This window comes from Athene noctua, chromosome Z, assembly GCF_965140245.1.
Source record: "Athene noctua chromosome Z, bAthNoc1.hap1.1, whole genome shotgun sequence".
Lineage (NCBI taxonomy): Eukaryota > Metazoa > Chordata > Aves > Strigiformes > Strigidae > Athene > Athene noctua.
This window is the reverse complement of record NC_134077.1, coordinates 90,488,009-90,598,336: the sequence shown is the minus strand read 5'-3', so window position 1 is coordinate 90,598,336 and position 110,328 is coordinate 90,488,009. Positions and strand designations below refer to the sequence as shown.

Genomic DNA, 110,328 nt, shown 5'->3' with positions numbered 1-110,328 from the left:
TTCTCAACAGCATTCTGTTTGAATTACTGTAATAACCTTCAACTTCCTGAATTTTACCACCAGGGAATGTTGCCCTCTTCAAAGAGGGCACAAGATTTGTGGTCTTTTGTTAAAATTCTTCCAAGTCCACAGCATCCCTCAACAGTCAACAGGCAGCATTCCAACGCAGAGCACACCTCTGATCGTCAGGGCTCCACAAGAACAGCAGAACATGTGCCAGCTTTTAAGTATCTTTTGGCTTACCCCTAGAGCCAGCTTGTCCATGATTTTTATTGCAACATTTTCACCAGTGAGGATATGTCGCGCAAGTTTTACCTTTGCAAACCCACCTAGAATTAAAAAAACAAAACCAAGACGTTTAAAGCTCAGTGTGATGATGTGCTTTTTTGCCTACAATCTCACGGTTACACTGGAGTATGTAGCATGCACAGTGTGCAGTGTGTTTGTTAAGAGTTAGAAGTGATCACTACTACCCGCTTCCAGTGACATTTTCAGAGATCTGACACCCAAAACATACACTTGAAATATGACCTGCAGCGACAGCTGATCTGTACTCAGATAAATACTAAAGCGTTAGACAGATCGCACACATCTGTTCACCTTCACAGATTAAGCCTACCTGTCCCAATTGTTTCACATAGCTCATAGTAATCGAAAACTTCCTCACAGTCACCCTCTGGCACTCCATGAGGGATGGGGATTTTGCAAGTCATCTCGGTACCTGTAAGGAGAAAGCATAGACGGTGTTCATGCTTTTCCGTCCTGAGCAGACTCGTAGAAACAAAAAGGCCATTTGCTGCAGCTCCGGGGCAGGGGCCTGGGGTTGCTTTCACTAGCAGCAGATTCACTAGACGAGGCTGAGCGCCCGGAGGCTACCGGCACAAAACGCCAGCACCTTTCGGGGGCTCCTCGGTAACTCTGGGCAGCGAGAGCGGGCGACTGCTTTGCAGAGCAGCAATAACAACACCATCCCCCGCGACCCTTTACCTCCACCGGGCGACCAACGGCACCCAAGAGGGCAGCACAGGGGCCTCCCACCCCCCTCGGCTTCCCCGTGGCCTTTGCCGCCGGAGGAACAGCGAGCGGCCGCCCAGGCCCTGAGGTCGGGCGGCGCGGGGCCGAGGGCAGCGCTCACCGGCTCAACAGCCCCGGCCCACCGCGGCTGTTACCGTTTAAATCTCCCCGCCGCGGCGCACACTTCCGGTCACGGCGGCCGTAGACCAATCAGCGAGCAGCGCCTGACAGGAAGAGGCGGGACCACGCAGTGCATGACGGGACGGAGGTTGAAAATGGCGTCGGGCAGTGCGGGTACCACCATGGCGAGAGGGTCCCTGTGACGGGGAACGGCCTCGGCCGCGCCGGGTCTCGAGAGAGGCGGTGAAACAGCGCCCGCTCGTACCGGGAGTCCCGCCGGGGACTGTGGCGGGACGGCGCCGCCGCGGCTGCCGCCACGCACAAGATGTCGGCCCGCCCCGGTGGGGTACACCTCCCAGCATGCTCCGCGGCCCGCCCTCCCCTCGCGGCGGCCTTTCCCGCCGGCAGCGCGGCCGCGGCCCCAGCAGCCCGGGGCGGGTGAGGAGAGCGGGCAGAGGCGCGGGGCTTGCGCTGTTCAGGCCGGGCTTGACGGTCTGGGATTGTCCGCACTGCCGGAGTGGAGCCACAAGTGGCTGGTGTTAACAGAAATGCCGCAGCACGGCAACGAAAGGGGGGACGCCACGATGCCCTGAGCTGCCGGCGCTGTTTCCTTAATTATGCTAAAACTGCGCTTCATGGTAATTTAAAAAAGAATGGAAAATCTGTGCATTTTAAGCGGATGAGACTGTCCGGGAATAGCAGCAGGTCTTGCACCCGTGGTTTCAGTGTTGTGGGCAATTGCCAGCCCTGCTTTCACCGTGCCTTCTCAGAGGTGTTTTGGGGACAGTTGGTTTTCTCTGAGCAGCAACTCGGGACTGCTTATGGCATCTAGGTGTATTTTCACTGCTATGACCCAGTGGGGACCTGTCCCCATCCTGGGGGTGATGGGCAGGGAGGTGCTGTGTGATGTCGCGAGGCCACTGTCAGGGGAGTGCCATGCACGTGGCTGAGGTGCTATGGGTGGCCTCTGCCCCTGCCCAGTCCCCCACTGGCGGGACCCACTGCGCACCCCTCCCAGCCCCTCTGCGTGCCTGAGGGAGGAATGGCTGTTCAGCAGAAAGCAGAGAAGCAGCTGGCTCTGATGTGGCCGATTTCATACCTGGACAGGGCTGTAGGGCTTGGCTGGGCCCAGGCAGGGCCCTGCTGCCCTCCAGAGAACCGCAGGGCCTCTCACAGACCTCCAGGGCTCTCTTGGTCCTCACAGGACGCTGTGGAAGGTGCTGTAGGGCCACTGCAAGTGCCTGGGGGGTAGAGCCCTTCCAGATGGACGGTGCTGCCCGCAATGCCCCCGAAATCTGCCCACGCTGCCCCTTGCCCATGCAGGCAGTGGAGCCCTCCGGAGCCACAGCGGGGACCGATCCCGGTTCCGGTCTGCCACTCCCTATGCAGGGTGTTTCCTCCTCCCCGCAGACACCCTAATCACAGCCCTCACTAATCCTTGTAGATGACCCTCCTGTCCCTCAGCTGCCACGGGGGCAGATGCAGCCCTTCGGATTGCGCTGGCCTGCCCGCCCCAGCAGCCCAGCTCCCCCACGCCAGTCCCACGGGCCAGCCCCTGTGTCCTTCTCCCCTTGGGCAAGGCTGAGCCCAGGGCGATCCTCTGCCAGCTGTGGAGAGCGGGACACAGACCCTCTCCCTGCGCCCAATGTTCTCCAGAGAGCGGGTCTGTGCCGCCGTGCAGCCACCCACCTGGGACAGACACTGAGTTTATCCAGGCCTGGGCACTCGGGGGGCTTCTCCACAAATCAAACACCCAACAGCAGGTTTTCATGCTCCTTTTATACACAAAAATCAGAGGTTAGTGCTTTTCCAAACACACCTGTTAGACACTGATTGGTTAGTGACTAACGTACAGTTATAACAAGTTACCTAATGCTGCTACCGCTGTGCCTGCTCAGGGGAAGGGGCTTCACCCGGGCAAGGGGCTTCTTGACCTGTAGGCAGAATTTTTAGTATTAGAAGGAGAGCAGTTCAGCAAAGGATACACGGGCCTTGAGTTTGCTTGCCCGTTGGCACTGTACCCTCTGCAAGCTGTGGGATGTCCTTGCTCAAAGCTGTTCTTGTCCTGGTGATGAGGGATGCCTGTGGCTTTAACATAACGAACATCTTTATTGATTTAAGCATAATATTGCTACGTTGCTCTAAAAGTTTAATCTTCAACACAGGGCTGAGACTTGCTGAACCCCCTGCTCTGTGCCCGGGCTTCTCACAGGGAACCTGCTGCAGTCAGGGAGGCAGCTGGCTCCCACCCCCCAGGCACCTCTGGCCGGTCCCACCTGCTCCCCCAGACATGGCTGCGTGTCCCTCTGCTGCAGGACAGCAGCCGCCGGGGGGGCTGCCCGAGGAGGCCAGAAGATGTGAACTTCAGGGCTGGGCTCACAGAAAAACTCATGGACAAGCTGTGCCTTAAGGAATATCCCCCATGGAAGTGGGAGTGTATGGAAGGACGCACACACACCCCACACCCCCCCAGCCTCCTTAGATAAACCTCCAAGGGGGAGACCTGGACTGAGTGAAACCCTGTTGTGCTAATGAGTTGCTAATGACTAATGGGCCTTCCCCACTGCACTAGTAACAAGAACTGATAGGTGATTGTTTCTGGGCTGAATGGTACCATCTCTGGTAACAGAGGAAAAACCAAAACTGGGCAATGACCCCGCTCCACCTTTTTTCTCCTCTCTCATGGAAATGAATTTCCTCTCCTCATGCTAATCAGCTAATAAAATGAACTTTAAAAGGCAACAGAAACTTTAGACACAACTGGAGCCAGGGGTGGTGATCCCAGTTGCTTTGACCTTTCCCTTTCCCTTTCCCTTTCCCTTTCCTTCCCCTCCCCTCTCCTTTTGTCTGTCTTTCTTACAGATTTATAAAAACCCACATTGCTAATTATCCTTTTCCAAGTTTAAATTGTTCTCTACCACAAGTAAAACATTTTAACACGTCTTTTGGTGTGGTTTCACCTTAATTTAACCCAAGGAGATCACAGAACTGTTGCAATTCTCTGCACTCCCAGTGGGGTTGTGACACTGGGGTGTGCATGCTCCAGAAAGTCGCGTCTCCTCTGGGTAGATCAAGGCAGTGACCCCCTGAGCTCTGCTCCCAGCGAGTGCCTGACCCCCCAGATTTTCTCCACTCTCTGGGTGCTGGAGCTTGGTGAACCACCGCCCGTCAGCACCTCCAGCACGCGGGCTGGGGCTCCAGACCTGTAAGCACCTTGCCTTGGCCCTTCTCGCAGGGAGCTGCCTTCACCCCAGGCAGCTCTGGAGAAGCCTGGGGGTGTCCCTGGCCTTTCTTCTTCTCTTACCATCTTCCAGTCGTCGATGGTACCCCTACGAGGTGGGGAAGGGTGCATGGAGGCATCTCCTCCCCCCACTGTGCTGCCCCACCAGGGACTGAGGGCACACCAGGCCGGTGCAGCCCAAACCCCCTTCTGTCTGTCACAGCCCAGACTGGGAGCCTGGGGAGTCGCAACGGTTCTGTGATCCCCTCGGGTTAAATTAAGGTGAAACGACATTAAACGACCAGTTGAAATGTCTTACTTGGGGTAGGAAGAGCTTAAACTTGGGGAAGGATTTTAAGTGACTTGGTGTCACTGATAGATCTATAAGAAAGAAAAGAAAGAAGAGGAAGGGAGAAAAAGAGTCCTTAAAGGTCGTACCTTCAGAAGGTGGCACCTTTAAACTGGGAAGAAACGCACCAACAGTTGCTGCCAAGGTCCTCACAGGCAGGCGATGGGCTGCGCTGGGTTTCTAGGGGAAGTCTGTGAACGTGACTCCCTGGCTGTTGACCGTTTTGATACCTCCGTCGACATGAGTGCCTACCTCGTGGCCTTTCTTGTTTCAGATTTTAAATCCACCAGCAAAAGAACCGCTCACGGAGTTAAAGTAACTGGCTCATTTTCTAAGAGCTTTTTTGTATTTAAGTCTGTGTGAGTACATAATGGTTTACTCTTCAGCAGAAGCATCAGATTTCTGTATCTTGATGTTTTGCAGGCATGAAAGTAGGACATTTGGTTTGTAATTGGATGATTAGTTTACATTCTGAGCTTTATTAGTTTCAAAAGTTTTTGGAAACGGGCTAGCTTTTTGTATAATTATACCCATTGGTACTATAGGTTTTTTCATGTAAGATTATACTTAACTGCATATATATATATATATATATATATGATTATAAGGCAAATGAAATAGAATTTTCGTGGAGAATCAGCACAAAATTACACCCACATCAGCTGAATGACTCTAACACAGTAGGGGTGGAAGCTGCAGAAATCTTTGTAGGGGCTTAGCGGTTCAGCTGGGTAGGTTTTAAAACTTGTCCTCCTAATTCTAATCGTATTTTTTGGCAAATATTTCGGTAACTCTTGTATGTGAAGTGTTAGGTGTGTGCTCTGGTGTCCTTTTTTATGGTCATTCAAGAACAACCTCCACAAGCGTTTGGGGCTGGGGTTGAAGCGCTGCCCCCTCCTCTGCTGTGGAGTACACTGTGCACAGACAGGATCAACCAAGCTCATCACGCGTGGGATGTGGCAGAGAAACTTTTACATTTCTGGGAGGATCAATTCAGCATTCCGTATCCTTCACCTAAACAAGGTAAGTGTTCAATAACTGAACTTATTCGAGAGCATTATTAAGCACAGAGCACACAAAATCCGTGATTTAGAGTATTAAGAGAGGGGCAAGTGTGGCTCATGGGCTTTTAAACCTGCTGCTTCAGAGAACTCAAGGACAGATTGAAAAGCTCCACTGGTCTTCTGATTAGGGTTTTTTTTTAAAGTGTGTTTTTCAATTACATTTAAGAGAGCTCTTAGAAGGGTGTGTGATACGTGTGCCATGTGTCATGAAGTGGGATGAGTGGGTGAGCAAGTTCTTTATTGAGTAAAACAATAAAGTGCTATTTCATTGTTTTCTTACAGATTTAGCAGCTCTTCCTGATTTCCAGTCTGGTGCTATGGAAAACTGGGGACTGACTGACCACATACTGGGAACCTGTGTTGTTGCATGACCTGAAAACCCTCCAGCATTTTTATTTCAACTATTAATGTGGGTTCATACCGGTGAGAAGCAGCTTTTATGATAAATTGTGTATGTAATTTCAGAAACGCGCTTTTTTGCCTTTTTCTCCCCCTTTTTTCCCCCAGTGGTTTGGCAGCCGCATTACCATGGAGTGGGGGAATGATCAGTGGTTAAATGAAGGGTTTGCAGAGTTTATGGAGTTCATGTCAGTCAGCGTTACCCATCCAGAACCGAGAGCTGTAAGCAGCAGCAACTGTATTTTAATTTTGTAACTGCCTTCCAAATCCACTAATTAGTAAGGGTAAAGCTAAGACAGATTTGTGGTATGAACCACTTTTAAATTTCTGTTTGAGAGGATTATCTGATGTTAGCTCTGAAGGGGAGGAATGTTGATTTAACTATATGTAAATATTTTTCAGTAACTTATGATGGAACTTAATGATTGCAGTGAAAGTGTATTCTTTTTTTAAAGGCATTTAGACTTCCAGAAATGTAAAGAAATTATTTTATCTTACTTCATCAAATAGGGTCAGACTTGAAAACACTAAAATCCTTCCACAAGCTTTAGCTGAGGTCCAATATATGAAATTTTTTAGTAGAGTGAGATGAATAATGCATCTGGGCAGAATTTTGCCACAGTACTACAGTGGCATGATAATAGGGAAATACAGCATTTTAATTATTTTTTAAAAAACTGTTATGGTTACTGACTACTCTGTCATCAAACCACTGAGATGTGCAGGTGTCTTTTTGGAGTTATTTTTAAGTCTCACTAGCTCGACAATTTAGCATCACTGAAGCACAGAATCACAGGGCAGTTTAGGCTGGAAGGAACCTTTCAAGGCCATCTAGTCAGGAATATCTTCAACTACGTCAACTATTTAACTTAGTTTAGAATATTAGAACTCATTTGGCTGTCTGTATTCCTGTTTGGGGTTTTTTTATGCTCTGCAGTAAAAAGAAAGGTAAGTTTTGCTTTCTTGCTATGATTTAAAGATCGTGTGGAATCAAAAAGTGAATGAATAAGGACTCGTCATCACTGAGCAGAATTTAGTAGTAATATTTGGGTATGGCTCCTGTCAGGAGGACTATTTCTTAAGGAAATGTTTTGATTCCATGGCAGTGGACACGTTAAATTCATCACATCCTGTATCTACTGCTGTGGAAGATCCAGCTCAAATTTTAGAAATGTTTAATAATATTTCTCACGAGAAGGTAAAACACGTGACTGCTGTTGATTGCAGTTGTTCTGCTTGTACTACACAATCGTGCTTTGCTGATTTCACCCCTACACATGATGTTCCTGACATGTTGTTCGTGGTCCTGTGACTTCTGTGTCCAAAACAACTGCAGTTGCCTTTTCCATTTCTAAAACGAGGAAGCCTTCACTTCTTCTATCTGTCTGTATCAATTTAGTCTTAAGCCACTCTGGGGGGTTCTTAACCCAAGGAGTGTCTTTCACAGGAGCTTTAGATGGTGCTGGCTTGTATAGTAATCAAAAAAATAATAATGTCACTTACTTAATCATGATATTTTAAAGAGTAAAGGTCGCAAAAAACCAAAAGTACTGTTTCAATATAAGTAAACCATAATTTTTTTAAAAATCAGAAATGAACTGCTATGTAGATTAGTGGTGTGAAATTTTTCTGACACAAGCATCTTGCCAGCTAAGGAGTAGTTTTGTGAAGTCTTTGTTGCTCTTTTTTTCAGGGATCTTGTATATTAGATATGTGGAGGGACTACCTGACTGCTGATGTGTTTAAAGCTGCGCTTGTTCAGTGCCTGCAGAAATACAGCTCTCAGAATACAAGAAATGAAGATCTGTGGAACAGCATCACAAAGGCGAATATTCCTTATTCTATTTTTTTCCAGATTTTTCAACTTCTCATAAACAATTAGAGAAACTCATAACCTGTTACTGAAGGCTGTGACTAGTACTTATGATTACGACATTAAAGAGAGAGGACAGAAACTTTTTTCCTTTCAGATTTGCCTTACAGTAGGTACTGAAAAAATGAACTTTTGCAGAAGCCACCAGTCACCTCCAAATGCAGTAAACATCATTTTTTTCACCCGTCAGGATCGAGGTGTTTGACAGGTACCTGTGCCCTCTCACACTGCCCTTCCCTGCTTTGAAACGTGCCCCTGCCAGGCCTGTTCTTTGGTGCTTGAGCATGGTTCGGGGAGAGCGTAAGGTTCTCCAGTTCCACTGGAAATCTTGGGGGTTTTTTTCTGAGATTGGACAGAAATCCTACTCCTGTGCCCAGGGCTGTCTGAAAACAGCAGTACTTCAAGAGACGTCATTAAATAAATTAAAATCTCCACAAGAAAACCAGCTGATAGCTGTGTGGAGCTGATGATCAGCCGGCAGCCTCCCCGCTGCCCTTCCCTGCCCGTTTCGCTGCCGCTATACTCCCACCTTCCTGCATCCGTGGGTGCAGACCAGTGCTGGGTTAGAGATGTGATGGGAGGGGGCGACGGGCACTTGGGCACTGCAGAAAGGTTTTCCCTGGTGACCGTCCACCTGCAGCGGGAGCGCTGCGTGCCGGGAGCGGGTTCTCCTTCCTCCCCAGGGTGAAGGCAGCGGGGAAATCTCGGTGCACAGACCAAAACACTGACCAAAATACTCCCCTGTGGGACACTGTGACATATGAGGAGAGCTTGTGCAGAACGCTCCCCGAGCTCTCTGTGTGTCACTACTTCCCGGTGTAGCCCAGAGCTGTAGTACTCGCTGGTGGTGGTGGACCCGGCGTGCCAGTGGCTGCAGAGCTGCTTCCAACCCCAAGTCCCACGATGTGATGACAAGGCTTCACAGAGTTAATACGGTCGGGGGAAGTGCCTGCACCTTTTTCATTTCTGTCTTTTGGTGCCAGGAGTCAACGCGCTCAGCATATGCTGTAGCACATCAGGACAAAACACAATGGACCAGCTAGTCACACATCTTATCTCTGCTGGACAGGCACTTCTTGATTTCCCTTTGCAGTAACTTGGGTTATGGGTACATACACTGTACATCTCTTACAAAAATTTGAGGTTTCCTGCTTTTAAGAGAGCTGAGCACCACAGAGGTTTTCAGGCATTAGCTTCAAACCCTGCATTTCGGGCACCTGGTTTCTGCCTGGGGGGGTGGCAGCATGGGACACCAATTTAGCTGTGTTCACATATCACCGGAGACATATTTTAGCTGTTTTGTAACATTTTTATTTATTCTTTGCATTGCTCTGCTGTTTGGACACCTCCATCATGAGCAGCATTGCTGGCCTGTATTTTGCACCAAGACAGTATAGAACAAACACCTTCCTCACAGCGGGAGGAGAAAGGTTCATATTAATGTGCAAATTCTGAGTAGGAGCAAAATGTAGCCTTGTTTTTATCCTTTTTACTGAGGGTACGGGTCTGCCAAGGAACTGCAATTGTGAAAGTAACAGAAATAGGGACAATGGATGCGGCCAGGGAGCAGCTGGAAGTAACCCAGCAAAAATGATGTGTCAGGATGTTCAGAAATGTGAACTCTGAACCACAGAACCACTAAGGGAACAGTGATTTGGCACCTTTATCTACCGGTCCAAACAGCTTCCATTTCTGTTATTGGTTCTTAGGTTAATGGACCAAGGTCTGCGTGGTGACATCGTAACTCAGGATCTTCCATGTATTACTGTGTTTGCTGCCAAAAATCTGTCTTGCTCTTGTCCTAGCTTGGATGTTTTTAAAAGAAAATTGGGAAAGTTGCAGGAGAGTAAGGAACATAAGTCGTTTTACTGCTCTCTCTACCCAATTCCACTTTCAAACTCTAGTTTCTACAAAACCAGCCGTTTTCTGAGTGTCGATGATATTTTTTTTGCCAGATTGGAATTCTGTTTGAATCCCATAGCAGGCATCGTCACTGGAGTGACAGGTCGGCATGCAACAAGGTCACAGCTGGCGCAGGTAAGCTGTCCGGGTTCTGGTTTTGAAAAACAGTCGTGGTATAACTGAAATGAAAATCTGGATTAAATCGTAGGATGGTAAACGCATGACCAGTTATGGACCATCCGGGTCACGGCCTCTGCCACTGCCTCGAAAAAAGGTTACTTGGGAGCATTACGTCGGTGGCGCGGAGAAAGTCGTTCTTTGTTGAAGCAGCGGGCTCGGATGCAGAGAATGAACCTTCACCTGCCAAACCGTTCATGGTTTACCTGCCTCTATTAACATTTTCTACCCGCTCTGGAAAGTAGTGAGGAAGAAAAAATAAAATAGGTGTTTTCACTGAGCAGACAGAAAAAAACCCGATGAAGTGAGGAGCGCAGCACTGTTCTACATCTTCTATTCTGGGGAAGATTCTCCATGTGAATCATTTTGTCTGTTTACTCCAAAACCTCTGTCAACGGTAAAAAAACCCCAGAGTGGTCAATGTGTGGATTCAGTGGCACCCCCAACATTTCTCTTCAGAAGGTTTTGTTGCCACTTTAAGCAAGGTTTTTTTGCTTTAGGGCAAAACACAGCCACAAGGAATGCAACGTATTGAATATAAAATGAGGGCCTAGCAGGGCGTTGCTTTCTGCTTAGTACTTAGATCAGTTTAAGGGGTCTCTGTAAGGCCAAGAGAGAAAATCCAGCAACTCCCTTGTCTCCTTTTTGTGTCTTTCTTGCACTTTGTACAAGTATTTGCATCTCATGTCGCACTCATCCAGGTAAACCATCAGAAAATGGCGCGTTTAATTTGTACACACATACAGTCGCTGTGTCTTTGGAACGTATCTGCCTGCCATCAACACCAACTCAAGGCTGAGGTTAAGTTTCCACGATGAGCCCAGTGCTTAGGAATACCTCCTTTAAAGAAAAAAAGTTTAAAAAATAAGTGAGGAAGTTAGCTGCAGCAGTGCAGGGAACGCAGCAAATTGACAGAGCAGGAGCAGCCTCCAGGTTCCCAGCGGCTGCGTTCCCAAGCACATCAGGGAAGATGCCAACAGCTTCTTTCACATTTTTTTGTCAGCGGGTGAAAGAATCCATCAGTTCTCTGGAGGAGAAAAAGCGCCCGGCTGTGCTGTGTCCAGCAACCTACTGATAACAATATGCAATGATTGGGGGAAACGTTAAGAAAGTTGAAGAACAGCTGCAAAACAACCATCTGTAAATGAAGGCACCTTGCTCGTATTTGCTGGAAATAGCACTGAAAAGCTGTGAAAATTCAGGGCTGGAGGGGACACTCAAGTGTATGAACCTGTTTCTGTGGAAGGAGCCGTAAGGCCGCCCAGTGCTGCCGCTGCTCAGTATTTTTCTCCATAACGTTTTGTTGTACTGTCAGACGTGTTCCTCAGCCCAAGCACCATGCAATTAAACACCCCCCCGGCAGGAACTGTAATTAAGACGGCCTCTGTCAAAGTCACGACGAGGAGGGCTGTGTCTACACACGCTCTATCCTGGTCGCTTCTGCCCCCTCGGCACCAGCCTGGCCCGGGAGCTCGGCCGCACCGAGCCCTGGTCTGCCCTGAGGAACTGGAGGAGCTGAAGCCTCCAACATTCGTCGCCTGGAAAAGCCTCAAGGACAAGGGGTGGCCTTTGGGATTAGTGCAAGGAAGGAATTCTCTGCCGCAGGAGGCGCAGGGCGGACCGAAGGGTGAGGGAGCGGCGCCGCCACCTCCCCAGAGAAGCCTCGAAGGGCTAAGACGGAGACTGAGCAAAACCAAACTGCTGGGGTAAGACCCACAGATTAATTCACAACTGCAGCCTCGAAGAAAGCTGGGGACTGTAAGGGGGAGAGAACCGACAGCACCTGCAGCTCTAACTGCCCAGAAACAAAACCCGAGATGGCACCCACCAACTCAACTGGGCTGGAGGGTGAATGTGCCCCGGCCCCCGTCACGGACATGGGCTGGTGGAACCACCCCCTCCTCATCCCGTATGCAAATCAGCTGGTAAAATGAACTTAAAAGGCAACCGGCAGCGCTGCTGGGGTGGGGATCTGCATTCTTTGACTCTTTTTCCCCCTTCTTCTTCTTTCCTTTCCTTCTTACAGATCTATCAACAGGAGACTACGTCACCTTAAGAGTTTAAGCTCGTCCTACCCCAAGTAAAATATTTCAACTGGTCCTTTGGTGTCATTTCACCTTAATTTAACCTGAGGGGACCACAGAACTGGGCTCCCAATCCAGGTTGTGACTGACAAGTATTCTGCAGATTTTTTAAACACGTCATATTCAGTTTTAATATGCCTGACGTGTTTGGGGCTTTTAAATTATTTCCGGGGTTTCCTTTGTGTGACAACAGCTGTTGGAGCCGTTGTGATTGATAAGTTAGGAACATCGTCATGCATGCTTAAAAACTTTATTAGTGTGACACAGGTTCTCAGTACAGACTGCGGAGTACAGTCAAAAGTCTAAATATCCCCAACTGAAATCTCCGGGCTGTCTCTGTCTGCAAGGCCACACGCTCCAGGCAGGTACAAGCGTCGGTGTGACCTCCCTCTGCAAGCTGCTGGCGAAGCCGGGCCCGTGCCAGGACGTGCAAAAGGATGTTCTGCGGGTTACGGAGGCGGAGGGAAAGGCAGGGAGGCCCTCGGGAGGCCTGGGCTGTCCCCGGCAGAGCAGGCGGACGCGACGTTGCTCCTGGCGGCGCCAGGGACAGGCGCGGGGGCTGGGAACTTCGAGTGCAAACTAGAAGGAAAGAGTCCGCCTGTGGGCCTGAACTCCTCGGTCATCCCCGCTAAGGCTCGCGCTCCTTCACCTTCTGTGACGGTAACGGTGTCACTGTGACATTAGGATTGGGATTTGTTCAGTCCAGGAGACTCCTGAAATTACGAGGTAACAGTACAGGTACGATTGGAAATAAAAAAAAAAAGTAAAATCCTTATCTGGTGTATTTTGGTTGTTTTAACTACAGTTAAGGCAGCATCCAAAACACCTGTTCTATTACTAAATGCGCCTGAAGAAGCAGTTCATCCCCAGTTTTTCATTCTTTAGCTGCTCACAGCGTATCTGTGGCTTCCTCCCAGGACCTGGCTCGAGGAAAGACTGCACAGCCAGGCTGAGGAGAGCTGAAGAGAACTAAAGCTCATTATCTTCCAGAATACTTAATGCATTCACTTCAAAAATGCGAGCACATACATATTCTTCTGAGATTTACAGGCACTCTGTGGAGATTATGTGCAAAAGTCTGCAGATTTTTTTTTTTTTTTTTTTGGCATTGCTATTCAGTTATGAAATATATTTCTTGCAAATATAAAGCATTCTTTCCCTCTGAAAACTGAAGAAAATTAGAAAAAAGTCGAAGTATGTGAGTATAATAAAATGAATGGCTAGGAGAAAAAAACCCAAACACCTTAGCCTACTACTGGAAAAAAGGGAAGAGGAAAAACATCCAGCAAGTATCACTCTACAAAAACCACCCAGAATAACCACATGCGTTTGGCATCAGCTCTTGTTCTTCAGGAATAATTATCCACCAATAGAAAGAAGATGTTTTACATGATGTGCCAAGATCCTGCGGGGAAGAAAAAGAAAAAAAAAAAAGTTAGCGTTTACCTTCTTCAACTTAGGAAAAAAAAAAAAAAGAAATGCAGAAAGGCTCCATGTCCGAGGCCAGCTGCCAGACCCCTGGGTCAAGCATCCATGTGTAGTTGCCTCCGTGAGCGATTCCAGCCACTCAACTCTTTATGTTAAGGGTGTGATCTCCAATTAATCTCAGCACAAAGAACACAGGGACGGTGCCCCACGGGCACAGAACAAAGGGGTTTGTGTTTGACCTACGCTCGCTGTCCTTTTCACCGGAAAAACCACCGCTTGAGATCTGCCTGGGCTTCATTAATCTGCAAAAAGGTCTTACTAGGGAGGCCGTATGTCAGGCCCTGGAGTCCTTAGTTACAGCAACCCCACAGAATCTGGCTACATGAAGTAATTAACAAAGTGTATGGAAAAAAAAAAAGGCCTTTTCTGCCTAGGAACACTGAAGTTCAAAGTCATTCCTCGAGTTTTGTCTAACAGCATCTCTAACCATGTCTTGGCTCAGTCAAGAGACTGTCAACCCAATTCAGCTTTCAAACCACGAGCGTCAGTCGTCTCCGTGGCAGTTCGGAGAACAGGGAGGGAGACATCTCACCCAACAACGTTAGCGTTTAGCCTGTTTTCTGCTTCTCAGATTTCTTGCTGGAGGACTCTCCCTTTGCCTATGGAGCAAGAGAAGAAGCACGAGATGGTAAGAAACTGTGAACTCTGCTAAAACAGGGAATAAAACAGTGACATCAGAAGTCACAGGTCAGACATAAACATGATCCACGCTTGAAACACAAAGTTTAGAAACAGTATCTGTCATTTCTGTGGTGTATGTATTTTCATTTTTCCATCACTTTGTTTCGGATAAAGAGGGCTGTGGCTGACCTCTTCACCCAACGTCCTCGTACCCATTCTAGTGATCCAGTCACAACTCCAACATTAGAAAATACAGCCTTCTGAGGAGGAGTTAGACACCCCCTTTTTACATCAAAAACTGTAAGACAGTTTTGCTGTTCCGCAAAAGGCGCCTGTGGCAATTTCATCATAAAGAAAAATCCCATCGCTTGGAACGTGAAACCCAACGTTTCCAGAACACGTTACCACCTGACTCAGGCATCTCCCTGCACGTAACCTGCGAGAGAACAACGTGATGGGAAACACTTCACCCTGACCTAAATCCATTTTCTGTAGTTCTGGATGGCAAAAGCCACACCAGCATTTTTTCTTGTTGCCTTTTTAAAGTACAGAAGCAACTGCCTTCCTTTTCCCACCATGTATGTTTTCATTCATTTAAAAAAATATGTATTATGTTCGTAACTTACAAATGGACGGGTGGTTGAAGGAGCACCTTCTCACCACTTTCAGAATGCTGTGGTTTAAAACTGCCAAGAAAAGAGAAATGATGGGGATCCCGTGGCAGCTGTAGGCACATGGAGGGTGACTCCAAGATGAGCAAACGCCTCTGGAGCAGGCACTGAGCCACACAGGCAGGGCCACGCTCATGTACTTGAGCCCTGTTTATTACAAACTTCCCTTGAAAGGCTCTGCTTTTCTCCTATGTGTATGGTCACAAAACTGGATCAAGTTCAACCTTTTGATGTAAAATTCTCCCCAGCAGAATATCTGTGTAGGATGAACCCCAAATGCTCCTGCCCATCTTTCGTGTTTATCGTTTGTGGTACCCACGACTGACTGTATCTATTAGAATATGTATGTTTATACCGTTTTAGGGTTTTTGCGTTTTCCTTTATCCTTTGGGGTTGGTTTAGTGGTGATGGTTTCCTTTCCGCTTTTGTCCTACACTCCAAAGAAAAAAACATAATTACAGTTACAAACAGAAGAGGGAACGGGTGTCTCCGCTGGCGTCAGCCGTGACAGCGACTGTAAACGCGGCTGTGAGGCAGGAGAGGCCCAAAGGCTGCAGCTTGATCCTGGGGGGACCCGTGTGCCGGGGAGCACACACGGGCAGGTTCTGCATTTATGAAAAAGCAATAACTCTGCAGCAGAAGATTTATCTCTGAAGCTGGTAACCAAGTAACAGCCCTTAGAACACCGGCAGTCTGTGTTAAGGCGCCGAGGGCTGGGTGTCACGGGAAGGCCCTGGGGGAGCACTGCCGTGCACAGAAGCGCCGTTCGGAAACAGCTGTTTCCCCCTCAGGAATAACTACACCTGGTCTGAACTTCACTTTCAAAACTGCTGCTTCTCTGCCCCGCAGGAGAGGAACAAACAGCATAAAAGCCCCCGTTACCATCATCAACATTTTAAGTACAAACTTGCAATGCTCTCTCGGTTGGAGTAGAAGCTTAAGGAATGCGGAATTTCACTCGGGAACTGGTTACGGTTCCACAGCTATGTCCAACCATGGGATGCTAATATATGGTTTGGTCAAAGACTGTAAATTCAAGCTTTGTTTTTTCACCTCTCCCTGCAGGAAGCAGGGAACAGCAGGGACGGGCTGGCAGGAGCCAGCAGAGAGGAGAGACAACGGCCGCTGCGTTACCTGGACGGTGCAAAGACCCGCTGCCACTCCCAAACCACGTACCACTGCCCTGGCCTGCAGGTGGGGACCAGGGCACAGCACGGAGCCACAGAGGCACAGACTGGTTTGGGTTGGGAGGGACCTTAAACCCACCCAGTGCCACCCCCTGCCCCGGGCAGGGCCACCTTCCCCCAGCCCAGGTTGCCCAAAGCCCCGTCCAGCCTGGCCTTGAACCCTTCCAGGGAGGGGGCAGCCACAGCTGCTCTGGGCAGCCTGTGCCAGGGCCTCACCCCCCGCACAGGGAAGGATTTCTGCCTTACAGCTAATCTACATCTGCCCTCTTTCAATTTAAACCGTTCCCCCTTGTCCTATCCCTCCCCCTGATGACGAGTCCCCCCCCCTTTCCCGCAGCCCCTTCCAGCCCTGGGGGGCCGCTCTAAGGTCTCCCCGGAGCCTTCTCTCCTCCAGCTGAACCCCCCAGCTCTCCCAGCCTGTCCTCCCAGGGGGGCTCCAGCCCCCCAGCATCTCCGTGGCTCCTCTGGCCCCGCTCCAGCAGGTCCGTGTCCTTCTGCTGTTGGTGCCCCAGAGCTGGACCCAGCCCTGCAGGGGGGTCTCCCAGAGCGGAGCAGAGGGGAGAATCCCCCCCTGGCCCTGTGCCCCCCCTGCTCTGGGTGCAGCCCAGCACACGGGGCCTTTCTGGGCTGCCAGCGCACGGTGCTGGCTCACGGGCAGTTTCCACCCCCCGACCCCCCGAGTCCTTCTCCTGGGGGCTGCTCTCCAGCCCCCCCTCGCCCAGCCTGGGTTTGTGCTGGGGATCACCCGGACCGGACCTTGCACATGAGTTTAGTTAACAGCAAGTCTCCTTTCCCTTAGCACACACTAGAGGGCAAGAGAGCAAACGGCAAACAAGAGGGACTGACGGGTTCTAACCCTTAACTGGTTCTGTGAGCACTTGCAGAAACCGAAAGGAGCCCACGATTTCCCCACCGATACCCCGCCGGCTGCCCCAGAGCGCGCGGGGCTCATCTGCCAAGGGCACTGTGGTGGGTGTCTCAAAGCCACACAAGACCCCTCTTGCTGTCCAAGCTCAAGGTCACAAACGCCAGGTGACGAGCAAGGAGAGGCCACGTCTGAGGGTGATTTTTCTGTCGCGTGTTCCAGATCTCAGTCCCCTTCTTCACGCTCTTCCAGCACAACCGTCCCTTCTCAAACACCACCATGTGCAACACTTCGCTGGGAAAGGCCTGGCCGCTGTTTGCCAGCTGTGTTTAAGCTTGTATGACAAACAAACGCTCTGTTTCCCATTACAAGACCCCTCCAGTCCATTCCTCCTTCACCTCTGTCAGCTCTCCTGTTTTCCCTAACACATCTAAAACTCGTTTCTGCTCTTACCATTTCTCTCTGCAAAACCCTCCTGGGCTGTTTCTCCGTTCCAGCCTACAACTGTCACTAGTGCTGCAGTGCAGCAATCACTGAAGAAAGATTTCTCTGACTCCACCTTTTTTGGACACACTAATCTGTACAAGAACTGCTAGCACAATTCTCTGCTCAACTTACTTCTCCAAGCCCGTCTTACCCCTCTAAAAGACTAAATACGACAAACCTTCCTTCTTCCAAATGTTTAACACACAGCAAGACACATCAGACTTCCACTGTAAGAATCTCACTACAGCTGGACAGCGCCTTACAAAGATGCTCTAAACTGAGCTACCACCAAGAAAACTTGAGGAGCTTTCACAGAGTGGTGAAAAAATACTCTGCAAGTTATTAGCAGAAAATGTCCTACCTTTGAGTGCTGTGGTGTGGCGGGAGCCTTGGCGCAAGTGTCGAAGTCACCTGATAGGGCATCGATAGCTGCAGAGTCATCTGCAGGCTGCTGCAATAATTTTAATTCCAAAGTCACACAATATGCAGTACTTCCCACAGTCAAATTAACGTTTCAGGAATTTTTGTCTGCTTTAATTATCACTTTCTTCGCAAAACCCTCAAGCCTGAGCTCTAGACATGTGTTAGAACAGGGATGTCCATCCCAGGTTTCCAAGATAACAGTTTCTTTGACTACTGGACCTGAACGTTTGCAGCGTCGTTGTGCATAAAAACTGTATTGATGGTGAAGAGTCAACTCTTCACAGAAGTCTTACTGCCCACACTCTCACCTACTGCGTCCAGCAGCATTTATGAGGATCTGAGATGCATCACACCTTGAGCCTACGACAACAGTACTTCAAAAGAAAAGTCCGAGCCCACAGCATGAAACAAACAGAAATGGTGTAAATGTTACCTTTTCTCCTTTGCGTTTCGCATCATCCTTTGCCGCTGGCTTTGCTGGTTTACCCTTGGGAAGAAGAAAGATCACATCCTCATGCTGAATGGGTGACATTATTTTTTCAAGGCGAGTACTTCCGTGTGACACCGCGAGTTTACAGATTTCCAACAAAGTTGCACCATTCTCAACTGATCTATTTCCTTTCCCACGCTGGGTATTCAAAGCCAGGTCACGATGTGCTTTCAGGGTTTGCTACTCTGACTGTGTCTGCAATATCATCTTTCTGTCCTTGTAGCCTACTGGACAAACAGTCTCCTGACCCAGAGAAGACCAAATCCCGGTCAGAGCAGTCCCGTGCCCCGGCCAACGGCAGTTCTGCAGGCTTCAGGCACACCACCAAGGTCATGCCTGTACAGACACTTTGTCCCCAGACCTGGCACAGAACTACCGGTGATCAATAGGGATTACTACCCACAGTGCGCAACCATCTCCTGTTTCAAAGCAGAGTATAAAACCAAGCCGTTAAAAAAACACCCTGTTTTTTCCCCCTGGTTTTCTGGAGCTCCTAAACCACCGAGCCAGGCCAGTGTAACTGGAATCGATACTCCTACATCTCCAGGACGCTGACTGCTACTGGCTGCTTCAAACTCACTTATCTGTCCGAGTTGCCCAATTAAAAAAAAAAAAACCACCAAAACCGCAGCTGAACAATCAGCTCTTCCTCTGCAGTTACAACGTAGGGCAACAGCTGGGGAAAAAGCTATAAAAAAGTATTTAGACCTACAGAAAACACAATTTCAATAGGGGTTATGGAATATACTTCAATGGCTTTCTTTTGTGACACACAAGCCCAACTGATCTAATGGGAACAGTTCTATGAAAAGCTTGGGTTTTGGTAATTGCCATTCATTTTGCCAACATCATTATCACTGCAGATTAATTTGTTTGTTTTTTGAATTAAATGCATGCAAGGATATACAGAGCTACTCTAAATAGCAGATATTTACATGTTTAACCCTAATACAGAACTACAGTACAAACACTTACGTGTTCAGCTTCCCTTTCTGGTGGTGCAAAAAAACCCCAGAACTAACAAAGCTTTTCCTTACCTGCTCCCCTGACTCCAGAAGTTTTTGATAGTCAGGTGGGATAGTATCATCTCTTTCTCCAAGTTTGTCTCTGTGTTCAGATTTAGCCTTTTCCTGAAAGCATGTAATTTTTTAACAGCTTTAACACTTATGTTAGACATACCAGCAAACAGTAAGTCAGAGCGCTCATTAAATCTGGGACAGGTGCCTTTTTTGAATTTAAAATTGTAAAACTACCAGAAAAAAAACATGGATTTGTTTCACTGTGAAGTGTGTTTCAGGCCTGAAAGTTTTAAAATTACTAGCTCTCGATAAGTATACACATTTAATAAATTAAGCATCTATAGGCACGGCAGCATCCCAACACAAAAAAAAAAAGTTTTGTCAACTTCCAGTTCTGCTTTTCGTCAGTGCGACTGGGAGTCCCTGCCTCGAGTCTCACCCAGGTTTAACACAAACCCGGAGTTCCTGCCGCGTCCCACCCGTGAAGGGACCCGAGCACGTGCAGCAGGACCCAGGCACCCGCCCCCCCAGCCAGGCTGCCCCCAGCAGCGGACGCGTCTCCTCAGCCCTCGCAGCCAGGGCCAGTCTCTGACCCCGCACAGCTCCTGAGAACTGCACCGGGGCGGAGTGTTCCTCCCAGCCCGTGTCTTTTCCCAGTTATGCTGCTCTGAGTTCTGGCAAACCAGAAACACGCCAAACGAAACACCTGGCTTAGAGACAAGCAGGGTTTTAACCCTATTGTTAAAAACTGCTTTTGTATTTGTTAACACCGACATTTTACAGATCTCCTTTTTTTTTTTTTCTTTTTCTTCTTCATTTTGGAATATAAGCTGTTTCCATGCCTTTGTGAAGAGCAACACATGAAGAAAGTTGTGCTCCTACCGCTGCCCTGAGGCAGGGGGGCGTTGCTGAGACCTCGCACATCCTCACTCCCTTGCTGTGGCAGGGGACACCCGCACCCAGACGGCACAAACCTGCTCCTGCGGCAGCCACCAACCTCCGCACCGAGCCTGGCCTGAGATTAAAAATCTCCTTCCTAAATTGATTCATGGGCACCTTATGGTGGTTTATTTCCTCCAGTAATGTCCCTTATCTTAGGTATTTCAGTTTACAATTTATTATTACTACTGCTGTTTTGCAGAAATGAGTCTAATTTTCTTATGAGCAGAAAGGTCTTTAGACAATTATATGAAGAAAGGCAAAACAAGCAGAAACAAGCATGGAATAATGACAACAACAGGTATGAAATAAAATTGCCAATTTCCTGTAATATTTCAACACTTATCTCCAAGTGGCTAAAGCAGAGTAACTAATCCAACGTTTTTCACAAAACACACAAGAAATCCCGCTGATTGAAGAGTGGTTGATAAACCTGCGTGTAGCACAACATCAGAATATCTGTTTTTTTCTAGTAACCTTACTCCTACATTTGAAAATCACGTGCCATATACTCCTATGAGCTTGCAAGTAGTAATGCAGTACACCATTTTAGGAAAAATAATCTTGAGAAAGTAATGTATCTCAGATTTCGAGGGGTTTTTCCTGGTTTGTGGGGTTTTTTGTTGTTTGTTTTTTTTTTTTTTCCCCCCAGACTGCACATGTTCCAGAATGTTTTTTGTTACCTTCACTTTATCCACCACTGGTTTGTTCTCATCAGGGTCTGGTTCCCTCTCTCCCAAGGAATCAGACAGGAGATCCAAGGCTTCATCCATCTCCTTTCCCCCCTGACAAAGTATAAACACACTCGTGAAAGCAAATTTGCTGTAAAAATAATTTAATTCATCGAGCTAATTTGAGACTGACTAATGAACTGTCAACCTTAGCAAACAATGAACAATCAGCTCTTCCTCTGCAGTTACAATGTAGTGCAATAGCTGGGGAAAAAGCTATTAAAAAAATATTTAGACCTACAGAAAACACAATTTCAAGTGGGGGTTACGGAATATATTTTAATGGCTTTCTTTTGTGACACATAAACCCAACTGATCTAATGAGAACAGTTCTATGAAAAGCTTGGGGTTTGGTAACTGCCATTCATTTTGCCAACATCATTACAACTGCAGATTAGCTGCTAAGGAAGTGTCAATCTGAATTAAAACGTATTAACACTTTCCCTCTCACAGTATGTACTCTCACATTTTGCTAACTCACACCAGTTTTACCCAAGCACTGGTTCGGGAAAAAAAAAAAGCCCTCAGAACCAGCTCAAAGCCAGGTGGGAGCGGGTTTACAGTCGCCTTTCAAACCGGGCTGGAAACACTAGAGGGAGCTCCCCCCGCAGAGATGGAGACGGCGTGAGCCAGGCAGCATCCCTACTCCTCCTCCGGGTACCAAAAGGAGGTCAGGGCCTGCCGGACCCCCCATTGCCCCTTACTCCTCCTTCCCCACTACGGTAGGGACCGCGCTGCTTTTATTCTGAATGGTCCCACCACCTTGGCAGGAAAAAGAAAGGTGTGGGTCGGCCAAAGGCTCAAGCCCAGAATTAAAACCACCTGCACAGGCAGCTCCGCACAGGGACGGAAGGGCGGGAACGCACCCGCCCGCTGACACCCCGGCCCCTCCCGAGAGCCCAGCCTGCGCCCAGGACTGCGGAGGTCCTTACCGAGGGAGCCGCTGGAGGAGCCGCCGACTGCACTGAAGAAACTGCAGCAGCAGAGATAACGTCTGAGGAACCCGCGGGCTTGTCACCCTTCTTGGTCTTCTGAAACAAGACACAGCATCGTTACTAAGGGAAAAGCGCGCATCAAATTCCACGCGTCCGACAGGCGATGCCTCTACAGCTTATTTCCAGGACTTTGTCTTTCTCAGCAGCTCTACTTATGTCAGACTGAAGCCCCTTCCTAGGAACCGCTCTGCATCTCAGTTTGTTCACGCGCACCCTCCTGCCTCAGGTTAAACCCAGCTTATGTCAGAGGCAGGTTTAATGTGACTTCAGAGGAGCTCAGATTGCGCCGAGCCCATCTAGAGTCCCAGGTAACACTTTTAAAACACTCAACCGCAAAGCATTACTTATGCAAGCAACTGGTAAAAAGACAATTAACATACCTAGTTTTTTCTTATTATTAAAGTCCTGCTCTCCTATTGATTTATTGCAAAAAATATTTTAACTACTGAATTTTATTGAGTTACTGGATTTTATTTTGCAAAGTTCACATAAACCTTCTTTTTTTAATTAAGTTTCTTAATTTTATTGAGTTACTGCATTTTATTTAAGAAAGTTTACATAAACTTTAAGGGAAACAAATAAAATATCCAGATTATTGAAATAATTTGAAAATAAACCAGATTTTCAGAAATCAAATATACTCACCTTTTTGACAGCTGGTGTAGGCAATGGTGCTGACTGCGATGGAGAAGAGGAGAATCCTTCTGTCAAACCCTCTAAAAGTTCATTTTCACTCATGGGCTACCATTAAAAAGAAAGGAAAAAAGATCCTTCAGGTCTTTTAATCTATTAAGAAGTCAGCAGGTAACAGTCTAACTCTGTTTTTAAACTGAAGACTGGGAAACCTTACTGACATTTGGGTAAGTAAATCACAAATGAAACATTTATCTGAATAGTCACTTTTTTACCTGGGATTTTTCTTCCGGTTTTGCTAAGAGTGGTTTTCCATCTTTATCCTACAAAAGAAAAATCCCCTTACATTAAACAAAGCAGCCCCTAAACGGCCACGGAACACAGAACTCTGAGAGCATCCGCTGGAGGACAGAGCGTTCCCCAAGACAAGGATCCAACTCGTCACCTCCAGCACGTCACTCCAAGTGTCACTGAAAAAACCCAGGCCCTGTGACTGACAAACATCGAGGGCTGAAAAGCCATTCAGTGTGGGGTTCTGAGCTTCTCTACTTTGTGTTTCAATTTCCATGGAAACAGCACGGCTCATAGAGAAAATTCCAATTTCCAGGCTGCTGACGCTGCCCTGACCAGGGCCCGGAGCAGCTGAAGCTTCTCACAGCGTCACTGGAGTTGGGCGAGTCTTGGCTAGACCCGAGCAACCCGCCTATGCCAAAGGAGTTCCGTGGAGACGTTTGATTTTATCTGAAAATATTTGAAATCTTTGAAAATACCACCTTGAAGCGCTGGGTTTTTTTTAACAACTTTGACCAATCACAATTTGTTAAGTTCTAAAATGCAACAAGCTAATGAAAGACACCAGTGCGCTAATCTCAGCCCAAATTATTCACGCACAGGTACCTGCAGCTAAACCACTTCTGTGCCTGTGGTTTATCTGTCACCTGATGACAGCTGTCAGATACACAGCAACCACAAACCCCCATTTTTATACACTATAAAAACAGCTGAACCAAACATCAACGTGTCAAACTGAAACGGGGTTTCTGTTTAATCCACACATCCTGAGGAACGAAAGGGAAGCAAGACTAAGACAGCACATGAGAGAAATTACTTTCGCTCCTGTCAGTCTGTACTCTGGAGGAATTGTTTCCTCATCTTCACCCAGTTTTTTGCGTTGTTCCTGTTTGGTTTTCTCCTGTGAAGGCAGAATAAAAATAGTATTAAGAAACAACTACATCCCAACAGAAATGTCTATGAGCAAGCATTCAAAGTCTTCAGTCTCCTGATTCAAACTAGTCTTCCTAATTCAATCCAACTACAGATAAAAACGTCCCCCTGGGGCAGGGGAGGGCGAGTGAGTGGCTGCCTGGTGTTTGGCTGCCTGTTGGGTTTAAACCACGACACCAGATCAGTGACAAAACCCAGTGTTTTACGTATCGTTCCTAATTTAAACAGTTCACCATAAATCTGTGCCCTTTTGAAAAAGGAGCATACTGTATGCTACCTCTGACGCGCGTTACCCCTGCTTTAGTTCAGCTGTAAGACACAACGCAAATGCAGTTTTTAGACACTGAGGGAACTACTGTACTGCAACGGGCAAAATTATTAAGACAAGGTACTCGGTGTGTTGAAATCCTACTAGCGCTTCCGAAGCAGAACACAACTGGGTACAGAAGTAACTGTATTTTCTTAAAAAGTGAAAATATTATTTCTAAACTGTTTCTAGCCTCAGTAAGGCTGAAGACAATGGCTTGCAGGTCTGTTTGTTTCTCTACCTTAACTCTGTCCACAGCAGGCTTCTTTTCCTCTGGATCAGGCTCCCTCTTGCCCAGGCTACTGGACAAGGCTTCCAGTGCTTCATCTGCCACGTGACCAACCTGCAAGGATACAGTAAAAAACGAGTTGTTGTTTGGAGATCTGCTGCAACTGAAGAAACGTCTTCATACCCCACCACTGCCAGCCACACGGTACTCCAGGAAAAAACTGAAAAGTAAACTAAAAACCTGTAGCACTTCTCTTCCTGTCTTCACACACTTGGGATCTGCTCAGTTCAAGGCATAAGGAAACTGTGACAGAGGTCGCTCTGTGAACAGGCTTCTCCTTTCCAAAGCCTTACTCACTGATGAAGTGTTCCACAGGGGGCTTGGCTGGCCGTTTTGTTTTTTAACAGAAGTGTATATATTCTGAGCAGAGATGCAGGAACATCTGCCATTAATGCGATCTTCCGAAACACTCAGTGGGACAATTTGCCTCTTGAATTTTTCTTTCCCTGCAGTACTTACTGAGTTCACTTTTAGAGCAGTAGGAACTCAAGCAGACCACAAGAACTGTCTGTTTGACTTCCTCTATTGAGAGGGCCACTCTCCCCATTCAGTTTGTGCTTGACTGGATTTTTTTTGGAAAGTGCTCAGCCTTCGTGGCTTACCTCTATGGAGGGAGAATATGCACCACTGAAATAAGCATCTTGCCAATACACTACACAACTGCACAAATGAAGCACTGAGTTTTGCTTTAGCTCTGGCTAAGACAACTCACTGAGGACACAGCTGAAGGAGCTGACGACTGCACGGTGCAAGCTGCGGCACGAGGGACCACTTCATCCTGGGTAGTTTTTGCAGACACGGGATCTGAAGGCTTCTGAAACGGAGCAATGACACTGCATTTTACTGAATATGCTCAGTAACCCAAAATGTACCTGTTAAGTGGCTTTTTAAAATTTTTAAATACAGTACAAATCAAGAAAGACAAGTCTAAATTCAAAGGTAGGTGCCCTTCAGCTAAGGACCAAGTGCCAATTCTGCACGTTCCACTGAAGGCAACAGGGCGGGAAAAAAACAGAAATATTTCTCTTGAGAGAACAGTAGCACTATCCAGTCTTAGCAAAACTATCACTGTCAGCATCTTCAATGAACCAGAAAGACGTACTTTGGATGTGCTGCTGGGCTTCGATGGTTTGGGCTGTACTGCAGGCTGTGCCGGGCGGGCAAAGTCTTTTGAAAATTCATCGACAAGATCAGATTCGCTCAAAGGCTGCAAAAAAGACAGATGTGGTACAGGTGACTCGTCGCCTGCTTTTGATTTATTTTTTTGAGAACTGTATTTCAGCTACTCAGAAAGCAGGAAAACTTTTGTAGCCTACACCAAAACAACCTTTCACATTTACGTGCAGCAAATCAGCACGAATTCTGAAGCGTGTAAAATTAAGAAAGACACTTTTCAGAATGACTCAGTTGCTTTGTTATCAAAATTCGGTGTAATGCAGAGAACATTCTGTTTACAGGGCTACTGAAAAGGAAAACACAACCTCTTAATTAGAAAAAAAAAAGAATGCTAATAATTACTAGGTAGTATTTACTCTAACAGCATCACGTTGTTATAATGCTTCAATTACATATCGATAGTGGAAAGCAGAACCGTCAGATTACGATTCTCCATTTGTTTCACTTTCTCCAGCAGAAGCAGAGCTCCCTCAGGGCAGTGTCACCTAGATGTCCCCTTAGCTTGTTCACTCACTGACTGCTGACACTCTGTGGCTTCCACTGTACACGTTTTAGGGAAAAGTGAATAAACTGCAGTTTCAGTTCCTACTCCGAGACCTGTTACAGTCTGTTGGTACTATGGGATCTGGTACTCCGTGTCTATACACTTCTGTGGGCTATTACTAATGCTCCCGGGACCCTTCAAACTGCTGCTTACACCTAAATGTTGAAATCTTTGCTAGCGGTGATCGCCATTCACTTGCCAGGTTAGGGCTTATTTGGTCAAACTCATCCTATGTAAAATGACATTTCTGAAGGAGAGTGAGTCTCCCGTTCTCCCTCCTACTTTCCTTCCTCTGTGGATCAGAGCCCCTAAGTCTTCATAAAATGCCTCATCACAGAGAGCCCCACTTTTCATAATGTCTGAATTCCTCTTTCAACCACTGGATCGAAAAAAGCACTTAGGCTTTTTTTCACAAAAGTAATGCCAGTGCGTGTGCTTACGGGTCTGCAGAGTGTCTGCCCAAAGGAACAGAAGCCCTAGTTGAAATCACAAAGGAAGAACAACTTTGCATTCACCAGGGATCAATGAAGAACTGTAAGCGACTAAAGGTTTTTCAACTATTGACACAACTTCCTTTTTTTTTTCCTGGATTTGATTTCAGAGATGTAAATTACCGGCGGGACCACAGGAATACTGGCAAACACATCTTGCTCAAAATCACCTTCTTCAAGTGATAAATAGCAAAAGCAGAGCCGAGAAAAATACTGCAACGTATGACTTCAACAGCGCTGCGATTCACTTACAGACCAAGGATTCAGTGGCAGTTGCGTCTGACTGACAGAGGTGGAAGAGCACAGGAATACTGACTCTTCTACCAACTGCTTCATTCTTTCGGCACAAGCCTTCACGATTCTGAGCTCATCTTCTGTTTGGGGTTTGTACTGGACCTTAGTCAAACTATGAACCAACCTCCCTTAACTCACACCATGTTCCTCTTCCAGAGGCCTGGGGTTTTTTTTGAGTGCCATCTCCTTATGCTCCCTGTGGCAGAGGAAGGCCTGTCTCCTAACACCAGTGCCTGGTCCCCGCAGAGCACCGCTGTTCTCTTCATTCTATCCTGCATTTTCTAGGACACGACAGATACTTTTTGCAAAGTCCAAGTTGTTCTTTGTGATTAGGAAAATGTCAACAGCAGCTTTTTCCTTCTTTCCAGTCGTGTTCCTCTATGTTTGATGACTAATGAGAGGGAACTGTCGAGAAAAGAACAGATTTTCCTGCCTTGCCTCTCCCTGTCCTTCAGCAGCTCCAACAGACTTCTGCAGAACACCCCACACAGCCTTTGTTTGTGTCACCAATCACTTCTGTAGCTCTCTCCTATCTCAGGGATCTCTAAACCTTTTCCTCACTCTGAGCTCCTCATTCACCACCAGTGAATTTCGATACAGCCAACTTTCACCTGACAATTCACATCAGCAGGTTTTGCACAAGGAAGCAAAGCACACAGGCAGACCAGGAGACTTACTTAATGGCACAGAGAGAAGTGGTGACAGAGAGGGAGAAAACAGGGTATCAGTTCACACTCCTACAATACTGTCAGTTTTCTAACCTTAGGTTTTTCTTCAGGCTTTGGCAATATTGGTTTTCCATCTTTATCCTAGAAGTAAAGTAAACGTTATTGACATCCTTCTTTTAAGAAGCGCCATACTCCAAAATCACCAACATCATAATATAAATGATACACACAAGGTGAAATCAGTGACACCGTAACAGGGATTTCCCTAAACAGGGAAAAATTGTACACGGCCAGGTAAGTGGATAAAAAAAGCAAATCTCATGTCAGCACAGGGCCAAGAGGACAGAAATTTTCATTCCTATCAGTCTCAATATGCAGCAGGAATGATTTCCATAGTGAACAAGCAGGAATTTCATCCAGCAGGAAAATGAGCCTTGAGTGCAAAAGACAAACTTTTGCACTTGAATAAACAGGGGGTTAAATCCCAGGTCTGTACTCAGACAGTCTTGAAATCTCTAAAGAGAGGGGTAGAATTGTTGCTTTCAAAACAGAGTGTTAATATTCAGCTCCAGCCAGGCCAGTTTACACAGCAACCTTGCTAACATCAGTTATACTAACAAGGACCAAAGAAACTTTCAATTCTGAACTTCATGGAGAACATATCCCAGTTCTACTGTTGTTTTGCTTAACCATGAACAAATCTCCATCACCTGAAGTGACAATCTGGAAACAGGAGTGTCACTTCCATACCATTTTCCAACAGCGTTTCAAGGCCACACTACAAAGCGATGAGCACTTCTGTACAGGGACAGACTGTACAACACCGAGGTTAACGGGAGAAAGGAGTAACACCACCGCCGGAGGAGGAGAGGTGACCTGGGAAGGTCAGATCTTTGCTCAGAACGCCTGAAAAACTCCGCTGTGCCCACAAAGTAAGGGAGGGAAGCTAGAGAAACAGAAGTCACCAACAGCAGAAAGCTGTTGATTCAATACTAATTTTGCTTGGTTTCACCATGTTTTTCCCCTCTCTGTGAGGAGAAAGTGTCAGGTGCAGTGGCCTATTTACACAGCAATGGGGACATGAAAAACTTACCAACTCTGGTGTTAACCTGTATTCTGGAGGTATTGTATCATCACGTTCTCCAGACTTTTCTTCTTTTTTCTCTTTAGCTTTTGCCTTAAAAAAGAGGAAAAAAAGCACCTTAGAGATATTAAAATAAAAACTCAGTATGCTTGACTTCACTATCAAGATTCTTCAGCCTACTGTTTGAAGAAGTACTATCATTAGACAAAACTATTCATGTATCAAGATATTAAAACTCCTCAATTTATTCCTATCAAATGTCTGTGGTAAAATCATCACGGTTTAAGAATCAACACCAGATGTGAATATGGCTTAATTCTTATTTTAAATTCTAGGAAACTTCAGACATTGTTCAGAGCCACAACTTTGTGGCAGGTACTTTTTAGGGGTGTACAAAATCCTCAGGTTTCCTTGGATTTCATCACGCTATCAGCTGTTAATTCTGTATCTTTTCCCATCACTGCTACCAAAACACGGCTCGCAACGTTCTCGACCTCCTTCATGAAGCACTGCACCCACTAAGTTATCTCAAGGCCCAGAGTGACCAAAGCTACAACACAACATGCTGGTTTTTGTCAGCACTGAGCTCCAACATCTTCTCTTGGCAACAAAAGATTTTCTGCTATTTCCCTGACATTTGTTTGCTCTGAGCTGGAAGGGGAATATACCTGGTATTAGCAGGGTTATAGGGAGAGTTTGCAAAACTAGACTAAAAAGTAAAAGTTTAACATGCAAACACAGGGCTACTGTTCAAATCTACCTCTGAAAAAAAACAAGTCTTGGAAGACACAGCAAAAAGGCAAGACCCAAATTAGAAAGATAATGGGGTTTGATGGGAAAGGGAGTACAGGCACCAAAACCTCAAAATGTTAACTCAAAATCCAACAGCAAATACGTGCAAAACGGAAGCTTGCATGTATCCAGTGCCTGGGAGAAAAAACAGAGCAACCACAGCTAACACAGGGCGAGGTGTATGTGTGTGTGCCTGGACAGACAAATGGAATGCTCACTGCTCTCCAGACCATCTCACTATATCCTCTTCCACCTGTACCCACTTGGGATTTCTTCATTTTCTAATTTCTTAATCACGTAAGACTCAGACATTCCTCACTGGTGCAGTATCGAACAAAGAGGACTCAGGATTCCACAGCAAGTCCAAAAGCTGAGGAAAAAAGGAGTGAGAGGATACCTCTGACACCTCCACAACAGGAGTGAGATCTTCTTCAGGCTCAGGTTCAGGTCCACCAAGAGTATCAAGAAGAGCTTCCACGGCATCCTCTTTAATCTCCTGTATTTAAGAAAGTATGCAACTTATAATTTCTTTAAACTGACACAGGCTTTACCTTACATGCATTTTATGCTGTATGTGAAGCAAACTGCCAGCACTAGACTGGTTATTTCTGTCTGGCTTTACCCGATTTCCTAAATATCACACTGCAGGATATGGAAAATGATGTAGTAAGATTCGCACAGTCTAATCTAGACATATCTCCTCTTAAGGAGATGGGGAAAAGAATGAAAAAAAGAAGGTGAAAAAAAGCACAGTATCACATAACACAATTGCCATTTGCTTCGACATGGCAAACCCAGAAAGTGTTACGGTCACACTTACTCTCTGCAGAAGGAAAAAGAAAGGTTTGTAAAACGTGAGAAAATTACATCAGAGCCAAGTTTTAAACGCACCTCACGTAGCGAAGAAAACACACGTTTCTACTCTATTGCCTCTAGCCAGAAGAACCGCAGAAGAATGCAGAAGCAAAATCATCTGGACCACTAGGGCCAGATCTCTGCGGTACAGTAGTCCGAGCAACAGCAATTCCTATTACACCTACATTTCCTACTATAAAAACAGGCTTTACAAATGCAAACGAGGATGATGAGCATCTTTACAACACCTGGCACACATAAAACACGACATGTGCTTGTAAATTTTAATTAGAAGTTTACTAGTCGAAAGAATGACTGTGTATACCTCTTCTGATTTTGTTTTCTTCTCCTTAGGAGGAACCGAGGTCTTGACTGAACTTGCTGCCTGTGCTTGCACGATTTCTCCTTCCTTACTTGGATTCTGGGAGAGAGATGAAATTACAGGCAAGTTTGCAAAAATAAAAAGAAGGGGAAAGATCATTTCAAGCGAAATATTAGGATAATAATGGCAATGTTTCACTGCAATAAAGGCATGCAATGGCAGGAAAAATATCAATACCTCTGTCAGACTTGTCTTCTTCTCTTCAGCAGAAGCAACACTGCAGGTGAACTCAGATGACAGGGCCTCTGCAAGCTCATCATCTGTCATCGGCTTCTGAGCAAGAAATCACAAACGAGGTTCTGATTATTAAAGTGCAAATATCCGTGCTGTCAAACTCGGTTTAGAAGCTGAGCGTGCTCCACACTTACTCACACAGTGACCTCATGTCACCGTCACAGAAAAAACGAAGTTATCTCCCTGCACTGGTTGATCCCTTGTTCAGTAAGCTTTTATTTCTGTTTCTGTTAAGCTTATAAACAGTAAAATTAAGCTGTCTGACAGAATTCTCCTCCTAAGAATAAGAATTCAAGTCATCTTCGCTAAAGACATTATGAAGAGACTCCTGCATGCACAGCTGCTATTTCTTCCCTTTGTTATTATTATGCCCAGTACCTATACGAGCATCTAATTGACTTGTCCCAGCTTCAGTCAGTATCCTGAAAATTCCTACTTCTTTATTAAAAACACCCGAGTTTTTATGTAGTTCTATGTAGTTCTAACAGTATCTATGTCATCTGGCACCCACAGCCCTCTCCTGCTTCCTGGGATTTTTGGAAGATGGACAACATTTAAATTTTTCTGGTTTATTTTTAGCCAATATAAAGAAAAAGGTCTTACTTTATCACGTTCATCTACTTTTGGTGGGACTTCATCTTTGTGATCCCCTTTGCCCTAAAACAAGAACAAACTCTGTGGTAAATGGGAAGCAAAACCATACAATATTAAAGAAAACAGGCGTGAAGAATTATTTTTAACTCACTAACCTTCAACAATTTAACATACTCTGGAGGGAGACTACCTTCCCGTTTACCCATTTCTTCCAAGTATCTTGAGGTAATATCTTCCTACGAAAACAATGCACACGTTCATGTTTATGTAGTCACTTACTGAAATTAATTTCTAAGGCAGTGATACTTCCGGACAGAAAACGTGCGGGTTGGGTGGTCAGAGGCCAGTCCCAGACCGTGTGTCTCTCAGAACCCAGCACCACGCACAAGCATCTCCACCAGCTTCAGCAGGACATGTCCCCCCGCCGAACCCCGCACCCCCACGGCCGGACCCCCTCTGCACTAACAGAAGCCACTTCAGTGCCTGGGACCACGGCGTACTGCTGCCCCAGACTGCATTTCAAATATTCATAGATCACAACATCTTTATCACGGCTGAGTACTGCGCTGAACTGTTGTTATCTTAATCCTCCTTATGTTACTCTCCCATTCTAAGCCAGAAAAGTATGCATTCTTCCCCAAATTCTCAATGTTTTTCTCAAGTAGAAATGATATCCCCTGGGTTGTTTAGGCTCTCTAAATTCTCCATCACTGCCTTCTGTGAATCCACTGGAGACCATGCTTGCGAATCAGTTCAAAAAGCAACAAACTTCCTCTGTTGACACTTTACTGTTTTCCACCACACTACATACAGAACTGCATCACTTCTGTGTTACCAAAAACAACGCGAAAATGCAACTGTGCAAGTTCTATTCCACCTCTTAGCAGGTCAAAGAGACAAATACCGGATCAATGTAGCAGTGAGCAACTACAGACATATTTTACAGATGAATCTTCTAAATACTAAAAATTTAAAATGTAAGTACCGTAACTTCCGGACCAGTGTAAACAGGACTAGGAGGCACATCTTCTTCAGGTCCACCTAGAGTATCTATCAGGCTATCTAGCGCCGACTCATCCATAGAAGGCTAAAAAAGAAGCAAAGCATTATGGAAGTTATCACACTGTACAAAGAAAAAAAAAATCTGAGTCATCTGGTGAATCCGTAGAAAACTCCTGGAAACCAAACCAAAAGCTTTCTTTCGGTAGGTCCCGCACTCGCCATAACTCTTCTTAGACTCACGCCCCAGCATCAGGAACGAGGTAATTTGGATTTACGTACCAGCTGACACACACACATACCTACGCAAACACAACTGAAGGTAAAGAGTAATTAATTTTACGCTAGTTGTGGTAAAAGCGATTCTAAATAAATCCTGCATGACAAAACACAAATGAGACGCCACTAGTTCGTTACCTGTTCTTTCAGATAGTCCGTCACCACCACACGTAACTACTGCGCAGCAATGCTGCAGCAGTTACCGGTTTATTTTTTCTGAACCTGAACTGTTTCAGAGACAAACACTCTCCCAGACATTTCTACAAGGGAAGCATTTGTCTGGGACTGTGTTTACCAACCTCAGTGCTTGACTTCTCAGCTGCAGCAGCGACACTTGCAGCAGCTGCGCCTGCACCAGCCGTTACGGACATCTTCTGAGACTCGGGCTGGAGAAGTAAGAGAAAAAATAAGAGATGGCTTTATTATATGGCTCTACATTTAACGTTCTATGGGTAAAACCAAGGACAACAGACGTTCCACCCAGGCGTGCCTATAGTGTCCCTCTTCATCTACATTTTGAATCAAAATGATAAGCGGGTTCTACCTAGTGGCTGAGTGAGCAGCTGCAGCCTGCACAACACTGAGCCCAGCCTAAAACATCCAACTCTGAGGCCACGCATATTTTTTTTGGACTCAGCAAGTGGCTAATTGTGATCATCTTCAGGTCACTTGCTTGGCTAACAGCCAGAGCATGCTGGACCATGGAAACAGGCGTACAAAGAGGACCACAGAAGGCGGATGCAGGCCAGCATCACCCAACAACCAGCACCAACCAGCGGTACCGTCCAGCCAGGCAGCTCAACCTGCACCTGATGCTCATCCACCAACGCTGTCATGGGTGGGCTGGAAGTGGTATATTCAGGACGTTATTTCAGTTAATTAGCAGGTAAGGCGTGAAGTTTCTAAGTCCCAGATTTTAGAGCAGCACAAGGTCTGTCATACACACCTTCAAACACAAGACAGCTTCTGAGCTTTCCTGAGTTATGATTCAGGGGGGCCAAGTCTCACTTTACAATATCCAGCCTGAGAATCCATCCTGACATGAATTTCTAAACCCTGTAATAACATAAATAATAAAAATTGGATTGCTACTTCCACTATACCTTTGCTGTCTCTACAGAGGTCGTTTTTGGAGGCTGGTCAGCCTGAGTTGTAGTTGCTTGTCCTGTATTATTTGGTTTAGAAGTTGTTGCCACAGAAGGTGAGGTTTCGCTTTTTGCCTGTGTAGAGATAAACAGTATCATTAGATGGGGAAATATTTAAGGGCTGACTTTGTTTGGTTTGGCTTTTTAATATTTTCTTTCTAAACAAAAGAAAGAAAGAAAAAAACAGAGAGAGAAAAATTATACAAGTTACACCTCCAGGTTCCTTTTGCCTCTCCTCAGACAGTTGGTTACTTTCAGAGTCTGTTGGCTGTCATAAAATAAAAAATTGGGGTCATTCACCCTTACCACCATTCCGTGGTAATACTCCCTCAGCCAATCCAGGCCCGCCGCTCTGGCCGTGCCCCCCCAGCTTCGTGTGCACCCGCACACGGGCAGGACACGGGGAGTTGGAAAGTCCTGGATTTCTCAGCAACACCTGACACCATCAGTGTGTTACCAGCATCCTTCTCAGGCCCAGTCCCATGATGAACACAGCACTGTTCTGGCTACTAAAAAGGAAAATGAGCTCCATCCCATCCGAAACCAGGAGAGATTAATCGACAGTTAACAGAACACTTCTGAGCGGCTGTGAAGCACTGAGCACCCTGACTGTCCCGCACACTGCTCGCCCACACTGCCCAGCTCCTTGCTCTCCCACATGCAGATGTGTTACTCATCACCCGGCGGTTTCACGTGGCACACCAGTAGCAAAGAGTTCAGCCTCTTTTTCCAAAGTCATTCCAAGACCAAAGTACAGCCTGCTGAAGGTGAAAGAGAACTACTTACCTGGGTTGACTGCATGTTTTTCCCAGACTCTGTTTTGGTTGTTGGTGTGAACTGAAATACAAGCAACATACATTCAGACAGAGATTAATACTCTCGGTTATTTCTAAGGGGTTGACATATATAAAGAAGAATAAGAGAGAGGTTCACACTCATGAGCACACACGCTGTCTAACGACCACCCAGCACTCTGGTCTTGCTGCTGACAAATCCTGGCACAGACCTCTGCTCCAGCGACCCGAGAGAGCTCACACGTGTGCAAGCACACACACACACACACTCCTCACAGGAAGGATTGAAAGGGGAGGGAAAAGTAGTATTAAACAAATATAATGAGCAGTTTGATTTACATCTGAAATTTTTCTGCAGCCGTGCCACAGAATTAATTCCTGTGATTCACGTCAAGTCAAGGTACAGTAAGCAATGAATTACTACTAGTAGGAACACGTAAGAGCAAACACTGAAAAATTAAAGAATGGTGGCATCTGGTTAAGAAAGAAAAATGAAAATGCCAGACTCCTCGCCATATTTTTCTTACTGTTTTTTCTTGCTACTTTGTGCTACGATCAGCACAGAGCCAATGTGGCTACTGGAAAGCCATCTGGAGATGCCAAAGAGAAGGTGGTGCCACAGACAGACCCCCCTTATCCCCTCTACCCTACTAGTACACAAAGCATATTGAATGTCACTAAGAGACAAATAATAGGGCTTTTTCCCCAGTAGCCCATTAAAAGTCAGTAAACAACCAAAAAAAAAAAAATCTATTAGGCATCAATTTGAAGTTTTTCATTGCTTCGTAATGTTTTCATTTGAGCTGTCAAACACTAATTACCATTTAGCTCTACCCAGCTTCTGTTTGCTAGCTGACCACGTAGAGAAATTTGCTCAAGTTGTTTACCATTTGTTATGCAAGTACCGACACCCACACACTGAACCACAGACACTGGGTTGGGAAATCCTGAATGTGCATAAAAAGGCAGATGCCTGGGCATAAAGCTGGCAGAGGCCTCCAAGCTGTAGACCACAGTAAAGATGTCACAACAGGTAAAATCTTGATAGAGCGGGAGGAGTGAATTTCCCAAAGTGGGGAAAAAATTTAAAATAAAAATTTAAAAAAATCACTTAACCTCTCAGATTCCCTGCTTTGGATTTTCCCTTATGTTTAAGCTGACTAAAACGTTGTAGTTCTGAGCTGCAGTCACACTTCATATGCTCCCACTTGTACATGCTCCTTACGTGGCCACCCTATAGTTAACTCAAGGACACACGCATCCATTTGTGTACCTGTACACTAAATAATCCTATACTGAAAAGGTAATCCTAAATTTTCACAGTTTTTAAGCTAAAAAAGCTCGGACATGTTTATGTAGCATCTAAAGCATAGAGTCAGTTGGACAGGAGATGCTGCAAAGAACAGCAGTGCAAGCATGAGGTTCAGGAAACACCCAGTCTGACCCTTCCTGCAGCGGGACTGCTGCCTGCTCAGGACTTTAAGGACCCCGCTCTCAGAGCACAAATTCAAGTTTTCCTGACGGGCTTTTCAGAAGAAAAGTAAACACATCTTTTCTGTAAGACAATAACATGTATTTACTCTCGTTTCTGTCAAGACCTGACAACAGCTGTACAGAACGTAACTTCCAATTCCCAGCCTGCCAAAGCAGTTACTGGCAACTGTGCCTTTTTTTTTTTAATATTGTAAATATTTATTTACTAAATACTTATCATATTTTTTGTGTACAGTATGCTGTATTCTTGTACATCTTTTAAAAAGTGCAGAATCGCTCATACCACGACTTCATCTACGACAAGGCTGAAGAATATCCAGACTCACAGGGGCAACGCTTTGCTTCAAGACTTCAGCGCACAGGACGATGCCAAGGCCACGTTAAAACACACAATCATGAACACGTATGTGCTCCCATGCACAGAGACACATCTATTTAGACAGGGACACTTGGTACAATCCAATTTAAAAAAAAAAAAAAATTGTTACCGGGCAAATCAAACCAAGTTTTACCAGGAGAATGTACATTCCAAAGCCACTCTTGAGTCCGCCTTGAAGCTGAGCCAGCTGTGAGCAGCCACAGCCTGAAGCCACAGCTTACAGCACACACTGAACTTCTACAGAGAAAAATACATTCCACCTCCCCTTCTGCTGCCTGCTTCCACCTGCCCCATGCTGGTATCCGAGAGGCCACATTTCAAACTGGCTCAGGAAACTGAAAAACAGCCTGAAAGAGTAACGCAGTGTTTTCTCACTAGTTCCCCGTTTAGAGTGCGGTGGCACAAGTGTGTGCAGAAGGGAGAAAGCTGCATGGGATGTGGTTTTCTCGGCGGCAGTGGCTGTGTCCTGCTCCTCCAGGGCTCCAGCCAAAGCCACAGGGCAGTGGCAGAGCAAATGTGAGACAAAGGATTCCCATGGACAGACTCCAAAGGTCAGGAGGGCCCAGAGCACACCGAAGAGCAGCGGCACACTGGAGACTCCGAGAAAGACGAAGTGAGATGTGGTTATAGCAGGCAGCCAGGACAGAGCTGTTAACTGGCAAGAAATTTAGAACAAGAAGTGAAAGTGACTCAGCAACCTTACTTCTTTTCAAAGAAGTCTACTGTCAAAATGCGGACGACCTGCTTAATCCGGTAGGAGGAAGATATTGATAATGCAACAGACATAAAAAGAAAACATGAATTGCCTTACGCGGGCAAATGCAGGACACTGTTTCAAAGAGATCTGTGTTTACCAGCCTCTGCTACTCTATTTTTGTCTCATCTTGAGAACACCAGTTTTAAAGGTCTGATTGGAAATTTACCACATTCTTCTGACACTTATTTCAAATTTCAAGTAGGGAAAAACTGAAACTATTTTTAGACAGCTGTCTGGGTTAAACCACGTGGAGAAGGGCATCAGTGAGGAACATGACAGCAGCGAGTCTGCTCACAATCAAAACAGGAGGGTGAGACTGGGCACTTGCAGATACCTTCATTTATGATCAGGCACAAATGGAAAAGGTTTAATTGTCATCCAGCTCTTTGCCACCGGTCTAAGTCTTATGTGTGCACGTGGAAGTAAAGAGTTTTGGAAGGCTGAGGGGAATGTAATGACTAACTTCAGACACAGAGAAGATGGAGCAAGGCTGTCTTCAGAGACGCGCGCCAAAGCGACAAGAGGCAGCAGATACAAGCTGCAGCGAAGGCACTTCTTGTTTGACGAAAGGGGGAAAAAAAAAAAAATCATCACAATGAAGGTGACCAAACATCAGAACTGTCTGCCCAGAGCCCTGCGGGTGGCAGGGCAGGGTCTGCCTGGCACGGTGACCTCCAGAGAGCCCTGGTCTAAGCCCAGCACCGCCCGCCACGTTCCTTACTCAGGTTTACCCAAGGTATGGGCAGGCCTAACATCTACCACCACCCAGCTAACTCCCTGCTGGTCTGGTCCGGTGTTCAGTATTCTTGTTGGTTTCACTGTTACCATTATGGAAGAGGGAGAGAACCATTAATCACTTGTTTAAAATTTAAAATACGTAAATTCTGTTAGGCAACAGAGGCGTAAGGGAGGATTATGACTCTCTTCTAACCAGTAAAGTACGTGATTGATGACACAGCTTCCACCGTGAAGTTCTAGTCATAAGACAAGACAGAACAAGCGTAAAGGACAAAGGCAAGGAAGCTGTCAGACAAAGATATGAGATTAACGAGAAGATGCAATTGTACACACACTAAAAGCTGAAACTTGTCCTGAATTCCTTAAATATGTGAAAAATTATCATCAGGTAAATAACCCTGTAACTACACTGGGGGAGCTATATACATGTGGCAAAGTACAACTGAGCTAAAATTTAAAATTCTGATTAAAATTTTTATTGCTGTCATAAAATCCTCTGAGTGCTTTATATATAATTTTTCAGATCTTTTTTGAAGAGGAAACTAAGCTGCAGACAAGAAATACGCAAAATAAAGCTGCTCAGTAGCAAAGTCTTAAAAAAGAAATTCCACTGCTGCATATATTTGTGTTGAACTGCAAGCATGAGATCCTCAGGAATTCATACCTTTGTTTCAGACGGCTTCATAATTTGTGTCTTTGATGCATCCGTGGAGGGCGACTGCTTCTGAGAGAAAAAAAAATGGCAATTAATTTCACCTCTGTTATATATACTTCTATTAAGCAAGCATAAGCAACCTGAATCCATCAGCCACCCAGCTAAAAACTAAGAATAAATTATTATTGAAAATGAGTTACTGTTTTAGATCCTCCGTCTTGCCTGCATTTCTACAGCACACAAATGTAGGATTTCAACAGTGTGATGCCCTTACGCCTTCTCACAACATCAGTTTTTTCTCTGATGTGAAAACAAATTTCACATCAAGTATCAAAACAAACTCAAAACCTGTTCCAATACTGAACCATATGTACTCACTGGGCAGGATTTGTCTGTATTTTTTTTTTCCTTTTTAACAAAAATTGTACTTTTGGATTTCCTAGTTTATCATACAAAATATTTAATACTCAATCAGCAAACTCCAGTATGTTCAGATAAAAAGGATCTGGGGGTAACGCAGACACAAGTCTTTCCACATACCACGCGACCCTTCGGAACAGCTGCAAGGGACACGGCCTGCGTTCCTACCTGCAGTGACGTTACCTGGAGAGCAGCACGTTTTAATTCTGCTGTGGCTGTATCGAACTCCAAAGCCCAGAAATTAATACTCTAATTGCCTCATCAATACTTTATACAGTTGTAATACTACCTCTCTATGCCTGCTTCATGTTCCTCCGCCTAAAGCTGTATCTGCCATCTCAATCACAGCAACACATCCATAGTTTACATCTAAATGAAGAGCACAAGGTATCGATCTCTCCAGATTTTCTCTTCATGTTTACCATGCCAACTGATGCAGGAAAACACACACTGTCCGAATGAACTCAGAAGCCGTATGACTATTCCATACCTCGGATAAGTTCTTCCACAGGGAAAATTTTCTCATTTCTGTAACATTTTTAGTACAAGCCTTTCTCGGTGATGAAACGAAAAATGTACAGAATTTAAGAGGTACGCTATGAGAATGACAGCCTGCTCTCCCTGCCAGCGTCTCCACACACCTTAGAAAGAGGTTTGACTACTCTAAATATACACAAGCTGTCACACTGCAGAAATGTAACCAGTTACACCCGCTTCCATACACATACAGATTGAGTACATAATAGATGGGAACTTCTGTACAGGTGGAGACGTACTCAGGAATGTACAGATCCTCTGACATCAGGACGGGGAACAGAGGTTGTTAAACAACCTTTCTGTGTATTCCCACTACCACCATCTGCAAGCTGTATTCTTAATTGGCTCTTTCATAGTTTTTCCTTTCCTTTTCCTTCTTCTCCATCAAATTCACCTGATACCTTCTACATGACTAACAGGTAACCTGCTCTACATCTTTAGTCACCCTAGTCCCTGTACATTTAATAAAACCACATTTATCCTAGCCCTTCTCTCTTCTTCCCCTCAGAAAACTCTTAGCAGGCCTTTTTCTTACAATACACCAAAAAATTATTTCCCAACATGCAGCACAGCAGCACTACGACAACCTGCAGAGATTAGTGAAAACCCCCTAAAGAAAACATCTGCTGCTTCTTCCTACCCTGTCCAGCCGAAGGCAGTAGCTACCAGAAAGTAAGAGACGGAGGCAGAAGAGTAGCTTTGGGGACAGACACAGTTTAACGCACAGCTGCTGATCAGCTGAGCCATCCTCTCCGTGGACATGAAGGTTGATTTGGGGAACAAAACCCTGTCTGGGGATCCGGAGAGCGCAGGACACCCCCCCGCTGACCACCTCTGTGTGCACAGGCAGTGCCGTACCACCGCCACCTTCTCAGGGCACCACATGTCTCACTGCAGCACTTTTTTTTTTTACAGCACTTTTTGCCTGAATCCCGCAATATTCCAGACCTCTAATTTTCCACTCTTGTTGCCCAAAAGAGCCACTGCAAGGAAGAAGGAGGTCCTTGTCCTTCCAAACCCTTTGGTGTATGGGGTCTGACGGACTGACAGCACAGGAAGGTACGGCGGCCCAAGCCCTCGCTGGCTTGCCAACACCAGCCTGACTCCCCGGTACTACGTTTTATGGTGGGCTATTCTGGTTTTCCCTCTTCCGAGGGCCGTGCACCGTGGCCAGCCATGCCCAGCTGTCAACTGGCTGCATTTGCTACAGCCCAACAGTGGAACTGCAGAAGGAGTGAAGCAACACATGGACGGGTGTCAGGCGTGGAGGTAAATATTAAAAGTGCTGCCTAGCAACCGGCTTAATAACCGCCTGACACAGAGCTTCCGCAGCGGCTGCGGCCCGGGGAAGGCACACCCTGCTCGCACCCAGGGGTGGCAGAGCCCTGCCACGGCCCGGGCCAAGCACCGAGTTCCGCTGCCCAACAGCAAAGCAAGAACCAGGAGAGTCTGACTCATCCCAGAGGCTGGGGCTGGGCAGAGAAAGCCAGGAGCTCCCACGGAGAGAGCGAGGGTTTTGTTGTGTTACGAGCGACATCCCGGAGGGCAGAGCTGGCAGCGGATGGAAAAACGAGCGTCACCGGCGCTGACGCCTGTTCCTCCCGCCGTGGCACCCCCGCGGGTCCTGCCCGGACAGAGGTACGGGTGCTGGAGGGTGCTGTGCCAGCCACGGTCCTGACCCGTGGGAAGTGCCCTGTGAGTGAGGGGGCAGCTTTCCAGGGAGGGCTGATGATCTTGGGGTCTGATTTGGTAAGAGAAGGAATCCCCTTAGAAATTAAACAGTCAAAATAGCGGGGCAGTCTTCATGCTACTGTTGGAAGAGAACAGTCACAAAAGCTGAAAAGTGCTTTAGTAAAACAAAACAAAACAAAAAATCCTACCAAAAATTGGTTATCTAGCCTCACTGTATGTCCCTCAGAAATTTGGAAGTAAAAGGGAAAGTGCAACAGGAGAAGAAAATGACAGCAGAAGTGACAAACACCAAAAGAAAGTATTTTTAACTGTTCAGAGAACGGGATGCAAATGCCCTTCGGAAAAAGAAAACGGGTGAAGAAATCCATGAGAGCTCTCGGTTACAGGAATCTGAAAATCAAGGAAACCACCCCATATGGAATGGGGCGAGAGCTATCGACAACTAAAACCACACATTTTGGGAATTCATGGAGAAGATTCACCAGACTGAGGAAGGTCATTGCCCACCCTTAGAAAGGAGTACAACGCACCAACTGTCTGCCTTCAAAACAAAAGAGATGCTGAAAACATTCACCGAGCAACCAGTACAGAAACACATGATAACAAGAGAATAAGTAAGAGTCAGCAGGCCAGCCAAGAATAACACACGTAAAGACAACGCAACACTCGGTAAGCCCAAAACATGGAAATCAGCTTGGTGGGCGAGAACGAACAAATCTCCAGAGGAGGACACGCTGTCACTGCAACTCTCAGAGTACCTGAGGTGACATTTTCTCGGATGAGAACAGGCAAGTTGGTGTGTAACACGGGGTTACACGCTTGCCTTCAGCCAGCCCACAGCCTCAACATTTCAGAGAGCTCCTGAAGGGATCTCTGACAGGCTGGTTAGTGTTAGGTTGGAGGGGATGAGACACAACAACACAAAAACCCAAAAGCTAGGCAGGCAGCAATACACAAGGTTACAATGCCACGGGCTGACGTACTCTTGCCAAAAAACAATGAAGGAAAGAGGAATCCGAGAAAAAAAATCCGTTACCATGACAATGTAAATATAGATGTAAACTACAGGAATAACTCCATCTCTGTGGCTTGAGCTTCTCTAGGTCAAGTGCTAGGACAGTTTTGGCCAACACACCGCAGTACAGGTGAATAAAGAAAGATCTGAGGACAGGTTTAGGAAACAAAAAAAAAAAAAAGGGGAAGAAAATACATGTATGAGGGACTTAGTGACAGAGGAAGCAAGTCAGCACCTGATGTTTTCTCCTCTGGTCAGGGAGCCAAGAACATGAGAAGAGAACAAGAAACTGCCTTATTCTATAATAAAGAATCCCTCGAGTCAGAGCTCAGAGATCTTTCTTCCCAGGAGAAGAGCTGCTCTCTGGCACAAGCCACCTAGATGAACCGGGCACTTCCAGCCCTGCAGAGCTGCACTCGGTGTAGGACAGGGGACTGAAGAGCCAGCTGAGCACCCCTTTGGGCTTACACACCACACACACGATCGAGCTGGGACTGCTTCTCAGGCTTAAAGCTAACACCAACTTTATTATTTTATTCTTACTAACTTACAAGGTTACTTCCATACGGCTGCGTAACGCAAGGCAAAACCCAAACTACCCGACTACAAACGGCTGCTTCTTTACATGGATGGTTCTGTTACCAAGCTTTAATTAACAGCATTTGCAAGGTGTGGGCAGCAAATGCTCTCCAGAGAACTATCATGAAAAATGATGGGTTATTTCACTTAAGTGTAAAATACCACTTGAGCTGTTACAGGCTAAATCTCTCGCTTGCTTTGATGGCGTGTGGTAATGGCTTGGCAACCCTCTCCTCCCCAGACCCACGAGGGCTGGCAGGAGGCCGGGCAAGGACGGCGCTGAGCGGCCATTCCCACGTCCCTCACGGCTCCTCGGGAGGAGGCAATGCACAGTCCTCCAAGGACATCCGCAGGGAGAATCCACACCGCGGCACACACACAATTCCATTCGTTTTCTGTGGAGCAGAGCGGAGTCGCAAGGCACAATCTGAGCCAACATCTGTGTGTGTGCGCACGTACAAATACGTATGTAATTATAAAGAAAACCCCAACTATATTCAAAGCTAGACAGCAGCCAAGAGATGGAGAGATTTAAAACTGGAAAAAATGACTGATGCTACCTCTCTATGTAAATTTTATTGTTACATTATCTGTAAGATGAGTTAAAAAGGACAAAGTTTAGTGCCTCTGTGCTGTTTGCCATCCTCAGTAATTCTGGAAATACCTTGTTATTTTTTAATTACTGTTCTTATACCTAGTTCTGCTATTGTTTAGAAAACACCTTTTTAAAAGAAAGATGAAAAACCACACGTGGCCGAGAGAACAATATTTTTTCCAAGACTTCAGGCTCTCAGTTAATTTTGTGGAGGTTTAGTATTAAAAACTTAATGAATAGCAGGATGTAACAGGTTTCCAGTTAGTACCTGTACATTATCCAGGCACTGGTATATTTACATAAAACATTCCTACTATATAGCCTGCTATGCTGTCCTGTAGTGATGAGTTTCTTTGTAGAAGTAATCAACATGATTTCTTTTCTAAACAATTTACACTGCAGTTTCTAATGACTGACTTTGCCACCCGTGACTACCCACACGCCTCTTTCCTTTCTAAAGCCCATTATTGTTGGAATTCACAAACACTGCAGGTTATAAACAAACCCTACTGCCACGCCAGCTACTGGGTTAGGGGGGTGTGTGTGCAAGAAAAAAATCCTTGGAAGACAGTTACTTTTTCAGTAGGTCAATTTTAACTGAATCTAAAATTCTTTGGTAATGTCGTTACTGCGATGCCACTGAGCTCATTACAGCCCTGACTCAGCAAAGCCCCCCAGCTTTGCACTGGCTGCCATAAAGCAAACCAAATCAAACAGGATTTTAGTATGTAAGCACAGAGATTCATTTGAATAGGCAGCCTGTTGAACTCATGCTTTTGTGGTTCAGTTCTTCACTATACACAGTTTGAAATGCCCATCTTAAAAAGAAAACAGAAGCAACAACCAAAAACCCCTCTCTCTAGGGATGCTTCCGATGCTTTTAACGCTCATGAACTCAGCTGGTGTGAATATAACCTAAAAATATTACTAATATTATAGTTTAAATTTCCACAACTTGACAAAGATAATAAGAAAAGTAATGTCAGGGATAAACGGACTCCCCTTTAGAGCTAAAAAACTTAGAAACAGATGTGCTCTGTTGTAATGAGCACTCCCAGCTCAGAGGAAATGTGAAGAATACACCGGAGTAGAGCTGAAGTCCATTCACCTGCAGAGGACAGACAAACCCCAACAGGCCTCAAAACGGAACCCACGGAGAGCCGTGGTACCGACGGTGCCTGGGGAAGGGCCGGCGTGTGAGGGGATGAGAGGGTGGAGGACTCAACTGTCAGGAGAGCTTCAGCGGGACCTTCCTGTCTGAAGTGCGCGCTTAGGAGTGCTCCAGAAGTGGATTTGCCACGGGGCAAGCTCCAGACTCCACACACACTCTCCTAAATAGAAGTAAAACCAGTCACAAATCGTAGGATTATGTTGGTGCTTCTTTTCCAGATCAGAAGGGCAACTGTAATAAACCAGGACAAAACCTGAAGACCACAGGTACACGCCTCTCTGCAAAGCTCTATTCAAAAGATGACCTGCGTTACTATTCTGGGAAAGAGGAACTCTGAAATTTTATTCTTCTGCAATTTTCTCACCACACAGAGCAGGTCTTTACAACAAATATTAATCTATACCCAGGAGCAAGATCAACTACCATTTAAAGATGCTGAAAGAGCACATAGGAAATAAACCCATTTTCGTCTCATGAAACAAAAACATGACAGATTCTTTGAAGAGACGGGTTTGAACCAAGAAACTGAAAAGCTGATTAGCTCATAAATCGTTTTTTACAGCCTCAAGTGCTGCTAAATTTATTGATGACTGCAACACACTGAGCCAGACAACTTCCATAACACAGACTCACACTTACTGCTTTCTTCTATTTTGATACTAAAATAAAATTTCTGCCATTTTGGACACAAAAAAGAAACTTGGCAACATTTAATCACTGGATTTTCTGTATCAGCTAAAGGTGATTCACCATACTATTGAAATTTAAACTAACAGGTTTTTAAGCAGTGTTTTTAGAGATAACCTACTTGCATTTGAATTTGGTCACACTAAATCAAGCGTTACCAAGCACAAGCTGTGAATAAGATCAATATTCTATTTACCACAGTGTAGAACAAGGCTTCATACCACCTAGACACTAACCGACCTGCCACACCACCTTTTGGTTAGACATCTGTTTTAAGATTTCTGGATTTCATCAACCTATGTCAAGTCCAAAGCTTAATACCGGTAGGTTTTTCTTTATTTTAACAACTATTAAGTCACTATTAAGACTCCAAAATAGCTTTATGCTTGAACAAAAAACAACCAAGAGCAGTGAATGACAACTGACCTGAAACACTTTTTCTACCACCTGACTCTTTTCTACAACTGCCACCACCTCTGTCTGGTCACAGAGCAGCACCTAAACGTGAAGAACCTTTACACAGTTCAGTTTGTGGCCAGAAAGAACTTACACAGACTGAAGTACGTAGCATGGCTACTGCTCTATAACCTCTACTATACAAGGGCAACTTCTATCTAATGCCTCTTCATGAGTACTGCAGGAAAAAAAAAAAAAAAAAGCCAGTATAGGCCGAGCAGGGTAACAGAGTTCATCTGCTGCCTTCAGATTCTGCGTGTACGCACAGAGACCACCACTTCAACATCACAGGCTGAACGCTCCTTGTTTCTTTTAAACAGAGTTAAAAGCAAAGAGTGCGAGAAAGCTCTGGGTTTGTATCGAGATTATACCCCTCCAGCATCAAACAGAGGCTTTGTTTCACTGGAAAAGTTTTTCAACTCACAGCATCAGGCAAGTAAAAGCATTTTATTTTCAAACTTAGGTTTCGTTGACAAAGATGTTCATTTTATTGCCATTTTGATGAAGAGTGATCTCAGTATTTCCACTTGATCACAGAATGGATTACCTATCTTGAAATTTCTTTCAGCTATGCATGGAGAAATACTCAGAAAAGTCATTCTTCTGAGCATCAGGTAAAAGTCCTCACTGGGCACACAGAAGTGTCCTGAGAAAAGTTCTGACCTCACAAATGTGTTTTAAACTCCTGTTCTTACTTCTTCTAAAAGCGTGCTCTTCGGCTACGTCCTTCTGGAAACTTCCTGTTTCCACCACAGGAAATTTTACGAGTTGGCACACGCTGAAATTTCATTTTCATCCAGCCACATTCACAGGTCAGAAGCAGTGCAGCCGGACTGCCGTCGCTCTTCCCGCGTTCCCACTCTGCAGAGCAAAGCGCTCCAGGAGCGTACGAGCTGCTCACCTTGTTTGTAGAGAGCTCAAAGATCCTCTTTTCACTCGCATGTCCCGCCGAAGGTTTAGTATTTAGCTGTAATTTAGCTACAGCCGTTTCCATTTCTGCCTGTTGTTTCAGACACCAGAACGTTCCAAAGCCATCTGCAGCAGCAAACAGCGGGCTGATAAGAAAACCCCAGGAAAACACGCGACGAGGTGCCAGCCACATGCAGGCAGAGCTGCTGAGCTCAGCTAGGGTTTGTGTCACTTGGTCTGCAGGATCACCGGGGGACAGCACACAAAGCCCTTCTCAGCAGGGCTGCGGCAGAGGCGGGGAACTGCAAACACAACCAGTATTCCTTAAAGAGGGGTTGAAACAGGTAGAAATGTTACGTCAAAGAGGACCTCCTCCTAAGACTGATGGTCTCCGAGGTTACGAGCTTGGCTATTTTTATTACAATAATCAAACCAGGCAATGCTGACAACGAGCAGCTGGCAGTCACAAGAGCTAGTGAGTGATATGCTGAGTTAGAAACTAGATTTTTCAACCCCAGGATGCAGAAGCAAAAAGTTATTCAGGAAGCTACATGAGCCGATACACACACTGTCACACTGGTGTTGGCTACTAAATGAACACAAAGTAAGATAGGAGGATAACCAAAAACCACCGAGTCAAGGAATTTTAATAGAATTTTGGTTTTAAAACACAAGCTAAGAATAACAACACATAACCTTTGGGTGTGTTGTTGGGTTTTCTTCTGGGTTCATTTTAGAAAAACTCAACAGCGTTTTATTATTCCCACTTAAAAAGAGCCAGATTAGGGCATTCCATGCTTCAGCATTGGCTCTTAACTCAGCATCTCTCAAAATTGCTCCAGAAGGGCCCTCTGCACGCTCTGAAGGAATAAGCACATCACTGTTCCATTAAAAATCATAAAATCTCCTGCTTCATGAGGCCCTGTCCTGCCTCAGAGAAGCTGCCTTCCCGGGGATCACAAATGTGAATTTTCTAGTTGGTTCAAGCACTTCTACTGACCAAGGCATAAGGCAGGCACAGAGCTGACTTATGCCACAACCACAAAGATTTCTGAGCCTTAAAGAGCTCCACCGGAGTGCACAAGGCCACCGACCTCCCTGCCTCCCTACAAGTTCTTCCTTTGGCAGACGAGACTCTGGACAAAGTCACAGGCTTTTGTGAGTGCAGAGTTTCCTCCCTCAGGAAAACAAAGAGCAGAAACGATGAGAATGAACCCACTGGAGACCAGCTCACTGAAGAGACACATCCTTTACTTTCTAGAGACAGAGGCTTCTCCTCTGCCCTGTGTCTGCCAAGAGCCACCACCTCCAGGGCAACACAGCTTTACCTAGGTTTCAAACTGGGAGTGTCTGCTTAAGGTGCAAACCTCCGCAACTACATCTGTAAGAAACGCCGGCCAAGGAACTCGTCCCCGAAACTCCAGGATCAGGGAGAGAATTTTCTGCGAGCTCTACATAGCCACATATCTAATCACTCCAATAAAAAAACAAAACGCAGAAAAGCACCGTTTTATACAAGAGGCTGACAGCAACAAATGTGCTGGTCTACAAAAGAAAATGTCTTATGTACACAAAATTATTATCCATTATGCTTTATGACCGTTTTAAAAAATGCAGCATTGAGAAAAGCAGATGTCAAAAAAAGATAACAGATCAGGAACGCAGCAGAGGTGTCTGCCATGTTCAAGAACTGTTATTTAACATGCTATTTTCACTTTCTCCAAAAAGAGAAGGAGTAAATATACTAATAACAATCATCAAATAATGGCATAACTTAAGCAACACCTATCTAATTTCTACTACTACAGAAAGAACAGTAATACAGAATTTATTGAAAAGTATTATTTTTCCCATATGTTTGTTGTACCTGAAGCTCTTCTTCTAAGTTACTGACACCGAAGCACACTCCAACCAAGAAGCTGCTCTTACAGATCCCACACCCTGACTATGCAAGTCTGCAGGTGCCACAGGCATACTGAGCTCTGCCCGGGCGTGCCAAAAAAATTACGTGGGTTTTTTGATGCAAGAACAGCATGGGCTGTGGCAATGAAAAAAACCCAAACAAATAAAAACAACGACTCAAACCAAAAATATAAATACAGAACAAGATAGACACTACTTTAGAACTCTGCTCTGCTCTTCCTCATCTCTCTTCAAGACTGCTTGTGTCATGTAAACGACTTGTTGCGTAATGTGTAAAACATGCAGTCTTACAGTGTCTAAAAAGACTGTTTCCAGTATGTTAAAATAATTTTAAAAGGCAATTAACTCCGCCCAGCTAGCTCTGGAGTGCTTCAAGCCTGCCAGTGTCTAGATCAGGTCGAGCGCCCTGGAAGCCAGCAGCTTTCAGCTCACAAAATTCCCGGAAGAGATTTTTTTTAAAAAAAAAAAAAAAAAAAAGAGAGGACCGCCACACTAATGTAAGTGAGCCTACAGCAGAGGCAGCCGGAGAGCGAGGCCAGCGTGAAGAGCACTTACTTGGTAGCCGTGCCGTCCCGATGCCCGCGGCCGCGGCCGGGACGCTGCGCGGCGCTGCGCTCCTCTCCCGGGCGGGGCTGCGCGGCCCCGGGCAGCGGGTGCGCCGATCTGCGCGGTCCCCACCCCGCGGGGCCGCCCCACCTCCCCGGGGCGCGGAGCCGTGCGCCGGGCCCTGCCCGCGGGCCGCGGCCGAGAGCCCGCGGGCCGACAAGCCCATCCCGGCTCTGGCTCCCAGCACGCTGGTGTCCCCCCGGGAGGTGATGGGGCTGCCCCTCCCTCCCTGTGGGCTGATACCCACCCGCCCCGAGCACACAGGCGTTATTAAACGAAAGAAATTCAGACGGCTGGACAAACTGATGCCACGGAAACTCGACTGGTTACGACTACTTTTCAGCACAAAAAATCCAAATAATTTACAAGAATTTAGAAAAAAGGCGCTTCTTGAAATACCAAGTGACCCGCTCTTTAAAAATTTCTTTTCCTACACAATCAAATTCTCAACACCTGTAGCAGGGGAGGTTGTTTGTTTGTGGGGTTTTTTTGTCCATTGTTTCTTTTTTAAAACAAAAAGCCCACAAGCCACCAGCAAACCCTTCAACCATGTTTTCATAACAGCCTGTATGCCACCCTGCATCTCAAGGGAACACAAAACAAAAGTCAGCCCTAAAAGGGAAGTAGAAAGGGAAAAACGCCCAAAGATTCAACACAGACTGATGAGGAAAATATCCCATCTTTGAGGGAAGGGCAGATTTTTTTTTTTTTTTTTTTGTGAAATGATGGTGTCATTTTAACCACTGCATACCTTCACAAGTTGCAACTTCTGCAGCGGCCTCCAGATCAGAGGCGTCCTGTCACAGCCCTACTTTTTAAATGTGAAGATGACCTCGGGTGACAGACGCCACATCCCATAATGTTACACAAATCCAGCTCCTCCCCACAGGAGGCAGCTTCTGTACTCCTACTGCTTCCAATTCTTAAGGTTTTGGTCTATTTTTAGCGTGTTTCTGCTACCCAGAAAACCAGCACTGCTCTCCCCATGGATTTTCCCGTGCAGGGATACGCGCTGGCAACAGCTCCGAAGGCCATCGGCAGGAACAGCCCCATGATCTGTCACGGTCTTGCTGCAAAACAACTATAAATTGAGGATCTGTGTGCCATGACACACATCTACTCTAAGGAGAACAAGAAAAGGAAATTCTCAGATACCCCATTTAAGTATTTTTCTGAATAACCTCAAAATTCAGAGGTAGTCTTTCCAGTCTCCGTAATACAACTGGTAACACAGGAATAAATTTACAGGTTTCTGTGGACATTCCCAATTGGTACTGTGACTTCAGATGCCCTCTACTCAAAAATGCCTTCCTTTGCAGTCAGGTGTCTGTGAAAAACTCACAAAATAAAAATTTAGTGACAGTTAAGTAAGGTATGTAGCTTAAAAAAAAAAATCCAGTAAATATGCTGATAGTAGGAATCACTTTTGATTATAATCTGGATAAACTCATGACAGACTTTCCAGTCTGCCGCAGAAATAGTATGGACTTCATTCAAAGATATTTAGTAACTGCTCTTCTTGCTTCCCTGTTTGCTGCACAAGAAAGCAGGCTGAATCCCCCTTTCAAACAGTGTGAATTTGGATGCCAGCTGAAAGTAATCAACCTTAAATTTCTTAAATCATTAAGATCAAGAGGCTGCCTCTGAAAATATCCAAGATCTGTCAAGTCTGAAATGAAAATAATTCTTACTGAATTTTTTCAGCACGAATTCAATCAATCGTCCATGAAAGTAATATGGACAAAGATTCTCACCTCACTAAGCTACAGCAGCCAGCAACCAAAAGAAAATAATTACTCACTCAGAACTCATTAAAACCAATCCCAAAAATGTGCTACACAAAAAGCAGCAAAACTTTATTGGAGATCAAGAGAATTACCATATAAGAACACAAAGATCCAAGAAAGACTGCTGGATCCAGCTGTGCTCAAATGTTAGTGCCTTCTATAAATAGCTATGATTGAACACTGAGCTAGAAATTGGCTTTCCTGTTGGCTGTGGGACTGGTAAAAACCACTGAAAGGGCTGCAAAAGAAAACACAGCGGTGCTGGTAGGGCGCCTTCTGCAGAGGAGGGAGCGTGGTTCAGTTCTTCCCCCTCGCTGCTGCCTACGAACACCGGTAGCGACGACCTCCCTGTCTGTGCACCCCGGCAGTGAGCGTACAGAGGGAGGAGGCTCCTGGGAGCAAATACCAGTATTCCTGCTGACCACAACCTTACATGAATCTAACTTCCCACTCCACTGACCTGACAGGGCACCACGAGGCACACACTTACCGAAAAGACCCTGGTACAAACGAACAGTCAAACAGGACTTCCCATCAGAAAGGAAAGAAAGGCTTGTGGCAAAGAGAGAGAAGTCAGAACTGATGCTTCAGTTAAGTATCTTTAAATTATTCATTTAGATTTGAGTCACACAGAATCTGGGGACATCAAGGCTGCCGATTAAACTTCCTAGGTGCCCTTAACACAGAGAGCACAAAAGCCACACAGATATAAGTGAGAGGAGACAAGAGAGGCGGCACTTATTGCTCAGACCGCACGGACACACGCAGCCGAACAAAATCCCCGTGAGAAGACACTGAGAAGCAGCAGCGAGTGAATACGGGCTGCAATGCCAGGAACTAACGAGCAAAGGGATAAAATTACGACACAAAGAATGTCAGTTCAGATACACGGCGCAGAGAAAACGAAGCCAGACAGCTAAGTGCTTGCTCTCAGGAGCAGTCGGCATGACAGGACGCTGTCAGAGGAAAGTTAAACTGCCCAAATACTAGCCGGGCATTAGGCAATGACAAGCAGTCATCACACACGAGTTCCTGTGTCTCAAACTCAGAAATAGAGGTGACCCAATCAGAACACAACTTATTATTATTACTTACTAATTGAAGGGAAAATGGCTTAGGCCATAACGGAGAGGCAGCCCCCCCCCCAAGGCTATCCAGTTTAGAGTAGGTCATTTCACCACAGGGCAGGAGTAGGTGAAAAAAATGAACAGCTCAAGCTGGAGCAACTCAACTGCCCCACCTCACCTGCCTCTTCAAAGAAGTTATAAGTTTATTGGGGGTAAGGTACATAAACGAAAAGCGTTCTCAACCAACAAAATGATTAAGGAATCGAGAGGGATTTTGCACGTGAAACACAGTAAAGCTAAAGCAGGGAAAAAAATTAAAGGAAGAAACCGCAGCCCTGAAGTGGTCTGAAAACTGGTGAAGTATTTCTGATTGTATTAAAAGCCTTGATCTGTTTTGCAGCAAAAGAGAAAAGGCTGATTTGCCCTTTCAAGAAACAGTTCCTTTCCCGTAAAATTCCTGTAAATAAAAAAAAAAAAATCCCTGCAAAATTTTTCTTTTGAATAGTTGTTTTTAGAGACAAAAAGAAGGGCAGAAAAGAATACAGCTAGCCAAATGGCTTAAAAAGAAGTATGGGTGGCACAAGCTACAAGAACATAACAATGAATCTCAGCGTTTTGCTCTATTTCAACTAAAAGTATAGGAGATTGTTAAAATTAAAAGGTATAATTAAGAGAAGGTTTAGGCCAACTGAAGAAAGGTAGTTGTGGCCAAGTGGTAACTAAAAAGCTTAAAATAGCTATTGATTAAGAGTTAATATTAGACAGCATGAGGTAAGTATTTTCATAGTACATAATCTTTACCAATAAATATTTTGGAACATCACAGAAACTGGAGAAGCACCAACCACTGAATAAAACACATAACCTAAGTGGCCATAACCTAATATAAAGCAATTCCTGGCAATTACATTACACTGCATTCTTTTCATGACGCTGCCTTCCAGTTCTTACACTTAATAGCATCACCAGAAATTGTACCCTGCCCACTTTATGTAAAAGATACACTTATAATAGAACACATACAGAAAAAAAGACTTAAAGATGCGTTAGTTAGCAAATTAGTTAGACACGAGCTTCCACATGACTGTGTAAACTGATATGCAGAAAGATTATATTGGAGATCACCCCACCCTGTAGAGCTGTCATGGGAACTACGTGTGGATGACTGCATCCTGCTGGACGATCAGGAGAAAGGCCCTGGCGAACTGCAGGGAATAGAAAGAAAAGCAGCAAAAACGTTGGGCTGTCTTCAGTGGTCTTCAGACATTGGAAGGAAGGGACAACAGTATGTGTATCCTTGTGTCCTCCTTCACTGAGTAGAAACCAAAAATAGTTACTTAGGTAGCACAGAGGTATCTTTAAGAATATTATTTTACAAAAGCATTGATTAAGAAAATTAAAAAAAAAATTCAAAAGCAGAAACAGATCCTGGTGGAAGGATCCTTCAGACGATGGGGTATCTCCAGATAGGGAATCCTGTGGTGGAGTCCGCTGACTCCTCGCTGTACCTCAGCTCAGGCTGACCAAGGAGCCACCAGCCTCATGTCCTGGGGGTGACCTGCCGAGCTGGGACATTCCTGGCTCACATACGAGGGCGTGAAGGTGTCTTGATAAATATTTCGAAAGGAAAGGTGGCTTGGAAACCCCAAAGTGCAAGATAACCGAAGCACAGGACAAGATACCAGAGGTGAAATGAAGACACCTCTCCCGTCTGTAGTACTGACTAGCAGGCAACTCCTTCACCTCTAAGTGCCACCATCAGGGTGGGCCCAACCTGAGCTCTCCCCGAGACACACCTGGGCAGCACGCCCAGCGACTCCCCCCTCGCGCAGGGACGGCTCCCAAGGTTTGAGACTCCTCACCCGAGACCAAGAGATCCTTCCTCACCCAAGGCAGAGAGATCCCCCACCCACGACAGATCCTCGGTAAGCGACCGGCAGCACAATACTGTAAAACATTACTGATCCACATAGCTACCCAGTGCTATTCTGAACACTGTATGGGTAATTCTGTTAGACATAAACCATTGGCCAAGTCTGAAATTAAGATCGGATCCAGTCACCCCTAGGCTCCAAAAGGAGTTTAGAAAGCAAGGGGGTCCACTCTGAACCTCGTGACTCGACGAGACAGCCCTCCTTCCTCTCTGCATCTCCGCTCTGTGAATCTAACTCAATTCTAACTCAACTTTCCTTTGTACTTTTCTTCATGCAGTCATTAATTTGCCATCAAACTTACTGAACCTTGTCAAACCACCGTTCAGCTTTGTTAAATTCCATCAAACCTACTGAACTCTGTCAAATTATTATTTTACCTCCATAAAACACATTGCTGCTTCTCTCTTTTGAGCGAGGTGCCCTCCATTCAGCCGCAACAAACATGCACCTGGCAGCAATTACCAGCCATCAGTTCACGTGTGGCCACCATCAGAAAGTGCATTTTTGACACCCCATTTCAGTGCTTTGCAAGACCTTAGCATGCTTAACGCGATGCCTGCTTCTCGTCATTGACTACTAACTGCACTCCAGTACACAAGTTGTCTTGGTGAGGCCTCGTACACCACCTCCCCAAGGGACCCAACTGCTGCAGGGGCTATGAAAGCAAAGAGAGTTACCCGTGCTTCCATCTCATCGGGACCTGCTGAGTAAATAAACAGAATCCAAACATAAAACAATACCCAAGGGTGAAGAACCAACCATGGGCCCGTCAGTCAAATTAAGTTTGCTACCCGGGTTTTTTTAAGTAACTTGGAGACTAACAAAGAACAGGTGAACGGGGAGAATATTACCCAGCCTATTTCCTCAAGAAGTCAGCACAAGCATTCTGCTGACTTGTATTCCTCCTCCATTTCAATTCACCACAATTTCTACTGAGACATGAAGAGCCTCCTAGTGTTGGAGAATGCTGGTAAACAAACCGTTTCCTATCCCACTGCAGGAGATGAAGTTGTATCACATCCTCTTTCTTTTAAGAGATCATTTCCTCAAGTATGGATTACCTGAGCAGCAGCAGGTGCTCCACTTGTCTGTGTTTTGGGGGGTTGGCTGACGACATTAGCAGTTGCTGGTTTCTTCTACAAAATAAAAGAAAGGCATAATAAACATCAGAAATGTTTATGAAGAAAAAGAAAAGCCAAGTAAAACTGTAAGCCAAAAAAAAGTATAAAAAAAGGTACGCTAAAAAAAATGCCCATTAGAACATTTTATTCAAGGCAGGTCATCCAAAAATAAATTCTCCTATCTAGCTTTAATTCACACAGACTCCTTTCAGACAGTTTTGCCCAGCCCAGAACAGGCTGAGTTCTTCTGTACTGTTTTATGGATGATATATAAATCTGTGCTATTTCCTGTGGCAGAGCGGCTCCGTTTTAATTAAGACAGTAACCACATACACTTCAGCGAAAAGTAGCAATGAAAGTAAGATGGGTAAACTACTGCTGTACAGACATAACTTGAAGGACAACACTGCAGGTAGTATTACACCCGGGGCAGGGAAGTGAAAGATACAAAGTTAAGGGCAATAGGATGGCTCCTAGGTAATAAAAACTCTGGCAACCGAAACAAAACCACGACATCACCTTTGAACCTGCAGTTTTTGCCCAAAGCAATGCCATTATTATCAAGTACCACTAAGTACCACTGCAAAAACTCAGCAATTGCTGAAATGACATCTAATGAAGACTGGGAAAACAAACCATTAGTAACGAACACAGCAAAAAGCATCAGGTTTTTGGCAGTGGCAGATGGGTAAGACCTATTCATTTTCTCTGGTAAGTGGAAGCTCGAGATTCACAACATAAATAAAGCCTTCATGCTTTAATTACGAGCAGATTCAGTCATCAAACTTGTACCCGAACTCAGAAGCACCAGCTTCCAGCCGATGGGGCACCAGGTACTGCAACAGACCGGGACGCTCACAGCCCTCTGTCGTTTAGGTAATTCCATCTCCCCTTCCCTTTCCGATTTGGCCCCAAAACCAGGACAGCCTCTGGAATAAACAAAGCTGCCCACTCAACAGCCGACCTCCAGGCAGAGCCTGGGGCAGCAGGCCACCCTCTGCAGCCATTTAGAGAAGATTGACATCACAGAAATGTGGTCTGAGGGCACAGGCTGACACAAAGTGGGATATTCACATCACTGGCCAAACTGGAAACAGTGACATCCAAGTAAAACGTCACAGTATGTTGCAAAAAACAAGCGAAACAGTGATTTTCCCACTTAAAGGGATGTTAGGAGTGTGGCTGCCTCTGCCAGACACTCTATCCCAGCATGCTCCTGCAAGGGAATCCATGCTGAAATCCAGTGCTGCCCAGTACACACCAGTACTACCCAGTACAGACCTGCACAGTGGTTGGGGACACCGGGTCTCCATCCGGGCTGAGAGATGGTGGTTGCAGGTTCAACCAGCAGCACCCACAGCCACATCCCCTCCTCTGGGGCTGGCGGGGGCAGGAGCTCACTGGTGCAAGCGCACATACCCGGCACCCTCTGGGCTCTGTCGCGGGTCCCCCCAGTGCCAGCACAGCCCCTCTGAACCCCAGCACCCCTGCCCGGCCCTCTGACCCCTCCACGGGTCCCCTGCTCGCTGCACACCCACCCCACGGGCACCCCACGCTTGTGGGAACCCCCCAAGCCCAGACCCGGGGCCTCCGTCGAGCGCTGACGCACACCCCGCGCACACCCGGCCTGGGGAGGACACAGACGCTCGCCCCCCCGCAGCCAGCACCGGGCACTGGGCTGTGACCCCTGCGCAGGGCCTGGCCCCACCACAGCCTGGTCCCCCCAATCTCCAGCCTCGTCCGCTGCCAAGTCCCGGCTCAACACAGCTTCTCCAGAGCCCACCCACCACCAACAACCACCAGACTGGTTTCTGGTTGTTGCCTTCGCTGAGAATTGCTCAGGTTCTACGTCCCCCCTTTCTCTCTCCCTTTCCTTCTCCCCCCAGCTGAGAAGATAAAACATCCTCAGGCTCCACACGCCCAACTAGTGCCACTGACCAGGCCTGGGCTCATCACAGCCTCCCTCATCACACGTCAGTCAGGTTTGTCTTGGCATTTTCTTCTTACGTCTCCTCTGACCAGACACCCTTATGGGAGCAGACACTCTCCTTCCACACACCCTTCAACCCGCTTTAGAATGAACATTTTTAACACCTCTAAGCAAGCAGCAGTCTTCCAGCCCTAGACGGCAATGCTCCTGGAGGGCGGTGGCTTTGTACAGACAGTACCGAGAGGCAGAATGCCTTGGGCTTTATCTCTGATGTTGGGCATTAAAGACTCAGCAATAAGCATTACCCACAAACCCTTCAGCTTTTAAATAAGTTATTAAGTTGCTGAAGGAACATAAAATTTTAAATGCTACTTTCCATTTTCAAAAAGAAAAGAAAAAAAATAGTCAAGAAAGAGCAGACCTCTGAAGAGCAATCAGTATTCCGGGTACATGTTCTGTACTGGTGCTCTCCACTTCCACATCACGCTCAGCCTTTGGATCAGGACCAAAAGGTTCCAGGACTTATCACTGGCTCTTAAGGCTATGTCTAACATAACTGTGAGGCTCTGAAAAGCCACAGATAAAACACTGAGTTGCAGGAGGTTTTTTATCAACATATTAAAATTTTTCAGGCATGAGGCTAGCCTTCCCCCTGTCCCCCCCCCCAGTCTGAACTAGAAAAAAATCCAACAGAGTAAAATAAATCCTTGTTCTGAGCATGAACTTATGATAATCAATTTAAAAGTATGAAGAAAAAATCATTAATGCAAACATTCCCCTGTTTCATGGTAAGCAGAACAGCAATAAAGATACAGGTAGGAGAGCGAGAAGAAAAAGAAGCACGTAAATTCTGCTCTGGAGTTGAGAAAGACTACCCGGAAAGTTAAGCCACCACATCAAATCAGTATTCTTTACTGAATACTGACCATGATAGGCTGAGAAATACATCTTAGTTCCCAGGGTCATCTTTCAATGGTAACTTCTTTGGTATCTACCCCTTAAAGCATTTGTAAAAGCAGAAAAATTGGCGACATCATGCGACTGGGTTCATCCTTCTTTTATGCTTAAGAAAATAATGATGTTATGTGCTTCCCAGCATCCTCCCCACAATGCTCCTTCCAGGCAAACCGGTTCTGACACCCTTTATCAACAAATCCATCAGAGCTGCTCCCGTCTTCCCCAACCAGAGAAGAGGAAGGGTGGTTTCTTTTCTGTGACAATCTCAGACACAATCAGCTGAAGAATCACCTTGCAGCCGTACTCCTATCTCGCTTCCCAGCCCGATAATAACAGAGCTAATGAATTATCAGAACATAAAACTTCTTTATGACAGGAATTAGAGGAATCAAGAGCCTGTACAGAATTGTGTGTGAAGGACTAAAAGCCGTGGCATACAGGCACTTGTAACCTACTCTTTATTATTAGCAGTGGCTTCAAAACAGAAAGCCAAAACATGGTTTCACAGTGGAAGATTAATTCCTCCATGTTTAATAAAGGGGAGATAAAACATATATCACTTTGATAAATAAATTTTCTAAGAGATGACGTGCACTAAGACTGGTGTCTACATGGATTAAATGTTCGTTTTGGACTGTAACAATCAAGTGTTCATTATAGTATTGCAATGAGAATGCACACGGTACAGGTCTTTTAAGGAAAAAAAAGTATCTTCACGTGAGGAAGGAATGTGCAATCCCTGTCCTGGAAATGATTTTGCCAACCATAAGCAGCGTTTCAGCCTCCACCTTTCATCTCTTATTCAAGAACTGCTTGAGCAGCAACCACGCTCTACCTCTTCCTACGGGGGGAAGATCCTCACATAGCAACAGCTCCCAATGAGTACCAAAACTTAAATAATGCTATTTTTCAAGCACTTTTCACATCTTAGACAAAGAAGAACCAAAGCAGAAAAGGAAGATGGGCAAACAAGCCAGTGCTGCACTCCTCATAACCCCTCTGCCGAGGATGGATCAGGTCCACACTGTCCTGCAGCCACCAGCAGGTGCAGGGGGTGAAAAACCAACCAACCAAAGCAGTTTAAAACAAAAAATTTGGTAACAATGCAGAAAGAGACCTGACAAACACTCCAATCAAAGCTACCTGTGCACCTTCACTGTCCAGACCAGCAGTGGGCACCCCAACGAGTTTTTACCAGTCATAATGTCTTTGCTCAGCATTATGCCCCGGGACTCTCAAGTAACTCTGAGGCTTTTTCTGGGTAAGGAATCCTGCAGAACAAGCATCGGGATTAAAAACCATCACAGAAATCCTGATGTCAGAGCGACGAATCGATTCTGAAAGGACAGTAACGCTTCAGCGCCAATTATCACTGTCATCCTTTCAAAGTAAAGAATTTATTTCCTGCTAAGTAAAGAAAAATGGGCTGAGCAAGCAGCACGTGTTTTGTCCTCACGGCTGTAAAGCATGACTTGAAATGGCAGGATGCCTTAGGGAGGGTCTTGTTTCATACTGTATCTGGTAACACACAGCCCTGCTCTAATCTGGAGCTTTGAATTCCTACAATATGTGGCTCCATCTTCCTTTTAATACCACCCTTTTTAAACCAGCAATTATTTAACACCACATTTTACACCAGCAACGCACAGGCTCCATTTTCAGACAGACACAGAAGCTCTCCTTGGTTATTTCCCTCCACAACAGTAAAAAGAAAACAGATCTTTCCAGATTACGTGCAGTTAACGACACAAGCATGAATCCACTCAAAACAGAGCAGGGGGTTTTCAGAGCAGAATCCCCCACGATGGGAGTGCTGAATTACACACGTGGTTACTGTGCCCCCAAGGGCGGCCCTCCAAGGGGGCAACACTGAACACGGTGTTCAATTCAAGAACAGGGCAGCAGGACCACACTGCTCATTACAACACTCAGTTACTGAGTCCGGATGAAGTTTCACTTTTCCCACCTCCCTGTCTCTAGCAGTACAAAAGAAAACAAAAATGTGATGTAGAAACAGGTCGGGTACGTGCTGATACTCCTCCTGAATACTCTCACAGATTCACACAATTTGTGGCCAGGGGACTTCTTAATTTCAGTGTATTTTATAAACTGTCCTGGGTTTCTATTGAGTGATTTCATCCCATCCCCCCTTGAAAGTATTTATATTTTAGCATCCAAAAGCTTCTAGGGCACGCAGGCCTCAGTGGCATACAAAACGTGCCGTGATCTGAAACTGGTGGGAGGGCACACGTCCACAGCAGACAACGTCGAAGTGAGGGGTAAAGGAAAACCACAGCAGCTGTCGCTGAGACTTAACACTACAGACAAAACTGCTGAAGGCCTTGGAACCTCAGGAGGGAATGAGAAGAAAGGAGATTTCCTATTTCATACACTTCATGACAGCCTGCTGCAAACACGTGGACTCAGGACTGGGATGACAGAAGTCCGGGAGAGAACAGAGGGACAGTCATGGGAAGAGAGCAGCACATCGCTCACTCGTACCGGGTGGCAGGTGCATCTGAGCTGCAAATATATGTGAGAGCTTCGAGGGCACGAGCAACCACCAATTCCAACAACGTTCTGTTCTGTTAACATCTACTGTACGAAAACATTTCATGAAAGCTGATTTAGATTCTCAAGAAGTGTCTGATTCTCCTTAGAGTGTGAATTCAATGAACATGAGGTTCTGAAGGCCACGACACAAGGAGTTAAGGTGTATCCCTGGGGTTGAACCTTTGTCCTTGAGTGGTGCCCAATACAACCACAAGACACACACACCTGCACCGTCAACTACAGTGATAAAGAGTCACCGGTATCTTCTTCTGGTTATGTATCCTAACACACCTGCTGTTTCCAACTCCAGCAAATCTGCCTGTTTCTACAAGACACCATGTACAGAGGCACATTCAGTTGCTCATCATTATACTGACAGATTATCTGTATCTCAACTTAAAAGCTGACCATTCCTGTCGGGAGTAGATCCCCCACTCTGCCTACACGTAAAGCTTGAGTAGCACTGCCGAAATGAGGCCAACCAGTATGATGGTACCTCTCCTCTGCTAACGTACATTAGGTCATGAAGCGGACAAGGATCTCTCCAAGAGCAGTCACAGTCCTCTCCCTTCCAAAACCCTCCCGACACCCCTCTCTGCTGTGCCAGACGCAGTGGCACCATCAGCGTAACCAAAGGGCTGCTGAGGAACTACCACAGGCTGCTGTGAAGGACCAGGGTTAAACAGGTATAAACCTTGGGGCTTGTTTCCAGGTTGGCTTTTGTTTTCAGAAACTGGACAGACTGAATTTAGCATCCTAGAACGCCCGCTCTGCTTTATGTTTGTGGCCACTGAGCAGAAGAGGCGAGAGTGGACCCTCAGGAAGAGAAGCAGGGAAGGATTCTGTGCATCCTTCACTTTCCAAGCTCGACAGCCACCAAGCAGAGCGGAGGCTGCTGGAAGCTGCTGCCGGACTGACCGGCTGCCTCCTCCAGCCCGACCGCCAGCTGTGGCTGCGCCCCTCCTGCGCCAGCCCCCCGGCACGGCACAACGCCGTGGGTCTCAGAAGTGTCATTTTTAAGTGAGGGGCTGACACAAACTGCAGCTGCCAGCTCTGCTCCCGACACCGCCAAGCAGGATGCCGAGGGAAGAGCTCGCTGCAGCAGCGGGTTCACAGCTCCCCTCCGAGCGCCGAGGAAGGACGCTGTTTATCACACAGCTGCATGGACCAGGCTGCTACGTGGTTTCTTTTCTCTCCGGCGGAGCAGCCACGGGAGAGGCATTCCAGCTGTGGGCTTCAGCACCTCCCCTTCCCCACATTCCGTCTGTGTCACCCAGAGAACGTGTCTCCTTCCCACAAGGCTTTACAATCTCAGGATGGGAGCACTGCGTGGTGACGGCTGAGCAGCAAGCCACTGGGAACTTGAAACGTAAACACTTCCCGAGGAAACGCTCTTACAAACTCACATCTGGCGGCACATCACAGACATGCTGCTATGACTGTATGCAATTCCAAAACTACAGTGTTATTAAACGTACCATCGACAACACGGCTAACTCCTAACTCCTTTAAAGCATTGTTTTATTTTATTGTATTGCAACGCTAGAAATGGAAAGATCTTAACAAGCCACTGAATCTCCTCAGCACCTCTGCGCAAGTGCATATGTCACCAAGCAGGTTTCTATTTACAGTAAACACGCTGTGGGTTTTTTTCAATCTGCTTTTAAGTCTCCAAAAAGGAAAAGCTTCAGAAACCTAATTCTACACCTTAACAGTACTCATTTTGATGTTGTGGCTAATGAGCACCGCCTACTCAAAACCTGTGTCAGACCTTCCCTACCTTTGCTTTTAAAGCTTTACTCTTCTCTCACTCCTTCAGGACTATACACACACAGAATCTGAGAGACAGAGTCATTTATTGTTATTTTTAGTTAAACAATGAGCATACAGGCTTTTACGATTTTCCCTTCGATATGAAGACGAACTCTTCAAAGACCTTTGTACTTCCTTGTCATTTTTATAACACATCACCAAACCTTTTTCTATCAGGGAGGTGAACAAACTCAATATTCTAGACAAGATTGTCCACAGCTATCTATGGACAGATTATAAATGTTGGTTTTAAAAACTGAAGACTACAGGAATAACCTCTAACTTTTAAACAAAAATATAACACTGGAGACACTTGGGGAAGCTGTACAAAGATTTTGAGTTGCTGCCTCAACTGCTACAAAACCCAATGTTTTGGAGGTAGATGTGAACCATGGTGGGGCTAACGCTGTTCAAGGAGCCTAAGGAGAAGTGTTTTCATCTACCTTCGCTTTTAAGCATGGTAAAGTCAACGGAGTAAGTCAAACACACAAACAGTCGAACTCACAAGAGGAAACACACGTTCAGTATTCTGAGGAGTCAAAAAGCAAAAGCATCAGAACAATAAACTTAGTAACAGCCTTCTCTTCTAGCTCGAAACACCTTCCCGGCGAGAGGTCAGAAATAGTACCTCCACCACCCAAACTACAGGCTTCAACTCCCACCCTTCCCAGGCAGAAGTCAGCACTTCCATGTTAAAGAGCAACAACGAGCAGTCAAGGAATCTGGCATTAAACTGAGGATGTATAAAGGGACAATGCTGTTTAAGAAAATCTTCGGCGGTCTGGAGAGGAAAGGAGGAACTCGTTCCCAGGCTAGAGAGGTATGTGGACAGGAAAGGAAGATAATTGCTTTAATCATCTACTTCAGAGGACGGTAATAAAAGCCCTCACTGGCCTTGATTTGCAGTGCAGTCAGACACACCACAGCTTAGACAAAGTTATTTTCCAAACAGCTTCAGGCACCGGGCACACCTATTCCTGGCCTCCCTGTACCAACGACTGGCATTTGAAGCCAGGGAGTAGAAAAGCAGACAAATTCTCCTTTCTGAACCCGCTGCCAGCCTTCCCTGGGGAAGAGCAGAGCAGAGGCTGCGGGGGCACCAGAGATCAGTGCTGGCACCTTCCCCTTCATCACCTACCCGCATCCCTGCAGCGCACAGGAACCCACCCCCGAGCAGACACCAGGGCCGGAGAGAGGAGACCCTCGAGGGGACCCTCCCGAGCACCACCCCTGCACCGCCCGCAAAAACAAACAAACGGCTTCTGGCTGTTAACAACAGCCGCTGGGCTGGCTGTAACGCTGCTGCTTCAGCAGACGCAAGGTTAACCCAGCAGGGACTCCTGAACTCCTAAATGCCCATTCCCAAGGAAGCAGTATCTTGAAAAATCAGTTTTTTCTAAAATACAGCCCTGATCACCTATTTGCAAGAGTGTAAGGGGGCAGCCCAGGCGTGCAACATCGATGTATGCATTAGGGTTCGTATCTTTGGAAGAAAGGCCAGGACACAGGCAAGGTGGGAAGTGTCACAGTGCGCTCTCTTCGCCCGTAATTACGGACAATCGAAAAACCAGGATTGTTGGGTGTGTCCCTGAAATGCGGGGGTTTCAACCCCCAGCCCCACATTAAGGTTGACATAGGGGTGATTCCCACAGCCCTTCCCAAAGGGGGGTGAGTTTCCCTTTAGGCTCCCCCCAGGGTGGGGCGGCCTGGCAGACAGAGCCATGGGGTAAAGGAGCCCCAGGGGTCCCACAGTGAGTAACCCAAGGTCAGGGGTCCCACGCAGGGAGAACAGCTGGGACCCCTGGCAGGAGGGGCAGTGTCTGTGTGTGAGGGGGATGCCCTGTGCAGAGTTCCCTGCTGGGGAAGGACCTCCCGCCTCCCTGGGACTGGGCCCCACTCAGGTCTGGCTGTTGTAAACGCGGGCTGTGTAGAGATTCAGTGTGTGGCTTCCTTGCTCTGATGTGTTTGGCTGGTTGACTCGGGTGTCTCCCGTCCCTTCTATGGGAAACTGCATCTCACCATTTATCCCACCCATTGCTGGTCGTGCGGTGTCGTTGCTGGGGTCAGTGGGATTGATGTCCATTATGTATAATCTGGCTTGTTTGTACCCCCAGCACTCACCCATGTGCTGACCCTTTTGTATCAAATACAATCTGGTTATTGGTTCATCTTTATGCCGGCTGTGTCCTTTATGCTAGGCCTCATGACTGGCAAAACAGTCCCACAGGGTGTCTGCAGGACAGGCACTGGAACCATTTCCACCAATACTAACACAAAATATTTGTGGAAGGATGAACAGGGCAAAGAAATACTTTCAGTGGGCGGCTCAAGCAGCACAAGACAAAACTATACATTCCTGGAATGAATAATGAGTGACTACGGTCATCAGATAATTATCTGAAAAACACCACTTTGTTATCAAAGGACAGAAATCTGTATAGGAGGAAATTCACGATCAACTTTTCTTCTTAATGTGTTCAAATACTTGAATTTACCTCTGCTGCTTCTGCTTTTTTCTCTTCCGGTTTGGAAGAAGCTTCACTTGCCTTCTTGTCACCATGCTGTAAGTAGAGAAAATAGATGGGTAGTTATTAAGATCTTTAATTATAAATTCTATGTAGAGAAATTCCAGAACATCTTAGAGCACATGTGATTCCTTTCACCTGCCACAATACAACAGAAGGGAACATTCTAACTTTTCCTTCTTGCTAATGGAGAGGATTTCTAAATGACCTGTGGGATAACTTCAACCAAAATCACAGTCAGGAAGTCATGACCTCCCGGGCAGTACAGGTAACATGATGGTTCTTGGGAAAAGTTCTGGAAGATACTGAGCTTATCGCTCATTCCTCACCAGCACAGCCCTCTCCAATACTTGCTTCGGCAACGCTGTGGGCCCCACAGGAGCTCTCAGAGAGACCAACACAACGTCACAACCACGAGCCACAAGCCAACACCTGAACAACGTTCCGCAGAGTCGTCAGGATGCTCCCTATGCCCATCCCTCCCTACCTGGGAGAAACCTGTTACTATAATTCCTAGAACTCTGCTGCTGACATACAAAAAATAAACGCTGTAACCATTCAGACACAGGTCCACATTAGGAAAGACAGTTCCTCCAGGTTCCCCAAACCTCCCGCAGCTTTCATCCCCTCCCAGACTTTAAACCCCTTGCTTCCATCAGACCTGATGTGCCATCCCGTTTGCTCCCCACGCGCAGCAACATACAGAAAGACACAGCTTGTTCAGTGTTTTACTCTATGCAAAGTGCTGAATACGGTCCCTCAAAAAACATCTTTTTCAAACGCATACTGTGTAAGCTTTAGAATTAAAAAAAAAAAAAAAAAAAGTAAAAAGCAAGACATTTTACCATGAATGTAAAAGGCAACATAATACAACAATTATCTAATATCTCAGCTAGTGTAACTTCCCCCGGCAAGTGAGACATCTGGGAATGAGGACTCCTGTCTGGTTTGTTTTGTTAAGTAAAGACAGGAGATGATTTGAGGCCTGTTTATTCCCTTCTGCTTTGAGGGCTGAGCAGCAGGAGTAATGAAGTAATGACTTCCTACAGATTTTTCTTTACATGGCTATAGGGAGAAAGTAATGATCCATGTATCACTGCACCTTCTTCAAGGGAAACGTGTTCAAGCTCACCAGCGCTCAGGTTGGGAAAATATTATAGCTGAATGAACAAATAAAACTAAAAGTAGCCAAATAGCATGCCTCTCATCTCTTTCCATTATGGTGGTACGCGACAAAAATGTTGAAGATTGTTCAGACAACCTCTAATAATTCAAGTTTTTAAAATGAGTTTGGGCATGGCTGCGATACTTGACAAGTTTTAAAATTGAAAGTGCTCTTCTCGTATTCCAATTGTGCCTCTTCAAGGGAAAAACGAGTCGCGTAGGTTGTCTTTTCAGATGAGAGATGAATTGATTCACTGCTCTATAATAGCACTTTCGGTATAGACACAATTAACCCAGTTATCTGTGCTTTTTACTGCTGCAATAAAAGCACACCACATACATCCCAATAAAAGCAACGCCGGTGAGCGTGCGTTCGCTGGCCAAGTGGCAGCCCCAGAGCCTGCACTGCTGGAAGGCTCCTGCCCAGCTAAACTCGTCTGTGTAGAGCGCGCTCTCTCCTCAAGCAACGCCCTCGGCATGGCGACACTCTGAAAGCCAAGTGCTACCCCAAATCCAGCTAATTCACCTCATAAATTGAGCACGTCTTTCTGCTCATTGTGTGGATCTTACTGCTTCTGTTCATTTGCTTCTTCAAACGCAGACAGAGCTTAAACAGCAGCGACACCAACCAGCTTTGTTTAGTTTTTTTTCTTTTATTAAACAAAGTTGCAGAATGCAGGATCCTCACTTAGATCCTACTGAGTGTGCCAGACTTTTACCAGGGCCATATCCAGTGTGGCCCTTCCTCCCCAAGCCCTCTCCTCGCCCTCGCACCGCCACCAGACAGGACACCGCACCGGTCCCAGTCCTGGGACTAGGACGAGCGGGACAGGCTGTGTCCCAGTGGGCAGGTGGAGCTCAGTGTCCCCTCTGCGGTGTCAGGGCCCCTGCCCTTGCCCGCTGTGTCTTCCCAGCCCCGGAGCAGGCTGGTCTGTGCGGGCTGTGGAGGGCAGAAGGGGCTGGCAGGGCTCCCTCCAACACCTTCCAGCAGAAGATCAACTCCACATCCCTGAGAGACCCCGGGGCAGCTTCACCGCCCAGAGAGGACAAGGAATGGGCTGGGACAAGGACACAACACTGCCACTCAAGGTGGAGAGAAATTAAATGCTGTCTTCCCTCCAGAAGGCTGTCAGACCGCACCCAGAATAACGAGACTTTGACCAAAAGGCCAAATACTATTTTGACCGTGGGAACAAAGCACGTATGGCCTGACCAAAGTCATTTTTTTTGCAGTAAGTTGGAGTCAGGCACTATGTACACATTAAGTGCTGACACTCTCTGGCCTCAGATAACAAAAAAGCCTACGGAAGTATTACCTCACTTGAAAGTCTGCCACCCCGAGGAGGTGGCCTTGGGAAGCACAACTTCCCAAGACACCTTCCGAGAAGACTATGCCGGTTCCCTGAACAGCCGATGCTTAAGACAGGAGAGGGACCCTGTTTCAAAAATGCCCTTCAACAGCTCTTTTCTGCTCTGTGTTTTCAAGGTTTGACCCGTCTAATAAAGAAATAAATATGTAAATAAGACAAAGCCAATAAATCAATCTGCTTAGCGAGAGTCTAAGCTCAGGTTATTTAGGACAGTATGCATGCACTGCTCCTTTACAGTCCCAAGTGGACAACAGGGTTGACTTTTCCTTTGGGCACACACTTCTCTTTTTCTGTCATCTTTCCTTATAATGCTGAAGAAATGTATCTGTAACCATGTCAGTGGACACAGAATCATCTCAGTTGGAAAAGACCGTGAAGATCATCTACTCCAACCACTGACCTCACACCGACCGTTCTCGGGACAGGAGCAGCTCCAGCTCTGCCACACAACCACTGAGTGTACAGTTGAAGTTACATTTCTAGTTTAACTAACAAGCTAACAACAATTCCTTAAGTCGGCGCAAACCATCTCCCAACTGGACTAAAAACAAAAAATGCAAACCCACCCTTAATGGCATGTCCACAAAATGGACAAGTATCATGAACGAGAACGTTTATCCTGAGATCTTCATCCTGTTCTTCAGGGCACAAGTGTCCTGACACTGGTGTTTTATGGACACACCTTTAACGTCTGATTCAAAGAGCATTCATAAAGAAAGCAACTGGCCTAGGTGAGAAGCACGGAGTGAAATACCAACAACTGAACACACGGCTGCATTCTCAGCCTGCGCTTGTGAAAACCAGACCTCAGCTAAAGGTCTTGCTTCAAGAGATTCCTTCTAAACCTCTGGGGGCCCACCAGCACTCACGAGCCCTTGGTTCAAAGCCGTTGCGCAGCATCTCGGAGGGCTGCAGCGACGAGACGCTCAGTCAGTGGGTGAGAAGGTTCTGGGCTGAAGGCAACCAGCTCTGCAGTACAGATATTAAAGGAGACGTGCCATTTGAGGTGGACAGCGGCCTGACCGTCGTGTTCAGTCGCAACTGGGAAGAAAGCGGAGGGAGACCTCTGATGCTGCTCAGAAAACTGCCGGATGGAAAGAGGTGTCAGGAGAACTACAACCGAACTATGTACGGACAGGAAGGTGAGATCTAGATTCTTCTTACAGCCATCCCATTCTGCTTGAAACACACCAGCCTGTAAAAACCTCGGGAGAACAACCAGTGAATCTCTTTTGGGCCTGGCCCTTTCCTTCACCTCTCCAGCTTCGCTTACTCACCCTCCAGACCATGGATGAAAGCGCCACGTGTGACACAGGTGCACGGGGTGGGGAGGGCTCCAGCCTCACGTGGAGGCCTGCGGGTGCTACTCAGGTGCCAACAACTGCAGCGACAGGTTTCCATCGGAGCATGCACAGGAGGGGTTTCCTCACCTGATCACAGGCAGCCACACTGTCCCTTTTCTCACCCTGGATTCAGCGACCCCGGACTACCGAGGCCTTTGACATTGGTGTCATCACTTAACGCAGCAATCCCCAAACTTTCCTCCTTGTGACTCTGCTGTCACCTCCACCACGCTGTACCACCGATCTGACTTGGTGTAACAAATGACACAGGAAAACATCACTCAACACTGATCCAAGCTACTTAAACCACTTTAAAAGTGCAGCTGTGAATTCAACATCTACCCGATTATGTATTTAGGAAATACATTAAAGTGATGTTTCCTCTGAAAGCCACCTTGCACAACGCCTACTTTCTGTAAAACTTTAACAGAAGGCCAACTTTTTTTTTTCTTTCTACTCCAGAGAGACACCAACTGTTTCCTCATATGACTAATAAATTATAAAGAAGACTTCTAAATGCAATTGCAGGTTTGTCACAGTAATGAGTAGCGACCTAAGTCCAGCCAAACCACACAGAGCCATCAGAGAGCTGTGGCTGGCTTGGGGGGTATTTAGCAAGCGACAACTATTCCTGGCAACTCCACCACCTACCTGCAGCTGAGAACACGCTTCTGAGCTGAGGCGCTCTGCGGGGTTTTATCCACGGCAGAAACAACCCCATGAAAACTGCCTTTTGCCGCGGATCGCAGTGTTCTCACCGAGCGCTCGTTTCGCCGGCTAGCGAGCGAGTTTGCGTTATTCAGAAGATGACAAAAACTGGCAACAGCACGAAAAAGCCCGTTTTTCCGCGTGGCTCTCAGGAGAGCGGCGGGGGATGACGGAAGGGCACCCCCGGAACGCCGCGTCCTCATCTGGCCTCAAGAACTACTGAGCGAGAGTTTAAAACAAGCGCCGATTTGCCGCCAGTCACCGCAAAACCCTTTCCTTATCCCTTCTTAAGCCCCACGGCCGGCGAGGGGCGGGAGCCTCCCCGGCACCGCACCCGGGGCACCGCACCCCGCCCGCCGCAGCCCCGGTCGCCCCGCGGTGTCCCCGGCCGCCCCGTATTTACCATGGCGTACCACCACCGCGCGAAGGCCATGGCGCTGCCGCTGCTCCTCGCCGCCCGCACGGCCCGGGACGCGCCCGGCCCCGGCTCCCGCCTCCGCCCCAGGGCGGCGCCCGCCTCCGCCCCCACAGCGGGCGGCCGGGGAGGAGCGGCGGGGCCCGCCACCGCCCGCACCCCTACAGCCCCACCGCCCGCACCCCTACAGCCCCACACACCCCTACAGCCCCACCGCCCGCACCCCTACAGCCCCACACAGCCCACAGCCCCACACACCCCTACAACCCCGCACCCCTACAGCCCACAGCCCCCTACAGCCCACACACCCTTACAGCCTCGCACACCTACAGCCCCACACACCCCTCACAGCCCACCCCCCCTCAAACAGCCCCCCACCCCTTCGCACCCCCCAGCCCCGCCGGGCCCCGCGCCCCCGCCCCACCTTACCCCCGCGGGCGCGGCGGGGAGCGGCCGCGGGCCCGCCCCGGGCTGCGACATGGCGGCGGCGCTGGGCTCCTGCCGCCGGGGCTGCGGCCGCCGGCGCTGCTGCGGGACCCGGGCGAGCGGCCCTGGGGCGGCGGGTCTGGGCGCGCAGCGGTCCCGGCGCCACCGCCGCCTCTCCCGGCGGCCGGTCCCTCCCCTTCCTGCCGGGGCCGCGGCCGGGGGGAAGCGGGAACGCGGCCGGACGCCGCGGCTCGGGAGCGGGGCGGGAGGCGGCGGCCCGCCAGCGCCGGCGGGGAGAGCAGTGCCTGTTCTTCAGAAAAGTCGAGGTCTGAGGGGGAAGAAAATGCACAGACACTTTTCGTTTTCCTCGCGAAAGTCGGTCCCTCAGCCCTGCCGCTTGGAAAGCCTCGGGCGGGGACGCGGCCCTGCGCTGGGGCCTTCGCCAAGGCGGCTCCCGACGGGCCGGCCCGGCCACGGCCTCCCCCGGGATGGAGGCGGCGGGTGGGGGCCTGCAGCGGCCCCGGCACCCCAATGCCTCCGGCACCCCAATTCTTCTGGCACCCCAACTCCTCTGGCAGCTGAACTCCAGCACCCCAACACCTGTGGCATCCCAATTCCTCTGACACCCCAGCTCCTCTGGCACCCCAAATCTGGCACCCCAACTCTTGCCCCTGCCTACAGCCCTGTCCCTCACCCCATTCTGAACTGTCACAAAATTCAAGGGACACTTTTCCGCTACGGGAGTGCCCTCGGTTTTGAAGCGGGTCACGTATCCTGCGGGTCAGTGTCCATGCTCATTTTATTAAACAGAAAAGCTCTCAGGGTCTGATGTTTCTTAAGAGTAAGTCCCGAATGTCCCTGATTATGTGAGTCCTCGCACAGATGAGCTGCCTGGGATGTACTGGCAGCTCGTTCAAAACACCGCAGGAACAGGCAGTGGTCAGTGAAAGCTGCAGGAAGATTAAGCACAACCAAAACACCTGGATCAACAGCTGGAAAATCAGCCATGAGTAGGAATGGTACAATCCTGAGCCTTGTTTGACCACATCTCCCATTCATGTGGATGTGTAGATGGAATGAAAAATACTTTTACCAAGAGTGGTTCTCCGAGGCCACCTCGGTGAAGAGACAAACTGTGACTGAAGCCGTGTGGCAAATACTGTTGACGCGTTACGGCAAGGACCATGTGGTGAATGACGTGAAGTCAACCTCCAGGGAAAAGGGGTTCAAAACACTCTGCTTGGTAGCTGTGTGTAGGTGCACACACGTGCAAACCACGGAGGTTGTTTGCGGGGGGACTGGCAGGGCTCACCAGCTTTGTCTCGCCCGGGTCTTCTTTTGTGCACGGCTTAAGTAACAGAAATGGGCGTTTGGGGTGTTGCGGGCTGGGGGACCCCGGGTTTAGGCTGTCTGGGTGGAACAGCCGTCGGATGGGTTGTATTCCTCCGAAGAGGCAGCTGCAGCAGCCGTTCCTGCGCATGGGCAGGAGGAAGCAAAAACGTCTGAGTGTTCAGGGAATGCTCACCGCCTAAGCAGCTATGCCCTGCTTCCTCCAGGGGAGAGGCAGTAGGACTAAGATACTTTAGTGGGAAGTCTGTAAACCCAGTTAGTGCTTGTGCTCTCAGACGAGTGGGTGGGGGTGAACCCCTCGGGGCCTCGGGGAATGGCTTTACCCTCCGGAGAGGAAGGAGGGTTCCCACGCGTCCTCTGCCTGAGGCAGTCAGTCCCTGCTCCTCCTGTCTGATCAGCTCTGCACGGATCTATGGCTGGTCTCCGGAAGCGTTTCAGCCTGCGACATGGACGGGTTTTGCGTTCCACTCGATGGGTCACCTGCCTCGAATTTTAAGCACCCAGCCTCTACCCGAGCTCTGCATTCGTCTGGCCGTGGGAGTGTAGAGCAGTTCCACAGGACCATCTCGCAGGGCTGTGCACCCAGGCGAGGTGCTCCGGAGGAGGCGAAAGCCACGTGTAACGCGTGTCTTTGACAGCTCTGTTATCCAGGGTCGCTCTGACAGGCCTAACAGATTGTCCTGCACTCCTGGGCTGCGGGCAGCAGGCCCTCCCTGCTGACACAGAGCTGCAGGAAGCCTTCAGCAAGCTTCACCCCTCTCACTGCTACGTGCCTGGTGACAAGCACTTGGAGCCGACAGTAATTAAAGCTGTGGAGCTGCACAGTAATGAGGCAATAATACATCAAATCCGTGGTGATGTCGGTCTGCGTCATGCTGGGTGTTGAGGGTTCTGCTGGTCCAGAAGCACGTCATCCATTCTGAGCTCTCCTAGGAAGAAATTAGGCACGTAGATGGGATCTGAGCACCGGGTAGGTGCAGGAGGAGGAGACCTGCACGCTTGCTCCACTTCCCACAGCTGCTGCGAGCGTCTGCAGTGCTGTGGAAAACAGCTGGGCTCCAGCCCTGCAAGGAAATCTTGCTCTGGGGCAAAGGGCACTGTTGTTTCTATTTAGAAGGCTCCTCTCATTTGCCACTGCTTTAAGAAACCATTGTTTATTGGCAATTTCTGCATAAATTTATTCTTAACTAGCTTAGACTACTTTTATATGTAAAGCACGTAGACAGCATGAGTGCTCGAGTCAGCTCCTGAACTACTTCAGGCCTAAACACCACTCCAGCAGTTTGCTCATTTGGGTGAAGATCCGGGTATCTGAGTGGAGGAGTTGCTCGTAATTATCCAAGTCAGTCTACTTATTATCTGCAATTTGGAAAAAATAAGTTTTACTTGTGTCTTTCACTGGTGTACAGGTGTGTAATTTCAAAGTCACGTTGTGTTTTCTGTTTGCTTTTTCTGCTTATTCCTTCACAGCATCTGCAAGTGAACAAACCCACTGAAGCCTGGTGAGATTTTATGTGGCGTGGGCAGTGGAATTCTGCACGGGGCTGATCAGAAACTGATGCAGGGAATGATGGATGGTCCAGACAGACAGTTTGGTCAATGTATATCGGTTGGAGCAGCCGCAGGCAGCCACATCAAGAACACAGATTCTTTACTGTGATAATGTGCAAGGTAAACAACTATTTAAAAACATTTTTAATGCTTTAATAGTCATTTAGAGATATGTTTCATGGATATGTTTACATGTAATTCAAGGTATTGGGTCTAAAAATGGAATCCAGAATCACAGACTCATTTTTCCCTACAATCCTCCATCTCCAAAGGGCACCAGTTGACGTCAAATGCCTCTGAATAAAAAGGTGCTCAGAATTCTGGCAGGATCAGATGAAATTTTTGCCAAGCATACATATTTTATTAGTGTAACTTGCATAATGGTACTACTGCAAGCTTATGAGTCATTCACCAAATTTACAAAACAAAGTACAAAATCTCTTGAGTAATTGGATTTTTATCTAGGGTAGTTAAAAAAAAAATTCTAAAAGTAAGTATAAAAACCAGTCAAACAAGTTGTTTCTTTAATTTCTTTCCTCCTCTTCTTCTGGTCTACCAAGAAACTCACCACAAGTTTTTGTTCTGTTCTGTCCCTCCCAAAACCAACACCATCAGAATTTACTTTTTTTTTTTTTAGTTTGAAGCATGCAGTCCCACCCTGTTTTAACATGCCAACAGTAATTAAGATGGACAAGCTCATTTCATTTCTTCTTCTACTCTTTTTGTTCACAAAATGTTCAGGAAGTGGGAATTGGAGTTTTCAGTTATGGAAATCCTATTTGTTGATAAGAGCAAATAGTTTGATAACATCCTTGGTCTATAAAGCAATAATTCAAGTCCTTACTCTTTCTTTCTGTATATATCGATACCCGTATTTTTGTACGTGTTATAAACATGTTCTCTTTTAGCGTATCAATGCTGTGTCTTCTGCTTGTTTAGTGTGAAGATCTGCTGGACTCCATCCCACTGCTGAATGGAAGTTTCCTTTCCACAGGCAGAGATCCCAAGGTTTGCCTTTTAAAAGGTATGCGTTTTACTTTATTAGCATAAATATTGATTTTGAAACTTTCTGGTGTATAAAGACTTCAAAGTTTACTTCTAAACACACAGATTTTATTTTGTCTCACCTCGCACAGAGCTCGTCAAAGTTTTCCTTACTTGCAGTTTCTACTCACAGACTAATCTGAGCCTACAGCTGGAGAATCTGGGAGAGACAGTATTGTAATTTGCATATGTGTAAGTCCTTATAAATCAGGTTTATAAAAATCAGAAATGTCTAGGACGTACATTCTGCTGTAATTCCTTCACTGAGCTTACACCTGAGAGAATATACTTCATCTCAGGGAAGTTCTTCTCAGATAAAACCAGCCGCTCCCACATAGCTGCAGAGTTTGACATGGGCCGGGGTGACGCCCAGCCCGACCCGCTGCGCTTCCCGTCCCACCTCGCCTCGGAGTCACGACTTCACACTGCTCCTGTCCGTCCCCAGCCCAGAGAAACGCCCGGGATTGACTAAAAACTGAATCTCCGCTGAACCAAATCGGTGACTGGAAGCGCACGTTCCTGAACCGTTTCCAAACCAACAGCCAGAACTGCTGTGGGGACGGGGCGGCCTCACCTCGGCTGCCTCGAGTCACTGATGGCGCCTTGGCTTCCCCAGCAGGAACTGGCTGTGGAGAAGAGAGAGGGCCAGACGCACGGAGTGGAACAAAGTCCTGTACGAGAAAGGCCCCAACACACATTTTTTTTCACTGGCGGTTGCATGGGTTACATTCTGCTGAAGCTTTGGGATTTGCTCTGCTTCAGTGTAATGAAATGGAACATCTGGATAAATAAAAACTTTTGTACATATCACCCAAATTCAGCTCCAGTAATTACTCAAAGTCAATTTCAGAGTTGTGGTTGTTTGTTTTTTTTAATTAAAGCTCAGCTCAGTATTGAGGGATTTACAAAATAACAAAGCGCAAGGAAGACATATGGAATCAGCTCTAATCTTCTCTTGGTTGGTGGCAAACCTTGGGATTTCTGCCTGTGGAAAGGAAATTTCCATTCAGCAGTGGGATGGAGTCCAGCAGATCTTCAGACTAAGCAAGCAGAAGACACAGCATTGATATGATAAAAGAGAACATGTTTATAACATGTACACGTTTTACATTTTCAACATGCAGAATTTTCAAAATGTTTTTATCTGTGTCAATGCTGTATCTTGCAAATCATAAAACCCATGCAACAGATGAAAACTTTCATGTGTTTCTCAGACGTTTTCTCACTTAATCTCCCTTTGCCACAGAAATAATGCTTTCCTTGAGAGTAACAGCATTCCCTCCAGTGCAAGGCTGCACTTATCCCTAATCATCAAGGTGCGCAACAGTCCCCTCAGGGCAATACTCTCCTTCAGATTAAATTAATCCTGAGATTCTTGGTATTAATAAAGACTTCACAGGGGAAAGGTTATGAAAAATAGCTGTGCTTTTCTCAAACACATCCTGTAAAACAGGGGAAAAACTGTTTGTGTTGATTTGCGAAGATGCAGTAAATCATTTATGTGGGTGACTTCTGATGAGTCATCCCAGGGTAACAAAGAAAAGGTTTTGCATTTGTTTTATGTTTTCTTTTTCTCACTGTCTTACAGATGCACAGATACACAGGCACTGAGGGATGAAGCAGCCCAGGACAGATCAAAGTATAGTTTACGACTAAGTCAAAACCACAAATAGAACCAACACTTGAGTACTGTATATGCAGTTTGTGTGTGCATTCATACACACACACACGTATGTCTGTCTCACAGCTGGTTGGTATATGATGCAATGCACTGTATCACTAACCAGTGTTCCCATGACTCCCAGGTAAAATAAAAGACTAGTGACTAAAGATCAAAGGATAACAATTTAAACCCAAAGAGCACTGGAAGATGTAATCAAAAACTGAACTTACACAGCAAGATATTAAGAATTTTAATAGAAACCTTGGAGAATCTCTAGGGCCAGGAAAGGGAGAAAACAGCTCCTCCGCCTGGCTCTACTCAGCCTTCGTAAGGGGTAGCCCCAGCCTGCAGCTGGGTGTCACCTGTAGCTACGAGCCACAGAAGCACCACACAGTGTCCATGACTTTTTTAATACCACCAAAGATGGTAATTTCTGTGGCTGTTCCTTGGGGCCCTATAGGAGCATGCTGCTGGGAGAGTGCTGGGCACTGCCCCTTGTTAGGCAACACAGAATGCTCTTTTGCCAACCCTGCTAAATACCGTTTTTTGCCTCCTGCTAGGGTCTGAAAACTCTTCCCCAATGCTGTGCTGTCTGGGCAGGGATGATGCTTCTCACATACTTTCAGCCAGCAGCTCCCTATGAAACAAGATGTCGGTAATTACAAGAACACTTCCACAGTCTTTCCCTCTGCACGTGTGGCAGGTTGTGAAAAAACCTCTGGCAAACAAGAAATTCCTGCTGAGGGAGATGGAAATTATAGTTCTGGGCTCTGGCAGGTCCCGTGAGCTGTGGCACGTCTGCCGTTCCTACAGGGATGCAGCTCCTGTGGCAGTGGGGTGGGAGCACACCAGGCTTCTGTTCGTGTTTTGCGGGGGTTGTTGCTGGTAAACTGAGGCTCAGGAGGCCTGAGGGATGTCCGGGGTCACACAGGTAAAGGCACTGACCCCGAGTTTTCTTTATGCACAACCCTTTCGGTCACATCACATTTCTGATCTGATTATTGAGCTTAAAAATGGGGCTATATCAACAGTGAAGAGAAGTTATTACAAAGCTTCCCTCTCCAGTGTGCCAGAGAAACCTCACTGTGGTTTTTGCACTTGTCTGTAATGGCATAATTACTTCTGAAAGGTGTGTTTGTCTGCAGACACACACATCCCTGCAATCACATACATGTTTTAAATACATACACACGCAGATCATTTATTAATTACACTCCGAACTGAGGAAAAAACCCATTGTCAAATACTTTGCCAGTCTGAGTTGCATGATATGCCTAGAAACAGGGATGAGAGCGGACGACACTGCTCCTGGGGAGAGCATCGCCCGGCGGAATAATTGCAGATTGTCTTGGTCAGGGCTGGTGGGTGCTGTGCGTTTAGCAGCCTTGTCAGCATCCGGTTCGTCCTGTACTTAACTTGGTTGACTAGTGCCTCATCTGAAAGCGAGACTAACATGTTAAAAGCTGCATTAATATTAATAACCATGCCTTCAAAATACAGCTCTGCTTACAGCCTGACATCCCTGAATCCATTACAGCCATCTACTGCTTTGCCGTCACTCCCCGGCTCAGATGTTTTCTCAGCTGCACGGTTCAAGGTTTCCTCCATCACCGGTGATTGTATGCTCTCTACGGGACTGAGTCTCACGGGTCTCTTCTTCAATTAACACTATGCTTTGCGCCTTTTAACAAGCACAACTTCCAGTCCAACAGAGAGGAAGTCAAAGTAAGCGCGGGCTGGTACAGAAATGTTTTATAAAAAATTGCAACACTGCTTCGCAGGAAAGTCTTTCCTGTTTCAGAAATGTGAGAAAATAAGAAACTGGGATTGGTCGGAAGGAAAACATGGGTAACATGGAAAATATTTTACAGCTATATGCTGTTTTGAAGGGAGTATACAAGTTTCATAATTAAAAAAAGAAAGCATGTTGAGCTAACGTTGCGCAGAACCAGAGGTAAGCAAGCCCCTGGAAACAGGACCTCAGCACTCGGTGCAGCTTGGCCCAACATTTAGTTCAAAGCAACTGAAAAAACCCCCAAACCCTCACCTTTTGCGTGCCTCACCGCGCGCTGCACGGATCGCTCCCACCCCCGTCACGGGCTGCAGCTATTCTGCAGCTGCAGAACCGCGCAGTAACACAAACCACTGCTTCTCCTGAGCGGCCGGGCAGCAGCGGCAGGGCGAGAGGCTCCGCGGGGCGTTGCTCGGGGACATCCCGCTGGCAGCGGCTGCCATTCCTCCTCGCACTCCTCTGGGGACAGACGCACCGTTAATGGAGCCAGAGTGCGGATAACTTCCTCTCAGCAGGCGCTCCTGTCCCCTGGGACTCGTTCTCCTTTCTATTTTAAGCCGCGTTCGTTCCGTGTGTGCCCCGAGGAGTGCGCTGGGGCGGCCCTGCATTGCAGCAAGCCCCGTTTTCAGGGCTGGGTTTTGCGGTGGAACTTTTGCTGGTTGGAGCAACCCAGCACCGTTTAAACGTGGCCGAGGTACCAACCACGAGGAGAGGGAACGAGAGTCCTCAGCGTGCCACAAAACCCCAAATCTGTCGTTTGACACGGAATCCCAGAACCATTCAGGTTGGAAAAGCCCCTCGGGGTCACCGAGTCCAACCCTCAGCCCGACTCTACAAAGTTCTCCCCTACCCCACATCCCCCACAGCTCATCCCAACGGCCCTGAAACCCCCCAGGGATGGGGACTGCCCCTCCCTGGGCAGCCTGTTCCACTCTCGGACCACTCTTGCTGGGAAACATTTTCTCCTCCTGCCCAGCCTGACCCTCCCCTGTGGCAGTTTCCAGCCGTTCCCTCTTGTCCTGTCCCTGATCCCCTGGGAGCAGAGCCCAGCCCCAGCCTCTCTGCAATGTCCTGTCAGGAGCTGCAGAGAGGGATGAGGGCTCCCCTCAGCCTCCTCCTCCTCACCCTGAACACTCCCGGCTCCTGTCCTGCCTCCTCACAGGATTGATTCTCCAGCCCTTCCCCAGCCTCGCTGCCCTCCTCTGCCCTCGCTCCAGCCCCTCCAGATCTCTCTCATGTGGATCCAGCCAGCCCCCTCAGCCGGGGCGATGCTCCTGCCCTTTGCCGGGCTCGTGGGCGACAGAAGCTCCGTTTGCAGACACACGAGGCCCGCGGGAGCTGGCGTTTTGTATACATCAGCCCCAAATGTTGCAAAACCCCCGGTAATTCGAGTCACCGTGGGGCAGTGGAGCAGCAACGTCTGAGGGGAAGTTTTCTGCTTGAGGAAACGCACTTGTTGCGCAGCACCGTGCGGCGACGCCGGGACGGCTGCGCCATGTCCAGGCTTGTCCCAATAAACCCGGCCTGGGTCACAGCAGCCTTTTGCTCTGCCCCTTCCCCAGCCGCCTCCCCGGCACCAGAAACGCACCCCTGCCCCCTTTCCAAACCCCGAGGCACCCAGGCTGCCTCTGGATTTCCAGGACAAGGGGCAGAGGAGCCCTGCGCTGCTGCCCTCGTGCCTCTGCCCTGACTCACCGCCAGCGAGCGATGACAAATTTGTCCTGTTCTGTTCTCTCCAGGCCCCAGGCCAGTGGCACAGCAGCTTCAGGGTGGAGTAATAAGCTAAAGAATTAACATGTAATTATTAAACATGGCAAAAATAATGGCCTGGAGTAAGAAAATAAACACTCCCTGCTGCGAGACCCTGCAAACTGAGACGAGATTTTTGCAAAAAGCGCGTGAGCACAAGTGGCTACCTCCTACACCAGGCACCGGGGAAATAAAACTCCTCCTCCACCCTTCACAATTTGGCATAACCGCAGGAAACGCGGACATTTGTGCTTGCCAGGGACCTGCTTCAAACCTCACTGCAAATAATGGCTTCCCACTGCTGCAAGTGAGTTTTAGATCAAGCCCAGAGGACTCTATTTCTGCCGCACTAATGTTCAGAAAGAGCCAGGTTACATGAGCCAGGTCCAGATATCTGCATGTGTGAAAATCCCCTTTCCCTCTTGTAAGGGAAAATTTGGAAAAAAGTGTATAAATCAGGTCGCCAAAGTCCGTTATCCTTTTAAAAACTCCAGGAAGCTCTGCCAGCACTGCCCGCTGCTGCCAGAAGATACGGGATCCTTTTTAATAGACTGATTACACCCAAACCCGCCGTCAGCAGGTTGCAGGCATCCTGGTATTTGTGGTGAACAAAGAGTTAAGTGCTAGTGTGCCTGTATCTGTGCAGTGATGCCAGCGCAGACATTTCCTCCACATCCTCAGCCTCCGCTGCCAAAGCACGTGGTTTGCAGCTACAGGCAGGGGACATGCTTCACATGCCAAGGAGAGATAATCCCCCTTCCCTGGGGAAGCAGGACACCCCGGGGAGGGGGGGAGAAAAATACACACAGCCCGTAAAGCTGGAAAGGCAAAAGGGGCTCCCAACGCACAGGAGGGCTTGGAGGAATCGTGAGGGTGGTGTGAGACGGGGCCCTCTGCTCGTTGGGGACGATTGTCTGTGGGGAGAAGTTTGTTTGCGCCCCGTTTCCAGGGTTTTGCCGGAGCAGGGACCTGGCTGCCAGTTGATTTTCTTCCCTCTGACCGCAATCCGGCCGCGCTCTGCTCCTCGCTGTCTGCGCCCTGGCGTGTTTACTGACGGCAGGCTTGCCGACCAGATCTTTAAGAGATGCACAAAGCATGACTCACCCGCGGCCCTGCAGAGACTATCACCATGCTGGGTTGTTAAACTCGAAACCTTCCTTCCCGTGCCCTGACTCTGCCGACGAGCTGGGTCGCTCTGCACAGACCTGTTGACGTGACTGTGCTTGTACGCCTTGTTTTTCTTGTTCGTCTTCCCAGAATTCTTGCACTGAAAGGGTGGCAAGAGTCATTCGGGGTTGGCTGTGAATTTCCGAGCGCAGAGCAACAGCAGGTTTGGGGTGTGCTGGGCTGTGCTGCACTTGCGCTGGCCAGGGAGGGATCTCCCGCCCGTCGGTGGGGCTGGGCGGCCTCTCCACTTCTGTACGGGGGCTCTGTGAACCACCCGAACAACCGCCAGCTGCACCACATACCCACGAAATACACACGCGAGGCACCAGGTTTTATACCCTTGGCTTTCACGGTTGCAGCTGTCCTTTAAGACCCTTTCAGACTTTGCCAAATAAATTTCACCGCAGTGCTTTTTCACCTCTTTTTTTTTTGGACTGTTGGATGCTTAGAAATGTCCTGCCAGCAGTGCAGGTTCTCTCAAGGCGACACACACTGAGGTCAGTGTTCGCTGTACACGGGCTTGCTTCTCCTCAGCCCGTAACTCCCTCGGAAGTGCTCTGCGAAGTACCTCGGTTTCAACCACGCCGGGAATCAAAACAGCGTCAAATAAGCATCGTTAATTAGTGTGGTTAAATGAGATCAGTCAATGGTTTTCAGTGATGGTCTGATGACATCTGGGAGTGTCAAGCACCCCCCCTGTACTGAGGAATACGGAAGGATGTGTCAGAAAGACAGAACGTGAGGAATTTAAGCTCTAAGGCCTACGCAGCCCTTTCTATCACTCAAAATGGCTCCAAGCATCAGTTGCGTGATGGCACCGGGTTCTCCTCGTCCCGTGGCACATTTAGCCCCAGCTCGCATCTCCGCCTCTTCAGGATGCCCCAGCAGGACAGCAGGCTTTGATTTTTTGCTGCTTTTTCTCTCGGGAACTCCCTTCACCCCCTTGGGGGTGACTCATTTCCTCGTATGGCTCATCTCATCCTGCCTGCTGCCGGAGCTTACGGCTCGCTCCTCTCCTCTGCAGCAGCAAAACTTGTTACAAAAACAAGCGAAGCCATCATGTTGTCAGAAATCTGCCCTTTTTTTTTTTTTTTTTTTTTTTTCTGCAGCACACAGAGAGCCTTGTATTGAGGCACCTCGGTGAGGCTTCAGATACAGTCTGAAATGTGAGGAAAGGTGGGGAAAAAAATCCTGCACATAGAGCCGTTTTATATTCCTGTTGTGCAAACGTGCAGGGAGGCACCGGTGGTAATAACTCAAAAAGTGAAGCATCCTCCAACTTCAGTCTCAAAATCTTAGTGTAAATTAGCATCTTAAGTGATGAGTGAAGGCAGAAATCGCCGTGTTGGCGGTGCCACGTGCTGGGGTGTGTGTAGTGAGAGACACGCTGCCCAAAGCGAGCTGGCAGGGAAATCGGGGGGCACATTTCCCTGCTCCGTGCGTGAGAACTTCCCCTCCTACATGTGTGCCACAGCCAAAGTTCAGGGTTTGTATTTTTCAAGATACGTCATCCTTTCTTTGCCAGAGAAACCTAACCTTTCTGGGACTGAAAACCAGAAAATTGTAGTTACCCTGCCTTTCTTATACTGATTTTCACCTGTCACTCAGGTGGTTTATATTGTTGTTGATATCAGTTTTAGGACATAAGGCAATGAAATCTCAGGGGTGGGAATCTTCAAATCATGCCGTCTCTATTTTACCATAACTAAACCCTGGCGTTTAGATTCTTACCACTGTAAAGGAAAATAAGGATTTTTAGGGTGGGGTTTTTTTTCCAGTTCTTCATCTATTTGAATAGCCCACTGGTGACGTGCCGGTGAGTTTCTGTGCTTCTGCAGAAAGTTATATTGAGTTTTAACAGATGAAAGATGGCACAATCGCAGCGATGGTTCAGTGCTAAAAATAAAACCCCCGGAGATGTGGTCAGATGTGAGACGGAGGCCGTGCGAGCTGCCGAGCTGCGCTTCAGCGTGGGTGAGTTTGTGCAATTTTGTGCTGCCTGGGAGAATTAAAACTTTCCGATTGGAGCACAGGGCGCCTCAATTCTGTAGAAATCATCCCAATAAATCGATGGTGCTTGCAGGGTGCCTCGGAGGTAAACAGGCCGTGGCATCTGACCAGAGCAGGGGAGGGGTTGTCAGGGCTGGTAACTCCCTGGGGCACGTGTTTGCGCTGCCGTGTTTATCTGCGGGGATCCGACCTCAAGACTGGGTGCAATTAAAATCTGATGCAGAGAGGGAGGCAGTTCTCCAGCACACACGAGAGAGCACGGCTGAAATGCCAGTAATGCAGAGCCCGTTCCTTTTTAAAATGTATTTACAAATAATAATAAGCAGGAGCTGAACTGGCAGAAGAGAGATTAGGTCATGTTGGCAGAGTCCGTTGTTTCATTCCTTATTTTCTCTTGAAACACTGAAACGTGTGCCATCTGGTGAGGTCATGGCTTTTGTCTGCTTATTTCCTTTCTTTTTCCTTTTCCTTTTCCTTTTCCTTTTCCTTTTTCTTTTTCTTTTTCTTTTTCTTTTTCTTTTTCTTTTTCTTTTTCTTTTTCTTTTTCTTTTTCTTTTTCTTTTTCTTTTTCTTTTTCTTTTTCTTTTTCTTTTTCTTTTTCTTTTTCTTTTTCTTTTTCTTTTTCTTTTTCTTTTTCTTTTTCTTTTCCTTTTTCTTTTCCTTTTCCTTTTCCTTTTCCTTTTCCTTTTCCTTTTCTTTTTCTTTTTCTTTTTCTTTTTCTTTTTCTTTTTCTTTTTCTTTTTCTTTCTCTTTTTCTTTCTCTTTTTCTTTTTCTTTTTCTTTTTCTTTTTCTTTTTCTTTTTCTTTTTCTTTTTCTTTTTCTTTTCTTTTTCTTTTTCTTATTTTTTAATTTTTATTTTTTAATTTTTATTTTCCATACTTTAATTTTTTCCCTTCTCTTTTCCTTTTTATTTTCATTTTCTTCTTTTTTTCTATTTTTCTATTTTTTCCTATTTTTCTATTTTCATATTTTTCTTTTTTTAAAAATTTTTATTATTCCATTTTCCTGTTTTCCTTTTCCTTTTCATTTCTTTCTTTCTCTTTCTTTTTACATTTGGAGACAGGGTAAACAGCTCAAAATGAATCCATGGCCAAGAGATTCCTACATGCAGCTGTGTGCGTGCACGCATTTCATCCCTGACATGATGCTCTCAGTTCCTAGCTGGAACTGAAAGCATGCGGTTAGGGATCCTAGAAGCAAGCCAAGAGGAAGCATTTCAGCCGCGGTGCTGAGCCTGCTGGGCCGCTCTGGGTCGAGGCTGAGCTGCCCCAGCTGTGAGCCGGCCCGAGGAGACCCTCGCGGTTCTTCTGCTCTTGTGGTGCCCAGAAGATCCAGTGAGCCGGCGGGAACAGGCACTGCTCTTCCAGCGCCAGGTGCTGGCCAGGGAACAGCCCACAGACAACACATTTTAAAGAAGTGCTCAGTTCTTTCTCTCTTTGTGTAGTAGCACAGGAGGACTTCCAGTAAAACCCGTACTTCCTTTGCAGTGGCAGCTAAGACATATCAAGAGGTTGTTTTCGCTCCTGGGAGGATGATGTCCTGGTCTCCCAATCAGAATAAAAATGAGCACCAGATCACAGGCAGATCTTTTTGTAATGACCTGACCATTTTTATTTACCAATTTAGAGATGTGGCATTATACTCTTGGTCGTCTCTTAGTCCTTTTTTTTTTTTTTTTTTTAAATTAATCACTGCTTCAAACTGTGGTTGAGTGATGTGGTCTGCTAATATCTGCCCCATATAATCAGTGAAGAGGAGACCTTGTGAAATATAGATTATATCTGATTTTTGTTATTATTAGCAGTTGACGTTCTGTGTCATGTTGAGCACCACAGCAGAGTGGTGTTTTCTAAAGAACCTGTGCTTACACCATATCCTTAAAGGTAAAAAGATTATTAAAAGCCTAAAACTAGAAAAAGCTTATTTCCAATCAATTTAAAAATACATACAGCTTATAGTTTGCTTTAGATGTGTGAGTTCCTGGGCAGTATGGCAATAAGGAACATTTTTTCAGTGCCATGCCTTCTGATGTGATTTGTTTTTAACATTTGCCCAAGATAACCAGCAGCCCTGGAAACCCTCTGACCACGTTGTCCTTCCTCTCTGTGTGCCTGGAGGACTTCTGGGGCTGTATTCCCCAGGGCTCTGCAGTGTGAGCATCGTTTTCCCCATCGCTCTTTATCAATAGATTGGGGCAAAACTGCCCATCCCCAGGACCTGCCTCCCAGGAAGGGATTCTGGGGAGCGGTAGAAGCCACGGGCTGTCCGGCAGCGAAGGCACGGCCAAAGGATTTCCAGAGGTGACAAGGCAGGAGGAGACCTGCTGAACTGTCAGCTAGTGCGAGCCCAAGCTGAGGAGTGACACAGAGCATTAGTGTTTTGTTGTGATGCTTTGTCAAAAGCGGCAGACTGCTGTGCCCAAACCTTGTCCCGCGTGACTATTAGAGGAGCAGTGGCAGGGACTGTCTATGTGATGCGAATACGAGTAGAAAAACTGTGAACGAGAGGGAAAAACAATCTTCTGATCCTAGCTTAGTGTCCGACCTCCATGGTTCTCCTGCCTTCTGTGGTTTGGGATTATTTCTGTTTGTTGGTACACGGGGAAACCTCTACCCTGGGTCAGTTCCTCCGTCGGCAGGTCTGGGTGAAAACCAGCCGGGGGAAGAACGGGAGGAGAGGCGGGGGTGCACCAGCTCCTCCAGTCCTGGGGCGACGGGCAGCCGGGGGTTCCCAGCTGCAGCGACCCTCCCGCCCTAGATCTGTGGGATTTCGGCCACGCGACCTTCCTGCGGGTCACTCGTGTACGCCAGCATCCCCCCAGCCGGCGTGAGCCTCGCGGCCGGTGGAACCAGCGGTTCTGGGTGAGAAACGCGTGTTTTGCATCGCTTGCCACCCTCCCTTTGCATGCAGCAGCGAGTCTGTCACCTGCCTGCTCTGCACTCGGCGTTAATTAATTTCCAGTAAAATGAAAATTAAACACACGTTACAAAAAAATCTCGAGCGTGAAACAAATCTGTGTAGACTTTAATTTGACACATCATAAAGTTTTTCAGGCAAGACCAGGAAGACAGCGTCTGATTAATCTAATATGCAAATATAAGCCTGTTAGCAATTCATGCTATCAAATATGAATAAGACAATGACAAAACTGAGGTTTATTCCTGGGTGATGTGAAGCAATCCATCTCAGCCCTTAAGAAATACTCAGGGAGACACTGGCTCTGCTGATGGAAGACCAAGAGGGGTTTTCAGAAGGGAATCTCAGGGTTTACAAAGAGAATATATGAAGACAGTGTGTCTGTAGGACAGGTCAGAGCATCTTCTTTGTCCCATTTGCAAAGGACAAGTAACAGGACATGAAAATATGTGGCTGCACACGTGAGAGGGGTCTTTGCTTCCAGCCTGAGTAGAGGTGGATGCTCTAGGACAGCCAGGGTCCTGGTTAGGAATTGGCTAGGAAAAAAAGAGAAGAAAACGAAAAAATAGGATTGAAAAGCTGCTATGGAATTATAGCATTTTACATTCCATTTTCCTTCATCAGATGAAAAGGATTTTACCTCTTTTTTATTGCTGACTGATGGATCTTAGTCTTGAAATCTTTCCCTCGAACAATTTTGAATCCCCGCGGCTGTAATTTTGGTATCTTCATACTCCTCCACTTTCTGCCCCTGGCCCGCAGCAGAGTGGCAGTGTTCTCCCATGGCTGCGCTGGGTTGCGGGGTTGCAATTCCTGCCAGGAGCCCTGAGTCAGTTCGCGCTGCTCCGCGGAGGGGTCGGGGCTCTCCTGCACCAGTCCTGGCGTCGATGGTGTTTTACCTTCAGTGCTGCTCCTGTCCCACGCACGGGGTGTGCCCGTTCTGTACTGAAAGGCTCCGTGTGAATGCCCTGACAATTTTTGACGCATTCAGAATCTCAAAAAATGCAATATTAGAAACAAACAAACAAACAAACACAGTAAATAAACCATGTCAATCTTGAATATATGCACCACTGAAGAGTCAGCAGCACGCAAGGCTTGGACACCCACACAGGGAAGGAGCAGGATCTTCCAGCACAGGGACTGATTTTCCCTCTTGGTAGCACAAATTCTGCTGTGAGGAGGATGCTGTGGGCTCCCCTTGCCAGCGTAACCTTTCTACCTCCCTTTTTCACTAAGTTTGAAAGGCTAAGGAGCGCATGTGAGGCATGGGGAAATGATCCAAACTAATAATTTTTTCCTAGGACTCCCTCTGTGTCCAGAAATTTGAGTTCGACCCGCCCTTGTCTGCCTCTCACAAGGTATCGCCGTGGCTCCGGCTCGCAGGCAGGGCAGGTGCGGACTGGCAGCCCTGCCAGAGTTCATCTTTTCCTTTTTTTCCCCCAAAGTGGCTCACCTTGTAGCCATGGCAACTCCCTGCCAGGTGCAGACAGGCCCTGGAGCTGGTGCTGCCTGCAGCTTCTCGCACACCATGAGCTGGAGCATCTCTTTGTGGGCTACAGCAACCCTTCATGGCCAGTACATCCCTTCACGGCCAGTACATCCCTTTGTGGGCCAGTACATCCTTTTGTGGGCCAGCACATCCATTCATGGGCCAGCACATCCAGTCATGGGCCAGTACATCCATTCATGGGCCAGTACATCCTTTCATGGCCACAGCATCCCTTTGTCTGTCGCAGCAAACCTTCATGGGCCACAGGATCCCTTCTTCCCTTTTTGGGCTGCAGCAACCCTTCATGGGCCAGTACATGCCTTTGTGGGCCAATACATCCTTCATGGGCACAGCATCCGTCCGTGGGCCACAACATCCCTTTGTGGGCCTCTGGATCCCTTTGAGGGCCAGTACATCCATTTGTGCGACACTGCATCCATTCATGAGCTGCAGGATCCCTTTGTAGGCTAGTACCTCCCTTCGTGGGCCAGTACCTCCTTTCGTGGGCCAGTACATCCGTTCATGGGCCAGTACCTCCCTTCGTGGGCCAGTACATCCCTTTGTGGGCTCCCACACCCCGGGTGCAGGCCCAGAGGTGCTGGCCAAGACTCCCCATTGAATCTGAGCAGGGGGGTGCATCTGTTCTCCTCCGAAGGGTCGTTACCAACACTGGGGTTCGCTGCTGCCACAAACAGCCCTGTCCCACAGCACACACTCTCTGTCTCCAGAACTCTCCCAGTGGTATGTACATTCTGGGGTGAAAAGGGGATTTGATCCTGCTTAAAGGCATTGGAGGGATGGAGTCACACAGCCTGGGATTTTGCTCCCAGGCATTTCGCTTTTGTTTGTAATTGCAGACATTTGTTATACCCTGCACTGGTCGGGTTGTCTTTTAACGTACCTTGTCATTATGGCAGCAACCTTCCTGAGTGAAGGTTTCTTAATGGAGATTTCTTAATGGAAACCTTTAATTAAGGCTTCCAATACTTTTCCTTATTCCTACAGGCAGCCCAGACCCTTGCCTTGCCTCGCCTTGCCTCGCCTTGCCTCGCCTTGCCTCGCCTTGCCTTGCCTTGCCTCGCCTTGCTTTGCCTTGCCTCGCCTTCCCTCCCCTTCCCTCCCCTTCCCTTCCCTTCCCTTCCCTTCCCTTCCCTTCCCTTCCCTTCCCTTCCCTTCCCTTCCCTTCCCTTCCCTTCCCTTCCCTTCCCTTCCCTTCCCTTCCCTTCCCTTCCCTTCCCTTCCCTTCCCTTCCCTTCCCTTCCCTTCCCTTCCCTTCCCTTCCCTTCCCTTCCCTTCCCTTCCCTTCCCTGTAAACTAATGAGGAGCTGCAGCTCCAGAAGCCTCCGCGTCGGTCCCTGGGGATCTGCTCCGGCTGTGCTGGAGGAGGAGGCAAGGCTTTCCAGAAGGCAGCGGAAAGGGCTGTGCAGGAGCCTCGGGTCTGCATCGCTCACAGCCTGCGGTGCTGGTATCTCTGCATCGGGCACCCACCCCTGGGGTTCACACCGAGCTCTGCTTCTGACGCAACGACATCCCCGGAAAAGGGCAAATCTCCAGAGTCACGCATCCGTTGTGACAGTAGAGATGGGAAGAGTGCACTGGACTGGTTGGAAAAGAGATGACAGTAATAAACCAGATAACAATCCGTAGGGCGATGTTGTATCAGTCCAAAGGTGGGAGTCTGTGGGCTGATTATCAGAGCCATCACGCAGAGCAGAGGGGACGTGTGACTTCTGCCACGGCTCTCTTTGTATCTCGTCGAGGTGGACAAATGAATCATGGAATCGTTTAGGCTGGAAATGGCCCTTGAGATCACTGAGTCCAACCGTTAACCCAACACTGCCAAGCCCAGCACTAAAGCCCGTCCCTAAGCGCCACGTCTGCACGTCTCTTACACACCCCCAGGGCTGGTGACTCCACCACTCCCCTGGGCAGCCTGTTCCAACGCCTGACAGCCCTTCTGGGGAAGAAATTGTTCCTAATATCCCATCTGAACCTCCCCTGGGGAAACTTGAGGCCGTTTCCTCTCATCCCGTCACTTGTTACCTGGGAGAAGAGACTCATCCCCCCTCTCTGCCCCCTCCTGGCAGGGAGTTGCAGAGGGCCAGGAGGTCTCCCCTCAGCCTCCTCTGCTCCAGACTGAACCCCCCCAGTTCCCCCAGCCGCTCCCCAGCAGACCTGTGCTCCAGACCCTGCCCCAGCTCCGTTGCCCTTCTCTGGCCACGCTCAAGTCATTCAATGGCCTTTTTGGGGTGAGGGGCCCAAAACTGAACCCAGGAATCGAGGGGCGGCCTCCCCAGTGCCGAGCCCAGGGCTCAGATCCCTTCCCTGTCCCTGCTGGCCACACCAGTGCTGACACAAGCCAGGATGCTGTTGCCCTCCTTGGCCCCTGGGCACACTCTGGCTCATGTTCAGCCACTGTTGACCAACACCCCGGGGTCCTTTCCCAATGGGCAGCTTTCCAGCTGCTCTGCCCTAAGCCCGTAGCGTTGTGTGGGGTTGTTGTGACCCGAGCACAGGACCCTGCACTGGGACTTGCTGAACTTCATACAGTTGGCCTTGGCCCATGGCTCCAGCCTGCCCAGGTCTCTCTGCAGCCTCCCTACCCTCGAGCAGACCAACACTCCCACCCAGCTGGGTGTCATCTGCAAACTGACTGAGGGTGCCCTCGATCCCCTCGTCCAGATCATCACTAAAGATATTGAACAGAACTGGGCGCAAGCACTGAACATCACTCACGACCAGCCACCAGCTGGATTTTACTCCATTCACCACAACTCTTTGGGCCCGGCCATCCAGACCGTTTTATACCCAGCAGAGAGTACACCCTTCCGGGCCATGAACAGCCAGTTTCTCCAGGGGAATGGGAAACAGTGTCAGAGGATTTACTACAGTGAACAATATGCACAGCCTTTCCCTCATCCACTAAGCAGGTCACCTTGTTATAGAAGATCAGGTTTGTCAGGCAGGACCTGCCTTTCCTAACCCATCCTGACTGGGGCTGATCCCCTGTTGCCCCGTACCTGCCGGGTGAAGGCACTCAGGATGAGCTGCTCCATCACCTCCCCCAGCACCGAGGCCAGGCTGACAGGTCTGTAGTTCCCCAGATCCTCCTTCCAGCCCTTCTTGTAGATGGGCATCATATTTGCTAACCTCCAGTCAGCTGGCACCTCCCTGGTGAGCCACGGCTGCTGGTAAATGATGGAAAAGTGGCTTGGTGAGCACTTTCACCAGCTCCCCCAGTACCCTTGGGTGGATCCCATCGGGCCCCACAGACTTAGATCATGGGGCTTCATTGCGCTCCCTGTGTCCCAGCTCAGGGGCTGGTACCCTGATGAGAACAACAGGTCTTGCTATTAAAGACTGAGGCAAAGAAGGCACTAAGTACCGCAGCCTTTTCCTCAGCCTTTGTTACCCGGTTTCCCCCTGCATCTCATAAAGGATGGTAATTCTCCTTAGCCCTCCTTTTGTTGCTCATATAAATATAGAAACATTTTTAATTGTCTTTTACAGCAGTAGCCAGACTAAGTTCTAGCGGGGCTTTGGCCCTTCTAATTTTCTCCCTGCATAACTTCACGACCTCCTCGCGGTCCTCCTGAGTTGCCTGCCTTCTCTTCCTGAAGTCATAAGCTCTTTCTTACCTGAGTTCCAGCCCAAGCTCTCTGTTCAGCCAGGCCGGTCGTCTTCCCCGCTGGCTCGTCTTTCGGCACATGGGGACAGCCTTTTCCCATGCCTGGAAGATTTTATTCTTGAAGAACATCCAACCTTCCTGGATGCCTCCCAAGGGTCTCTGGTAACCAGGCCCCTAAACAGGCCGACTCCTGCCTGCAGCAGTCCAAGGTGGCCGTTGTGCCGAGCCCCCTCCTTCCTTCTCTGAGAATCAAAACCTTTATCGTTGTGCGATCGCTCTGCCCAGGACAGCCTCCCACCACCACATCACCCACATCTCACCCCATCACCAACCATCCCATCACCCCCAAGTCCTCTGTTTGCCAACACCAGCGGGCCGCCTGCCCTCGATTCTCCCTCACCAGCTGTGTCAGGAAGGTCCCTTCCACGCGCTCCAGGAACCTCCCGGACTGTTTCCTCCGCTGTGTTGTATTTCCAGCAGACATCGGGTAAGCTGAAGCCCTCCATGAGAATGAGGGTTGGCAATCGTGAGACTTCTCCCCTCTGCTTGCAGAGCATTTCGTCTGCCTCTTCAAACATGAAATATCTGTGGCTGTGGTCACCAGAGCCATGCAGTAGTGTAAAAGCATTTTATAACTATATCATTCCAGGAAATTCAGTCTAGTCTTTACTTAGTGCAAAATAACTTCTGGTTTGTTGTGGGTTTTGTTGTCGTCTTTTTTTTTTTTTTTTAAATCATCAGTGAGCTTGATCCTTGTTATGTTTTATCAATAATTTCCCTTACACTCCTAATCTTTCTGTGGCATTACTTCTGTTCAGTGATCATTAATAGATATATCTGCTCACTGCTATAAAAAACAAGGGGAGGAAATCATAACCACATCTCCAGTGTGAATATATTGATTCAGTCTCAAAGATCAATATTAAAAACTCAGATGAAACCTGGCCTTTTCCCTCTGAGGCATTTGAGCTCAGTGGGTACAAACACGACGCCCATCAACACTGGTCCTTAATATAAAGTATGTAATTAACACCTAAACTAGAACCTCACAGGATGTTTGTTTTGTGAATAGTTCAAAATAATCCAAACAAGGTTATTTTTTAGGCATTTTATTCTTGGTGAACAAAAGAGAAAACAGCTGCAGTGATGAACAGCCGCACACATTGTCAACACCAGGCGATGCCAACGCATCATGTACCACACTGAGCGGCTGTACCTGTCCACAGTCACAGCTCTCCCCGTTCAGCTCATCGGTGCATTGAGACTATATCGGCCTCGAATTCGCATGGAACAATTTGCATGCAACGATGACGCCGACTCTTTCTCTCTGGTTATTTTGCGGCTGTGCTGGAGCACCCATCGCTGCAAGCGAGACACCTGGACCTCAGTGGACACACGGCAGCTCTGTTGGGTCGTGGTTACAGGCCCATGTGTTAAATGTTCATCCCTTTCTTGCAGCCCGTAACACCTGACCTTTAATACACGCCACAGGCTTTTATTGCAAATAGTCGGATGCTTTGAGGACAAGGAGGTGTTGCCACACGTACGTAAGGACTGTTGAACTCTTTTCCAGTGTTTTCATGTTCTTCCAGAGAGGAGAAAAGCCAAAGAGAGCCACCCAGCCAGGCACAGGGGAGGTCAGATTCGGACGTGAAAGCTGCTCCCCGACGCAGATGGTTCACACCCTTTCTAGCTCCTTACAAATGCAACCCAGCAGAGTAACACGTGGAGCGAGGGTGACACTCCGTGATAATCTAGGAGAAGTACAGGGGCTTTTCTTTTGGTCTGGCCGTTCTCTCCTCGTTGGCCAGGGCGTGAAGTCCACCACAGACGGGCTTCATGTGCTGTGGTTCAGGGCCGGGCGAATGTCCTCCTCCCAGTGTCTGTGACTACCTCAGCGCTTCACCAGGACACGATAGGTCCCACAACCAACTGAGGAGGCAACGTGCTGGCCAAACCACGAGCTCTGTGCATCTCAGCAAGACTGCGTGCTCTCTTAAGGAATAGAAAAAGTAATTTTAAACTTTAAGACAAATTTTCCCAGGTGAAATCCAGTAAAACAAGTTGCTCCACGATCCTGGGAGGGGAAGGTGCTTTGTTCTCTACAGATCCGTGCCCTCTAGTTGATTCTTTCCGACTGATTTATAATAAGGTTGTGGCAGAAGGACTGGCCTTGGCAGATATTGTAGGATGTGTCTGCTGATGAGAAGCATCTGGAGACGCTTTGGCCTTTTAGATACCAAAATGCCTCTCCAAAGTTAGGAGAGAAACAAAGCAGAGCATCCTCTAGTGCCTAACAAATTGCCGACTCTGAAGGAAACCTTCCTTTCAACCGATGCCAGTTCTAACGACAACTGAAAAGAGCCAGGCTTTATTCCTAGTATGGACAGTCTGTATGGCCTTTTTCCACTGGGTCTGTTGTACAAAAAGACCCTCAAAACAGAGTTTCACAGGATTCAAAGCCCTTTAGGAAACTGGGCTTAAAACGCAAAATAGAATTTGCCTTAGGAAAATAATATCCCAGGAAAAAAATATGTTGAGTAATGATTAGTATCTTGGCCAAGACTCAGCCGGTTTCCAGCATTGTTTCCAGCGTCCAGTGTGGTTCCCAGCATTGCTTTGTGTATCGGCATCGTCTTTTGGACGAGGCTTAAACTTCGCCATACATGAAACAGCAAGGCCCAGAGCGAGGCTTCTGTGACTGAAGGTGTTGGGGTTACACCTGGAAATCCAGCAGCCCCTAACCCTGAGGGTGCGGACGGTGCATGCCCCTCCTCCCCAAAAGGGGCCGCGCTGCTCCTCAGCATCCTTGTGGGGGAAAAGCTGCTGCAGGTGGGTGATGATGAAGCAGAGCTGCTCATCTCTCAGAGCAACGCAAGTCTGAGCTCCGTCCTGCAGCTACGTTGAGCGATGGTGCCTGATTTCTGTCATCTTCAGAAATACGAAAGCCTTTCTGACAGAAAAAGCACGTCAGTAGGTGGGAACTCTGTCCCTTGCATAAGCTTAATTTTTGAGAGGTTTTGCTCAAATCAGGATGAGAAACCCGGTATCAGTTCTCATCACACCCTCCCCTGGAAAGCAGGGGCTTTCCCAAATCACGTGGCAATTCATACTGGCCACGCCAAGAGCTGCTGTGCCTTTGCTCTGTGTCAGCTTGGCATCGTTTATCACTGCAGATTTTACTTCACTGATCATTTGCACCTTACAGAAGGAACACAACTGGAGAGTGAGGGAATTTCACCACTGGGTCTGCGAGTGATTTGCGTTTTGCAGCTACTGGGACAGGAGTGCAGAATAAATTTTATCCTAAAATCCTTTCCTCAGGGCTCCCCGCTGTTAATGGTGCCTTTATTTCTTTCAGCACCAAATGTTTCATTGGACAATCCCAGCTGATGTTATGCTGTATTTCCTTTCCAACTTCACCTCCACTTTTAATATCTCCCATTATGTTATTACTATTTTGAGGGGCTGATGCCAGACTGTAACGATTTTTCTTTATCCTGCCCTGGATCTTTGTAAAGGCTCCAGACTCTTGTTGGAAATACACCTTCAACTATTTTCTTTTTTTTTTTTTTTTTCATAGAAGATGTTCTCCTGGAAGATTGACGCTATTACCTCCCTGCTGTGATATCTCTGGAAAGGCGATCGTTTTACTAAATAGGAGCAAGAATAATCTGTCCTACTCACCAGCCTTTTTTTAATCAGTGGGTACGTTCATGGCTTGTTAGCAGAGCCCAGGCTGCCTCTCTGCACGCTGTCAGCCTGCCACAGCGGTTTCTTCCTCAGCCCTTTCCCTAAACCTCAGTGGGAGGCTGTTAATTAGAGTGTCCGGCTGTCCCGGGGGTTGTGTGATGACCTTCTCTGCTGTGTGTGAGTCAAGGGACACGGCTGTGTCACGGGGGTTGCGGCAGCCTTGAGTAGAGCCAGGAGGATGTAACGTGCTGTTGTGTTCCCTTCCCTCCCGCTGTACTGGCAGCCAAACGTCTGAAAATAAATCAGAGGGATCAGCAGCTGGCAGGGACGGTGGGTAACATCGGGGCAGCCCTACTCATGGTCAGACTCATCCTGGTCTCCGCAGAGCTGGTGCTGATGAGTTTCGGCGGGGATCGCTGGCACCGTGGAGGCACCTGGAGAATCCCCGGGTGAAATGACGTGGGGTTTGGTCCTGACATCGCTGCGTCGGTGCCAGTGTAAGCGCCGAGCAGTCCTGCTGGCTGTAGCCGCATCCAGCCCTGATACAGAGATCACAGAACAGTTTCTCCATGCTGAGGGCGACACAGCGAGCCCCGGTTATTCCCCTAGCTAAGCCTGGTTTAAAAAGGGAGTCTTGGCCTGGCTGCAGCCAGCGGAAGGTTCACTTCTGAACTCGTGGAGGCAGGATTTTACCATTATCACTGAGATAAGCCTTCCAGCACTGCCTATCATTTCTGCTGCTCTTCTGCTAATACGCCTTTTACCCCAGTTTCATTTAAGGTTTGTTCCTCTCTGTGCAGAAAATGTTTCTGCCCAGTAATCCTATTTCATAATCCCTTCCGTGCCTGTTTGATTTATATCGCCTCCAATCTCCTGTGATCTCCTGCACAGCAGCAGTCAGATGTCTGCCGGCTTGTCCAACCCCATTCTCTGTTCTGTCAAGCTGCAAACATCTCAGAAGCATCCGTGTCCTTTCCTACCCTTTCCAGAGGCTGTTCAGGCAGAGCTGCACAATCTGATGGAGTACAGCCACGTCGCACTTGTGCCATGAAAAGGACACCCAGTGCGTACCACTGGGTTGTAAACCTCGAGTAAAACTGTCTCTGTGAAATCCCCAACGCACCTCCCGTCGCCTTCAGAGGGACCCAACAGGAATCGCCGCGGCATTTCTGCTGATGTTTTCTCGAGGCGTGGTGCCCGAAGACCGTCATCAGTGTTTTATAAAAATGCCTGTAGAAAATCAGGAAAGTTCCTCTGCCATGTGAGATGGTTTATTCCCCGCACGCTCTGCTCATGAAGGCACCGCAGCAGCGCTTTGTAGAACCTGGCCGGAAGGGACTGAATAGTTTTGCAATCACAGTTTTCCTGGTTTGTGCCTCAGCAGCTCAGACGAGCCGTTGGAGTTGTGTTTCCTCCCTGGGCTCTCAGGAGGGGGAAGAGCAGCGGCCGAGGATCTCTCCAGCCACAGCCCCGACCCTGCTGCCCCGGCCTGGGGAGGGGGCTGCAAATCCACCTCTTGGCTGCACCCGGGAGCGCGGGTCTGCTCCCAACTGCAGTGGAAGGATTCCCGCCTCGTTTCAATAATGGATTAATTAGTGCTCCTGTGTCTAAAATTGCTCCATTTCCGAGTCCATCAAAGTCTGTGAAAGCTCTGTCACATGCTTTGAGGGGATTAGGAGGAGGCAGCGTTTATAGAAGATAAGGAAAAATGGGACAGGAAAAGGAAGGATTTATTGCAGAACCGAAACAATTGGTACGACCAGTAATATATATTTTAAATTTCTATTTAAAGAATTTATAGATTTTTAAAAATTTCTATTTAAGAATTTATAGATTTTTTAAAAAAAGAATTTATATATTTTAAAAATTTCTATTTAATAATGTATAGATTTTTAAATTTTTTATTTTAAGAATTTATATAATTTTCTAAATTTCTATTTAAGAATTTATAGATTTTTAAAATTCCAATTTTAGGAAATGAAAGATTTTAAAAAATTTCTATTTTAAGAATTTATATATCTTTAAATTTCTATTTAACAATTTATATATATCTTTGAGGGGTCTCATTTGCTCCCCTAGCCCCAAGCAGCGCCACGGCACGACCCAGCTGCGTAGCAGGATGCACTGGGCTCATGGCACCGGGGCTGGAGTAGCCTGTCAGAGGCGTCATCACCGTTACCCCCTCGCAGGGCGGGTGGGCGCAGCCGGGAGACGCCTGGCGAGGGGGTGGATGTCTCTGTGACTCTGTTCTGCAGCAGCCTTAGCGGGAGGAGAGAGGAGGAGGAGCGCTGTCTGAAGGGACTCTGTAGGTGGTGGGGAGAGCTCATCTCCATTTTTTTTCCCTGACAAATAAGTGGAAATAAATAATTCAGCGAAGGGAAAATTATAGAGCGCTGAATTTGTCACCATTCCTCATAGAGCTGGCTTTTGAAACACGTAGTACTTTCTGCTGGGACCAGATGGAAACTTGCTGTGTAAATGCATGAAAACATACCGAGAGTCAAAGAGAATGTATTTGTTGTCCAAACAGGATTTCTTCACATGAAAACAGCCATGAGCGGAGTCAATAACATGTAATGCTACAGAAAAGACCTTTTTAAGCCGAAACATGACAATCTAAAGACAATTTGTCTTTTCTAGTCCAACCATGACGTTCCAGTGGTGCAGAATAACTTTGCAAAGGTACGCTGGCACTGTTTCTTTTAAAAAAAAAATTGCTTTTGAGCAGGCAAGCAGCAGCAATGTCCGGGGTCAGAGGGAAATTCCCCGAGTTCCCAGGTATGACCCCGCTTCAGCGTGATTATCACCTTTGCTATTCCTTTTTACGATGAGGCTATGTACTAGGCAAACTGTCCGGGAAGTTTGTCATGAGAACAGATGCCCACTGACAAGAAGATAAGCATATTTAAACGCTTTCCAGGGGCTTTCCTCATTACTCAGTTCATTCACAGGGGGCCCCACAGACCCGTTTGTGCAGCCTGTAACGTGAAGAAGCAGGAACAGCAGGGGAACCTCTTTGTCCTGTGCAGAGCATGGGTCTGCCCAGGCTTTACGTCTCCCTCCCGTCCTGGCGTTGTCGTGGCTCCTGGAGTCAGTCCCCTGCACCCAGCAGCACCCGCCGCAAGGCTGGGCCCAGGAGGGAGCTGGGCTGGGACCAGCTGTCGAGCTGGAGGGCGAGCGCCTCGATCAGAAGAGACGCGGGAGCACCTCGGCACAAGGTCGGGAACACGGGGATGATCTCAGACTAAAGCACCTTCCATTACCTTGAAAACCCCGAACTGGCCGTCTGAGGCGTAATTCCTTGTTTGCAGAGATAATGTCAATGATTGGAATAATCATCGACTTGATCCAGCTGGAAAAGCAAACACGCTATTTCCATGGCTGGAGCCGTGTTTGCTGAGCGGTGGCACCTGTGACACATGGGAGGATGAGCTCACACCCATGAAATATTTCTGTTCCTACTCCTATTGTCCTTCGCAACGGAAGTTTTCACCTTTGTTTTTACTATAAATCCCTTGTAGGAGAGAGATCATCCGCAGCTCTGACTCAGACCATTAAGAGCATATTGAGAAATAACTTGGGTTTCCCAGAAGACTAATTTACGTCAGCAAGCAAAAAGATAATCACAGTCATAAATCTTTGTCCATGTCCGTATCTCCTGATTGCTTTAAAAAAATATCAGGTCAATACTTTCTATACCTTACCCAGATGCAGCAGTTTGACTTGTTTTCCCCAACATCTGCAGTGCATGGTAGTTACGCTGGTTTGCAGCAGCCTCATTTCCAGCACGCTGGAATTAAACACGGTCTGTAAATTATGCATGACTTTTTAACATTCATGAATCCCATCATTCTACTTTATTGATCAGTTCTTTCCCATAACTGGCAACAACCCATGAGGAAATGAATGTTCTACATCAGGCAAATGGGAATTTTATTGGTGTAATATTGGGAAAGCAATAGACATGCTTAGCAAGCTAAAATGTTACTATCCTTTATGTTTGTTTCAGAGTGGCATTGGTATCCTCCTGTCTGCATTTTACCTGGGCTCTTCACGGGAGTTAAAAAAGCTGCTCTGTTTAATATTTATAGGGAAACTAGGATATCCACCTCGCTGTCTATTACTATTAATATTAATGAAGGTAACCATATACCTTCCTTTCCTTCTATTAATATTAATGAAGATGAACACATATGTGAACGTAGGGATGCTAAAGGTTTTCATTACAGCTTTTTTCTTAGGGCCGGCAGTCGGCCTTTCCTGCTCCCACCCCCTCTCTGCTCCACACACATACCACGTAGGCACCCGTGGCCAACGGCAACACAAGGCTCCTCTGCTGACCCCCGTGCCCAAGGCACGGCAGTGCCCTGTGCTTCAGCCCAAATAAACCTACCGTCAGTAAATCTGGTTAATAAAGCCCGTGTACTGAAATGCAGCGTTTTCCCTCGCGTCGGTTATAAAACACGAGGTGTAAGACACGTCAACGGCAACAAAAGTCAATGAGTGGAGAGGAGCTGCAGCCACAGCTCTGCCGTCCTCACGTTCGGAGCGTGAGGGAGGAGGAACCAACGCCTTCTCGTCAAGGGAATACGCACACCTAAATAAGAAAAAAAAAAAGAGTTTTGTATAAAAATGGTTACTGGTTGAACACGATAGCACCAAACCCCTCGTTGCTCTTAACAGGGAGGGCAGCTGGCCACGTCACAGACACTTTTAGACGGTCCCACGAGCGTCCCAGAGAACCATCACGGTAACAAACCGGCCCCCCATCCCCATCCTGACCTCTCGCGACGCCGCTTGTGTATCTGTGGAGACACAGACTCACAGTCTGAGGGCAACTAAAGGAAATGTTATTCTCCAGATGCGCCTCCTAAATCATGTAAATGTGTGATTTGCATTCATTGCTTTCTGCCTTGGGAAAACGCCTGATTCTGTTGTATACTTTGATAAAAGTGATTAGTGCAAGAGAGTCAGCTCTGCGTCAGTTATTGGGTGCACGTAATCAGATCAATCTGCTCATTTGGTTTCCTGCTCATCGAGGAACTTTATGGTTGTTGAGTGTTACTAAATTTGTGTCCACCCGGAAAATGAAGAGATTTAGATTTATTCTAATAAAATCTTGTACCAAGGTGAAATTAACCTGCAGAGAAAAGTGAGCACTGCTCTAAAACCTGGTATCAGTTTGGAGTGTGCATACAGCAAAACCGCTCCTTGTTAAAGCACAACCTGCCTTTAACTCTCCATTTTTCTCCAGAGTGCACAGTAGAAGAAATAGAATGACCTCAGGGCTTTTTTTTTTTGCAGAGTGCTCCAAAATAGTTGAGAAAAAAATCCCCTTAATTGTGCTCTGGGAAGGTCTTGAATGCTCTCACTTACACCTCGTAAGTACAAGTCGGTGGTTTGTATTAAAATAATAAAGAAGCTGCTAGGAAAAAAAAAAAAAAAAAAGCAGTTTCTCACAAATAATCCCAAAAGGAAAGCAGAGGGTGCACCTAGCAGCCACGGTGGCAGAGAGCTGGTGTTATATACCAGGCAGATGAAGCGTTTCTCCAGAGATTCTGGAAAATCACAATATAGTCGATTATAACCCCAGCAATAGAGAGAAATGGCAGAGAGGGGCATAGCCTCTAACGGGTGAAAAAACCCTTTGTAATCTGAGATATTTTAGCAAATAAAGTCAATAATCCAGAAAGAGAGCAGGGCTGCCAAGCAAACAAAGCAACAATCCTCTTTTGACTGTCTGGAGGAGGTTATCGGTGTCCTCGCTTGGCGAGCCCACGCTGTGCGCGTGTACGGCCCCGGGCGTGGGATCTTCATCAGCGGCCCTAGAGTGAAAGCAGCATCTTGGATGGGCTTTTGGGGAGTCAAACTAAATATAACTTTGCCTTACAAGAAAATGATTCTTTATTACATATGAGAAAGCATATGTCCTGATCTTTGAATTTTTGGGTAGCCAGGGAATGAGAAGCCCGTCTAAATGAGCTACTGACCATCCCCTTGGATATGGGGAATTAAATCAGTTTATTCTCTAGGAATACCCCTTTTTCAATAGGACTACCTGTCATTACACAGCCGCAGCACCAGAGTGTCCTCACCACATCACACATTTTTTCCAATATGTTTGATCTTTACAATAACTTTGTGACTACCCAGAGCTCTTCATAAATATTTAATTCAAATTATTGTGCAGACAAAAGCACCAGGGAAGAAAGTGACTCACTGTTTCTTAATCAGAGATGAGTGACTAGGCAGCTCTGGCGTCGCAGCGGGAGAGGGTTATTGGTGCTGATTAAATCATCTGAGGATGGATCCCATGTGAGCTTGTGGGTCGCATCCTGGCTTGAGCCGTGCCGTGGCGGTGTGCACCGAGCGGTTCTGGAGCAAAATACACAATTAGCTGTTCTTTGCACGCAAGGCTTTGTGATTTTTAAAACTTTTTTTTTTTTTTTTTCTCCACAACAGCGACCAAACCCCTTGCTTCTGGCATAGAAAAAGAGGAATAAGACGTGTGACTTCTTTCTAGTGTTCCATTTTCATTAGATAAATGCACATAGGTCAGAGCACCGTGGGTCTGAGCTGTCTTTCTAGTCAGCGTCTGACTCTGACAGGCGCTTTGCCACCGGTGCTCAGGTGCCAGACTGCCTACCCCCCTCCTAGGCACTTGGTTTCGCGAGTGCATCCCACAGACTTAAAACAAACAGTGTGCTCGTACCTGTTCAGGAAACAGAAATACAGTTAATTTAAAATATCTTGTGGGATAGTAAAAATTTCTTGGACCATCGGCTGGAGTATTTGTGAGAAAACAAGCACAACTCGTATGAACTAAACTAGCACAAAACACTTTAGCAGTAAAATAATGGTAAAAAGCAGTAGGAGTAATTTATTTTGGCTTTCAAGAGCTTTAACCATGATATCATGGATGGAAACAAGAAACAAAAAGTGATCACGCATTAAAATAATTGCTTATTAAACATTCTGTGCAAGGTACAGCCATTTCTGTGTTCTCCTGGTACAATTTAATTGACCTTTGTTTATGCTCACATTTTTCCGGAATTCAGTTTCATTCATTTGGTGACCTACAATAAATTTATCATATTTGGTTAATTACAGGAAGGTTTTAAATTAATACCAGGCATTAGCTTTACCTTTTGCGCTAAGCCAGTTAAATGAGAGTGGGTACACCAACAGCTACAGAGGTGCTGCAGGAAAAATTGATGAAAAGACCTTTGCCTGAAATGACACTTACAGCTACAGCCAGTGTCCTCATGGCCACCTGTGTTGTTCCAGGTGGAGTTTCCTCAGGACACGGAGATTTACGTCCCTTTGGATGTACATGGCATTGCTGTGCCTCCACTAATAGGTCACCAAAGCCAGCATGAGGGCTCCCACCTTGTTCCATCCCATCCCACCCCATCCCACTCCACCCCATCCCATCCCATCCCATCCCACCCCACCCCATCCCATCCCATCCCACCCCATCCCATCCCGTGGGTGAGAAGGTCACAGCCCACATTCACTTGAGCCAGAAGCAGCGATGGCTAAACTATATGTGAAACTTCTTGGGAAATGCTGCACTTACTGTTCATTTTAAAGCAAGAGCCCTTTTTTCTGACTTAAAACACGGGTCTGGAAATGGCAGTGGGTCAGGGAGTGCTGCAGGGACAGCAATACACCCCTGCTCATTGCTCCGTTTTGTGAATTATTCTTTAAACGTTCTTGAAAACGACTTTAAGATGGTTTTATCCACCTTTTTCCATAGTTAGTGAAAGTTTCCACTCTGTAGCACAATAAAGATTTTATTGAAAAAATGGCGACGCAATGGACAGCCGAAAAATGACTAATCATCACTATGTCAGTCCCCTTGACTTACCCTCATTACATGACACTTCTCCTGCATCCGAAGATTTTCTCTATTTTACATAATCCTGTAACAAATTCTGCCTTCAAGCAAAAGTTGGAGCGACAGCCCAGGAAATAAATGAATCTATGGTCAGGTGTACCTTGCTAGAATAACCACGTATTTCTAATTTTGGATAGCTGCGACACTACCCTGGAAGTTACGGCTGTTGGGTGACAGTTATTGTTATGAATTGCTTTTGCGGGTCTTTCAAGTCTGCAGGGTGATATCAATCCTCAGGGAAAGCACTGAAGGGGAAATTCACAATCAGTTCCTGTTTTAATCTTAAATTAAAAGTATCGCCACTGTGGGGAACTGCACATCGAATGAGCCTCCAGAATTTCGTGTCAAATGCCCCATTGTTTCCACTTCTTGTTGGTCCTACCGCTGCTTGTGCTGCACCTGCAGCAAGCGCCGGCCACGGTCAGCGCTGAAGCGTGGAGCGCTCTCCCCTCAGTGTGGGTTAGCCCTTCATGTGCAAATTCATCCTTCGCTCGGCTTGTATCTGTGAAAATCCTTATCTAGTCTGAGCTGTAATTTCAGCAGGACTCGTTATATAGCGGCTGTATAACCTTGATATATGTTGCCAGGTGACCTTGATGAAACGGCCGCAGAAATCAAAGGAACGTTATCCATTGGACGCGCTGGAAATACAAACATTTCTTTTTCTTGTACCACTGCAGGAGGCAGAAGAGTCTGAGCAGATAAAAAAAAAAAAATCACAATTTCCTGTTCTGTTTTATCAGCCAAGGGGGTGTCACCTCTGGGGGCAGGTGAGTGTAAAACCTTCCGAGAGGCCGTGCTGCTGCAAGGGACGGCGGCTGACGCCAGGACCAGGCAGCGGAAACTTTCCATCCGATTTGTAAAACTCCTGTTTGGCTCAGGGAAGTGCAAACCCTGAGAAGGAGGCGGGTTTTGACCCGTGACTTTGCTGCTGAAGCCTGCGAGGGAAAGCGTTCCCAGAGCAGCCCGGTGACACCTCCCTGCCCTCCCCGGCACCCGCGCCCTCACCGCTGTCCGAGAGATGGAAATGTATTTTATTGTAATTTGTTGTAGAATTATTGTGAAGAGCACTGTCTGTCTCATGCACATCGAGGTTTCCAAAGCTCTGCAAGATCCGAAGCAATATATAAAGTCAAGATACTGCTGTTTTATTCCCTGAATCATGCCAAAGGGGGAAAAAAAGGCATTATAAATAGCTGCAGGCAGAGGCGAAGGCTGTTGTGCTCAATGCCAGTTTTATGATGCTGAGGTGAAGCTGGTATGAGTCACTCCTATAACTTACATGGGCATGACACAGACTTTTGACATTCAATATTTTCTTTTTCGCTTACCAAAAGTTATAATTACCCCTTGAAAGCTTGGATCCGCTTTCTTCTCCTACCATTTAGTCCCTTTCTGTTTGGCTCTCTGCCATTTTCCGATGCGCGCAGCCCATCTGGGCACTTTTCTGGCCCTTATTGCTCTCGTAGCTGAGTGCTTGCAGGATTTATGGATTTTTTTTTCAGTCCGTATCCCATATTGTGTCCTTGGCAATTAGAGACCCGGGGACTCAATGCAGCAGGTCACAGTCACTGCACGGCACGGCCAGCAGCAGGACCAGCGTACGTGTGTGTTGTATTTTGGCTGCAGGATCAAGTCTGTGCTCAAGCTCAGACTCCTTTTTAACCCAGACTGCTTGGTAAGAACAGTGATATTTAAGAGATCCCAAAAACAGGGTGGAGGAGAAAAGCTTGGCTTGTCTCACCTATGAGATAGACCTCATTCTGCCCCTATGGCCTGCCAACTTTTCTAAGCGTTTTGTGTCTTAAAAATAGCACTGCCTCATTTTATTATAACGGCCAGTTCAAGCAAACTGAAGCAAGCTAGGAAAAATATTGGTCTTTTTTTTTTTGCCTTCATCCTTCTTTCTACAGAAGCCCTTACAAAATGTCCTTTGAGGACGCTTACATCCCTGTAAAAAATGCATTCCCCCCATTTGTAAGTGTATTTATTTTACCAGAGAGGTGTTTACTTAGTGTCAGAGGTCGAGATCTGAGCTTTCTGAGCTCAGAATTACCTTCCTACTACCGGCTTTGGGGGCTCCTGGTCCAGCCAGAGCACCCAGATGCTGCTTTCTTTCACAAGGAAATAGTAGAAAGATGTAACTGAAGGGGACAGCAGTTTTTGACTGCCTGTGGAGATACAGATGTTTCACTTGTCAGCCTTGAAGACTAAGCTTTCCAACAGAAAAACATCGCTGGTCAGGGGGCAGTGCTTGATTACCAACCAAACGTGTGTCGGCAGCCCTGCCTGAACGGTGTATTGCTTTAAAACAATTGCTCCTCTCATTTTTAAAGTGATTTTAGGAAGGGACACTCTCCCTGAGAGAATCACGTCCCGTGCACCGACTCCCTCCTGCTCGTGAGCCCAACTCCTCCCGCGCTCCTGTGGGCTGGGAGGACAGACACCGGTGGCGGAGCCGTTCCTTCCCGGCTGCTGGGCCAGGACGTCCTCGTCCCACCGTCACCCAGCAGCGCAGACCCCCGGGTTTTATTATTTAGTTGTGGGAGTGGGTGAGCAGGAAGAGTGGGGAGCGGCGCCGCCTTTAGCAGGGAGATACAGCTCTGTGTTACAGCGGCTCCGCCGAGGCGCCGAGCGCGCTGCGCGGCGTCAGCTGATGCTTTTGCAGTCCAGGCAAAGATGACATTAATAAATGATGAAGAAGCAGATCTCAGGTGTGTGCTGGTGGGGAGAATCTGCAAGACGGACAGCTTGGGGGACGGGCTTTGGCAAATCAGTTCAATTTTCTCTGCCTCTTTATCCATTAATGATGGCTAAAAAATTACAGTTCTTCTGTAAAACGCCTTGTAATATCCATTACTAGTAATAGATACTGCTGTAAAACGCTCTGTGAGAAGCATGGTGCATTGTTATCTATGGTCCCCTTTTTACCTAGGACATTCGCAATAATTTTGCGTTCCAAATAACGCTGCCTATTTTAAAGGACATTTAAAAGCTTCTTTTTCTCATTCTCTATAAAACTGTCCTTTTAAAATGCTTCCTTCCTTACAACAGGGTGTTAGAGTGCTGTGTGCATCAAGGATATTATTGACATATTAGGCGGGATATTTTTAGCATAGTGGAAAAAATAAAAATCTTGAGAAAGGTCAGTTCTTTCACTGTGCTAATTAAATTGCCGTGGAAGGAGATTATATCACGATGGTGACCAGCAAGCTCGCCCGAGCATCACTGGGCAGCAGGTAGCCTTTGTGAGAGGGCTGGTGCGAGCGCGTCTGCCTGGCAGAGGTGGACAAACACTGACTGATCGCCCATGAGTCATTCGGCAGAAGATGCCTTTCTTTGATGTTTTCGTTTCACAAAGCAGGGCAAGCAGACAGATTTCTTAAAACGAGATCGTTTTCATGCCCTTTCTGTTACATCTCCTGCTAACTAAGCGCAGCTCTGCGTGCGTGCTCTGCAGCAGCAGCGGAGTGTGCCGATAAACGGGTCCGTGCAGGGCGACGCCTGTTCGCCGCAGCCGCTGCGTGCTGCTAGGACCGTTTGGGAGAGAAAAAACAACCCGAGGGTGCTCTGAATAAAGGATGAGATGGTACTTTCCCCCTCCTGTGAGCGTCACACAGCCCCAGGAGCTGACCGAGTCGGCAGAGCAAAGCCAGCGGCTCCGCAGCCCCGGTGATGAGGTTCGGTCGCCCACGGCCTGGCCGGCCCCGGCCGACGGTCGTGCTGGGCTCTGCGCTCGCCTCTGCAATCCTCCGTGCTCCCGACACGTGTGCTGCCTCTTGCCAAAGCTCTCTGCAGCTCCGTCCTACCACTTCCCACCCCTGCGCCCACCAGCGACTACCCCAGTGTTCATCCCGTAGCCCCGTGGCTCTCGTCATGGTTTGTGGCTGGGGACTGAGCAGAGACTCGTCTGTCTCCCGCAGAGCCCTGTAGTGGTTTAGCAAACACCTTTGTGGCTGAAGAGTTTTGGTTGGTGAGCAGTTAACAGCACGAGGGCTGTTCACCCGCCCAGCCCGGCGACTGACCCTTTCCAGCAAGTGTGAACCCGTGTGCACGCTTCCACGAGAGCCTGGGACGTGTCTGTCCAGTGGGGGGATCCATCCTCCGGGGTGGAACTGTCGCCGTCTTTCAAGACACGGATTTTAATCAGTATCTGCGCAAAGCATTTTAACTGTAAACTGAATTACTGCTTTAAACGCGGCAATTAAGAAGATGAAGCTGGGGGAGGGTAGCCTGCATATCACGTTGAGTGTCACACGCTTCACCAGAGTTCCCGGGGTGGGTGTGATGAATCCGTGAGCAAACGGGTCCGTAGGAAAAGGTCAACAGGGCCAAACCCAGGTGCTACAGTTGTGGACCCAGCAAAGGGGGTTTGTGGCTGGAGATCCCGAAGGGACGGACAGGGACTTCATTGGGAAAGATTAGATTTAGGATCGTAAATTACTTATTAAATCCTTGAACTCATTATATTTAAATTCAAATTAATTGCCCCAATCTGATGTTGGTTTTCAGAGCTGCTGACAGTGTGTCTTCACCCTCCTGCATGCGGACGTGTAGGAAGCTTCTGAAGGAAACTGTGGGTGAGGTTTTGCCCCGCAGACCGGGGAGCATCGCTCCTGGCATCACGCCGGCGGCCTCTGTCCCCTCTAGACATCCTCTGGCAGAATTTCTGGGTTGGATGCGCAGAAGAATCGCAGCCCGGCATTTCTGAGAACGTTTCACAGCAGCGATAATTACATGGTGAATATGCAAACTAACAAGCTGCATCTACTCAGTATTAAGGACTAATGATCTGAGCTTTCGTCTTTGCTTCCCTGCAGGGCAGCAAATTTCACCAAAAATCATGTTTCAATAAATGCAAAAAGTGTGAGAGGCCGCCTGTGCAGGGTGTACGTATAGAAACAAGGTTCTTACGCTTCTTCCCCGTTAGCTGAGGCCGCACTGAACGCTGTGAGGCGCCACTGGCCGGAGGCACGGCAGATGCACCGCCCATGATGTGAGCCCCGCGCTGCTCTCCCCGGGGGTGTTTATCCCCATCTCCACGCCACCTTCGCCAGCTCTCTCCCACCACCCTGCGCATCTTTTTCGCATGAGTGAGATGATGCTTCCTGGATACTGTGGACCACAAAGGACTTGCAACCCAGCACTTCCTTTTTGAGTCCTCGTCGTTGTGCCAGTTTTTATGGCCAAGACACTGTGCATCACGCGCCCTTGGTCCTGAGCAGCTGCCTCTGCCTGGACCTTCCCTCCGAACCAGAGCACGCCGGGATGCCCTGGCTGCTTGGTCTTCTGATCTCGTTGGCATCCAGATCCCACCTGCCTGCTGGTGGTGGGATCCTTTCGAGCTGCCTGGTGCCGGCGGGATGGGTGGCAGAAGGCAACACGCTCAGACAGCAGACACAGGCCCCGGCCATCCTTCAGCCCAACTTGGTTCATCTTCACGTCCAGGTTTTGAGCCTTCTCCAAAGCTACACATGGGTGCAATGGCACAGGAGGGAAAATGTGGTTTATCAGAGTATATGTGGGACATGAAGGCAGAGCTGCCATCACTGTGGAGTTTGTGATAAAACCCCCTCCCGTGTTGCCCCTCTGTAGGGGATGTGCGTGTAGAGGCTGGTTCAAGTCACCATCACCATGAGCCAGAGAAGATTCAGTCCCTCATTCTGTTTGATTTTTCAGTTTAAAGAGGCTTGGCACTTGGAAGCAAAGCTCAATCTCTGTTTGGGCTCCTTGTGTTGGACACGTACCAGGGTCAACAAATCGTCAGGCACTCCTGCAACCCCACCAGCCTGGAAAACGCTTCCAAGCAGAGTACAGGCTCAAACCATAAACGCAACTGAACTTTTCAGTTTGAGTTTTGCTGGCTATATTTTGCAAAAGCTACTGGAACACCCCATTCTTCCTGACCTTCCTTTAGCAGCCACCACACGGAGTATTTTATTTGCGTGACCATGGACCCGAAGCAGCACCAACGGGGTGTTTGTGCGGGCATCCAACTGGCCCAGCTTACCTGTACCAGGTCTGTGAGAAAGGGAACACGCACCCAGACCTCTCCGATGGATCCAAGTTAATCAGCTGGAGACTGTTTGAGCAGAAAAAAAGGGTGGGAGAAAGGACAAAGTGGTATTTCTGAACGCAGAGAGAGCTGCCCGGGCCGTGTAGGCAGGACCCGCCAGAGCTGCCTCGGACTCCAGATTTTGGAGTCCCATCAAGCATCTAAAGGAGAACAGATCCCTCCTCTGCTGGAGCGCAAACCCTCTTGTCAGGCTCACTCCACAGCTAGGATATCTGTATTCTGGAAATACGCCGAAGGTTTCTTATTATGTCGTTTCTGTGGCTGTTTGTGTGAGTAAATCTTGTAGTCAGGCGATGCGTGAATAGTTTGGCACATATAATTTACTCAATGTATTCAGATGCAGCGTCCTGAATACTAAGCACCGTGCTCTCATCAATGAAAAGGGCTGATTTTAAATGTTGGGCTTTTTCCTTTTCTTGGCAGTTGGGGTTATATGTAAATCTTGCACTTGCGTGTATGTTTCAAATAAATTGCTCTGTTTTGGTTTTTTTTTTTAAAAAGAAATAATCTAGCCAGACTTGCAATGAGACAACTGGCCTGGCAAGTCAGACTCCAAGGGGAAGAGAAAAGGCAGCTCTGGGCTGAAATGGAAGCGTAATCTCTTGCTCAAATTCTCAAAAAAAAAGTGTGCTCTGTCCCACCAGCCCTTGGAGCCACAACATTCGAGCCTTTTTCAGCTCCTTCCTCTCACTCACATCCAATTCTGTTAACCATTATCAGTGTCATTGCCATGAACATAAGGGTGCCCAGGGCTCCCTTCGTCTGTGCCACTGCAAATCAGAAGCAAATCACTGAATGAGGGGAGAGTTAGAAAAGAGTGCGAGAACCAAGCTACCGCACTTTTTGTGAGACCTTTAAGTTAGCTTACTCTCTCCCTGGTTTCCTTCTTGGATCATTCCCCTTGGGTTTATGCCATGGCACGGCGTGCCCTTGGGTGCACCCTGATGCCCCTGCTCGGGAAGCCTCTCCCCGTGGGTACCAGCAGCTCTGGGGGATGAAGCCCCAGGGACAAGCCCTTTGCCCCGTGGATGTCTGAGGCAGGAATTCGGAAAGGCTCCGCTCCCGTGGTGACACGAGTCTGGTGACACTTCTGCTCCCCATCCCTGGGGAACAGCTAAAAACATGTTTGTATCCACACAGAGAAACGGAGGGTGTTTAGTATGCAGAAAGCTTTCCTTCCTTCTTTTTTTTTTTTTTTTTTTTTTTTTTTTTTTAATTAGAGAGCCGGAGAGCGCTCTGGCACGGAGCAGCTATTATGCCACAGCCTGTCAGCTGTAGCACTGGCAGGCGGGTGTCTGCGGGTTGTGTCTTGGGTTTGCTGATAGGAACCTTGCACAAAGAGTATCTCCCACCTTCACCAGACCCTCTGAACCAACCTGCCAGCTCGGGAGACGGGGAACACGGCTCACGCCATGATTGCCAGCCTCCAGCTCCTTCCGGGGAGCAAGGAGGATGGAAATCAAACCCTGGGGCTGATTTCTGATTGGGAAGACAATGAGACATTTGAAACAAGATAGCTGCAATTAGGATGAGAGGCACTACAGAGATCAAGAGAAATGCTTCTTCATAAGAATAAGTTGGTGCTTCTCTCAAGGGGAGCATGTGCGGGGCGGGGGGGGGGGGGGGGGAGGAGGAGTCAGCCTGTTTGAAATGGACTGGATGCACCAATT

The 110,328-nt window shown here is 47.4% G+C and overlaps 2 protein-coding genes across 13 annotated transcripts in view; both read right to left on the bottom strand.

Moving 5' to 3' along the window:
• Window positions 1–1,318, bottom strand: part of MELK (maternal embryonic leucine zipper kinase) — a 21,599-nt gene extending 20,281 nt beyond the window's left edge. Inside the window, exons 1-3 of the mRNA XM_074932730.1 lie at window positions 1,222–1,318; window positions 620–721; window positions 244–329 (exon numbers count right to left, since the gene is read on the bottom strand). Of these exons, the coding sequence (XP_074788831.1) occupies window positions 244–329; window positions 620–721; window positions 1,222–1,318 (285 nt within the window). The remainder of the gene's footprint in view (window positions 1–243; window positions 330–619; window positions 722–1,221) is intronic.
• An 11,117-nt stretch (window positions 1,319–12,435) lies between these two features.
• CAST (calpastatin) lies at window positions 12,436–70,750 on the bottom strand. Of its 12 annotated transcripts, XM_074933266.1 has the most exons (30): window positions 70,189–70,275; window positions 65,171–65,236; window positions 55,364–55,438; window positions 38,934–38,993; window positions 34,894–34,944; window positions 34,319–34,375; window positions 34,066–34,182; window positions 33,262–33,348; window positions 32,670–32,771; window positions 31,840–31,920; window positions 31,694–31,747; window positions 31,034–31,129; window positions 30,800–30,895; window positions 30,017–30,115; window positions 28,837–28,920; window positions 27,837–27,884; window positions 25,673–25,777; window positions 25,283–25,384; window positions 24,523–24,624; window positions 23,859–23,942; window positions 23,026–23,073; window positions 22,763–22,858; window positions 22,055–22,153; window positions 21,075–21,176; window positions 19,471–19,563; window positions 18,377–18,430; window positions 17,882–17,971; window positions 15,338–15,417; window positions 14,223–14,289; window positions 12,436–13,607 (listed from the first exon to the last, which is right to left on the bottom strand). In XM_074933266.1, exons 1-29 carry the CDS (start codon window positions 70,216–70,218, stop codon window positions 14,232–14,234), a joined length of 2,316 nt encoding a protein of 771 aa, XP_074789367.1. In that variant the 5' UTR covers window positions 70,219–70,275; the 3' UTR covers window positions 12,436–13,607; window positions 14,223–14,231. The 12 variants fall into 12 exon arrangements, with proteins under 12 accessions (XP_074789367.1, XP_074789365.1, XP_074789366.1 ...); XM_074933264.1 differs by lacking the exons at window positions 34,319–34,375; window positions 70,189–70,275 and adding an exon at window positions 70,630–70,750; XM_074933265.1 differs by lacking the exons at window positions 34,319–34,375; window positions 70,189–70,275 and adding an exon at window positions 70,630–70,750 and having other exon boundaries at window positions 38,934–38,990.
• Between the last annotated feature and the right edge of the window lie 39,578 nt (window positions 70,751–110,328).

Coding starts and splice junctions, on each gene's coding strand:
- CAST (XM_074933266.1), bottom strand. CDS start 70,218: ATGGCCTTCGCGCGGTGGTGGTACGCCATG. Junction 31,748..31,839: donor AGTATGTTAAATTGTTGAAG/GTTAGTGAGTTA, acceptor TTCTTGTTTTAG/GGCAAAGGGGATCACAAAGA. Junction 21,177..22,054: donor CTCCTCCAGCGGCTCCCTCG/GTAAGGACCTCC, acceptor ATACTTTGTCAG/GGGGGAAAGGAGATGGATGA.